General features: G+C 41.6%; 6 protein-coding genes across 9 annotated transcripts; 4 read left to right on the forward strand and 2 right to left on the reverse strand.

Moving 5' to 3' along the window:
• Positions 1-843: 843 nt before the first annotated feature.
• LOC120544894 (CASP-like protein 4A1) lies at positions 844-6,327 on the forward strand. Of its 4 annotated transcripts, XM_039778753.1 has the most exons (4): positions 844-994; positions 2,060-2,261; positions 4,718-5,047; positions 5,561-6,327. In XM_039778753.1, exons 2-4 carry the CDS (start codon positions 2,080-2,082, stop codon positions 6,027-6,029), a joined length of 981 nt encoding a protein of 326 aa, XP_039634687.1. In that variant the 5' UTR covers positions 844-994; positions 2,060-2,079; the 3' UTR covers positions 6,030-6,327. The 4 variants fall into 4 exon arrangements, with proteins under 4 accessions (XP_039634687.1, XP_039634688.1, XP_039634689.1 ...); XM_039778754.1 differs by lacking the exon at positions 2,060-2,261 and having other exon boundaries at positions 851-994; positions 5,561-6,326; XM_039778755.1 differs by lacking the exon at positions 2,060-2,261 and having other exon boundaries at positions 853-994; positions 4,595-5,047; positions 5,561-6,326.
• A 28,480-nt stretch (positions 6,328-34,807) lies between these two features.
• Positions 34,808-36,996, reverse strand: htr1ab (5-hydroxytryptamine (serotonin) receptor 1A b). Its single transcript, XM_039778913.1, has one exon. The coding sequence runs from the start codon at positions 36,841-36,843 to the stop codon at positions 35,593-35,595; it is 1,251 nt and encodes a 416-aa protein (XP_039634847.1). The 5' UTR covers positions 36,844-36,996; the 3' UTR covers positions 34,808-35,592.
• On the forward strand, positions 36,902-53,018 carry rnf180 (ring finger protein 180). The gene is made up of 10 exons (XM_039780469.1): positions 36,902-36,988; positions 42,217-42,260; positions 44,069-44,171; positions 44,471-44,566; positions 45,678-46,391; positions 47,706-47,828; positions 48,843-49,068; positions 49,782-49,907; positions 50,076-50,307; positions 51,798-53,018. Exons 1-9 carry the CDS (start codon positions 36,902-36,904, stop codon positions 50,270-50,272), a joined length of 1,716 nt encoding a protein of 571 aa, XP_039636403.1. The 3' UTR covers positions 50,273-50,307; positions 51,798-53,018.
• A 2,023-nt stretch (positions 53,019-55,041) lies between these two features.
• rgs7bpb (regulator of G protein signaling 7 binding protein b) lies at positions 55,042-70,836 on the forward strand. The gene is made up of 6 exons (XM_039780130.1): positions 55,042-56,781; positions 57,096-57,268; positions 60,948-61,078; positions 68,123-68,261; positions 68,357-68,427; positions 70,663-70,836. The coding sequence occupies exons 1-6, from the start codon at positions 56,650-56,652 to the stop codon at positions 70,752-70,754; spliced, it is 738 nt and encodes a 245-aa protein (XP_039636064.1). The 5' UTR covers positions 55,042-56,649; the 3' UTR covers positions 70,755-70,836.
• Positions 70,837-79,536: 8,700 nt separating this feature from the next.
• Positions 79,537-101,855, forward strand: c6 (complement component 6). The gene is made up of 18 exons (XM_039780128.1): positions 79,537-79,799; positions 81,211-81,383; positions 82,503-82,662; positions 84,032-84,176; positions 84,466-84,607; positions 85,022-85,160; positions 86,524-86,733; positions 87,823-88,066; positions 89,182-89,304; positions 89,425-89,591; positions 89,698-89,923; positions 91,770-91,938; positions 92,258-92,369; positions 93,334-93,466; positions 93,635-93,829; positions 95,661-95,748; positions 99,214-99,458; positions 100,480-101,855. The coding sequence occupies exons 2-18, from the start codon at positions 81,238-81,240 to the stop codon at positions 100,659-100,661; spliced, it is 2,826 nt and encodes a 941-aa protein (XP_039636062.1). The 5' UTR covers positions 79,537-79,799; positions 81,211-81,237; the 3' UTR covers positions 100,662-101,855.
• A 388-nt stretch (positions 101,856-102,243) lies between these two features.
• Positions 102,244-121,128, reverse strand: c7b (complement component 7b). Its single transcript, XM_039780129.1, has 18 exons — positions 121,032-121,128; positions 119,757-119,818; positions 118,025-118,100; positions 116,218-116,359; positions 114,514-114,658; positions 112,941-113,079; positions 110,934-111,062; positions 109,758-110,001; positions 109,478-109,591; positions 109,155-109,321; positions 108,379-108,607; positions 107,549-107,720; positions 106,285-106,372; positions 105,940-106,072; positions 104,736-104,927; positions 104,281-104,377; positions 104,004-104,185; positions 102,244-103,078 (listed from the first exon to the last, which is right to left on the reverse strand). The coding sequence occupies exons 1-18, from the start codon at positions 121,095-121,097 to the stop codon at positions 102,906-102,908; spliced, it is 2,550 nt and encodes an 849-aa protein (XP_039636063.1). The 5' UTR covers positions 121,098-121,128; the 3' UTR covers positions 102,244-102,905.
• Between the last annotated feature and the right edge of the window lie 3,731 nt (positions 121,129-124,859).

Below are 124,859 nucleotides of genomic sequence, written 5' to 3' on the forward strand. Positions count from 1 at the left end.
TGGGTGAATCACCTCCCCCCGCGAACTACAACTGGGCTTCTGATAACAGATCTTTTAATATAGCTCTCTTCCTCAATATGGGAGGATTGTGAGGGTGCCAGGCAGGGATATTGAGTGTGAGCTAAGAGTTTCTCCCTTTCGGCTTGGCCCGCCATCCAAACTTATTAGACAGATAAATGAGAGCTGCACTTGCGTCGCAGCGGCCCTCTTTTTGTGCCCATTTATTCGTCTCCTGAATACCGGCTCAATCAGATAGCGGCCAGCCTTTCACTGCAGCCACCATCTCTCAGCATCTGTTGACCTGCACTGGCACAGCCGGGACTAATGTGGGCTGCTTTGGTGGCACCGAAACCGCCGTTTCCCTTTCACTTTGAAACGGCTTTTGTTCAATTTGTTCTTTCTTTTTTTTTTCTGACAAAGCTCCGATATAAAGGTCAGACCGTGTATATGTGGCTCTGTGGATTTTGTTCCCTGATTTAAAGTACAAAAAAAACTTGGGGGAGCCTCAAGTTTTGGACTTTCATCCTAATGTTCCAGCTTGTATGACATGTGATAAGAGGCTTAATTTGCTTTTTATTTATCCTACATGGATGGATGATGTGCGATGGTATTATATAGAAGGGATTCTTGTCTGAAAGAATAACAAGTATCTCTTTCCTCAGCAGTCCCATCTTCTGAGTTTGTGTGGGCTCACGTGTGTGTTTAGTTCAGACCCACACGCAGACCCAAAATTAAGTCCTTTAAAAAAAGACATCCTCCACCAGTTTCCTGTAACCATGGCGATAGGAAGTGCTCTCCAATCACATCTCTATATACCATTGTCACATGTGTTAGGGAAGTGCACTGTTTCCTGCTGTTTTCACTGGCTTCCTCCCGATGGTGTGTGCTCAGGATTTTGCATTTGGTCCTGGAAAGCCGCGCAGTTCCCAACCAAGTATTCTATTTAGTTTTTTTTATATATGTGCCGACTACAACGCCATGAAATTGGAGTAAAGTAAGTTGAAAATTTCTGGTAGCATGTTCAGAGCAATATTAAGTGAGTTTATGAGCAGGATGTTTTTTTTTCCTTTCTTATATTTGTCCATTTGAAACAGTTTTTGTTATCACGTGTACGTATCTGCTTGGTTCAGTGATTTTACTTGAAAGAAACACTTGAATTCACTTGTTCAAAGACATTGTCTGAAAACTACAGTTCAATTGAAGATTGAGATTATTATTCTATTTAATGCACGGTTTCTTCATAAAATCATAATCACTCAAAAGGTACCCTGTTGAATTTTCGACCACTAATAGTGCTATGGAGCACATCATACTGATGGTTTCACGCTATTATTTTGACAGTTGCTGGTGGTGACGCACCAGTAAGCCTAATGTGTCAGCAAAGGCAGGGAAAAGGGTGCTAGCCAACAGACATGGATGTGTACAATGTAGTATTAAAGCAGCTTTAATGGATATTTTAATGTAAAAAAAAAAAATAATGTGAAAGGGGTCACTCGTAGTGATGAACATTTTGGGAATTATTACCCAAATCTGCAGCTCCCCTCGACTTTACAAAGCTTTATAGGGAGTTCCAGCTCATTGTTTTAAAGCTGTCCGGCCCACAACTTTATTGTTTTGGTTCACTCTCATGGGATATAACATTGTTTTCAGCCACAGCAGGCAGCGCTTTTCAGAGAAAAAGCTCTAAAACCCACTGTACACTACCTGCTCAGCACCAAAACAGCAGACAGACACATTTAAGAACATAGGGGAGCTTTTAGCAGCTAAAGAGACAGATATTTCCCTTAGTAGTTGGTAGAGACCCAACTAGAGCTAAAAGAGAGAGAACATTGGACATACTTTCATCAGATGGACACAAACATGACTGCAAATGGATTATAATGTCGCTCGTAACTGCTGAATGTGTAAATAAGCAACTGTTTGCTGACAAGCGTGCCATGTTAATTTAAAAGTTGATGACATGTCAATGTTGTGTTCACAACTTGTGTCCACTGTCCTCAAAACATCAGTTATTGCAGGTTTGAATATAAAAATCTGGCTTTTTTAAATGTTTTATCAGGAAGGAAATGCACTCAACATATGTCACACTCGGGACACACTGGCTGCGGAAGCGCCGCCAGCCGCAATGAAGTAAATCCATTTTCATTTCCAATCTGTCTGTTCGTACTGGCTGCAATCAGGTGTGGAGCGCCTGCGCCGGCCCGCTCCGGCCCGCACAATGCAGCGACCATTTCAGTGACTCCTGGAATGTGTCAAGCCAGGTAGGTAATCAAAGACAGGAATGCCACAGCAGCCTGATACTTAATAAAAAAAAACATATTTCAAAATAAAACACCCAGGTCTGTTGGTCTGGTGATTTTGGCTGTCTTGACTTCTAGAGCGAGACAGTCGATCAGGCCCAGAGAGAGACTGACGAACAGACAGAAACTGCCAGCGGGCCACACGTGTAGAAATGCATGTATAGTTGCGATGAACACATTACATTATGATTTCATGAGGTTATAAACTTACCCATTAGTGATGCACCGAAATGAAAATTCTTGGCCGAAACCGAAAACCGAAAAAAGAGGAAACCAAGACCGAAAAACGAAACACCGAAAGAAATTAAGCCAATTATTAGTACCATTGCATTTATGGCTATGACTGTGTACTAACTTTACTAAAATCAAGGCATTGCAATTGTATAAATTAATATTAAAGTTTAATTAAAAAAATATCTAGCAGAAATATGGCTACAATCTGATAGTCACATACAGTATACAGTAGCCTAAGAACAGAATAGCTTACCTATTGTTATTATTATTATTATTATTATTATTATTATTATTATTAATTGAGGCACTTTCTTGCAGGATTTCACTGAACATATCAGACAACGAGGGTGCATGCCCCTCATCTGGTGCAGAGAGACAAGTCTTTTTCTGCGCTCTGATCTCCTGCGCTGGGCGCTGCTCCGTCTCCGTCTCCACGCAGGTTCTCCGCATCCATCGCGGCCTGGATCATTTCTCGTGCGCCCTGCTTTATTTCCGCATCCAAGTAATGGTCTTTATAACGCGGATCAAGTACAGTCGTGATGAAGTGCAGAGGATCCGAACAGATCTCACTGAAACGTGTGCTGACAGACTATAAGAGCGTACTTTTCATTGTTTTCACTCCGTGGTCCGTCTCAACCTCTTTGCTTAGGAGACGCTTTGCAGGTGGATCGGTACTGACACACGTGCAGGTCGCGTTTTCTGTTTACGTCATCACAACATTTTCGGCCGTATTGTTTCGGTGATAAAAGTATTTCGGCCGAAAACCGAAAATGCCCTTTTGGGCCATTTTCGGCCGAAAATTTTCGGTGGCCGAATATTCGGTGCATCCCTATTACCCATGATGAAATAAATCCGTTCTGTAGAGTGGAGAAGAGCAGGATGGCTCTTTGACCTGCGCAGAGAAATGTGCATCTGGTGTGAACAGCCAGGCGCCCAATCTGGCCTCGCAGCGCTTCGCAGTCAGTGTGTGCCTAACATTAGGCCCCAAGGATACACACACATTGCAATAGTTTACAGAAAAACTCCACAGGGTGCCTTTAGGTTAGGTAATTTTAAACTCTGGTGGATTCATGAGGACTATGGTTAACTGCTCCTCAGATCTCTGCAGGGTAAATCCAGACAGCTAGCTGGACTATATGTCCAATCTGAATGAAAGTTAATTTTCTGTTGCACGACTAAAACAACATTTGAACGTACACATGTTCCACCAAAACAAGTTCCTTCCCGAGACTATTTTGCAGCGGCACCGTGGCTCCGTCCGGCGCTTTGCATCACCCAAGACGATTGTGATTAGTTTAAAGAAATGCCAATAAACAGGATTTTTTTCTCCCATCCCGGAATGCTGTGTGGACTAGGCAGACTGTCTTCGCAGCGCTGTGGGGGAAGGTCTGGCAATGTGGAAGAAGAAGATTTTTTATGGGTGCAACCCACATACTCAGCACTGCTGCTCATCCCACAAATGCATGTTCCTTACAAATGGGGCACCATTTCAAAAAAAGATTGTTAATCTAAAATAATCTACCAAACACAAAATTCCTTACTTTTTGTGCTAAGTTTAGATGCAAAATACACAGAGAATATAGATGGCTCCCTCAGGTCCAATTCAGTGGCTGGCTTAGATGAGTTTTAATAACTGCGCAGTGGAGACTGGAAGCTGTACAATTCTCTCTGACCAGATTAAGTCTCTGACCAGAGTTGTACTGGAAGCATCAGAATAAACAAAAGCTTACAAGACATGCAATTCACAAGTAGATTTGCATAGGCTCAATACTTTCTGCTCCAACTAATCAAAAGGTGCATGGGCCAACCTGGGCAAAAGGTCTCACTCAGTGATTAAAGTGAAATGCTTCCTCTAACACTGAGCTAGAAAATAATGCAGATAGACTTAATTAAATCAGTATACACTGAAGGTTGTTGATTAGGTAAAATAGTTTTTAGCACAGTCAAAATACCACACAGAACAGCAGGAGTTTGATCAGTGAACAGGAAAGAGAATATCAGGATAAGATTAAACTCTTAGGTGCTTCATTTTGATTGATTGAGAGCCTTTTATGTTACAGAGCATTGGACATTTAAAGCCATCTGAAGCCACCTCCTTGGAGACTCCTGCGTTCTCAGAGTGGATTCAACATGTGGGAATAATTTAAATCAAACAACAACACTCCATCACTCATTCCCACTAGATCAAACCTGGCAGCGATGCAGGCTGGTCTTCAGGTAACCAGCAGCACCTCTCTCCAGATCCCTCCCAAGCCCAGGACTGCTGTACTCAGGAACCGACACCCAATCCTGCTGGAAACCCTCCAGCCCGTCCTGGTCCAGGTCATCGTCAATCCTCAGCGAGTTATGGAAGGACCCCTCCAGACACCACAGCCCCCCAGGACCTGCAGCTCACCCGGACCTTCTGGGAAGTCCTGCTGGAGCTTGGATGCCAGGGTGGCCGTGCTTCTGGTGACTCTGGCTGGAGCTGTAATCCTGCTGCTGCTCTACAAACTCCTGCAGCTGAGACACAGGTGTGTACATGTCTTTCCACTTTTCCAACCATCACAACTCTAGTTGTGGTTGAAATAAACACATAGTTTACAGATTTACATGTAAAAACATTTTGGCTCTATACACGCTAAAAGTATTTTTTTTTTTTAATGGAGTCTGGTGGGTTTAACGCTAGCGACCTCAGAGCTGTTAAACAGAAAGGTCTAAAGAGGTTTTTTAAAGGCCTATCTCTTCATACTGTTGTCAGACACTTTTCAGTGGCAAAAAAAGCACTTTTAGTGGACCAAATTGACCCAATTGCCCCTATAGGGTTACATTGCAGCTCAATCGGTGTATGCCGGTTACAGCGTTCACGCTTAATACTGGACCAATTTTAAAGATTGTTGTTCCTATCAATCACTTACACACAAAAACATAGGAAAATAGGTTGAAAAAAATACACTTTAAATTAATTCCAATGAGAATTTTACCTTGCTAAATGAAGAAAAAAAATTTTGTTGGTTGTTGATGTCGGTTTGTGTTGTGTCCTGCAGGCTGAGGTTGGCGGGGGCGAGGCATGCGCTAGAGTACTACAGCTTCTACCACACCGCCGCCTACACACTCAAACACGCCGCGTCGTGTCAGGACCTGCCAGGCAAAAACGGGACGGTCCCTGAAGCTACGCCACCTGTACAAGTAGTCGTAACCCCGGTGACCCCAACCGTCGTCACCCCGCTTCCACCCCCACCGGTGCCCTCTCCACCCCCACTGCCACTCCCCCCACCTCCTGTCCTGCCTCCTCCACTGCTCCACGCTCCACCGTCTCTCACTCCAGCGCCTGCTGTCCTGGCCTTCCCTCTCCAGCTGCCTGTGTTCCACACCACCCCGCCCAGCCCTCACCTGTCGTGGGGCGCCTGCTCGGACGCAGATGTGTACTCTCGGATCGGAGCTTTCAGGCCCTCCAGACTCTCCAGTCTCTCCAGCCACTCGAAAGTCATCCTTTTTGAACACTCGTCCCTCTGACCCCCAGAACGTGACTGGAGACGTCACCAATGTGAGAAGACTGTAGTGATTACCAAAAACATACTCTTCTGATGGATTGATAATCACCCAGGAATGAGTGTGTTTGCCATGAGTACTGTATACTGCATGTACGCAGTATACGTATATTCTTCTTTAAAGGGACTGCACTCGATATTCAGAACAAAAAGTGGTCTGGGATTAGCCTGACAAGCCAGACCCACATCAAGATGTTGGGTCTGGGAATTCACCATTGGCAGGGGCGGGATAAACGGTTGTCTTCCAAATTCCCTCTACACGCAATAGGATAGCGCTACAACCAACCAGAGCAACGCTAGTTGATAGATTCACCTTTTTCCGTATCCGGTCGGCAAAACTCCGAACACATCTTCCTTTTTTAAGAATGACTTCAGTGCCGTTCTTTTCTCAAAGAAAGGCTTAACTCCAAGTCTTCCAGAGTCGCGGCTAAAGACGATTCAAAAGACCGCTGTTCCCCAGCAGCAGCAGCTGTGTTTACAACAGCAGGGAATTCACGCGGAACCGTCCGAACTCTGCCATCGTTATGTTAAGCCCGCCCAACGACTCGATACACGATGTGATTGGCCTGACTAGAGTTTGATTTTTCCAGCTCGCAAGCCAACGGAGAGTTGCCAGACAAATTACATTTGCTGCCGCTAGGGTGCGTCTAGATTTCTAGGCTAGCCTGGGATTGCTTCCACACAGCTCTCACAGACCGTTCCCCAACTCGTCTAATACCCGCGCTTTGTCACGGCCCTCTGCGTCAGATGCTGACACACAAGCCACTCAAATGCATCTGTGAGAATGAGACGATTTAAGTTGACCGGACTTAAAAGTCAAGACAGTCATATCTAATTACAATAAGTTAGTGAAAAAGAATGAATTGGTGAATTAAATTGGTAATGGGATTACTTGCGCTGGGTATTGTTCAAACATTTCGATACCTGTACCGATACTAATATCGTGACTTTGATACCGGTCACTGAACCTTTCTTTTTTTGATACCAATTTGATGAAATCTATTTTAACAAAAAGAAATTACAACATTTCACATTACGGCACATATCTTTTTATTAATTTTTCAGCTCCTACTACGTAAGCCCCGTCTCAGTTTTTCCTGCGACGTGTAACGTTAGACAGCCAATCACAAACACCATTAGATCTTGGTAGATGCATGCTGCGTGCTTATTGGCTCACTGACACTGATTAGATTTACTCCTAATGTTTTGAAATTTTGTATTGAATGATGAGGCATTTTTCCATACTATATAGGCAAAAAGTATTGAATTTGGTACCCAGCCCTAAGATTACACAGGGCTGTATCAGAGGAAACTGATATAAAGTTAGCATGGTGCAAATGGTTTCTTGCATTCCATTACTTAAAAAACACAAGTAAACAGAATGTTCTAACTTTGTAATGCATCTCAGCCAAATGTATTTACTCTGAGAGAGTCCTGAAGTTTAGTACTTCATTTTGCTTTCCTAAATACTGATCATTTATATTCCTAAGATATAATGTCTTAATTATTTTTTTTACATTGGGAGCCCATTGTTTCCCGAAATGGGAGGCATTTCCTTTGCCCGTTTTCCATGGCACGGTCCCTCCCTGTTACACATCATTAGCTGCATTCTCTGTTTCCTTCCTGACTCTCTCTCATGTAGCAATCTTACATTGCATTTCCTTCACTTACAGTCAGAAATAATGACTCGGAAGATGTCTCTTTTGTCTATTTAAATCATTCAAATTCACAGAACAACAAACATATAATTAATAAAATGTGAAATTTTGGAATAATTTGTTCCTTAATGACCAGACTAAGCATTACATGAGCACAGATTCATTATTCTCCACGGGAGCGCTGTCCACACACAGTTAACATTGGTCTGTTGTTGATATGGTAACCTGAGCATCCACCTTGGCCCTAATAAGCTGTTAAGAAGAGTTTTCTTTTAATATTTAATCGTGTTTTCCCAACAGGCCTCTCATTTATAATTCAACAATAGTTTGTAAATTTATGAGGGAAGCTGTTTTGGTTGATTGCTTGTTTGTTGCTCTCTGCTTGCCGGGGTGAAAACCGAGACTTTGTGTGGCATTCCTGCTCAGTTTTTTCTGTCTCTAAGTCTACTAAAGGCCGCTGTCTCCGTTCCAAAAGCCTGTTAATTCAATCTGTGCATGTACAGCAGCAGTGTCTCTTAATTAGCTATAAGCCGAGCAGGAAAGCCATTTGTAAAAATGTACTGTTGCTACAATTAAATAAAAAAAGGGGTTGTCATGGAAGGATGAACATTAATGCATTTGTGTTCCAGATCCACATAATATTAATTGAAGGTTTTTATCTCAAACTGTTATTTATCCATTTTAGAATGCACATAGAAAGGCTTCATACAGCGGTAAAACATAAACATAAAGCCACTGTCAGCTCATTACATGCTAATTAATGCTAATGCTAATTTTTCTTGAGAGGTCACCCTGTTGACCTTTGGGGACGATACCCCATGCTGACAACCTGCATTGTTTTGTGATAGACTGAGAGAACACTGATGTAGACAGGTTCACCTTGATTGCTGAATGGCTGCGCCCGTTGATGTGCACACACCTGGTGTTATAAATTGTTTCACCCCACTCCTGTGCCTGCAACTTCCTGAAGAAGGAAGATGCATTAAAGGCATTTTATATATATTTTTCGTAAAAAAAGAGTGCCTTGGCTTCTTCCTTGATGTCAATGGACCTTTTTCACAGCAGACATTTTGACTTGTCATAGTCGGAAAAGCACAGCTGAAATTAATAACCTTATTGATGGCTCAGTTCCATCAAGTGTCCCAGTAAGCTATTTCAGTGAGTCAGCATGCACAATACCAGGACCTCTCCTAAGTGGAATGCAGCCATCATTAATGTTTTAATACTAGGGCCTCTCCTAAGTTGAATGCAGCCATCATTAACGGTTTTGAATACACCTGTGCTTTTCCTACTATGACATGTCAACATGTCTGCCGTGAAAAAGGTCTATTAGACTTCTGAGCCCGTTTTGGTTTGGAATCTGAGGGGTTGTGTTGCAGTCTCAACGGCCGCAAGCGGAGACCTTTGGCAACACCGACACTGACGCCAAATGTTTTGCTGCCTGATTGGGTCATGACGTCTCATTCTCTGAGACTTTTGCTCCGTTCCAGGCAACTCCTAACTCGTGTTTTCACAACCTTCTACCGTGAAAGTGCCCTGGAACGGAAGTCAAACCCCTAACTTACTCCCCATGAACTTGTACCACATCGTTGCACTCCCAGTTACAGTTTTTGACGTCACACACACATAAACAACAATGGCGATCCCTGTTGATGCTGTACAGACGCCGGTGACTAACGGTGAGAAATAGAAACAAATAGGCAATGTACAGTAATTCTGCACATTGTAATCAAAACGATACACATACGATTGTGTACTACTGCAGGTTATGTTTATTAAATGAAGCCCAAAATATGTCGCCGACTAGAAGTCGCTAGTATCAGCTAGCGCTAGCTAGCGCTAGCTAACGTCAGCGTTAGGTAGCCCCTAGCTAATGTTAACGTTAGGTAGGCTAACCTGAACCCTGGAACGCTACCAAGTCGTGAGTCGTGACTTGAAGTCGTAACTTAAGGGCTAGAAATTGTGTCTGGAACGCAGCATAAGCTACTAACATTTCCACGGCAACCACCAGCAATGGGCGGAGTATGCCCAGCGTACAAGAATGTTGATGAGATATGCAGTTTGGGTGTGTTAGTTTAAACGGAGATTCATTTTTCTACTGGAGCTTAAAGCACTTGTCTTCATGGAGATTGTTTTTGTTTCAAAACCCTGCACAGTTTAGTTTTTATAAGTTGTGGAACCAAAAAACAGAGCTTTTAGCACAAAAGTGGATACAGGCAATAAGACGTGAGGCATCAGCAGAAAGAATGGGGAAAACTGTGGGATCCTGACACGTGGTATGCCTAATGTTACATGTGCACTGACATTTTTTTTATCACATTTGTCAGTTTTAGGCTAACTATATATCTGTAAGTGAAGCTTAAGCATTTAGACAGTATGTATCTTGTGTTATAGTGGAATGTGGATAAATCAGAAAGCTATGCAGTGTTATGTTTGGTGCCTAAGTGCCTTAGCTTGCTAACAGCTAACTTGTCCTCCGGTGGACATTGGTTGCTAGAATAATACTTTTTTTTGTTGTTGTTGTGATTAACAGTTTTTTATTAACATTTTTTAACAAAATACAAAACATACTACGCAACATGAACAAAATCCAATTCCGTCATCACCACCCACCCAGACAAAGATCAAGAAAAGATGACACAATAACTACAGTATTCCAGACCATTCAACAAAATAGTAACAAAATAGACAATAAACAACATAAACATATGTATTTATGACAACACCATAAGCCCATCATCCACGTCCCTCACCATCACAAAGCTTCTTAGGAGCTCTCCAGAAAGCTTAGATACTTTCAACATTTTTCCAGTGATTGAGTGATTGATTGATTGATTGATTGATTGATTGATTGATTTTACAATGTTTTAACAATAAAAATAGATAATGACTATGATTGGCACCTAAGCCATACTTTCAAACCCTGTTTAAAACTGCCTATGCTTCTGACTGTCTTGAGTGTACCAGGTAACCGGTTCCAAAGGGTAGTTCCAGCATAGAGAAAAGACCGTTTGCCCAGATTAGTCTTACTCCTAATTTCCACCGGTTGCGGAACGGCTCCGGAACAGCGGCGGAGTCAATAGGTTTCCATTAAAGTCAATGTGTGTATTTCCACTGACTGCAAAACGGCTGCGTTCAGACTCCGTCCCAGCTCCGGCGGTCCTCAGCCCTCCGGAGGAGTTACGCAGAGTTTCTATTTTTGCCGGACGCCGGAGCGCTCCGCAGCAATTCCGCACAATTCAGATAAAATGCACCGTGCTCACGGCGGATCATATTTCCCTGCACTACACCTTGAAAACACAGCACAGAGTTGTTTCCCCTCTACTCCTCTGGATGGAAAATAACTGTTCTTGGTTTTGTGGTTCTATTCTATGTGAAATACATTTTTGTTACATGTTTGTAAATGAGAAGTTGTTCTCAAACAGTTTACCTGGATAAATAAAGGTTAAATAAAATAAAAGAATTTGCGAGATCTCGTGGGTCCTCGTGACTTCAGCTGTCATAGCCGCAGCCATTCCGCAACAAATCCGGACCTGATGGGTATTGACGGACGGCGGCGCACAGAGCCATCCCGCAGCGGAGCCGGTCCGCAACCGGTCCGCAACCGGTGGAAATTAGGAGTTAGGGGGTACAAAATCTGTTGAGCTACCCTTGTGGAGTACCTGTGAACTTCATTTACTCTATTCAAATAATTTCTAAAATATTTGGGAACATCTCCATAAACAATTTTATGTACCATACCCAGCTGCAACTGAGATTCTCGACACTCAAATTTCAACCATCCCACCCTTTCAAAGTGGGAAGATTCCAGATGAGTTGTTATGGGGAGGTCTAAAATAAGCCTTATTCATTTATTTGGAGACGTCTGAAGCCTATGTTTCAGGTTCCCTGTGACACCATTGTACCATGAGCCACACGCATCATCAAAATAAGGCTGAATTAAAGCTCGTGCCAGAATTAGCTTTGTTTTTTCATCCAAAAACTTTGATATTCTGGCCATAAAGCGAACTCTCTGATTTACTTTAGTGATTACCTTTTGGGCCTGACCTACTCCGGTTAAGTTGCAATCTAACATCCAAGGTAACTGATTGATTCATTGGCAGTAATTACAGTATCTCCAGGTAGGACCTTAAAACCTGAGGCGTTCTTTAATTTTATCTTTGTTCCAAACAATATAGATTCAGTTTTCCCTAAATTAAGTGATTATCTGTTATCAGCCATCCACATGCTAACATTTAGAAGTTCTGCGCTAAGTGTGCTTTCAATCATATTTTTATCCTTGTGAGAAGAATCATATGCATATTAAAAAAAAGACAGCATGAACAAACAGACATTAGGTCATTTCTATAAGGCAGAAAGTATAGACAGTATAGACATCCAACCTGGCAAACCGTTTATATGACATTTTCTTTAAATGCCACCACCTTAGCGATTGTTTTCCCCTCCGGTGGACGTGGCTTTCAGAGTATGATGTGTTGTGCTCTGTCTCTATGCGTCCTCTAGTGCCTTCAACCTGCATTTTATCTAACTGGTTATAGGGCCCTGACGTTTCCCCAGTGGCCTCCAAAGGGTACAGTTGCCACTATGTGTAGATCATATAGCCTGTGCAGCACCTAACGTCCACTGCTCCACTCAGCTTGCATAGGTACGGAATTTGAATTCCTCCCAAACTAGTACAGACTGCAAAATATGGACATCTGCATAATAAGACTGTGTAAAAATGTGTGCAGAGTTTATATAACTCCTAACCCTAACTTACCCTAACTCCAGCAGTATGGCCTATGTGTGTAAACTTAAAGCAACAGAGTATAAAAATGTAATCTCCCTATTCAGGGATTATTAAAGTGCTTATTTCTTCTTTCTTTCTATTAGACTTTCCAAAGTTGAGGACAATTATCATGACCAATATTGGCATGATTGCAGGAGCCATTTTTGTTGTTGTTGTTGTTGTTGTTGTTGTTACATCTATTGTGGAAATACGCAGAAGTTAGAATTGACTGATCCAAGTTAGTTTTGGTTATGGATGAAATCTTGATTGTCAACTTTGTCCTGTAGTAGTCAGACTAGAAATTTGAGGCAGTACGCCAATTTCCTACAAACCGTCTTTTCAAGCTGGGATGTCTCTCAGCACAAGAATAATCTTGATGAACTGCACTGTAAACCCCGATTTCATATCTAATCAATCATTTTAATTATAATGTACTTACACAATTCAAATCAATTGAGTTGTGATTGCATTACTATAATTTGTAGACCTTGTTGAGTCTGTGAATAACTAAATGGCTTAAATTCCCAAGTTTTAGTCATGACCATCTCTTTATCTAGGCTACATATGCTATGAAGCCGCAAGATCTGAAAGTAGACTATTTTTCCCATTTAGAGTTTTACGTAACAAGAGCGATATTAGGCTATGTAATATATAGGCTATTTTTTATTAATTAACACAATTACAATTTTGAGGATAAATAAATTATATTACTAAAAGTATGGTTATGTCATGAGCCACTATGGGAACGTAAAAGCAGTTACTTTGCCGCAATCAAAATTGTTTGTTACGAGTTTATGTGACAAGGCAATTGATATTATTCATAACCCGTTACTTAACATTTTTAAGGCAACCGGTTTCCTCAACGTTTTTAAGTAAATTCAACTTATCCGGGCTTACAGTGTGAAAAAAAAAAACATCCTGCTTTGCAATAAGTCATTGGTTGGAGGATCTTGATCTGTTAAATATGGAGAGAGTGTGGCCTGGGTGACCACCTATGTTGTCTTGTAATTAACAAATAAAATCTTAATATGAGAAACCTTAACCTCAGATAGGAGTCCTCAAAATGTCAGTGTGAACAGATGTTTGTCCCCACAACAGCAGTAATAGTATCGTTACAAAAAGGAAGCAACTACAGATGTATCACGTATTGTCTGCAGGCGGCGCTAGAGTAAAAATTGCAGAAGCTATAATTTAGTGTCATCCTGTGGCCACATCTGCAGATACAAGCATCTGGTATAAGCTGAGCTCGGTTTCAAGTGCATCACCTCAACTGAACTGTGTGTCCTTGTTCCTGAAATGGATGTAAACACAGTTTTGTTTAGAACAGACTTGACTGATAGTGGACAGTCTGCTTGTTCATAAATCTAACAGAAATGACAGTTTGTCCCAGAAGCCCTTAACTCAAAGTTCCGATGCTTGGTAATTGCATATCTTCTCATTTTCTAATCTCTGCAGCCACAGTGGGAGGAAATGGTCATTGTACCAATTACCCTTAGTGTCGTCACCTCTGCCCAATACCAAAACAAGTCCATTACTTGTAATTCTGAAGGAGGCAAAATATCAAAACAGATTCAAGGAAAAAAATGAAAACTCTTTCTAACATTGGTCCTCAGGGACAAAACTTCTCCAAGAGTATTAAGATCAAGTCTTGCTCTCGGTCAGAATCTCCTGTCATGGGAAGGTGAAGGTTAAAGTCCCCCTCTACTCAAAAATGTGTTTTTCTTATGTTTATGTACCCTAAAATGTCTGAACTTGACTATTACTGACTTGTATCTGTAGGCTGTTTGTAACTAAAGAGGTGTTTTCACATTCCTCTATTAAAGGGGGATATATCTGTGCCTTTCCGTGTAATGTAAGATTCAAACGTACCCAGGGCAAGCTTGATAAGGTATGTCACTAACCCGTAAACCGATTGCTTTTCTGATATCCAAGAGCCAGCTAAGAATCTGGAAATCTCCAGCAAAGAGTGAACTGTCAGTATAGAGAGCAAAAACACACTATCATCGTAGCTGTGTCAGCCACTGTCAGTTACAAGCTAAAAAACAACAAATAAAAGATGCTTACTACATTCTGATATGTCTGATTTTAGTGCACAACAGACTCCTCATCTGGGACAGGACACCAAAACTGGCGCTGCAGAACAAGAGCACTGCCCTACAATATAGCTGCACGAGCTGTGCTCTTTTACCGGTCAACCCATAGATTGGAAAAAATAATGGACAAAGCTTTCTGAAAAGTGAAGCCAATGTGGATGTGCCTTAAACCTGCAACTTCAATTGGCTTCCTGTTCTGCCAATTTTCCCAGTCGTTGTCACATGGCCAATTCATGATGACTATCCAAAATTTTGATACCATGGAACCAGCACTGGAATTGTTTAAAAAAAATAAAAGTGGCAGACTGAGCCTATAGAAAATGTGTATTGTATACAGATATAGAATTTGTTTAAACATGAAAACAAATGAAATTAATAATGAATGGGATGTTTTATTTAGCAGAACTGCACTATGCTCTGTCCTATCTAATATTTATTTACCCCATATTTCAAAGCAGATTTTCTATGCTGTATTCTGATGAAATGCCCCTCCCCCCTCACTCCCCGGGCCTTTCCTGACTGATTATTGGTCCCCCTGTGCCACCCCACAAAAAAAATCCTGGAATCACTCCTGGCTCCTCGCAAGGGTTTATAACTCATATTCATTAACATACAAAGATGAGCGTAAAAAGAAGAGAAACTGAAGGACAATAAGAACAAATATTGGAGATTCTGGCATACATTCAGCTGACATCATTACAGTTGGTACAAAATTTGCTTTGCATGTTGTCTGAACACACCAGTTATAGAGCTAAAGATGTAAAGTTGTTATGGTTTCTCCTTAAATTAAATGGAAAGGCACTTGCCAGTAATCCATCTGCAACACTTTACTTTAATTCCTCCTATTAACCATTTATAAGCAGCATATAAACATTGTACATAACACATTATAATGTAGTTGTAAGCAGTTACAAGTGTTTATTAATGTATCTGTTAACTATAACTCCTTTAATGGCCCTCATAAGTGGAGGTTGCAGATAATGAATGACAATATGGTAAAACACAAGTTTATTATTATATAAAATGTCTTAACAGGAGAACTTATACTTGTTGTCAAATACTGTACATTAATACATGCTTAAAATGTCCTTATAGCTGTGTACAACTAGTGGGTTATAAACCACTTATTTAATACTTATTTCATGTAAAAAGTGAAACCATCATTAAAGTTTAAACTCATTTTGGGATTTATGTATTTTTAAATAAGCAAAAAAAAAAATGAGATCAGAAAAGAATTACATATTAAAAACCTGCATAACTTTGCATTTCTTATGTCCTTTTCAATTGCTCTCTTTAGACTGGTTACACACACAGTAAATGCAATCAGCTGACACATCCAGACCAAATGGTGACCACAACTTTTATTTTATTGTGCTTAAATCAGCTGGAGAAGAAAAGTAAGGAACACCTGCAGAAGGTAAAAAAAAAAAAAACTCCAAGACAACAAACAATGAGACTCTGTTTGATGTCCTACTTAAAGTGACGGCACAGACAGTATGACTGCACTGACACCTGCCTCAGGTTTAGTTTCAGGTTCAGCAAGGTTGGCTTTATGGAGCCAAAAACAGACCAGGCTGTAAGACTTAGAGAGGAACCACCACCTAAATTAAAGGAATATTTCACCGCTGGAAAGCTGAATATATCTTTAAATTGGGTCACTTATGTAGTAGAAATGTGAAAAAGAAATTGAAATTGGTGCCTTCTAGGCCGAGAAAAGCCAGAAAATGTGTTTTGGTCTTATATGGATGAAAAACACCAAATCCCAGAATGCACCTGCTTCGTTGCTTTGAGTCCACTCCCAAGCCACGCCTACAGCTTGACAGACAGAGGCATTCAACTCAACTCAAGCGTGTTTTATTGTCATTTCAACCATATACACGAAACAACGTTTCATCATTCAAGTGGTGTTACACATTTAACATATATAAAAACGACATTATATAAAAACGACATACGAAACAGGCTACATTTAGTACACACACTTTATAGGCTCAGTAAAGGCTAACGCATACTAGCATTAGCGCTTGGTGGGCTGTAAACACCGAGCATAAACACAGCCGCGGAATTAGTGTGTAATGTAGAATGGTCGGCATTTAACAGTCACAAACTCCACCAGCAGTTAGCAGTTAAATGGATACAAATCACCACATTTCTGCGCCACTTGCGTGTTAACACAGCCCACCTCTTTTACCTGGCGACAGAGCATCTCTAGCTCGGAGGGCTAGCAGGCCTGGTAGCTGGACAGTCCGGTACACTATTCAGGCAGGTTTCCACAACAACAAAAACACGGCAGTCTCTGAACTCACGTTTGGGAGGGTCGTTGAAGTTGGATGTAGTCCAGTTTGTGGTCTAAATGAGCGGACACTTGCAAGCAGGATCCGTAAAGGTTCAGCTAACGCATACTAGCATTGGTGTAGCTAAACACAGAGTATAAACACAGCCGTGAATTAGCGTGGAATGTCGAATGGTCGGCATTTAACAGTCACAAGCTCCACCAGCAGTTAGCAGTAGCTAGTTGGATTTTATTTCTACACCAGTCCGTTTTAACACAGCCCACCTCCACGCGGCGGAGAGCAGCCTGGTAGCTGGATAGTCCCGGTCCGGTACACTGTTGTTCAGGCATGTTTCCACAACAACAAAAACACAGCAGGAGTTTCGTTGAAGGAGGATGTAGTCCAGCTTGTTGTTTAATGAGCAGACACTTGCAAGCAGGATGGCTGGGACAGGTGGACAGCTAGCGTTAGCTTTCCACCTAGCCGATGAGGATGTCCCCTAGCCGGCTAGCGGCATTGAGCGACACCGCTGGTCTCCGTGCAGGCGAAGCTCACGAAGTGTGCCGAGTATTGCGTCTGTAATAACGTTTCATCGTGACTCAAGTGGTGTTACACATTTAACATATATAAAAACGACATTATATAAAAACGACATACGAAACAGGCTACATTTAGTACACACACTTTATAGGCTCAGTAAAGTTCAGCTAACGCATACAGCATTAGCGCTTGGTGGGCTGTAAACACCGGCAGCATAAACACAGCCGTGAATTAGTGTGTAATGTAGAATGGTCGGCATTTAACAGTCACAAACTCCACCAGCAGTTAGCAGTTAAATGGATACAAATCACCACATTTTGCGCCACTCGGTGTTAACACAGCCCACCTCTTTTACCTGGCGACAGAGCATCTCGTAGCTCGGAGGGCTAGCAGGCCTGGTAGCTGGACAGTCCGGTACACTATTCAGGCAGGTTTCCACAACAACAAAAACAAGGCAGTCTCTGAACTCACGTTTTGGAGTGTCGTTGAAGTTGGATGTAGTCCAGTTTGTGGTCTAAATGAGCGGACACTTGCAAGCAGGATCCGTAAAAGTTCAGCTAACGCATACTAGCATTGGTGTAGCTAAACACAGAGTATAAACACAGCCGCGGAATTTGCGTGGAATGCGAATGGTCGGCATTTAACAGTCACAAGCTCCACCAGCAGTTAGCAGTAGCTAGTTGGATTTTATTTCTACACCAGTCCGTTTAACACAGCCCACCTCCACGGGCGGGGCGAGAGCAGCCTGGTAGCTGGATAGTCCCGGTTCCGGTACACTGTTGTTCAGGCATGTTTCCACAACAACAAAAACACAGAGCAGGAGTTTCGCGAAGGAGGATGTAGTCCAGCTTGTTGTTTAATGAGCAGACACTTTGCAAGCAGGATGGCTGGGACAGGTGGACAGCAAGCGTTAGCTTTCCACCTAGCCGATGAGGATGTCCCCTAGCCGCGGCTGGCGATTGAGCAACACCGCTGGTCTCCGTGCGAGGCGGCTCACGGCGTGGTCCGGTATTGCGTCTGTAATAACGTTTCCTCCATATTCTCTCCGATCTGTACCGATGTATCCCGGTGGTACACACGTCCGGTAGTTTGAATGCAGATAATTGTTGTAAATGTTTTCTGCTGAAAACCGAAAGCCTGTTTAGCGAAGATTCAAGATGGCTGACAGTCGTTTTCATCGGAATACCTCCGGCCAGACTCCGGCAGTCCAACCCCGTGGGCGTGTTGAAAACATACGGAAGTAGATCCTACTACTGGCTGTAGTCCTTTGCCTCTGGCCCAAAAATCTTCCAATGGCGCAAAAATCGTCATTTTACGTCATCGGAAGATTTTTTCCAGGCCCCAAATGCAGAAATCTCTCGTCTCAGGGGGACATGAGGGAGGGAGGCACGGTCATTCAGAAATACTATCGGGTTTCTACTGATACAAAGCTGAATGCTAAATCGGTGAAGTATCCCTTTAAGAATTCCAATATGTTAATTCCATGGCCTAGGAAAGTTCAATCAATATTTGTTAACATGATATACTCTCTCTCATAAAGCCAGAAAAAAAGACAATTAAGACTTCATACTTGATGACATCACAAAATTCAGTTTTAGCACATACCAAAATTGAATCCTTTTTCTCTAACCTCAAAAAACCTTTCTCCATCTTCTCTAACCTCCTAGATTCGCCCAGTCCACCTCCTCCCTCCTCCCTCCTACCAACCCACTTTGTCAACTACTTTGTAAAAATGATACCACACTTCCTGAAATCATCTTTCCATCCATCACATCCAGTACTCTTTCCTCTTTCACCCCTCTATCTCCGAATCAACCGATTACCTCCGCCCGCCCAACCCCCTGCCCCCTTGATCCCATCCCTTCTCACCTTCTCCAGTCTATTGCTCCTGACCTTCTTCCTTTCCTCACCCATCTCATCAACATCTCCTTGTCAACTGGCTGTTTCCCTGACACCCTCAAAGAGGCAAGTGTGATCCCACTACTAAAAAAAAAAACAACACTCGACTCGTCTCAGGTAAATAACGACAGACCCGTCTCCCTTCTTCCATTTCTATCTAAAACTCTTGAGCATGCCATTTATAATCAACTCTCTACTTATCTCCACCAGAACAACCTTCTTGATCCCCACCAGTGTGGCTTCAAGGCTGGCCACTCAACAGAAACTGCTCTCCTTGCTGTCACTGAGCAGCTTCACATCGCTAGAGCAACCTCTCTCTCTCTCTCACTCTTCCGTCGTCATCCTTCTGGACCTTTCTACTGCTCCAGATCCTCATTTCGACACTCCAGGATCTGGGTGTCTCAGGCTCTGCGCTCTCTTTGCTCACATCTTACCTGACAAACCGAATCTACCGAGTAACTTGGAAAGGATCTGTCTCACAACCTTGCCCACTCTAAACTGGAGTTACTCAGGGATCAGTCCTGGGTCCCCTCCTCTTTTCTCTGTACACCAACTCTCTCGGGTTTGTCATTCACTCACACGGCTTTTCTTATCACAGCTACGCAGACGACACCTGACTAATTCTCTCCTTTCCGGAGTCTGAATCGCAAGTAGCAGCACGTATCTCGGCCTGTCTGACTGATATTTCTCCACGCACCATCTGAAACTCAACCTTGACAAGACTCAGCTCCTTTTCCTTCCAGGGAAGGGCTCTCCTACCCAGGACCTGACTATAACAATTGACAACTCTGTGATAGTCCACACCCAGACTGCTAGAAACCTGGGTGTGACCCATGACGACCAACTCTCCTTCACTGCCAACATTGCTGCAACTACCTGATCTTGTAGATACATGCTAACATCAGAAGAATACGTTCCCTTCTAATGCAGAAGGTGGCTCAGGTTCTGGTTCAGGCTCTAGTCGTCTCACGTCTAGACTACTGCAACTCCTCCAGGCTGGCCTGCCTGCATGTGCCATCCGGCCCCTGCAGCTCATTCAGAACGCTGCAGCTCGACTTGTCTTCAAGTTCTCTCACACTACACTGCTCCTCAGCTCTCTTCACTGGTTACCAATTGCTGCATATATATATATATATAAATTATTTCAACTTTGACCTAGTTGCTGTTGACCTTTCGAAAGCGCAACCAATGAGATAACAGCATGTTGTTACCTAGCAACGGGAAATAGCTTTCTTGCCACCCTTGATGACGTTTACCTGCGCTGCGCTTTGCTCTGCACCCTACCTAGCGGTGTGCAGAAAGCAAATCGTGTATCATGTGTAGGCAGCTTTAGTCCGGAGGAATAACATGTATGAATTTTGAAAATGAGTGTAGTTTCTATTTAAGCGATGACTGGAAAGAAAAGGAAAACAGGTTAAACATTTCTGTTTGTGTGTGTATTGAACAAATGAGATATAACCTGTTAATTAGTGGGATTTAGAGGTGCTAGTAGGTGTGTTTTTGAACTTTGGACTGAGCCAAGCTATATTTCCCCCTGCTTCCAAGCTTCATGCTAAACTAAGCTAACTATCTCTTGACTTTAACTCTGTGCTTCTCAACTCAATCTCAGAAAGAAAGTGTATAAGCACGATTTCTTTATTTTGAAAAGTTATTAGGAATTTGAAGTTGTCACTGCTCAGATTTGCTAAATTGAAATGCAGTACCTGACAAAATGATTGGCCCATAAACATAGTATTTTACATTAGGGGATTCATTAATATAATGAAGCCAGACCATGACCGCTGAAGTTCAGATGTAAAATATATTTTTCTCTGGCTTCAGTTCAGTTCCAATGCAGGACCGCAGTGCACCAGACAAAACAGCCTTCAGGGGTGATAAAGTTAATTTAATAAAGATGTACACATAATTAGTCGTGACTTCATTATTGTTGGAGGAGCGCTGTGAAACATCACGACCCCACAGCAGAGACTTCATTTGTTTGCATTTGGCTCCTGTAGAGACACTTGTGCATGACCAGCAATCCATGTTTTACATGATCCCACTAACACAACAAGTTACACAATGTCAAAACGGCACAATTTACAATCTGAAGTATGCTGAGTTGACCGAGTTACTTAGAGCAACACATTCTCATGAACGGGTCCGTATGATATCGTACGAAAATGTATGCACACCAAAACAGGATCGCGTATGAAACTAGGAAACCGCCGGCTGGTCGAGCTCCGTGACGCTGAGCAGCAGTTTTGGCGGACATTACGATTAAGTTTAGGCCACAAAATGTGAGCGTTATGCGGCTAAGAAAGTCAACTTTAGGCAACAAAACAACTAGTTAAAGGACAAATCCGGCGCAAAATTAACCTAGGGGTTAATAACACATGTCGACCGTTCTCTGGGTTATGTTTTCACGCTAATCGAATGTGACCAGTTTTAGCGCAAACCGCTAATTAGCTTATAATGCTAGTCGTCGGGGCATGGGTAAAGTAAAAAGAAATCACTATTTCTATACCACTAACAAGGCTCAAAATAGCACCACACTTCTACAGTAGCATAATGAGGGTTCCTACATGTAAACCAAAGCATTGAGAACTTTATAAGTGTACTTATACAGGCAGGCGCCATCTTGGGACGAACGACGAACACAGTGCTTGAGCTATGTTACTGGTTACACAATGTTCGTCGTTCGACTGGTCGTGACTGTTTTCCCAAGATGGCGCCCGCCTGTATACGTGAACGGTACTGTCTTTATAAACAATATTTTTAATAAATTGCCTGTACACTTACAAAGTTCTCAATGCTTCGGTTTACATGTAGGGACCCTCATTATACTACCGTTGAAGTGTGGTGCTATTTTGAGCCTTGTTAGTGGTATAGAAATAGCGATTTCTTTTTACTTTACCCGTGCCCCGACGACTAGCGTTATAAGCTAATTAGCGGTTTGCGCTAAAACTGGACACATTCGATTAGCATGAAAACATATCCCAGAGAACGGTCGACTCGGTACACGTGTGTTATTAACCCCTAGGTTCATTTTGCGCCAGATTTGTCCTTTTAAGTTTAGGAAAAAGGTCGTGGTTTGGATTAAAACACTCCAAAGGAACACGCATTTCCTGGGTGAAAGTATTTAGTTTTCCCCGGGAAACTAACTCTGCTCCCTGGCCTGAAAGTCCTGTGTTTTATCACCCACCCGTCCATCCATCCCAACCTCCTACCTATGAGGCCAGCCGTGTTCTTATACAGCAGCAGTCAATGTGGTGCATACATATTTGAACGATAATTGGAGCATGTTGTCTCTGAACTAGGTGGCTTGCCATAGCTGTGGAGTTGAGGAGAAGAAGAATAAGAAGAAAAGGAGTAGAAGAAGAGTTTGAGGAAGTCAGTATTTTGAGTAATTTGAGTATCCCGGGCAAGCTTGATTACTATAGTACGTCACTAATCTGTGAACCAATTGCTGTACGCAAAAGCCAGCAAAGAAACCCAAAACCTCGAACACGAAGCGGAATGTCAGTACAGTGAAAACACATTGTCATTGTAGCTGTGTCAGCCGCTGCCAGTTACAAGCTTACTAGTCTATATCCACGACGTTCCACTTCCGGGATTGCTCTCCTTATGCTGGAAATTCCACTGGATGTCACAGTTTTCGGGCCGGATGTCCGTTACTTTCCGCTTTCTTTGTGTTGTAATTCTAAACTCTGGTGGATTTGTGAGGACTATGGTTAACTGCTCCTCAGATCTCAGCAGGGTGAATCCAGGCAGCTAGCTAGACTCTCTGTCCAATCTGACTAAAACCTTTGAACGTACACATGTTCCACCAAAACAAGTTCCTTCCCGAGGCAATTTTGCAGAGGCACTGTGGCTCCGCTCGGCGCTTAGCACAGCCCAAGACGATTGTGATTGGTTTAAAGAAACGGCAATAAACCAGAACACATTTTTCTCCCATCCCGGAATGCTGTGTGGACATTAGAGGTATGGAAATTAATCAAATAATCAATGCATCGAATCGCGGACATGGACTATCAATTTATCGCTACATATCAGTTCCTTTCAAGGAAATTATAGGAAACTACGGGATCGTTAAAATGAAGTGTATTTTCATGACAATCTGACCACTTAGTCGAGATATTTTGGTCCGCGCCAAATAGTTTGAACGCTTCACAGATGGGTTATTAAATGAATGAAAGAAGCTCTTCCAAAGCTTTTTTTCCACTATATATGCTAATATTTAATATGAATATTCCGGATTGGAATGCCGCTTTTGTTCGATTAGATTTGACAATTAGCCATGCAATGTATGAAATGACAAATCCAATAAAAAGCTTTTCATTTTTAAAACGTATGTAGGTTTTTTATTATTCTGCCTCTTTACTGTATGTGTCTGCTATAAATGCCCCATGGTTCGGAGTCACGGACACTGAAATGGATTACATCTGGAATGGGATTGTCTTATTTTTCTACAAGCAAAAACTCATGCTACTAGAATTAGTTGAAAGATGCTGTAATTCTACATCTCCATTGCTCTGCAAAAGAACATATGTACAGGATCTACACCCCTGCTTTGATTGCCTCCTATAATATCCATAACATATTTTATAATATATATATATATATATATATATATATATATATATATGTAAGCACTATTTCATATGTTAGATTGTTTCCATTTTAAAGAGAATCATCTGCAGCTCCCGTTGTGCTTTTTTCTGCCGCTTGTTAGCCAAAACAATTCCAAGAAGTAATCCCAAAAAGACGAGAAGGCTTTATCCCTGCGAGGCTGTCAAAGCCCGTAACATAATTCCTCTGACAGCAGAACGCCACCGGCGCCCCCTGAACGAGAAACATGACTGTTTGAGAGCGTAAGGATGAAATTGAATCCACACTCTTCACCTCCTCCAATACTCAGGCTGATTTACAGCCAAGTGCACTCGTCGGCAGTCACTGAGGAAGCGCAGACAACAAACCTGAAGAATACACAAGCATCTGCAATGATAACATTTCAAACTGCGTTACGGTGCTTTACGGAGATTTTATCACCCCGCACATTTTCAAGTGGCTTTGTGGAATTTGTGGAATTTGATTCCTATCAGGGAAAGGTTTAATGGTTCCCGTCAGTAGATCATGTTTTTCCATCAAGCTTCTGCTTTCCGTTGTTTTATTTTTCAGAAATAATCTTTTGAAATGTCACTTGTCAAAAAGGACAAATCTATAGAGGTTTACCGCAGGTTCGGCTCTGCTCTGCATGTCATTCCCCCTCTCTCTTCCCTTTCATGTCTTCAGCTGTCCTATACAAATAAAGGCCTAAAAATGCCCAAAAAATAATCTTTAAAAAAAAAGACAAACCTGACTGACAAATCCTGTTGTTTAGAGGGAATAAGACTTTGAATTGGGCATTGATCGAGACAGCATCACAATTGTGTTGTGGAGGAAATGCATGGATACAAATGTGGGTGTTTTTTTTTGTATGTAGGCCTATTTGTTGTCAAGATGTGACAGCACACACCAATATGGTGCCATACTGCAGGAAAAAAATATTGTTTGGATCGACCAACCCAAAATGCCAGACTGAACATGTTCGTTATTACTGATTTCTCGGATATTAAAGGATTTACAGACGGTCAGAGGTGTGAGCCGACAGGGCGCAGCTCAGTGCTCACTTTATTAAAACACTGTTGGCTGGTGTATTTGACAGCAAAGCAACATGTTTTATGAGCACTTTGCTTTTTAGGAACACATTTAAAAAGGGTGATTTAGCATGACAACTGACTGAGCTAAAGCTTCAGAAAAGTCAAGTGGACCAAGAGTTAAGAGTTTTCAATTAAGCCTTAATATCGTTCAAATGAGTCATTGTTATTGCTCGAATTATTCGTTTGATAGCACAGTTTATTAAATTATGTCCACAAATTGTTTTCCATCACACCTCCGACCTTGCATAATGTAGTTTTCCGGTAAAATATGTTGCCATAAAACAAAGAAACAAACTCAAAAGAAGGTTATTTACAGTTTAGGTCTTGTTATCTGACTGTTCATGCTTCTTGCCTGTCTGACTTTTTCTTCTTTTTTTTGCAATATCCGGGGATGTAACCAGGATTTAAGCAATACTGAGGTTATGACTATATAACACAACACACAAACCCATGCAGTTTTTATTTTTGACCAGTTTTATTTTGTTGGTTTAGATTTTCTGTGGTCTGCACATTGAAGAAATCCTGACATGACTTTATTATTATTATTGATTTATTGGTCTAAAAGTGGCGAAAGTAAATGCCGTTTTTGTCTATTTTCAACCCTTGTGATGCGAGTCATCCAGTGGAGCTTTACTGGCGGGTACACACGGACCTTGCGATACTGACACCGTTCATTTGCATACATACGGCAGTCAGCGTCGCCAACTCCTTTCGTTGGAAAGTAGCTGAAGCCTCGTTTCGATGCACATTATCACGTCATATTTGCACCCTGTCTATTGTCAGCCAATGTCAGTTCTTCTTCACGTTTGCTTCGTATTTGAACACAACCAAAGTCCAAAATAAAGCTGTAGGCCTACTCGCTCACATATTTTTCTGTTTCTGATGTTAGACAACGGAACAAGTATGAAGTAGTGAGTCAAATCTGGCCGATTCGGACTACATTACAGCAATAACTTGCAAGTCGTAAGTTGTAATCATCCGACAAAATCACCAAACTGTAAAATGTGTATCAGGGCTCCACACTAACTTTTTGCCTTGGTTGCACTGGTGCGCCTAACTTTTTTTATTTAGGTGCACCAGCACAAAATTTAGGTGCACCCAAATTTTTCCTCGCATCGCCGTAACGCTGAATGGCGATACACGATATATAGCTCTGTATTTTTTTACAAAGTGGGCTAAATGTTCAGTTTTAAGTCAAAGCCACTTTTCACAAGCTCTTTTATTAAAACAGATTGTGATTAAAATAAAATGCAAAGACAGGGTTTTCTTTACCAGTTTGAAAATATACAGCTGCAACACATGTAAATGAAAGTTATCTAAAATAAATAGCCTGAGAAAGCTCCTTCATAAGCTTTCAACAACAATAACAGACTGATTAAAAGAGAGAGAGGACGCCCGGATAGCTCAGTTGGTAAATATAGAGGTTTGAGTCCGACCTGCAGCCCTTTCCTATATGACAGGCATGAAAACGGGTCAGGGGTGAAAAAGGTGAGAAGGATATTACCCCTCTAGGGGGGTCCGGGGGCATGCCCCCCCAGAAGAAAATTTTAAATATTCCATATTTTAAAGCATCAATCTGATGCATTTTGAGATGCATTTTTTGCCAACCAACAGTGTAATATTTCAATATGCACTCATTAAAGTTAATTTGACTGGCAAAACAGTTAAAGTCCTTCTGATATTACACAATAATAAAAGTCATAATTTTTAAAGACTAAAAAGTTTTGGATACATTTGTACTTCTTCCAACCATATATTAAATAAAGAGTCAATGTGGATTTACATATTGCAATAATATCATAATCCTAAAATGAATCATTGTGAAAACTAAAATTTACTACTTTGGCCAGGTCATCATCAAAAAAGCAAATTAGTACATTCATGATTTTGTCCATGCTGATATTAGCTGCTTTATTTACATTTATTAAAAACGTGGCATTGTTTATCTTTTCATATAGCTAGAAGTCTAAACTCTGGGACAAGGCCGTCATGTTTAAATACCTGCCATGCTGATTCCAAACAGACAGCTTTGTCAAGGCAGTTTGGGCTTCAGATAGCTTTTACAAATCATGATCCGCTATGAACGTGCACACACGTATTGTTTGTATCACGGTCGGTCAGTAAAGGAACAGTCGCAGTCTTAACGGTAGCGGTCGTTGCCGGTAACGTACTCGTATTACAGAGTGCACGGACCGAAGCTTTGTGACTAGCATCTAAGCCCTGTCTTACCGCTGCCGGCGTCTTCCTTGAACATGCGCGGCAGAAGGTTGGTGGAAGTTCGATGATTGGTCAAATCCATAGACAGTATGGTTAAATCCAGCGCATTAAAACAAATCCCATGTGGACTTTTTAATTTATTTATTTTTCTAAAATAGTCATACGGCACCAGGCCCGAGTACTTACACCCCTTTTACCTTTAAACATTTTCTCATCAAATCTACACGATTCACGTAGGTCACCTATTTTGGTTTCAAAACCGCCACATTTCGGCCGAAAGGGTGATGATTTTCATGTCTGTACATGTCATCCCCCACTCTCTCCCCCTTTCATGTCTTCAGCTTTCCTATCAAAATAAAGGCCGAAATCTTAAAAAAAAAAAAAAAAACGACCCGAAAAGACAGGGTACGATGGACTGAAGCGTATGCTAGGCTACTCAGAGAGTGGACGGCTGACTCATTAGCGGCGTTACACCCGTCTTGTGTAAGCTATGAAATGTCTGGATCGTCACTGCGCTGCATTTTATGAACTATGATCCAGCATGCTCCGTCTTAGCGCTATTACTCAACGAACTGAAGTTAGTTTAATAATGTGTTTTTCGCCGTGGCGCCGCGAGTAACAGAGTTACCAGCGGAAACACTGGTACCAATACAGGTTTCCCTCTCATACTTAACAATATACAGCTGTGTTAATAACAATTAAAACTGTAGACAAATGTCGGAGTTTGGACCAGCGGCTCGTGTCTCTCCATGTTGCAGGTGAGCCGGCCGGGTGTGTGAGTGAATGGGGGGGCCCGGGCGGAAGGAGATCCAAATCCAAACACAGGCACGGCTTTCCAGAAGGAATGGGTCATGTAACGCAACATTAAACCATATCGATATAAACAACATCGCTCCGTTAGTGGAGAGGCAGCGGATGCGAGGACGTTAGGTGCACCGGTGCGACCTAGGAAAAATCTTAGTCGCACCCTTACAAATTTTGGTCGCATTTGCGACCAAATTGGTCGCACTCTCGAGCCCTGTGTATGTAAAATGACCACACAGAGACATTTAGAAGTGTAGAACGATGTGGCAGTTATCGAGGCATAGTATCACTTTTTCTTTTAAAGCCAACCCCTTTTCTCCCCCTCGATAACCCTCGCCCTCTATGCCCTCTTCTGCCGTACAGCCGTTACAGATACCGTCAGCGGGGCGGATGGTTAAGCCTATATTAAAGGAGTTATTTCAGATACTTCCCTATATTTAATACTGTAGGTATTGAAACATTATAGGTTCAAATATTCTAAATATTATATTATTAGAAAGATTATACGTTCAAAGGAGTTAGTTCAGATACTTCCCTATGGTTTAGATTTATTTTTAGAGAGACACACGCACACACACCCGCATTTACGGGTTCTCGCTGCGGTGGAAACCCGATGACGAGACAGGCTTTTGATTGACAACCTAGATGTCCCCCGTATGTGAAATAGCTACACAGCACACAGAAGATCTTTACAACCAAACAATTACAATTGATTACTCACACTCGGACAGCCACTTCTGCCTTGGTCACAGAGGTTTCCGCTCAGCTGGAGGATCAAAGGTCTGCTTGTCAGATCGGTCCCCGGGGTTGCTGCAAACCGCACGGTTAAAGAGGAGCCCCCACTTCCCCTTTTAGGGTTTTCCCCGCTCGCACCGTTCTCTTAATACATCCATGGCTCGCACAGGTGAACTGGAGGACAAGCAGAAAGATTGAAAAAAAAAAGGAAAATAGTCTTCTAAAAAGGCAAAAAAAGACTCACAAGGTTTTTGGGGTCACCTTGTTCAAGACGAACACAGGTGGTTTTATTTTAAAGCAAGAAGTTAACAAGAAAAACAAATGAATACATGGAAAAATGAACTAAGTTCAATCACTCAAAAACGCTCTTAAGACACAGGATGTCCCTACAGCAAGGATTCAGGTCAGGAGAGCAGAAAATAAGCCCAAGACCCCGAGAGACCCAGTTTTTGGCAAAGCACCCATTTTTATATGTACATTTCTTGGGGTTCAACCCTCCTATCCCAGTGAGGTGTGTTTTACCATTTTAATGGATATACGTAAAAACATCTCATATGACGACGTTTCCTATATGCATATGCAGCATTCAGCCATCTAACACACAATCTAACGGCTCAGTTCATCACTAGGTTGATGCAGACATCTTTCTCTCTCCTGTGTGCATCTAGGGCAATTCCTCTTTCCAGCCGCAGGTTCAAGCAGGAAGTTACACAACACACCTTATCCATCTGCGGCTTCTTGCACATACTTCCTCTCTAGGCTGCAGGGTCACTAGGGCAGCTACACACAGTAATTCACACTAAGATGTCTCTAAGCATGTTTCATACTAATATCAGTAACACGACGTTTAGCATGATTATATTTATAAGCAATCATATAGTTTTAAAAGCGAATCAACACTCACAAACCAAAATCAAAAGCAGTATTATAGTTTCAAGAGCAGAAATATATTTAGCCTGTTTTTGGGTTAACTTATATCAGAATCAGAAGTACAGTCTCAACTATTCTTTGGATTAATACAAATACATTTCAAAAAGCAGGAGTATAGTATTAGCTGTTTTGGGGTTTTCACATACTCTCGTTCAACAGAAGCGATACAATGCCTTTCTTATTTAATTCTCACTCCCTCACTCTCTTGATTTTCTAATATTGCACCTGTCAATACAGAACGAAATATTCTGTAGCCTATTTTGCCGTCAGTACTGCCGACGTTACATACATGTGTCCAGACAAGGCTAGCAGCAGCAGCAGCGCCGGTGAGAGAGGTGATAGTGGCGGCTGCAAGAGAGAAAGGACTCGCGCTCGCCGTACAATACTGGCAACTCCCTTCTACAGAAAGTTGCTAGATTTGTCGCTAGTTTCTAGTCGCTTTCTTTTGTCGCTAGTCGCTTTTTTTTTTAAGCTAAGGGGATCTGAAATGTCACTAAATCTAGTGACAAAGTCGCAAAGTTGGCCACACTGACGGCAGTACAGAAAATCTGCAAACTTTCTCTTAAGTTACCAGCTAACTGTAGCGGTAGCTAGCTCACTTGGTTGGCAGAATGCTGAACAAGACTTTTTTAGGGGACCAATATGTTTCCAAAAGCTTTGACGAAGTGAAAAACAAAGTTTAGGATGAAAATATGTTCACGGCTATTTTAACGTCCACAGTGCCATGGTTAGCATTGCTAAGCCTCTGTCCTGATTGACATGTCGACGTGTAGCCACGCTTCCAAAGCACCCCCTGTTTTATCGTCCATTTTAAAATAAATGGGACCATCATTTACTAAATGAACATCATGCTGTATTGAAGAAGACTTGAAACTAGCGATTGAGGCCTCAAACTCATTATGAAAATGTTTATTGAGTTAATAAATCAAGTGACAAGTAGACCTCTATGAAACATTTTTGAATGTAGGTTTATGGCACTTTCACATCGGCTTCACTTTTCAGACTTGGAAGCTTTGTCCATTATTTTTAGAGGGTTAGATAACCAAAGATACCAAATATGCCAGGGTGAATTTTAGGGAAATGTGTTTAGAATTGATGCTCAAGACATCTAGAATATTTCTATTGGGTGGAATGGGGCAACATACTGTATATACAGTATATAATATTACATTCAATATAAACCTCATTTAACATGAATGCAGAGCTGGAGCAAACTGAAACAGAATGAATGAATGAATGCCTTTATTGTCATTGCATGTTCACATCCAACGAAATGTCCCTGTCTCATAAAAAAAAAAAAAAAAAACTGTTCCTATTCACTCTGCTCAAACATACACTCACATACTCACACATTAAGATACAAATATAGAAAAATATACGTGATCCGATATCAATGTCGCACTGAATGCTTGCTCTTGGGGGAATTACTGGAATTGTTGCGTCTTTGTAAATTATAGAGTGTGGTCTAGACCTACTCTATCTGTAAAGTGTCTTGAGATAACTCTTGTTATGATTTGATACTATAAATAAAATTGAATTGAATTGAATCAGACAGAATGGGAAAAGGGCATGATAATAACCTTCTAGAGTTACTTATTGGGAAATAAAAGGAGAAAAGCAACTTTAAAAAGAAAAAAAAAGTTTGCGTCACAGAGCGTTCAGCACAGTAGCCGTCACTGTGTAACACCGTTAGCCAAAGAATAAAAAACACCACACCTGCTTATTATTCGCCATCCGCTGCCAGCTGTGGGCCTCTCACACACACCGTATGCACTGTATTCCTGTGTTGCAGCAGGCCTTTGATCAGGTAATTGCCCCTTTCGGCCACGGGAGTTTGCATCCACCATATGTCGCTATGGCGACCGCCTCTCCAGCATCTATCTGTGTGCCCCCCTCCCTTCAGCCTTTTTTAAGATGACTTTTTTGCTTATAGAGGGGGAAAAAAGAGAGAGAGGTGGAACACCCTGACCACTTTAACAGCAACCTTTTTATGAGCACCATGTACTCTTGTCTGTTTCTGTCTGCCACATTCACCTGTTCTGAGACATGTCTGTTTCTTTCCATTCTGTACCAATGTTCTCTCTGTTTCACTACAACCCTAAGATACAGCAGCTCCGCAGGTAGCGATCCGAGTGTCGGCTCCATGTAAACACTTTGGGGGCTCAGGATGCTCTTTGAAGACACTTTGAGGACGGCGACACCTGTTCTTTTGCAGGGGATCAAATTCCCACTGTGATTCATTTAAATTCCAAAAATATCACATGCACACAGTTTTAACCCCCTGTTTTTTTTTTCTCATTTTCTTCCCTTTTAAGTAACACTGAGATGATTAAAATCATCTTTTTCTACACTGTCTGACAGGATAACATAAATATTCCGTTGCATTTTCCCCCTTCATCCTGAAGCTTTATGTGTACACAGAGAGACATTTTCAAATCAAAGACTTTTTTTGCATCCAATTTAAATACTCTTTTCCCCAAAATTCATTCAATTTTTTGGACACTGTAGTTTATAATGAAGTTATGTGGGTTTAAACAATGCTTACCTGCATGGCAGGAGTTTGTTATTGTTATTTAGCCACACGTGGAAACTGCATAGTCACCATCCTCCACTCTTGACCACTTCCACCAGGAAAGTGTCCCATTATGTGCCTTGCTTGAAGGCTCTGCAGTATTGGAGGCTGGATGTTTAATGCCATCATTTCCACGCACAGCCATAAGTAGTTTCCACGCGCTGTGTGACAACTATCTGACCGCACGGAAGGAAGAAAACTCCTGAAGAATCAAAAGATTCGACTTTAAGGAACGAGACAACAGTGTGGGTGTTTTTTTTTTTTATTATTATTATTTCGGTGCAGATGTCAAACACCCCATGTCAGCATTTTAATCAGAATATATCTATATATATATATATATATATGGAATGGTGTGCTGGATAAGAGTGTTCGCTAAATGCTGAGTTCTGCATATTTTGATCCTTCATTTTTGAGCCTCTAATTGTACAGATACAGAAAAATACGTTGCATATCTGTAACCTGAGACGGGTGCGAAGTAGGTCAAAAGTTGCCTAATAGTAGGCAACGTGACAACTAGACCTTCATCAAGCACAACAAAGTGTTCCATCCTGAGAAGCCATCTTTTGGATGAGGTGACTGTCTGCACCAATCAACAACTTCCACATGAAATAAGGCATAGACACATTAATTTCCATCACTAGAGCATACATTTAAATACAACACTCTCTACAGTAACACAATTAGGTTTCTTTTTCTAAGTTAGACAGTGCGGGTGTTTCAAAATCAGAATCAGAAATACTTTAATAATCCCAGGGGGAAATTATTTTTTGTTACCACTCCAGGTATACAAACAACAAATAAAAACAACATATATTATCAAGAATTTTCAACATATATAATAAAAACAAATTCACAGTAATAATATATAAAATATGAAATGTACAGTGTTAATGTGCAAATAGTGCAATAAAAAATCAAAAATGAGAAGTGATTGTCTATGTTTGAGATGAGATGCTTACAGAGAGGGGGGGTGTGACTCTCTGAGGGAGGTGTTATAAAGTTTAATGACCACAGGCAGGAACGATTTCCTGTGGCGCTCTGTGGTGCATCTGGGCGAGAGGAGTCTTCTGCTGAAGGTGCTCCTCTGCTGGGCCAGTGTGTCGTAGAGAGGGTGGGAGACATTATCCAAGATGGACTGAAGCCTGGACAGCATCCTCCTATCAGCCACGGTCATCAGTGTGTCCAGCTCCTCCCCCACGACATCACCAGCCCTTGTTGGTGTCTGCGACCTTCATCCCACTGCCCCAGCACGTGACAGCGAAGAAGAAGAGAGCACTGGCCACAACAGACTGATAGAACATCCTCAGCGTCGTCCGGCAGATGTTAAAGGACCTCAGCCTCCTCAGGAAAAAGAGTCGACTTTGGCCCTTTTTGTAGACAGCCTCGGCGTGTCTAGTCCAGTCCAGCTTATTGTTTAAGTACACCCCCAGGTACTTGTACTCCTCAACAGTGTCCACAGGGACCCCCCCTGGATGGAAACAGGGGTCCCAGATGATTTCTTTGCAGTCTTCTTATTGTCCCACACACAGTATTACTTACTGAATGATTAACCCCTTGTGTGGTCCTCAGGTCAAAGGTTCCATACATGAAACAGGCTGTCATTATGCATCAACATACGTTCCTCTGATCTTAATTATTAGCTAAAGTAATTCATAATTTCTGGGGGAGGGATTTTAACTCAAAATTAGGCCTATTTTAATATGAATGAGGTTTATTGACCACAAATTCCAAACATAAGTGTAAAACTAGCGGCGATAAGTTGGAATGAAGTTGGTTTAGAAGATGTAACACAGAATTGGAAAATGTATACTTTATGCTTCATAAAACACGCCAAACAGACCGGGTCCATTTTGACCCGGGAAGACAACACAAGGGTTAAGTACTTGAACATGTGGAGTGAAATACAGTAGTATTTAACTAATGATATTTTCATTATCTATAAATCTCTTTATTTCAAATAATGGACTGTGGTTTGGGCTATACAGTGTTAGAAACAGTGTCTGAAATGGGCCAGCAGTACTCACCTGTACTGAGTACAGGCTCTTTTGATTCTTGTTCACATAAGTACCCCTACTTCTAATTGTTATTACGGTATTATTAATAGGCTGATATTTATACCACAATCGGCTATATATATATCCTGATTTATTGGAACAAACCAAGCACTGCTATGTTAAATCAGACATTCAGCACCCCCCACGTAGCCCAAAGGGAATCATTCTTTCTTTCATGACCATATTTTCCGACACTGTGATGATTCGAACACATGCAATGATCATACCGAGGCAACTGCTGAATTACTGGCACCTTTTATTTATTTTTTTTACATAATCCAGCCACTGGTTAGAAAATAATGTAACATACTCATCACAATGTCAAAGAGGGCCAATCTCAAATATATCCAAAGATACTCCATTTATACTGCCATAGAAAAGCAGAAATGTTTGACATTCTAGCTTCATGAATGATTATTACCTTCAGTTCGTACAGAGCTTGGCAAAAAAAAAAGGCTTTCTCATTTTCTCCCCCAACTTGGAATACACTGCTGATCCCGCTAGGGGATTTTAAACTCATTTTAAGCGCACAGGGAAAAAGCATCTTTGGAAACTTGTTCTTCTTTTTTAGTATTTTAGTGTTTTAAGTCTTCTTGTACTTGGCACTTTCATTTAAATCTTATCTACACGGGCGCCTGGGTAGCTCACCTGTTAGAGCGGGCGCCCATATATAGAGGCTTACCCCTCGACGCAGCGGCCACGGGTTCTACTCTGACCTGCGTACCTTTGCTGCATGTCACTCCCCCCTCTATCTCACCTTTCATGTCTTCAGCTGTCCTGTCAAAAATAAAGGCTGAAAATGCCCAAAAATTATATTTAAAAAAAATTAGACCCTGTGTCTCAATGGGATTGCCTTTATTATTTAATAATAATAGTAAATAATAATAATAATAATACATTTCTCAAAATTCTTAGCACTTAATTTTCTGCTGATTGTATGTTCAGCACACACACACACACACTCATTTTATATATATTTTTTAGAAACCATATCATTTGCACAATTTCACATCTGAAGGCTACATACATTTCAAAATCAGGACTTCTGAAAAAAAATGTGAAAAAGGGACTTCTTTATTTAACATTACAGAACAGGATGAGGAACATGGAAACTTCAATCAAAAACGACCACAGCTGTATCTATGCATAGGCTACAGACGACCAGATGGAACAGTAGAATCATTATGAGCCCTCTGCAGTTTTATAGCATCATTCTGTTTTCAGAACAATCTCTTTGTGCCGCTTTTTTAAAGGCTGTTGTTTGTTCTGTTTTGGGGTGGGGGGGGGGGGCTGATGGCCCGTCACGGTCTGCAGAAATGACACTTGATTATTTTCTTGAACGCGCTCTGGAAGTCTTTGTTGAAGTACGCGTAAATGATGGGGTTGAGTAAAGAGTTGGAGTAGCCCAGCCAGTTAATGACATCCTCCAGCCAGCGGGGCATGTAGCACGACTCCTGGCAAAAAGGCATGACCAGGGCGACGATGAAGAAGGGCAGCCAGCAGAGAATGAAGGTCCCCATGATGATGCCCAGGGTCTTCACCGTTTTGCGCTCCCGGGCCATCGCGATCTTCCTCTTCGCCTCCGTCGCCTTCTCGTGCCTGCTCTCGAACAGCGGCACCGCGCTGGGGGTGTTGGGCAGCTGCAGGTTGCCTCTGGCGCTGCTGTGCACTTCGATGATCTCCAGGGACTCGCCGTCCTCCGCGTGTTTCACCGCGCCGTTGACGCTCGCCAGCGGCCGGGGCTCCACGCTCCTTTTCCAGCTCTTGCCCTGCGCGTCTCCGGCAGTCTTTTTGTGGAACGGCGCGGGGGACAACGCCAGGCAAGAGTCGGACACTTTCTTTTTCTCCGTTTTACGCACAGTCCTCCTGATCCGAAACCTGGCGGCTTTGAATATCCGTCCGTATAAAACCAGCATTAGCGTCAGCGGGATGTAAAAAGCCCCGAAAGTAGAGTATATAGTGTACCAGGGGTCTTGCCTGATCTTGCACTGCTTGGGGTTGGCCCTGTCCTCTGCCATGCTGCCGGGCTGGGAGCGCATGATCAACATCGGCGGCACCGATATGGAGAACCCGACCAGCCAGGTGACGCTGATGAGGACGGCGGCTCTTCTCGGCGTCCTCTTCTTCATGTACTCTATGGGCTCCGTGATCGCCCAGTATCTGTCCAGCGCGATGGCGCACAGGTGCAGGATGGACGACGTGCAGCACAGCACATCCAGGGAGATGAAGATGTCGCACGGGATCTGCCCGAGAGTCCAGCGGTTTAACACCTGGTAAAGCGCCGCCATGGGCAGCACCAGCACCGACACCATCAGGTCCGTGACAGCCAGAGAACCGATCAGGTAGTTGGCCACATTCTGGAGAGACCGCTCCAAGGCGATGGCCGCAACCACGCACGCGTTTCCAAATATTGCGCACAGAATGAGCGCGCCGAGCAGAAAGGATGTGAGCACTTGGTAACTCAGCTTCACCTCCTCTTCTTCAGCTTTGGGTGTTTTGTTGGAGGAGTTTTCAAACTGAGGCCAGGCTGTCGTGTTGTTTGTGCCCTCCATCGTTGGTAACACAAAAAAAGGGGAAAAAAGAAGTGTTTTGGAGAGCTTTCGTTACTTTATGGAGAGCCCGGTGGGCATCACACCGTCGCACCTTGGAGAGCGCATAGCGGACTGCTGGACCGTGTCGTGCAGCAGAAGAGAGAGAGTGTGAACTGCGAGTGTCGGCTGCTGACTGAGAATGATGCTGCGCTTTTATACCAGTGATGGAAAATGCGTCATGTGTCCGTGAGGATGTAACAGCGTGGCTGTTTGTGGCTGTTCAGTCGGCAGCTGAGGCAGCGAGGATGTGGGAGTTATTAAATAGACACATAGCCGATACAAACTTCAATGTATTCCTTTTGGTTATTTTTTTTTTTGCTCGACTTGCTGCAAGTCAAATCAATTTACATGCTCTTTTTTTCTTAGTTGAACTTTCTTGAAACAAGTGGATTTTGCCATTTCGGTGAGAAAAAGAAACTTTAGAGAAATTTTCCTTTTTGTCAAATGACACTTTTTGAGTCTCGTTTTAATTGGTGTTAGTGAACTGAACTGCGAATTGGAAATGATCATCCACGCTTTTATTTCGCTAACGCTCTTTTTACTTGCTTGAACAAGAGAGAGCTATATACCGTCTCCAGGCTGTTCAGAACTCTGCTGCAAGGCTTAAAGGGGTTTTTACACTAGACGCATCCAAGGTGGCGCGCGCCATCGTGACGTCTAGACGTAATATCCTGCCGGAGCACCCGATTTATGGCGCCTGCGAGCTGAGGTCGTGCCAAGGGGGTAAAGCCCATTTTACAGTAACTGCAGCCGAGTTGGCGCATGCATATGTGCCGTCATGAAATAGCCGTAACTATTTATACCTGCACTGGTGCTCGCGACACTAGTTGCAGTCTTCTCCTGAACAGAGGTGGCGCTAATGAGCAAAGGCTACCGACGTTGCTCTTTCTACGGTCTAGAAGAAAAAGGTAAACAACGGCAGAACTGGCAGCAGCATTGCCGCCAATGCTTCGATTTGATTCGATGACCTACTTCGTCAGATCAAGCCTTTCATTCGCCATAAAAGAGCTCATCCTAACCCAGGAAGTTTACCAGAGAGACCTGTAGTCACTCTGAGAGTCCTGGTATCCGGTTGTCGGCGAACTCGTTCAGGCCTCCTGTTTCCGCTTTGTCGCGCGCCGCTGAAAAAAACAGAGCCGTGCGCGACCTCGGCTCGCGCGCCATAAATCGGACGCGCCGGCTGGATATTATATCATTTTGACGTCACGATGTCGCGCCACCTTGGATGCGTCTAGTGTAAAAACCCCTTAAGCTTCGCTTCAGAACTCGAACCTCCTATGGCGCCATTTTGATGCTACAAAGAGATCACCTCCCGTTAGCATCCCATTGACTCCCATTCATTTTGACGTCACTTTGACAGCGAATAACTTTACATCTGAAGCGTTTAAAGACTCTATTTGTCCGTTGTTTATTTCTAAAGAAACACGACAATGTATAAAAGGCTCCATTACCTTGTACCTCACGTTATGGCTCCGTAGCAGACGCTTTTATAAAAATAGGCTAACGATTGTGTCATAACCACGCGATAGAGGAATTACCGTATAGTACAGGAGAAGCTCGCAGGCAGTTTCGACTTACATTAGCTGTTTAGGTTTAATTACTTATGTTAACTAGCATTTTAGTTAGCAATAATTAGGCTGTGCCCATGTTATCTCCTTACATATACCTACACTCTCCGTCTCTGTAAGATTGGAAATGATTGAGATTTCTCTTGGCACAGCTACCAGAACACTTCCAACTTTCAGACACGTTGCTCACGTCACATCTACGTCATCTCTCTCAGTTGGAGGCTGCGCAGTAACGCTCAGCGCTCACCGGAAAAGTGCTTCTAATATCCTTCACTGGTCTCCGTCCAGAGCAACGGGGTCTGTTGGTCCATTCTTATATACTGTCTATGGGTCACGCACGGCTCTTTTTTTTTCAGCGGCGCGCGACAAAGCGGAAACAGGAGGCCCGAACGAGTTCGCCGACAACCGGATACCAGGACTCTCAGAGTGACTACAAGTCTCTCTGGTAAACTTCCTGGGTTAAGATGAGCTCTTTTATGGTGAATGTAATGCGTGATCTGACGAAGTAGGTCATCGAATCAAATCGAAGCATTGACGGCAATGCTGCTGCCAGTTCTGCCGTTGTTTACTTTTTTCTTCTTCTTCTAGATCGTAGAAAGAGCAACGTCGGTAGCCTTTGCTCATTAGCGCCAACGCTGTTCAGGAAAAGACTGCAACTAGTGTCGCGAGCACCAGCGCGGGTATAAATATTCACGGCGATCCCATGACGTCACATTTGTACGCGCCAGCTGGGCTGCGTCTAGTGTATAAGACGCTTAAGCCGCCTGAATATGATGAGCGGTTTTGCTCTCTGCGTACCTCTAGGTAGGGGGCAGAGTGCAGCGCAGCGCAAGTAGGCCATTCGTCATCGAGGGTGGCAAGGAAAAGCTATTTCTCGTTTCCAGGTAACGACATCTGTTATCTCATTGGTTGCGCTTTTCGAAAAGGTCAGCGGCAAGCGATATTACGAATCCCACTATGGCCACGCCAAGACCCGCCCTTCAATAGCATTTATTGGCCAGGCGTCCATGAGAACACAAAGTAACGTAACCCCATTTGTACAGGTCCTATCCCCTGACCAATCAGCTATCCTAACCTTAGCCACTCGAGGTCAAATGCCTAACCCCAACCAATCCAGCTGCTTCATAGGGCGGGTCTTGGCGTGGCCATAGTGGGATTCGTAATTTCGCCAGCGGCAACTAGGTCATAGTTTAAATAATTTGAACGGCATATCCGAGTCAGGGGGAGCGCAGCGCACAGTTGGGCGGCACCTCTCTCCCCCACAGGAAATCAATGGAAAGGCCAGCGCAAAGCGGTTTTGCCGCCTATCATGTGTAGGCGGCTTTACCAGATCATTTTTAGAATCTATTTAGAATTCTGTTCTGGACACCCAGGCTGTGGAATGCACTTCCCCATCTCTTTACCTTCTTTGAATTCTGTTGATTCTTTTAAAAACAGTTAAAGACACTCCCAAAAAAAATGCATGGGCCTTGTAAAGTTATATAAAGGTATTCTTGCTTTAAAAAATAAATAAATACTGAATATCATTATGATGAGAATTTGGGTTGACTGTATCAGAATGTACGAGTGAAACTCAAACAGGAATCTTTGTGTGAAATGAACATAGCCTATAGTCAGTAAGTGTATTTCATAGGATTTTAGTTAGCCGAGAGTTTTTAATGCTGTCTGATTTTTATGTAGGCCTATCTATGTTTTTCCTTTGCATTCTTATGTCTTTTATTGATTGTATTTCATTTTATTGTGAAGCACTTGGTGATTTTCATCTGTGAAAGGTGCTATACCAATACACTACTCAATTATTTTCAGTACTGTTTGTCTATTCTAAGAAGAAATGAAACCACACTGTTAACACACTTGTATATTGACTTTAAAAAAAATAAATATAAAAAAAAATATTTTTTTTTTTTTTTTTTTTTTTTTTTAAAAAAAAGTACCAAACTATTTCAACAGAATAACATTGTATACCTGCTCCAAACAGCTCTATTGTAGTCCAGCCTTTACTTCAGAGACACACGTGGTCATTTTGTAACACACGTTCTAATGCTCGCCTAGCTGCTAGCGTGGCACGCCCTCCTACTCTGAAACTGACTGGCTAGTAGTCCTCACCTAGCTACTGAGCATGTGCGACTCCCAACAAAGATGGAACAGAAGTGAGATGCCTCACTCTGTAGCTAAAACCGAGAGCTCAACACACAGGGTGAAAAGAGGAACTGCAGCAATGTGCAGTACAACAAAAATATCGTGTTTTCTGAAAATTAAACAACATAAACCTATTCTGGTACAACCTCTAAATACAATTATGAACCTGAAAATGAGTATAATATGAGCACTTTAAAACATACCACAGTTAAAAGAAAAGGAAATGCTTTAAGTTGACCTTGTTAGCAGTTAACATAGGCCTATTGTTTATAATCATATTTGTATTACCTTAATGACACTGGAAAGTAGGGAGGCGTCACTCTCTACTTGAGTCCTTTCAGCACCATGGAGCGGCCGACAGGTGTCACACTGCCACCTGGCGGCGCTCCGCTCTCATAACAGTCACAACATGGTGACGCAGTACTTTATTTTGAGTGTCACTAACATTGTGAAAAAATAAAATGCTGACATTCAAGAAGGGGCATTATGTCAAATGATTTTATGCAGTATGCAAACATATAGGCTTCACTTTAAAAAAAAGCGACAAAGTGACATGTTAAAATTAAAAAAAAATGTTTTTAATCTTTCGACAACAACAACAACAATAATAATAATAATAATAATAATAATAATAACTTTATTTATACAGCACTTTTCAAAACAAGGTTACAAAGTGCTTAACCAGACAATTATAACATGGCAGACCAACAATGATAAAAAACAATTTTAAACAAATTACAGGTTTTTCATTATTAAAAAAGGAGCAACACAAGAGAATAAGTATATATATATATGCAGGAATTTTTTATATTTTTATATTTTTTATATGCAGAAAATTCCTGCATATATATATATATATATATATATATATATATATATATATGCAGGAATTTTTCACAGAAAAAGTGTGAGAAGTAGGGATTCTTCTTAAGAGTAATAAACAATTGTACTAATACAAATCACATTATTTTTCTGGTTAATTTTGGCTGGCTCTGGGGCAAAAAACTATTTGCCCCAACACTGCCCACTCTCTCTTTCTCTCTTTCTCTCTCTCTCTCTCTCTCTCTCTCTCTCTCTCTCTCTCTCTCTCTCTCTCTCTCTCTCTCTCTCATTGCTTTTCTACAGGACAAGCCAGTTAATATTGTCCTTTAGTGGTGCAAATACCTATACGCATGTCCAGTAAATCAAATGACAAGCAATTTTATACAGTTTCATTCCCCAGGTTACATTTAGGTAGGATATGTCACAACCGTAGACAATTTTATTTCTATGTTCACAACATTTTATCATTCTCTAAAAGTAAAAGTGTGTACTGGTTGGCGGCAGAAGTTTAGAGCGGTATTTGTCTCTTACCGTTTCTTTTCTTCTCTTTTTCTCCTTTATTTTAAATCGGTAGGCATTACAAGTATGCAAATTAACAGTAATACATTACCTAATAATTAACCAGATATATAAGAAAAAAATACATAGAATAGTGAAAGAGAGTGGCAAAAATGACACACAATGTATTCTGCCGTATTGGTCTTAATTTTGGTCTATTAGACGTTCCGTAGAGTACCAGTTTTCATGACGTCACAGCTTTGCTTAAAGCGAAAAGGCTGCTTAACTTTCTTGTTTTGGAGCACAGGATTTCGTCGTTACCGCAACTCAGAAAGTTGTCCCAGCTGTCAGGTAGGCGAGTATGTTTAATAAAAATATTCACACGCTGAGTGTCATTATCTTAAGTAACGTTATGTTATATTTACCGCTGAAAACGCCACGAGAGGGTCTGTTGTGGTGGTTAACACCATTGGTTAACACAGCTATAGCCAAGTTAGCAAAACATTGTTTTTATCCCGCCACCGGGATTGTAAGCTATGTGCTGTAACTTAACGTATATGCTAACACACGTTGTTGTTGTCCGAACACTGTAGAGAGACGGGACGTCCTGTCAACATCTGAATATACACTATAACGTTAACGGAGTTCTTATCACTTCATAGCCTGATAGCGGAGGCTCAACAAGCTTTAGAGCACTGCGTTGCTAATAGAGTGTATCTCATTTATTTGCATTTTCCTAACATGATTTTCCTCTCTCTGAATTCTGCAGATGTTTCCTCTAAAAATAGTCCCATCAACATGAATGTAGTCCTACAGGGTGCAGCATCGGGTTACCCTGTATGTAGTCTAGCATTGCCAGATCTATCTCCACAGCGCTGTGAAGTAAGGTCTGGCTTCACCACACATACTGGATATTCTAGGATAAGAGGAAAAACGCTCTGGGTTTTTTGCTTTTCTTTAAACCAATCACAATCGTCCCTCTCGGCGCTGAGCTCCGGACGCAGCGACGGCTGCAAAATGGTCTCGGGTAGGAATTAGGGCTGGGCAATATATCAATATTATATCGCTATCGTGATATGAGACTATATATGTCTTAGATTTTGGAAATAGTAATATTGTAAATGGCTTAAGTGTTGTCTTTTCCTGGTTTTAAAGGCTGCATTACAGTATAGTGATGCCATTTTTCTGTGTTACCAGACTGTTCTAGCTCTCCTATTAGTTTTACCTTTACCCACTTAGTCATTCTATCTACATTACTGATTCTTGAATCTCATTGTGAAGATATTTTGTTGAAGCACCAATTGTCAACTCTAGAATTAGAGGTGTGAATCTTCACTGATCTTTCGATTCGATTACGATTATCACGTCAGCGATTCGATTCAATTTCTCGATGCGTCAAATACATGGTTTCTATTAAAGCCATGTAGCATATTTAATTCATAGCTTTTCAAGCTTCAAAAACAAAGAAATTCATTTTCGGCCAGATGTCCGTTACCTTTGGCTTTCTTTGTGTTGGAATTTTAAACTCCAGTGGATTTCTGAGTACTATGGTTAACCGCTCCTCAGATCTCTGCAGGGTAAATCCAGACAGCCAGTTTTCTGTTGCACTACTAAAACGTTTAAACTAAATGTACACGTATGTTCCATACACATGTTCCACCAAAACAAGTTCCTTCCAGAGGCTATTTTGCACCGCCGTCCGACGATTGTGATTGGTTTAAAGAAATGCCAATAAACCAGATCATGTTTTTCTCCCATCCCAGAATGCTGTATGGACTCTGCAGCGCTGTGGAGGAAGTTCTGGTTAAACGTGTGTGTACTTAGTCCACAGCAATCCCACCAATCGGTCCCAAAGCGTCCCAGTTAGAGCGTAAATGCCGTAAACATATTCTTTGTAAGTCTTTACAATCATTCTCCGAAAGAACCGAGCAGGCCTGCCTTGTCGCACGGTCCAAATTTTAATCCAAACTTGCCATTATCAGCATGTTGCCTGCTAGCTTTAAGTTCGTTGTTGTTTCCCAAAGCGAAGGGATATTTGAGAACAGCAACACACAGAGAGCGGACATTGAGGCACATTCCGAAAATAGTTTCCCAAGAGTGTTAGTTCAGGTGTGTATTCAGTTTTGTATCTTGACTGTCATCGTCCTCATCATCAACAGCTGGACTGAAAACCAAGACAACCTGAAGAGAGAGAGAGAGAGAACCATGCTGCGCTGCAGGAGGTGTCGGAAAGGCATCGTAGACTCCACTTGTTTATCGATGGTTGGTGAAAATGTTGTGTTACTGATGTGTTTAGCAATTTGGGTCCAAAGTTGCTTCTAAATTGTGGTGACCATTTTTTCACTATTATCTCGAATTTGATAGACTACGTGATTAATCACGTAGTTGAGTTGCAACCCTAATCATAGTGTAAAGTCTATGAAGTTGTTTGGGGACATCGCGGTTGGGAAAGCTCAAAGATAACAGCTTGTCATTAAAAAGATGTCTGGCTATCAGCGTCAGAGAAACTGGGCCTGATGGGAGCTGTTCTCGCTGATTGTGTGTCCCTTATGTGGGAGCAGGTTGAGGCCACAGATGAAAGCTCAGCTGCTGCTTGTAGTATTTGGCACGTGGATGTGGACACACTGCCGGAGTGGATCCTCGCCTCAGTTCACCAGGTACGCTAACCCCTATTTCCCACCGGGCTCGTCTGCGCTGCGTTCTGGGCGCGTGGCGTGCCCCGCGAGCAAGACAATGTTTGAAACGGGTCACCTGGTTATTTCACATATAAGAGGAACGTTTTATTTCGATTCAATGGTGGGTTGCAGTTTTACTGGGTTTTTTCTCAACGTAAAATAAAGCCACACTAGAGCGCTGCTTACTGTGCTCTGTGGCTGCAACACAACAAGCCCCTGGCCGCTACGGAAACCCAAACTTGCGCATGTTAAATATGAAAACCATGATCAGATTTGAAACCAAATCCCCCAAACGATTCCAATAAAGAAACTATTCCACTGGAATTGTAATTTTTGAAACGATTCCAATTAAGAATGCCCAATCACTACTAAAGATACGCGGCAGGTCTATATTCACGCGAGCCGCGGGCTGTTCGGACAGCCAGCCAGGCAGTGAAACAGCGTGACTATCCAGTCAATTTACCAAAACAACCCCCCCCCCGGCCCCCCCACATATTGTTTTGGTCTCCTTTACAACACCACGGACAACGAGAGATTCATCGTGGAGGTTGAAAAACATAATGCCACATCACAGATCTTTTTTTTAACACCAGAAAAGAGAAGGCATGGAGTTTAACTGCAGGAGTGCTCAGAGTGGAAGGTAGACACTAGCTTTATAAACACGCGATTGTTCTGTAAAGTTCTTGTAGAGTCAATATAATCTGCGATTCGGGCAGCAAGACGCTCCGCTTCTCAGCCGCGCCTGGTGCGGTATGGCGCGTGGCGGAGGACGAAAAACAGCGGCGCAGCCGGAACGCAGCACGGACGCACCCAGTGGAGAATCGGAGTCAGTGTCTATCAGCGACGTAATGAAGTGTGCCCAGGCCAGGGAACACAGTCTGGAGTATTTTATAAACTACAGGATTTTGTGTGCAAAAATCCTAATCTGTGAAGTAACCAGTAACTAAAGCTGTCAGATGAATGTAGTGGAGTAAAAAGTACAATATTTCTCTCTGAAATGTAGAAGTAGAAAGTGGCATGATTTAATTTTCTATAAAAAAACAAATGGATTTACAGATTTAAAGATTTTTGTGTATGTGGTTTCTGTCTCAAGGCCCAGTGGACTGCAGGAAAACTGAACTGCCAGAACTGCGGCGCTCGTTTGGGCGGCTTCAACTTTACTAACCGCGCCGAGTGCCCGTGCGGCCGAGACGCCACCGTCCACCTCAACAGAAGCCGCGTGGATCGCGACCACAAACACTACTTTGTCATCGTCCAGCCGAGGAGGACGAGGCCCGAGAACGAGCGGGCCGGCACGCCGACGGACGGCCCTCAGAGCGGCGATCGGAGGCCGGAGTTTAACAGTACCGCGCTGGACGGCGTGCAGCTCAACTGTGCCGCTGTCATGTCCCACATCGTCCCCGCGGAGGCCTCGAACCCCCAAAAAAATATGAAACGGAAAGAGAGACGCTGCAGTTTGGAAGATGATTCCGCCATCGGGGCGTGTTTTTGCCCCGTAAGCCCTGCAGTCAAGTCTGCCGTCGAGAGCACAAGGACAGGGACCCACGGGTCCACGCGGCCACCCGTCCCGCATCTCGCAAGTCAGCGGTTTGACGCCGCCTCAGTCGACGCCGTCGGCGGCCGTCGGCTTGTTTCTGGAAGGACACGGCGGTCACGTCTGGGCGGACAGCCGCTGCGGACGGCGGAGGAGGTGGTGTCCTCTCCAGAGACCACGGATGCCCACCAGGAAGTGTCTGCTTCAGCCCGGCTGTTCCGCAGAGGGAGGTCCGTCTCGGACAGCGCAGCCGAGCAGGACCAGGAAGTGTCGGTATGTTGCTGGGATTTACTAGGGACGTTGAAATGAATCATTGCATCGTTTAGGGCCAATGTTGTAGTCGAGACCAACCTAAACCAAGACCCAGCCAATACCAAGACCAGAGTGTATCGAGACCGAAAAGACCGAGACTTTGAGGGTTTGAGACCGAGTCAAGACCAGACCAGTGCCAGACAGCCAGTTCTTCGTCTCCTGTCTCCCGCATTCACTTTCTTGGGGCAGGGAGATGGGGGTTTACGGTAACAGATTTCAAATTTGATATAAGGCAAGTTATTGGTTGCATTTGCAAGTTTTAACGCATAGGCATAAATCCGACAATACACAAGCAATTTAGTGACATCCCTGCAGTTGTGGTCTTGACCGGTCTTAAACTAAAATCCTGAGTCCTCTTTATCTGAGACTCCCTATCTACTCACTAAAGCTTTGATTAGGACTGAAGCTAATGATTATTTTCCTATATTATCCTATTATATTAACATTGTTCTGTTTTATTTCTTTTCTTTTTTTTGAACCTTTTTTTTTAAAATTAGATTCCACATAAAATAAAGTGACATACAAAGAGACATGTGCAGCCCCTGTAAGGTGTATATATGAGTGAAGGAGAGCAGAAACCAGCACATTCAGGGTTTCCTGCAGTTAGGCCATCTCGCCTGAAACAGAGACCGCTTCATCATTAAAAATGTATACACTTTAATGACATAACATGAACATTCAGGGATATGAGCATGGGTGCTCTTTCGAAACAGCAAACACCATATTTTTAATATGTGTGTGTTTGCTCAATAAATACTTGTGTTAAAGGTGCCGTAGGTAGGATTGCGAAGATCCAGGACTTAGCTAAAGAATTTGAACATCGACAACTTCTCAGTCCCTCCCCCTTTCTGCTAAAGCCCAAAATTGTCTCCTAAGCCCCTCCCCCAACAAGGGAGAATGAATGTGTGTGCATGAGCAGTGATTGATACGCAGTTAGACACCTCCACCCTCCGGCCCTGATTGGTGCATCTGAACAGGGAGCGGTGGATTTTTGCAAATCACACTACAGGCTGTAGGTGGTGCCAGAGGAGCTGGATTTTTTTTTTTTTAACTACCTGCTTCATGTAGTTCTACTCAAACATAGGGTCAGTTTCAGCAAATATGACAGAAAGTTAGCTTTATAAGTCTTACCTACTGCACCTTTTTAAATAATCGTGATTTCAAAAATTGACCGAAATAATGTGATTTATGATTTTTCTTTTTTCCGTAATCCAGCAGCCCTAGTGTCGGGGATCAGGACTCTTGATGTGTGTGTAATATGTCTTACCTTCTCAGCCTGAAGCCCTCGCGGCCTCCCCAGCCTCAAACAGACTGAGCAAGAGAGAGAAGAACCGCCTGAAGAGTCTCCGGAGGAAACAGAGGAGGAGAGAGCGATGGCTGCTCAGCCAGCTGGAGCAGGTGAGAGGGGAGCTTTCACACGGACACTGTGGGATTAATTCAGTTATTGAATTATTTTTTTTTTCTTTTTCAGGAAGATAAACAGAAAGTATAGAAAGGCAGTGGGGAAGTCGTTCTATCAGTATGCATCTTAGGCAATCTGTTTAAAATGTAATAAATTGCTTATTATATTATGTGTATTTTCTTTTTCTTTTTTTTTTTTTTTTACAAATCCTTAACAGAAGTATTTTACCGCAGGAAAGAGGATCTTTTCCTAAAACTGGGCTGTCTAATGCAGTAGAGCGGTGCTATAGGACCAGTAAACGGAGAAAAAGAAGCTGGGATATTCCCTTTCGCTCAAAGGGTAGAAAACCTACAACTACCAGAATGCACTTGGCGATACCAGACCAATAAACGCTCCCGCTGGTGGGCAGAGGTGGAAAGTGACACATTCCATTTACTCACATTACTGTAATTGAGTTTGTTAGTGTACTTTTACCGATTTTAAAGTAGTTTTTAAAGTCTGTAATTTTTACTTTTACTGAAGTATGTTTTGTTTGAAGTATTGTACTTTGCTACATTTTAAATCACATTTTGCATCGAAAGTGGAGTTGTGCCCTTAACAATTCGTAAAAGATAAATAAGTATAATAAGATATTAAATAAGTATAAATATAAAAAAAGTTTATCTCCCCCCGCAGTTAAATGTAATTAAGTAACTTTTACTCTGAGTACATTTTTAATGAGCTACCTTTTTACTTTTTTTACTCAAGTAGATTTTTATACCGGTAATTTCACTTAAGTAAAAGTTCATCAAAGTAATTGTACTTTTACTTAAGTTGAATATTTATTCTTTCCACCTCTGCTGGTAACACATATAACAACATATGATCTCCTATAACAGTTAAAATGTAAGCTACCAACTAGGGCTGCACGATGTGAGGGAAATATGCCATAACGTTGTCGAATATCGCGATAACGATATATTACTTGTGATAAATAAAGTGTGTCTGTGTTTCTGTGTGTCTGTGTCCAGGCTGAGAGTGTGAGCGGTTCACAGATGGACAGGGAGGAGGAGGAAGAGGACAGAGAGGGCCTTACCTGCGCTGTGTGTCTGGAGCTTTACTTCAGCCCGTACAGCTGTCAGCCCTGTGGTCACGTCTTCTGCGAGCCGTGTCTCCGCACAATCGCCAAGAACCGGCCGACAAACGCACCCTGCCCTCTCTGCCGCGCCCTCATCTCACACACCAACCCGCACCACGGTGAGCTTCCTCCAGGACTCCTGTGCCAGAATTCTGGACATCCTGTCCTTTTCCTATATGGTAGCACTGTTAATTGATTAGTAAAATTAATAAACAATGAGAAAAATCCTTTTCTGGCTTCTCCAATGTGAGGTTTTTGCTGTTCTTCTCGTATTATATGACTGTAAATTGAATATCTTTTGAGGATTTGGACAAAACAAGCAATTTGAAGACGTCACCTTGTGTATTTTTTTTAGACCACTAATCATTTAGTAAACCTGTCAGATAACTGGAAAAATATACACGGCACAAGGCAGGGCTGCAGCCTATCCCAGAACACATACTGTAGGGAAAAAGGGGGTGTACACCCGGGACAGGTCACCAGTCTACCCAGCCAGAAAACTAGTCACAATTAAGCGTGATTTATGCTTCTGCTTTAAATCTACTCCGTGGCTACGTACGTAGGTACGTGGAGGCACGGACCCTATGCCGTAGCCTGACGTGCGCCTCTCGGAAAATGTAACAACACGTCGCTCGCCGCAGCTTGGTAGCGTTGCATTGCATGCGTAGGGTCCGTGCCTCCACGTACCTACGTACATGGCCACGGAGTAGATTTAACGCAAAAAACACATGAATCGTTGGTCGCAGCCCTGCCTTGATAGAAATGACCTACGGCACAGTTAGAAGGAAAAATGGCCTGATTGACTGTAGGCACTGTTCTCATTCCACTTCAGAGCTCAACGAAACCGCTAAGACCTTCTTCCCGAAGGTGTACAACGCCCGCAAGCAGAACTTCCAGAGTGCTTTGTGTGCAAAATGGCCTCTGCCCAGCTGTCGCAAGCGCTTCCGTAACTTCTGGGGTGAGAAAGTGTTTGTAATAGTTGTATATCAGCATATTCTTCTTTTCTTTTTTTCCCCCCAAGAAAGTAGTTCAATTACCAACACAAAAATCCAAACCAGCATAAAGAGAAATTGTGTTTGATCACTTTTGAACACCGATGGTAGTAATGTTGCCTGTCTAACTTCAGGAGAGCCGAGGCAGGCACCGGCGGCGAGGAGACGCTGGCACTTTGTCCACGGAGGTTTCACGCTGAATGCTTTGGACTTCACCGACGTGCGCGGCTGGCTCTTCTACATCGGCCTGGTCATCGTCTACATCCACTCAGTCAACTGGATCCTGGCTTTCCTGTTCCTCTGCTTCCTCATGTACTACTTCTTCTTTTGAGGGAAATGAGGAGCGCTCAAGAGTATGCAGTCCAGGTGTATATACAGTGTGTGTGTGTGTGTGTGTGTGTGTGTGTGTGTGTGTGTGTGTGTGTGTGTGTGTGTGTGTGTGTGTGTGTGTGTGTGTGTGTGTGTGTGTGTGTGTGTGTGTGTGTGTGTGTGTGTGTGTGTGTGTGTGTGTGTGTGTGTGTGTGTGTGTGTGTGTGTTATAATTTTTTTTATTATTATTATTAATTTTTTTAAATGAGGAATTCTAAATAATGACAACAAAACTGTTGGTGCGTCCTCATGATACAAGCCTTCCGTGATTGCGCACCACCCCCACTACTATTTTAGTGATTTATAAGCAACCTGTTTCTTGCAGATTGTCATGTTACTGAGAATACAGCTATTAGAAGGTAATATATGAAGTCAAAGCTAACTCTGACAGCTGTAGGGCAGCTAACTTTAACTTTAGCTGTCTCCATGAAGCTCCCAGCTAAGCTCCTATAACTCGCGACGCAGTTAGGAAACCAGAACGAGCTAGCTAACTATTGATAACATAAGCAGTTTGGCTTGGTGGATGTCGATTTTAAAGTCATGTTAAAACTATTTCCCATCCATCGTCCGATTTCCAGCAGCAGCCTGTCACTCCCCCCTGTACTAACGTTACTCGGTACGTAACGTTAGCTCCGTAACGTTGTACTAAATTTACTCGGTACGTAACGTTAGCTCACAATGCCTTGTGTTTCTCACTCCCGTAAATTATTGTTCATCAGACATGAGAAGAGGGAGATTAGCTAACGTTAGCCAACCTATTTATAAAAAAATAATCACATTCAAATAGTAATTTCAGCATTCGAATAGTATTTTTTTCAGCCATACTGAGAAATCCAGAGAGAGTTGTGTGGAGCTGGTAGTCTTAATTAGCTTTGTAGCAACTCATTTGGCAACGGCTTGACTGTCACAGATATTCATTAATATCTAAAAGTTACGCACTAAAGCTTTAAGTCACCAGTTGGAGAGAGTTAAAAGTCAAACCTGTTATATGTCTCAGACATAGCAGAGCTGGTTGTGACATATAAGAAGCGAGGAGCAGGAATATGAACATTTGCTGGTTTGAAATTTGCACGAATGGTTAGAAAAGATAACAATAAGTGTTAACTGGCTACAAACTATTTTTGAAAATGTTACGATGATTTGAACAGTGTTGAGTACCCATGGTGTAAGTGCATGTTTCCAGGTCGGTTGGTCGATTGGTTCGTCGATATGCTTTTGTGGGACCAAATTCTCCTGTGTCAGAGAATTGCTGGTGTTACTTTCATCAGGCTGTCTGTCTACCAAAGCATTTTTTTCCCCAGCTGAAAATGCTAGGCGCTCTTCTGAAAACACCCAGCGGTGGGAGCGCTTTGGAGGCGCAGCAGTTTTGTCAGCTGAGGCTGTGAAAAACTCAGGAGCAGCACAACTCATATCCACATAAGAATGTTAGTAAGGTACGAAAGTAAGTTGGTGCCATCCCAACATCTGAACTTCCTGTCTTCCTGTAGGTGTACCTGTAAACTTTTGCTGGAGGTGTTGAGCTCAGCTGAACTCTCAGTGTAAACAAAGATATCGCGGGCCCCGTAAACACAGATGCTTACCTAAATCATGAGCCCAAAAAAATCAGAAAAGACTGAAACAATGTCAGCCTGACAACCATACTGCAGTAGAGCCTTTCGTCGGGAGTGTTCCTATGATAGGAGGATGTGTTATGTGTTAACTTCTCCCCTGCCGGTGGCGGAGCAGAAGTTCTATTACTGGGGAAGTGACACAAAGCCACTCAGTCTATGAACTCTACTTAAAAAAAAAAAAAAAAAAATGTTTCAAGATTTGTAACGCTGTTTACGCCAACGTCCTAACCTACCTATGTAACTTAATAGTAGAAACGTTAGACAATGTTTGCCTCTCTTTAGGTGGCAGAAGTGAAAATAAGTCATCCTCAAAATTTGTTTTGTTCTGGCTTTAGAATGATGAAGACAGTAGATATGAAAAAGGGATGTCTGCTTTACACTACGATTCTTTTTTCCTTTGCAACTATCATGTTTTTCCCCAAATTTCTACAAATGTGTAGGCTACCCCACGTCTGGACTGAGCCTTGAATGTTTACGCCGTCTGGAAGCACTTGAGATAGATCAGATAAAAGAAGTGAGATGCACTGCTGCAAATCTTCTTTTTTTTGCTTCTACATGTACATGTTGTTTTATTGACGAAGTAGAGGCATGCTCAGGAATGAAATATCTAACCAGTAAAGACAGCAGCAGTTATTAATGGATGTGATTGATTAATTTGACTGATCGAGGGCTGAAAAAGAACAAATGGAAAATCAGATACACAAATGGGTAAAATACCCAATTTCAGTATGGTGCCTTCGCTTAGTCTGTGCCTTCTGTTTATACCAAATAATATGAGACTGGAATTGAGAGTACAGTATATTTAAGTTTTAGACACAGAATAGGCTGTATTCATAGAGGGAGCCAATCAGTGAACATTTATGTCTCTCTCTCTTGAAGGAAAATGCTTACAAAAGTCTGATTTAAAAAAAATAAATAAAAAAGATTGGTGTTCATATTGTATGAAGAGGTAATTGTATATAATAAAGGCAAAAGGTATGTCATTTGAGCTATCTCTGCATTTTTTAATTCGAACATATGGGGTCAGGTTTTGCATTTTCTTCTTGGGTGAGTGAAAATGATTGGAAGATTAAATCCACTGCGTCTGTTTAAATTTGATGTGGGTGTGGGGTATTTTTGTTAACATGTCTCTTCCTTTTTAATCATTTTTAATTTTGCTGATGAAGACAGTTGGAACATTTAGCTACATAACAGTGAGATATTTTGGATGGATTGACATTCTTCGGGGCAACACAAACATGACTACAATGGTGTGATTATTGTGCTGCATCTGCTCGATTTGTCAAAGGTTGGCTAATGGTGCGTTCTTTTTGTCTTATAATCCTACGAGTCGGAGAAAAGATGGATTTTTGTCAAATTTTTAGTAACGTTTAGGATTCTATTCACCCAGTTATTGACATATTACACACATATATTTCACAGTTTGATACATGAAAATTAAGTTTTGATTAACGTTAGGCTACTGCTCTGCTTTCTGCTCAAGACTCTGCTTAAAGCCATTGTTGTCATATAGCAACCTAGCGTCTCTAGCCAATTTCAGCTGCACAAGCTACAAAATAACTAATCAGGCGGTATTTAACTCCTAATAAGACTGTAGTGACATGCCTATAGGTAGCAGTATACAGCGCTATGTGTACGACGTCTTCATTTGGTTACAACAAAGACAAAAGTGCTTAAAATTGTAGAAAACCACAATGTTTACTACGTGTGATGCACGACGTAGCCATCTTTGAAAGTGAGCTCGGGGTCCTCTGAGTTCAGACAACTTGACGAGTCGTAAATACGACCTCGGTGGAGTTCTTTTTGCAACTTCCGGGTCGTAACTCCGGAAAACGACTCGTAAAACGACTTCGGTGGACAAAAAGAACGCACCATAACACGTTAGCCATAGCTAACTTTATGTGGTGTCAATATGTTAGGGTTTCTTGTCCGTCAGCATATGCTGCGCTCCAGACCCAATTTTTAGCCTGTACGTTACGACTTCAAGTCACGACTCACGACTTGGTAGCGTTCCAGGCAGAGTCACCACAAACCCTTCTAGCTAGCGTTAGCGGCTACCTAATGTTGACATTAGCTTGCGCTAGCTTGATATTAGCGATTTTCTAATCATTTAATAAACACAACCTGTAGTAGTACACAATCGTATGTGTATTGTTTTGATTACAATGTGTGGAATTACTTAACGTGCCTATTTATGACTATTTATTTCTATTTATCACTGTTAATCACCGGCGTCTGAACCGGGGGTCGCCATTGTTGTTTATGTGTGTGACGTCAAAAACTGTAACTGGGAGTACAACGATCTGGTACCAGTTCACGGGGAGTAAGTTAGGGTTTTGACTGCCGTTCCAGGGCACTTTCACGGTAGAAGGTTGTGAAAACACGATTTATGAGTTGCCTGGAACGCAGCAATACAGGTTTAAAAGCAAGGGGTCTGGAAACATTATAGGATACTTTCAAGCTGAATCTATTATTCAAGTGGAACAAGTAGACTATATGCAGGGGCGAAGCGAAAGGGTAGCTTCTGGGGCTCTAGCCCCAAATGTTTTCTCAAAATCCTCGAATCTTTTTAGGGTTTTAAAATAACTTCAACTTTGTGTCATTTCCCCTCAGTCTCTCTCTGTCTGACTGGACCGGCAAATCGATGGAGCAAAAGTTCTGTTACTGCGGACATAATGACATCCGTTCTGTGAACTAAAAAAGGTTTTAAGATTAGTTATATTACACCGAATTCCTTGCCTAAGTATAGGGCTGGGACGATTCGTCGACGTAATCGATTACATAAATGCGTAGACACAAATAATTTGCGTCGACGCGTCACGTAGAAATCTATAAATAACCGGTTGCTTCCAGCAACAGCGCAAGTACACGTTGAGAAAAAGGCTCGCACACGGTCTTCTAAAGCGTGGGAGCAGGGCCGGCCCTAGACTTTTGGGGGCCCTAAGCAAGATTTGGTTTGGGGACTCTCCACATTGTAACATGTTACCACTGCACTTGGCACTAAACCAACTTGTGTATCGTAAATAGTTAAAGCACTCATAATGTACAAATACGCATGTAAAGACTAATGTGAGACCTATTAGCAGCAACACTATCTTTAAATAGACCGGCTCTGTTATGAGCTCTATTGTGGGACATTTCAAGGACTCTTGGGGGCCCTCTGGTAGCCACGGGGCCCTAAGCAGCCGCTTAGGTCGCTTATGGGTTGGGCCGGCTCTGCGTGGGAGTATTTTACTCTTAATGCCAACAACAACATGGTAGTCTGTAGACTTTGTAAAATGCATCCCTGAGTCAGGATAACAGCAGCAAAGCACCGTAAGTTCTGCTCACCTTTTTGTCCCTTTCCCTCCCAAGTAGAGTTTAGATTCTCTGCCCGAACCCGAACCGGCCAGGTCGGGCCCATATGTCCCGCCACTATCCTTGGGCCGGGCCGGGCCGGGACCTTAATGAAGTATTTGTGTTTTTTTACTTTATTAGCCTAATTGGGTGGGGAGAAAGCTCTGCCTCTCCAGCTTCTCCCGTAGCTCTGGGTATATGCCCTGCACTGACTTGAGTGTGAGGTAGACTCTGCTAAATCGTGTCTCCCCCATCTGTGGCACTGTCTTCCGTAATTGCGCAAACAGGCCAGATTGTTTCAGATATCTCACTAGTCCTTTATAACGTCAGTTATAACGGCCCACATATTAAAAAACTGTCGGGTTAAAATCGGGCTCGGGCTCATAATTCCAGTTAATGTGTTGGGCCGGGCCCGCACGCAACGTGCACTGTACACGTGTGCGATTATCAACATAGTGACGGAATGTGTTCCCACTAGTAGCCCAACGGTAGTTAGTCCGGTGATTCGTTTTAATGCACCGCTATGACTTAACAATAAGCATCATCAAACACTGTCAGTCGACAGTGTCATTATTTTGGTTTATCATGAGTGACCCAATAAATTACAGACCGTTACATTAGACACTCTGCAACTTACCTTATGTTGGCTTTATTTGATACATCTGATTTATTATTATTATTTATTGAAATTTCTTTTGTGTAAATTGTTAATAATTGTGCAATGGGAATAAAAACGCTAAATGAAAAATGTATCGTTAGATTAGTCGACTAATCGAAAAAATAATTGCTAGATTAATCTTTTCAAAAATAATCGTTTGGGACAGTAAAGAAAGTTAAAAATAGTAACCGACAATGTTTGCCTCTCTTTAGGTGGCAGAAGTGAACATTAGTCTTCCTCAGCATTTGTTGTGTAGGCCTACTGGTTTCAGAATGATGACAGTTGGAGAACCATTAGATACAATGGAATGGAAGATACCGAAGAAATCCTGGCTGTTGTTTTTCTGGGGCCATTGGCGCTCTTAAACAGTTAATTGTCAGTGGTAGGGTGACTACTTGAATCGTGAGCGCGCGCAGGAGGACGGAGGAGCGCGCGCAGGAAGACGGAGGAGCCTCTGTCTCGGCCTGCAGGAGGGGCTGAAGGTGACTCTCTTCTCGGCTGGGATGCAGAGCGAGCTGCTGGGGGTCCGTCCGGCCCGCTACACGGTGCTGCTCCGGGAATAACGATAAGCATCAACCAAACCCGCGAACCTGCTGCGTGTATTGGCCATTTTCTTCTTTGTAAAGGACACAGCTAGCAGCTAGCAGAAAAGAGGGAGTCTCTCTCTCTCTCTCTCTTTCCCTCTCTTTCTCTCCCTCCCTCCCTCTCTCTCCCTCCGGTGGTGGCCGTGTATGCATGTGTTCTGCACCGTACGGGCGGAAAAAGCGCCCAAGATCAGCAGGGAGCATTTTTCCCATCAGTAAAGTGGCGCAGACGGAGCCGGAGCGCCGGGAGAGCACGGAGGAGGCCGTGGACGGCAGCAGGATGGTGAGTACCGACAAAGTCCTTTTAGTCCTTTCCTTTTTTCTAAATAGTCTCTGGTACTGATAAGTCACCTCTGTTAATGTTTAGCAAGTGGTCCGTTTTAAGCATTGCGCTGCACCAGACGACAGGTCGTTGTAGAGCGGCTTTTTATTTTATTTTCTTTTTTAAATCGTGCAGGTGCAAAAGTAGTCTCGCATTGCCAGACCTATCTCCACAGCACAAGTGCTGAGAATCCTTTTTTTTGTATTGCCTTCCATTGGAAGATTCTGTATTTGTTGTGGTTTTAATCACCAGTCGCTTTAATTGTTTCCCTCCAGACAGTGCAGGAATTCAACACCCTGGTAGCGCTGTACCGGGAGCAGGTGATATCCGTCGGGGAGATCTCCGCCGACTGTCCGTCTCTGCGGGCTCAGATGTACTACACCCGGTCCAAAGGCTGCTCCATGGCCCGGGCTGCACACCACGACCTCACCCTCATCTCTGTTTCAGGGTAAGAACGAAAGAAATGGCAACATCCGTTCTTATTAAACATGTCATCTGTCCTTCATTGTGAGTTTCCAAGCACGTAACCTCCTGAACCCTTATGTTCTCTTAAGTAGCTTAGAAAAAGCTATTATTCACACTGTATGACAGCAATACATATATACTTCTTCCAGCAATTCATTTGATGGTAGGCTATATCATGCCTAAACAATTATAAAATGAATACTTGTTATGCTAAAAAAAAAATAAGTTACTGACCACAAGAGATTGACAGTCGAACAACAGAAAACAAACGACAGAATAGGTATTGACATTCTCAAATAATGAGATAACGAGTAATACAGTAAAAAGCTGAACGAAACGCAATAAAAACAACAAATAAGGTAGGCTACAGCGCAGTTGGAATGGGCACAGCTAAAAAGAAAGTGGCGGCATGGTGGCTCACATAGATATGCAGTATATATACTGACTAGATGTCGCCTTGGGCTTCTAAAGGACGTTTTATGGTTGTGGGTACCCCCGCAGACCCCTCTGCGTCTACGCCGGACTCTACGCCGTAGCCTGATGTGCACCTCTCGAAAAATGTAACTACACGTCGCAGCGACGCACGTCACTCGGCCGTGGCTTGGTAGCGTTGCATTTCCCCCGACTCATTTCCTGGTTCTCCTTCTCCATAAACAACGTGAAATCAAGGAGAGGGTTAACTTTTCCTGCTACAGATTTCCCACCGTGGTCAGAAAGAACAGGGGAGACACATCTGTGTCCCTACAGGTGACGGTACGTCAGCGCGGACAGCAATGTGTCTGAGTTACACTGAGTTACACTGGCTTCCTGTGCATCAAAGAATAGATTTCAAAATACTCATGTTAGTTTATAAGTCACTAAACGGTTTAGCCAATTTACCTATCAAATCTGCTACTACACTATGAGCCGTTGAGATCCTTGAGATCATCAGGGACGGGCCTGCTCGCCATACCCAGAGTCGAAAAAAAAAAGGGGGAAGCTGCGCTCAGCTTCTATGGTCCCTACATCTGGAACAAACTACCGCAAAACTGTAGGTCGGCTCCTAATCTCAGCTCTTTTAAATCAAGGCTGAAGACCTTTCTTTTTAACACTGCCTTTTCTTAATTCATTTTTGTATTTAAATTTTATTTTTTTATTCATTTATTTTATTATATAACTGTTTCTTCATCTGTTACCAATTTGTATGATATTTTTAACTGTTTTTATGTCTTGTGTAAAGCACTTTGAATCGCATTGCTGCTGAATTGTGCTATAGAAATAAACTTGCCTTGCCTTGAGTTGCTGACAGATATTTATACATACATACATACATACATACATACATACATACTAGAGGTGTGAATCTTCACTGATCTCCCGATTCGATTACGATTATCAGGTCAGCGATTCGATATCTCGATGCATCACGATGCTTCAAAATACATTTTTCTATTAAAGCCGTATAGGATATTTGACTTGACAAACTTGCATTGTTAAGTGCAATGCCCAAGCTGCAATACGTAACTTCAGACTGGAATGATGAAGTGTTTGGGTTCATTTCTTTAAAGTAGCTACCACGAATATTGATCTATTTTGGATTAGTCCTATACCACCCTACTTTTAACCAGCAAATCTATTGTGCTGTTTTGGAATAACTGACCCCAGACAACTCTTTAACTAAAAAGGTACTGTTTACTGAACAATAACTTAAATATATAAATAACATTTAGCCGTTAGATTGAATAACAAAAAAAAAACATAACACAAATCACACCCTTCAAATATACTAAGAAATATATTTCTTCAAATGATATTACACACAACTACCCCTTTACCCGTAAACATATAATAGCAACAACAACAAAATTCACATGGGAAACACTGGTATGAAAATCAACACGCACAAAACAATGAACTGTTAAAATGGATGTTATTCTTATAAAACTGTTGAAGCACTTTTTATGTTACTATATCTCTGTACATAAATATTTTGTTCTACTACTATGGGCTAACAGTTCGATCAGACATACATTTCAATAATATACCATCATTACTGAGATTAAACTAAATTCTCCATTATATTTGCACTGAATAACGCATTCAATAAACAGAAACATAACTCTTACAGCGCACATGAACAGATGCGCATTATTAGCTCACACATAAAATAGCACCCTCGTGAATCAGCCTACTGTTGCTAACTCATAAATCCTGCATAACATCGTAACTGCAGCCAATCCAGTCTGCTCAAAGCAATGGTCTTTTTCACAAATAGGTTGCACGTAAGGGGAGATCTTGACTTGCACCCTGTGCAGCACAGTGCAAAGCCGAACGCAAGTGTCAATTTCCCATCCAGCGCCCGCGACTAGGATTAGCGTGTGTTTGACAGGGTGGGGGGCGTGGCATCACAATGGTGGCTCCTTCATCGATTATATGGATGATATCGTCCATCGGCACAACCCTTGTGTCTGACTCCTCGCTCGGTCAGTCTGCCGTTTCCTCTCTCTCTCTGTTCCTCCGACAATGCTTTCCTAGCTTTCTGCTTCTGTTTTTGCCGGCTCAGCCATGACGATAGTGTGAAAAACTCCATCGCTACCTTTGTTAGCCGGTTCCTGAATGGGCGCATGTGTGCAGTGCCGCGAAGCAATTCGTTACATCGCGACACCTGATGTCGCGCAATACTTCCTGACGCTGAGGCCGGCGGCTTGACGGCCCAAAGTTGCAAGGGTGGTTTTTCCGCTCACAGGCGCTAGGGGGGAGCGAGACGACCACCATTCAACCTGAAAAAAAGGCATATAACCATTCCAATGACTCTGAAGCTGTGAATTAAGCTAAAAAAAACAACATAGTTTCCCTTTAAAATGCAGTTTTCTATTGATAGAAGAAAACTTGAATTGATTGAATCTCGGGAGTGTCAGCCTTTTGCGATATGTGTATTGCGCCAGTTAATATTGCAATGATGATAACAAAATGAAATATTATGCAGCCCTAGTACAGACTTTTCACATACACCCTGCTACAGTGACGTAGCACTGTTCATTTGTAATGGAGTGAAGGAAAAAAAAATATATGTTAAAAAATCTAAATCTGCAGCATTTTTTGGAACATGGTCATCTCAAATATAGTCTCACTTTACCAGACCTTTCTCCACAACGTCCACACAGCATTCTGGGATGGGAGGAAAATGTGTTCTGGTTTATTGGCACTTCTTTAAACCAATCACAATCGTCTTGGGCGGCGCTAAGCGCCAGACGGAGCCACATTGCCGCTGCAAAATAGCACCGGGAAGGTGTTTTGTTTGTTTTGGTGGAACATGTGTACGTTCAAAAGTTGTTTGTCGTGCAACAGAAAACTCAGATTGGACAGATAGTCTAGCTGGCTGTCTGGATTTACCCTGCAGAGATCTGAGGAGCAGCTAACAACAGTCCTCAGAAATCCACCGGAGTTTAGAATCACAACAAAAAAAGGAAAGCAGAAGGTACCGGACATCTGGCCGAAAAGAGGGACATCCGGCCGAATTTCCGTCGGCTACGGAGCAATCCCGGAAGTGGAACGTCGTGGAAATAGACTGGCCTAAATATAAAGTCCACATTCTCCTTCTCTGTTTGTCTGATTGTATCTTTCTCTCGGTTTTCCTTGCTCCCTTCCATCCTCTCTTCCTCTCACCCCTCCTCTTCATGCAGCCTAGAGGACGGAGAGATCCACCCTGAGATCTGTCGCCTCTTCATCCAGTTGCAGTGCTGCCTGGAGATGTTCATAACGGAGATGCTCAAATCCATGTGCCTGCTGGGGGTGCTGCAGCTGCACAGAAAAAGTACCATCATCACAAAAAACAAATCACAATATTAGTATGCCACAAACTTCCAAGACAAGGAACATACAAAAATCCACGTTAATTTAAAAGCCATTTTCAAAAAAAAAATGTATCAGCTCGGGCAGATGTCGGTGAACTGTAATATTTGAAACCTATTCATTTAATTCAAACCAAATCAAATGAACGTCATTCAAGTAATTGGGGGATTTAATGAAAATCACCCGAGCCCAGATGCATTCAGTCGAACCACCTCCGTGTGCATCACATGGCTACCATGACGACCGTGGCTCTAATCAATTTATTCTGTATTGGTTTGGTTTCAATGCTAAATGTCACTGGAGACATCTGCCCACAAATAAGGAGAGGAAAAAGCCCGAAAAACACAGAAGACGTTTTGATGTGACACTAGAAATAGGACAGGCGTAAATAATGAAATGATTAATGGTGGATTCCATTTAGCTGCTTCAGTTTCGGTTCATTGTGCATGCTGCCTCGCTGTCACACTGTCACAGCTTACTGGGACACTTGAATAGGACCGGGCCATCAAGTCCAAATGCCTGCAGTGAAAAAGGCCTGTAGTTACAATAATCTCACATTGAATTTATTTATTATATTTATTTAAAAAGGCAAATACAGCATTCAGCGTTTCCCCCAGAAAAGCTGTTTAGCCCATTGGCAAGCATTAATGTAGAGCCCAATGGTTTCTGTGATGGACTCGCAAAAATGAGAATTAAAAAATCTATTTGACAGATTCCACAGGGCCCCTACATAAAGTCACTGCTGAAAGCTAACTGGAGATTTGAAAATATGACTACATCTAAGTTTCCAACCGAGCCGCCTCACTGTAATTGTAGTACAAAAAAAAAAAAAAGTCTTAAAAATACATTTAAAAGAATAATTCCCAGTGGCTTAGGCCTAGTGGGGCACAACTTAGGCCTGGTGGGCCACCAGGCTTACAATACACTGGGGGGAAACCCTGACATTAATAACTTTTAAGTAATGAATCAACCTAATAGCATGATTGTTAAAAAATGCATGCAACCTGAAATAGTTTCCAAAAACAAAAGGCCAAGCAGAAACTGCTTACGTGAAGTAACTGCGGTGCTGGGATTCAAGGCTGCATCTCAGTAAGCTCCTGCACACTGGCTGCGTGGCGTGAGCGTGTCAGCTGCGTGGCGTGTCCGTTTTTATTTCGGCTCCCATGTTAACAGGTTAGAGCTTGCACGCTGCCTGCGTGACACGCACGTCTCAGGCGCGGCTCGAAAACACGTGCATGCTAGAAATAGGACTGACGCCTATTTTTCACGCGACACGCAAGCGTGTTGGAAGCGTTTCCAGCCAAATAGAATACGAAAAGATATTTATTTGGCATTTTGACACAAATACGTTTAATAAATTACATTTTGATGTTTGAAAGTCTCTAGGTTTTGACATGAATGCAGATAGAAATGTAATAAAAAAAAAAAATGCACCTGTCAATACCAAACGAAATACTGCCGACGTTGTCTCAAATCGGTATATATTCATGTTTAACATGGTATTTCATTTTCTCAATAGGAAACATACATGTGTACAGACGAGGCTAGCAGCAGCAGCGCCGTGTCAGACACGTTTCTGGTGTGTAAAGACATAAAAGAAAACGCCATGCAGCCGCCACGCAACTGACACACAACAGAAACGCCACGCTCACGCCACGCAGGCAGTGTGCAGGAGGCACTTATCCAGCCCCTCACAGATTCTCTGCCCGATGCAACCTGGTTCAGTTTTAGTTTTTTTTTTTTTATGTGGGAATCAGATATACAGTGCCTGAATTGGTCCAAAATGTGCCAGTATCCTATTTCAGCGGTTGCATGACATGATCATTTCATACGTCTTTTTCATTCCATTTGGGCTTAATGGGAGGAGCTGAATGTCTGATTTTACATAGAATTGCTTGGTTTTTCCCAATAAATCATTACCGTATTTTCCGCACTATAAGGCGCACTTAAAAGCCTTTTAATTTTCTCAAAAAACGACAGTGCGCCTTATAATCCGGAGCGCCTTATATATGGATCAACCTCTCGGATCACTGCCCCGTTGACGGGACACTGCGTCCCTGTAACCTCGATAAAACTTCCACTCATTCGCGTTTTTATAACTTTAAAGCATTAAATATTCAAAATATACAGCCATGCGACACACCAATTGAAAGCTTAGCCTCTAATGATTAATTTAAGCCCACATACAAAGCATACGATGATTTATAGCAGTTACACAACTGTTAAAAAGTAAACAATTTACAGTAAAACAATTCAGCCATAATCTGCGCAGGTGTCGAGAGTGCATCCATACCTGATTTCGTTGTCCTTTCAGCAACAAAGTGGTATTTTGGCCAAAACTTGATTTTCATAAATCCACAAGAGTCCAAGGAAACGTAATATCCAAGCTTTATATTCCAAAACGATCTGTTCGCCTCACAATGTTGAAGTTTCTGGCCAAATCACAACGGAAAAACGCGTTTTCCATTTCCGCACTTGTCATCGCTGCTAGCTTCTCTGCCCAGCTTGCTACATGATCGATGCGATGATAGGCTATATATATATATATATATATATATATATATATATAGCCTATTTTGGTATAAACATCAGCCTATTTATAATACTGTTAATAACAATTACAAGTAAGGGTACCCATGTGGACAAAAGAAAGTGCCAGTACTCAGTACTGGTGAGTACTGGCCCATTTCAGGCCCTCATGACATTTAAATATTATGTTTTCCCTCTCATTTTAAACTTTAACCCCTGAACAGAAAAAAAACAACAACAAAAACTTAACTGAAAAATAAGATTATGAATTAAAAAAGGCACACATTGGAAACAGAAGAGCACATAACGGTAAGGGTGAGGATACATTTTGTTTTTAATGTTACATGACCATTAAAAACCTGCAGTGAACAAACAAGGAATATTAAGCGGTGATCTCAACTTATGAAATGTGACGACCTAGTTTGTTTAACCTTTTCTAAATTCTACTAGATTTAGTACATACTAGTATATCCTTCCTAGTACATACTTTATTTTGTAAGACCGAATTTCTCCCATCTTCCGCACTGTGCATCAATTCAATGCAGTTTGCATTTCAAAATGCATGCATTCAATTATTTAAAAACAAACAAACATATATTTCAAACTTTTAAAGGGGTGATAGAATGATTATATAGGGTATTTCACACTGTTCCTTATGGTTTCCTAATGGGGTATGTAACATTGGTTGGGCTGAAAATGGCCTGGTTGATATTTTATTGGCCCTTATGCATCACTGTGTTTTGGCCCTATTTGTAACAAGAGCTTTTCTTCCAAATATGGTATGGTCATGAATATTTAGATGAGCTGCGCGGTGATTGGTTGAGCGGATTTACACATGCACACATTAGAGACGCGCTGATTGGTTGAGCGAATCCCCAATACACATACATTAGAGAAGCGACAGAATCTCATATTCCAGACACTGCAATGTTTCATTACCAAATTCACTTCTGAGACTTTTTAGGCGAGAAATCAACTATATAAAGCTCAAATATGGGCCGTTTAAAAATACCGCGAGCGGCCCGTAAAAAAAAAAAAAAAAAAAAAAAACCCCCCCACAAAAAAAACACCCCCCCCCAAAAAAAAATGGTCCCATTCATTACAATGGGGAAATACCGCAGCTAGCTAGCTACACTTTCGCCATAACTAAATTATATTTACAGTTTGAATTTCGTCACGCCACTTATATAACACCATTCCCCAATGTCTTATAAAGCTAACCGTTGTGTCCGATTTGATTTTAAGGCATTTTTACGGACGCGAGGCGTCTTTGTAGGACGAGCAGCTGCTTGCTATATGTCCCATTCATTACAATGGGGAAATACCGCAGCTAGCTAGCTACACTGTCGCCATAACTAAATTATATTTACAGTTTGAATTTCGTCACGCCACTTATACAACATCATTCCCCAATGTCTTATAAAGCTAACCGTTGTGTCCGATTTGATTTTAAGGCATTTTTATGAACGCAAGGCGTCTTTGTAGGACGAACAGCTGCTTGCTATATGTCCCATTCATTACAATGGGGAAATACCGCAACTTGCTCACTTTCGCATAACTAAAGTATATTTACAGTTTGAATTTCGTCACGGCATGAATATTACAGGTTCCTCAAGGTCTTACAAAGCTTAGCTAACACTTGTCCGATTTCAGATTTCAATTGAATGTATTTTTGTGAATGTCAGAGTTAGGAGGAGGCTAGCTAGCTCTCACTGATGGACTCCATCTCACCGTGGCTCTATCAATGAGACTCGCGGACAAGAGGCGTTTATTTCCCGATTGTTTGTTTAAATAACTCAACACACATACCCATTATAAGATTAACTGGAACCTGCGGGCTGTGGTAAAAGATTTGCGGGAACAAGCCTCGCTGACACTGCGGTCAGGGTGGCGATGTAGCAACCCAGGCAGCACCAACACCGGCACTAAACTCCGCACACAGTCGGGAGAAAATTTGCAATTAGCCATCCTTTTCGTAAAAGCGGCCCATATTTGAGCTTTATATGGTTGATTTCTCGCATAAAAAAGTTTCAGAAGTGAATTTTGTAATGGAATAGCAGAGATCTGCGGACCTAGCTAGATTCAGAAAACTACCTGATCTCAGGTCAGTTTTGTAGCCTATGTAAATGTTGGGGCTTAACGTTCTCTTAAGGTTCCGGATTTTGAGATGCTTGCGTAAGCAACTCAGCTGTGTTGGGATTCGCCCGTTTTCAGCGGCAGTTTCAAAATATGAGATTTTCATAGTAAAGGGGTGTCAGTGGGATTTTGAGCTTCTATGTATGTCCCATTTACCCACCGAACTGTCGTTATTCAACTATGACAGGGTAAAATCGGTTTTGCATTCTATCACCCCTTTAAGCATTTCACATGAAAAGTATGTCTGGACATCTGACGATGCAGTAATGCATGCAGTTATTAAACAACTTCAATTGCATTTCAGTATCTTTCCCCCTTCTATTTTTCGTCTTGAAATCCTACTTCTTAATATCTATTTAAAGTATATGTATTGTATCTCACCCTTCGTCAGATCCCTGGCACTCCTTTCAGAAGTTAGTTCTTGGTTCTAGTTCTTAGTTTGACCTAAAATGCAATTTCAAACTGCGTATTCAACATCAATGCGTCTAAATATAGTTTTAAATGCAGTCGGGCCCCTAAATGTTTCTGTTACTGTTCAATGCTATCTGAGATCAGAGTTCAGGTCACACCCACTGTTGAAGCAGCAGAGGGCAGTAGAGAGCTGTCAGTATGCTCAACATGTGTGTGAGCTGCAAAGATTAATCCATTAGTACCCAACAATTAAATTAACTGTCAACTGTTTTGATAATCAATTCATTGTTTTTAATATAAAAATATATATATACTGAAGAAAATTCTCTGATTCTAGCTTCTTAAAGATTATTTGTATGGGCATTTCCGCCATTTAATGATAGGACAGCTCACACATGAAAGGGGGAGAGAGAGAGATGGGGAAGACATGAAGAAAACTGTCACCGGTCGGACTCGAACCCTGGACCTTCTGCGTCGAGGAATTAACCTCAATACATGTGTGCCTGCTCTACCAACTGAGCTAACCGGCCGCGATTCCAGCGTCTTAAATGTGAATATGTTCTAGTTTCTTCTCTCCTCTGTGACAGTAAACTGAATATCTTTGATTTGGGGACAAAACGAGACATGTGAGGGCGTCATCTTTGGCTTTGGGAAAACACTGATCCACATTTTTTCACCATTTTCTGACATTTTATAGACCAAACAACTAATCGATTAATCGAGAAAATAATCAACAGATTAATCGACAATGCAAATCAGTGTTTGTTTCAGCCCTGGTGTTTGAGTTTAATTTTTTTACATAATCTGTTATTTAAAAGATTTAAAGAATCAAATCTGTTATATTTATTAAAAACTAATGAAATAGTGTTCATGTAGTTTCGTTTAGTTTATTTCGATTACATAGATACACAACATCACATACATAACATAAATGGTAAAAAAAAAAGTGTCCCCTTAATTCATACAGTGTCGTCTTAACTCGTTTATAATCAACGCTGACCGAGAAGGTGTAGGTTGAAGCATTTGCTCATAACACCGAACCTTTTTACAATCTTTTCAATCTTATTGAATGTATTATTCTTCATTTCTGTATGTTATATACATATGATATATTATCACACATATTATGTGAGGAAGATATGAAACAAAACAAAATACATTCCCATTCATAGACATAAACATATTTCACGTTTTGAAAAAGAAGAATTCCTGATGGAGCTATACGCTCAATAAAGACTTAATAAAACATCACAATACCTGAATGTATGTAATCCATTGCTTAAAGGAACACGCCGACTTATTGAGACTTTAGGTAATTCACCGTATCCCCCAGAGTGAGATAAGTCCGTACATACCCTTCTCATCTCCGTGCGTCGTAACTCTGTCTGACCACCCAGCGCTAGCCTAGCTTAGCACAGATCCTGGAGGTAACCGGCTCCATCTAGCTTACTGCTCCCAATAAGTGACAAAATAACGCCAACATTTTCTTATTTACATGTTGTGATTTGTATAGTCACAGCGTGTACAAATAACAAGGTCACATGAGACACAGCCATCTTCTAACCGTATACATACTGGGAACTATATTCTCAGAAAGGCGAAGCACTGCGACTTCTGCTACTTGGGCGGAGGGATTAGCGCAACACCTGAAAAGCACCGTCTTCACTCTCTGCTCCTCACACGGGGCTTCTCAGGTGCTGCGAGCAAATCACTCCGCCCGAGTAGCAGAAGTAGCAGTGCTTCGCCTTCTGTGGAGAATAGTTCCCAGTATGTAGGATACCAGGATCTGCGCTAAGCTAGGCTAGCGGTGGGTGGTCAGACATTGGGATACGGTGAATAAGCCAAAATCCCACTAAGTCGGCGTGTTCCTTTTTAAAAGATGTAGCTGCTGTGAGTGTGAGTGTGCTGATGTCTCTGTTCGGACCTGAAGGAACGGACTCCGAGCCGAGGTTGGACCTGAGGATGGATGAAAGCTCGGACGTTCCCATCCTGGAAGAGCGATCGTCCTCCCCCATCGACTTCCCTCAGGAGCAGTGGCTGGTGGGAATGGATATTCAAAATATAGAGAGGTACACCGACTGCACCGGCTTTCTTAAATCCATACTTAGACTGAAACACTGGATTTTTCTTCTGCAAATAAGTGGGTCTTTCTTTGTTTTCACAGAGATATGCGAGAGATGCGAAACCTACTCAGCAAAATCAGGGACACGATGCCATTGCCACTGAAAAACCAAGGTATGTAATGTTTGTCAGAGATGACATTTGTGGCATTAGGGTGAACTGTGAATTCCAATTGCAGCACTAAACAATACCTTCCATTGTTCAGCACCATGGACAGAGAGCGCGGGTCAAATTATCATTAGTCACTTGTTTAAACTGCACAGAAAATAAAGCAATGCATTGAATGCCATGCTAATTTCTAGTCGGTAACCAGTGGGTGTTTAAAACACAGCAAAACAAAAGGAAAACTTGGCACAAAATAGGCAGTTTTTTTTTTGGCGCTTCAAAAACATAGACCTAGTTTTCAGTTGTTTAATATTCATCCGTATCGGAAAAAACACCTACAATCACAGGCTGTCAGGCACTTATGTAAAGCAGCTGGGAAAAATGCTTCCATGGGCACCAGGGTAGCTCAACAGGTGGAGCATATATAGAGGTGTACACCTCGACGCAGCAGCCGCGGGTTCGACTCCCGACCTGCGGCCCTTTGCTGCATGTCGTCCCCCCCCCTCTCTCTCCCCTTTCATGTCTTCAGCTGTCCTATAAAAATACATGTAAAGGCCTAAAATGCCCCAAAAATAAAATAAAATCAAAAAAAGTCGAAAATCACTGACACTCATATTCGCTAACGGGCATAATATGGACCTATCAGAGGTCTATTTTCTTCTCATAGACCAATAGGCCTGAATGAGTGCATACTGTTTATACTATAGATTGTAATAATACATGCATGCAATGAGCATTCAGTGCAATACTTTCAGTTTCATATTATTAGCTGCTCAGTTGCCATAAGCAGTTGACGCAAACTGCCAAACAAATACAACCCACCCCGACCCCCCCCAGATTCACGGACAGGTAACCACTGGCCGGCTGGCATATTCACATGCTGCCTCCCCGCTTCCCCCCCTACCACCAGCTGACACCGCCTGTTGCTGATTGGCTGGAATACTGTTTTGTGGCTCGTGCACTCCTGTTTGTTTTCCATTTACAGAGCCAGGGCTGTGTATTAACACCAGATTTTTTTTCAGCACACAGAAAATAGAGAGCTAGGTGACCGTGAGGAGAAATTCACTAAATTTGACAAAAAGTGTATTGGATTAAATTAATATACCTTTAACTAACTATACCTTTTAACTAGCGTAACTTAATCACTGATGAGCACAGCTCTCCGGCGGAAGCCACGTCGCCCCAGTGAGTGAGCTAACCATGGAGCTAACTGTTTGCACTGTTGCTATTAGCACTGTTAGCGATCCCCGTTTCCGCCCCCCTCTCTCTCCCTTTTATCCAGTGATCAGCAGTAGGAGCACTATACACACACACACACACACACACACACACACACACAGAAACGTTTGTTTTTAGTTTTAAAATGGTCTTTATATGGTTTCCTTTTCAGGGGCAGCAAATCCAGGTACGGTACATGTTTGTAGTGGACAAAAAGATAGAGGATCTGACTTAAAACAATCTATGAAGCATTCTGTAAAAAGGGACTACAGTCTTTACCCCGACGGCGGCGGCGAAGGTGGCGGTGGCGGTATTGTCCAGTCCGGTCTTCCTGGTCGGGGCACCCGTGCAATGCCGGTGCGCCGATCCGCCAGACGTCCTCTGCGCACTTTTCGGTGTCGACAGCCTGCCCTTTTTTTGCTTGGGTCCAGCTCGCTGTCCAGCCCGTCTAACCTCACGCCGTCCTGTAGTTTTCCACCACCGTCTAGTCCCGCACCGCCTCAGGTCGTTTCCACAGCTCACTCTCCTGCTGCTCATCCCCACCAGAACACTTTAAACTGCCTCGGTCTCGTGTCTAACCCCGTCATTAGGAGATCCACTCGCGTGTGCTTGGAGCGTGTCCTCGTGCCAATCCAGCATCTCCCCTGATTAGGAGATGTGCCTCAGGTGTGTTGGGGAGTCGCAGTGTGTGTGCCAGGCAAGCAAAACACCACAATATACACAGTACAAATAAGAAAACACTAGCTGCCTGGCTACACTTTGTGACATATATACGTGCTGCCTCCTGTTTATGCCCAGTATATGAGACTCTTCATGAGATATGCGGTTTGGGCGTGTTAGTTTAAACGGAGATAAGTTCTTCTGCTGGAGCTAAAAACACTTGGCACAGAGATCGCTTTTGGCTCAAAACTCCGCTCCAAAAACCAAAATCGTAGCGACGTTAATGCAGCCTTTGTCTCTTTGTAATCCGGCCTAATCATCATCCTCCTGCTCTGTTTCCACCACAAAGTGTTTTGTCTGTTCCAGATGACAGCAGCTTGTTGAATCTGACCCCACCCCCGCTGATCAGACAGAGGAAGAGGCGCTTCCCCGGCCTCTGCTGCATGGTGTCTGGCTGAGCACCTGAAGGCAGCACTACACTCAACACACATTTTTTTTTTTTTTCTTCTTTTTTGTTATGTATATAAGAGAGTCATTAATCACCCCTATTATCTGAAATTGTAATCTTGTAGTACTTGTTATCTAATTCTATGGCATTTGTCTTTTTCATGTTGATGTTAACTTTTTTTTGCTGGTTGGTCATTTTGGTTCTTCTGCGACGGACTCACCTCGTTTAGGTTTGTTTAGGGGCGTGCAATTTCGTGCTTGGATCAAAGTTGGGCTTGGTTATTTATTTTTAAGACCTCTTCCATGTAGATGGTACAGTACGTGCTAGGGCTGGGTATCGCTAGTGATTTCGCGAATCGTTTTGATTCCGATTTCACAAGGTCCCGATTCGATAACATGTCTGTTTCGATTCAATGTCAATTAGGTCAGGGGAAATTTCGGTGACATCGCCAATTTTGCTCGGATGTAAAAGAGATTCTCAGAGATCTCCTGCTGTACATTGTACAAGCAGACAAGAAGCAACCCTGTTATAGTTGTTGTCTAAGTGCACCAGGTTAATGTTTACATTAAGAATTGACCCCCAAAAAGTTAGTTTAAAGACCTTATATTATGCTCATTTTCAGGTTCATAATTGTAATTAGAGGTATCACCAGAATAGGTTTACATGGTTTCATTTTCAAAAAACACCATATTACATGTATGACATAACATGTTGGAAGCCGGTTCTGATCCACAACACAGGCAGAACAACCCGAACCAGCTTCGCAAGACGTTTCAAAGTGGTAAGTTATTTAAATGTTAACAAATGAGGCTTTCATACGTAACTTTTTAATTCTGCACTGTCTGCTGGACATGGCGATACAACTATCTGAACTCTTCGGGCCTCTGCTCTATCTAGCTTGGTTTGAGGGCGTGCCACACTAGCAGCTAGGGGGTGGTTGGGGGGGAAGTGCACAATCACATAAGGTTTGTATCATGTGGACGCACCAACAGTGTTGTTGTCATTACTCAGAATTCCTCATGGGGGCGACAGAAACTAAGCACTATAGCTTTAATACAATTAAATTATTTCATTTTTATTAACTGAAATCTCGAACAAAGATGGATTTTAATTTGAGAATGGATTATTTTTACCCAGCTCTATTACATACACAATGCCCAGTGGAAAGTGTTGCATTAGCCGTCAGTACTGGATCAAATGAAGGATCAATATATTGCGGGTGAACAGGTACAGTACCATAAGGGTTCTGCTGGGGGGAACCATAAAGACACAGGCACCGGTCGGTCGAGGTTTCAGTCTTAGGCCCATGCAGAACTCCTATTTCTTTTTCCTCATTCTTTTTTTAGGTGGGTCATCTTTGCGTTTTCTATCTCTTTTTATTCTTACATAAGCAGCCATCCCTCCTTATCTTTACGTTTTGTGCCATTTTATATAATGAAAGAATAAAAATGTAGATATTCAGGCTATGCACTGGGATTTTCCCTTTCCAGCTGTCTCACTGTGCTTGTGTCACGCCTCCATGTTTTGTCGTGTCGCGATGTGAGATGTTTAAGCCCCATCAACCTCCCGATGTATTCCATCTGAACGTGGTTTAGTAGAGGCTCTTTGCCAGGTGAGTCTCTACTTGCCTGCGTGGTCTGACACACTGTGAACCGAGCAATTCATCCACAGCGTTATGATAACTGATGATAACCTAATTGGCTACTATAATTATGACGTCTCGTTTTTCTATAGAAAAAAACAGATTTAAGAATGTATTCCACAGTGCGTGTGCAAAAAAAAAAGTTGCACCAGATACGTAATAAGCTGCTGCAAAGCCTTTCTGCTCTCTCCCAGATAACAGTGATGATGCATTCATGATGTTGGTCAGTAAGTCTTTACTTTAATACTGTGGCATAGACTGGGATATTCATCCACTACTGGCCTGGTAACTTTAAAATGTTGTCTAGAGAGGAGGATTTCTTTAGATCACGTGTCAAACTCAAGGCCCAAGGGCCAAATCCGGCCCCTCGCAGGTTTTGATCTGGCCCACATTTCAATTTAAATTCACAAAAATTTCAGGCCCACCTACTTTTTGTCCTTTTTCCAAAGTTTTTGGTGCTTTTTTTTTTTTCTTCTTTTTTTATGCTTTTTTTTTCGACATTTTTGACGCCTTTTCTGGCGGTTTATGCACTTTTTTCAATGCATTAGGCACTTTGTTTTAACGTTTTTGACGCTTTACTCAATGTTTTGCCACTTTTTTGGTGCCTTTTATGATGTTTTTGTCACTTTTTCAGACAATTTTGATGCTTTTTTTCCAACTTTTTCGGCGCTTTATTCAATGTATTTGTCGCTGGCTGAGGAACTTTTTTGACAAACTTTTTTGGGGCTTTATGAGGGCCCAAGATGTAAGTGAGAAGACAGTATATGAGACATGCAATAATAAATTGCTTAAATAAAAGCATGTCGATAAACTCTACGTGTCCCTGGATGGCCCTTGATGTGATCCTCATTTTCCAGTGTGGCCCTCTGGGAAACTGAGTTTGACACCCCTGCTTTAGATAATTTAGTTAACCCTGTGAACATTTCCTATTGACCAACACTTTAGTCCACAGTAAGGCTCCTCGGCTAGATATGGTATATAGAATCAAAGATTTTGAGGATAAAGTTGTAAAATCAATGTAATGTAAGAGAAAAAAAAAGGTCAAACTTTAACAAAAGAAAATCATAACCTTCTGGGAATAAAGTTATGAGACGTTTCTTTTCTTGCTTCAAAGTGAGGGTGTGTAATCTGCCCAATCTTATCATAACATGAGATTTTGTTCTCGAAATGTAACAATCTTTATCCGTGACTTTCTTATCCGAATATCAAGACTTTGTCTTGTAAATTGCAACTTGTAATATTATGGTTGCTCTTATACTCGTCGTGAAGAATAGCTGCGTCATCAGTATGTTCATTCAGTCCAATGCTTTAATATTTTGGGGTGTAATGATCATTGCAGCCTCTAGGGTAAAACTAGCAGGGCATTAAAGGGTAACTCTTTTTTTTTTTTAAACTAGACCCTATTTTTGAAATTGCTCCAGCATTAAAGGAGAATTCTGGTCCATTTCAACACGTAGAAAAATGAAAACAATCGCTGTTTTAAACATGCTTTTAGCCTCTTAACACGTGAAGAAAGAAAAGTCCGTGACTTTCTTATCCGAATATCAAGACTTTGTCTTGTAAATTGCAACTTGTATGGTTGCTCTAATACTCGTCGTGAAGAATAGCTGCGTCATCAGTATGTTCATTCAGTCCAATGCTTTAATATTTTGGGGTGTAATGATCATTGCAGCCTCTAGGGTAAAACTAGCAGGGCATTAAAGGGTAACTCTTTTTTTTTTTTAAACTAGACCCTATTTTTGAAATTGCTCCAGCATTAAAGGAGAATTCTGGTCCATTTCAACACGTAGAAAAATGAAAACAATCGCTGTTTTAAACATGCTTTTAGCCTCTTAACACGTGAAGAAAGAAATGCATGAAAGTTGTGCTAATTCAGCTCTGTTTAATTCCGGTGTTGAGACTGCAAGACAAGTGCTTCGGGACCATTTACACCGAAAAGAGATACAAAAATATTTAAAAAAATAGGCATATGCTTATTTCAACATTCAACACCGGAACTAAACAGAGCTGAATTAGCACAATTTTCTTACAGAGATGGTCCGATACACTTTTTGCTTCCCGATACGGATTCCGATACCTGAACTTGCGTATCGGCCGATACCAAGTACCAATCCGATACCAGTGTGTCATATATTTTACTATGTTTTTATGCAACTATATACTACTGTCCCTGTATGGATGTGATATGATTTCTCTCTTTGTTGTCGGTCTGGCTAAGGTTAAACTCTTTGTGAAACATGAACAAATACAAATTATTCTCCAGTTTAACAGTCAGTTATAACGGAAAAAGAACATAAATAAACTACTTTAACGTAGTTTTTATTTAGGGCTTTATTACGTGGTATCGGATCGGTGCATAAACTCCAGTACTTCCCAATACCGATACCAGCATTTTAGGCAGTATCGGAGGCGATGCCGATAATGGTATCGATATCGGTATCGATACCATTATCGGTATCGCCTCCGAACATCCCTACTTTCATGCATTTCTTTCACATCTACTGCAGTCAGAATCACTGCGTTCACTCGGAAGGAATCACTTGACATGTATAATGGGTAGGCACTTGTAATGACATTTCGAACATGTTAAGAGGCTAAAAGCACGTTTTAAAACTTGCCCCGTTTCAGCCTCCTGGGTGCTAACGCTAGCAGGAGGATAACACGGTGTAGGCAGCACCGATTGTTTTCGTTTGACAGAACTCCAAATTTACAAACAACAGAGCTACGTGTTGAAATCGACGCGAGACCGCTGCAGTCAACGATCTACAATGCAACGTTAACGGGCAATTGCGCGCCTTTAATTTCCGTTTACTGAAAGTGCTTGATTTACCACCAACGTGCTCCGATTATTATTCTGAGTGTCTGACAGCATTGTGGAAAGGATCTGTGCAGAGATAGACCTTTTTGTTAAAGAGTGAGATCCTTTTGTGTTTATCTTGAAACAGCCCCGAAATCGCTATCGCCAAACTCGCCAGACTCCATTTACATTAACAGTCATTTTATCATTGTGAAAAAAAAAACTTAATTCATTCATTCATTTGAAGATGACAGAAACAAAAGAAAACATTCAAAAGCCATCTTGGTTTGTCTTCCCTCTGTTCCAAAAATCACCACTCTGGTTTGGTGGAAATAAACCCTTCATTCACACATTTACATGTGGAAATATGCTGGCTCTATACACGCTAAAAGTATTGTTTATTTAAATGGAGTAGGGCTGGGCAATATTAACCTGACTCCGCCAGATGGATCGCTTCACATTTGCTCGGCATATCCATCTGGGAACTTTCCGTTGGAGAACTTTTGGGAAGGGGCGAAAATCCTGGTTAGCTGATTGGATAAACCATCTGTCTATCACCACCTATAGTTGGTGATAGACGGGCCAAATCAACCAATCAGATCAAAACTCTTGCTGAAACGGGAGAAGAGCAAAAACATCTTTTCCTCCGAGAATAGCCTCTTTACTCTTCTTTCAACGAAGGAATACTTTCTAATTCGGATAAAACTTGCACGATAGCTACGCTCCTCTCATCCGTGGAAGCCGCCACGTTGGTTAGACTGAACGGTCGCTTCCTCGTTGCGTCGCGCCTAAACCCGCCTCAAAACCAACGCTGATCGGTCGGTCGTTTGGCGAACGGCTCCAAGTTTTCTCTATCTCAAGATGCCAGACTGATCTGCGAGTGGAAAACTGGAGCTCGCCAGATCAGGACGGTCTCAAGAGGCTAGGGCGATATGGCCTAAAAAAAAAAAATCTGATTTAAGATTTAAATGGATTTTTTTTTTTTTTTTCACCTACTTAAAATCAATCTGCAGGTGACAAAGAAGACACATGGGAAGACACGTAAAGGAAATTTAACATGTGACCATGTATCTATGCATTACTCAAGTGATGATACATGTAGAATGTGACTGCCCAATTCCCTTCTCCAGACAAATGCAGGTACAAGACAGGATGATTAACAAGTCCATATGTTCCACATTAACTCCCCATTCTCCTCTCACATACATGAACTCAGCGCTCCACACATGAGCTCTTCTCTTGGCAGTGGCAGTCTCATACTCAGGCAGGCAGTTACAAAGCAATCCACACTAACCTTTCTATAAGCATGTTTATAGTAATATCAGTAACATAACTTTAAGCATGATTACATTTATAGCAAAAATATAGTTTCAGCTGTTTTTGGGTTAATAAACTTCTAAAGCAGTGATATAGTTACATCTGTTTTGGGGTTAATACATTTCTAAAGCAGTGATATAGTTTTAGCTGTTTTGGGGTTAATACATTTTCAAAGCAGTGATATAATTTTAGCTGTTTTGGGGTTTTCAACCGAACCTCCATTCAACACCGTCCTAATTATGCTTTTAAACGAAAGTTTGACTCAACATTCACAAAAAGACCCAAGGTTGCATTTTGGCGAGAGTTACGCTTTAACAAAAAAGGTCTATCTCTGTATGGATTCTTTCCATAATGTTGTCAGACACTCAGAATAATAATCTGTCAGTGGCAAAAACAGCACTTTTAGTGGATGAAATTGATTATGCACATTTGCCCTGTAGGATTACATTGCATCCCGCTTAATACTGGAACAATTTCAAAGATTTTTGTTCACATTACTCTTAGACACCAGTGCGTGGGAAAATAGGCCTGCCGGAAATCACCCTTTAAGTCGTGTTGTACTGTATACGAATGTGCAGCATGTCATCAGCAGCCTTCCCTGATTTTTTACTTTCAGCTTCAGTTTTCCATCACAAGGGCTTCGTAGATGTCCCTCACTCCAAACAGCAGAACTAAAAAAGCCACACAAAAAACAAATTGAAATCTGCTCATTCATTTGACGCACTCCACTAGAGCCATTTGCCCATTCGGTGTAAGTGTAATTTTGTAATTTGTAAATTTGTGACTTTTTTTTAAAATGTATTTCTTTACTGTAATCTAACGTGGCGTTGTCTAAATTGCTAAATTCTTTCTTTTGGCATGTTAAACAGCTCAACAGCTTAAGACATTTTATAATGTGAATAAAGTTTTATATACAAGTAAGATTCTATTATGTTTGTATTGTCTTTACCTTAAAGGGATAGTTCAACATTTTTGAAATAGAGTTATTTGCTCTCTTTGCGAGTTTCCAAGTGAGACGAGAGGCTCAGTACTGATCTAATGTCTATGAGTGAAGTATAGAGCTGTAGTCAGATTATGGTTAGCCTAGCTTAGCATAAATAGTGGAAGCAGAGGGAAACAGCTGGCCTGGGTTTTTCCAAAGTGAAAATGTGCCCACCTACACATCTTAATACACAGACATGAGCCTGATATCAATCTCCTCATCCAACTCTTGGAAAGAAAACCAATAAGGGTACTCTCGAGATGGTGAACTATTCCTTTAAGTAATCATACAAGAGCAGCACACAAAAATAAATGATTTACTTGGAAATTAAATGCTAATATCTAATGTTTTTGACAATCGTGCTACTGAATCCAGTTTTGTCCAGTTTTCATCCAGTTGTGCATCCTCTGATTGCAAAAATTCACATTCAGTTTTTCGATGTCTTCAACCAACTAGAGATGTTCCGCTTTCTTCATTTTCTTCAAAATATATGAATATTTGACAGCATCTGCCCCATTCTGCACCATTTCATCTGTCAAATTACTAAATGAATGCACAAATTGGCTATGTCCTGTCTCTATATCTTTTGTAACACTTTGCATACATTTTTCCTCTTCTCATCCCAAAAGTCTTGGAAAAATTAAGCTCTAACACCAAAACCCAATCACAATATTTCATTCAATAACTACTATATGTCAAAATGTTTTAATCATACACTATAACCTATAGATGGATGGATGGATAGATGGATGATAGATAGATCAAGAAGATAATTTAGAAAGTATAAGTAAATGATTAACAAACTAGATTTACATTTATCCATATACATTAATAATTTAGACATATACTAATGGTAAGTGAGTGTGTTATGTTTTAGAAATACTTATTAATACAGCAATTCGGGTAGAAGAAGAAGACATACTTTATTAATACCCCAAGGGAATTGTTACACATTACACACAGGCCTGAAATACACACACACGGCCAGGACCTGTACACGAACTAATGGAGAGATGTCAGAGTGAGGGGGCTGCCCACGGACAGGCGCCCCCGAGCAGTTGGGGCTTCGGTGCCTTGCTCAAGTCCACGCTCTGTACTTGGTCCAAACCGGGACTTGAATCAGCGACCTTCCGGTTCCCAGGCCAAGTCCTTATGGATGAAGCATTTACTAGCGATTACCTAAGTATTTGTATGTGACCTCATCTAAAGTGAGAACTATACTATGTATGTCTCTCCAAGCGTTTACAAATGAGACTGTGAGGCTCACAGAAGTCTCAGTTGTCTTCTAAACAGAAAAAGGGAAATATATATACAACACAAAGTGATATAGAACGTGTTGCAGAATGCAAAGAATGTACTCTAGAGAACAAACATACCTCTCAGCCATTCATTCATTAATAAGAAAACATGTCCAAAGCACAGATTGTGCTTCAGAAGAACATGGCTGGATACAAACATTTGTAACTCTACAACTGGAATGTTGATATTAAATTAAAGTAAACCTGTGCAATCTCATATAAAAAAACATTGAGAGTACCAGTGCAGATAGATAGATAGATAGATATTTGTACTTTATTGGTCTCAAATTGGGAAATGATTCTTAAGTGCCAGATTGTGCAAATACTTGGAGAGCTAAAGAGAATGTGGAAAGAAAATAAGTGTTCTCCCCCCACCCCCCCGTCAGTCTCTAACTGTCAAGTCTCAAACACAAAACATCTGGTTTACATCTCTGTAGCCGGGAAACTCCAGAGCTCTTTACTTCCCGTAACAAGGTGGGACAAAAGAGTTGTGTAAGAAGTGCTGCTATCCCTTGTGTTGTCCTTCGGGTCACTGGGACCCGAAGGACAACACAAGGATTATGTACTTCCGTTTACTTTGTTGAGAATTGCTTTCTAAACCCTGTTTCTTGTAAAGTAAGTAAGTAAAGTTTATTTCTAGAACACATTTAAACACAGTTAAAGCTGACCAAAATGCTGTACAAACGAGCACTAAGATGCTGTATTAACCCTTGTTTTGTCCTTTGGGTCACCGGGACCCAAAGGACAACACTATCTTCTGATTATTTATTTTTTCAGATTACTACAAAAAGTAGTTGTTTTCGCACACCGATTGAGCAATGTAAGTACAAAAAAAAACTACTGGATTCCCATGAGAAAACCCAGAGGGAGGTTTTACATTGCGGCTACATAGCTCCAGTCAGACTCGGCTCTGCCTGCAGTGCAGAGTCAACTCAGCGAGAGGACTCTTAACTGCACAAATACACAGAAGCTAGAACTGTACGCATTCCTATCTGCTGAAGAGGACGTCAGTACATGTGGTGAGTCAGATTTAGCTTTTTTATGCATGTTTAGATCAGAATAGATTCAACTCTATTGTCATTGTGCAGTGTACAAATATAAAGACAGCGAAATGCAGTTTGGGTCCAACCAGAAGTGCAAAAAAAAAGCGATATACAAAGTATAGACAGGTGGTGCATAGGCAGGACAAGAAATATATTGCAGTGTTATAAGAGCAGAATAGATATGGCTATGTAATATGATCAATGTATGAACAACATGTACAGATATGTGCAATGTAGTAGCAGTGACATTATACTAGTAGTAAGAATAGTATAGATATATGCAGTGTATTAACAGAATATATAATAAGAAAAATAGAATAAATATGGATGTACTGAATGAACCATATAGACAGATATGTAAAGCTATGTGCAGTGTGGTAACACTGCTTTTTCATGCATGTTGACTGAACTTTAGAAAAGAAAATGTGGCAGACATAAAAACAGCATTAACATAAAATGTAATCGATTGCACCGTGACCCTTCGTTGTACTATTTCATTTATTTATTCTTTTTTTTTTTTCTTAAATGCCTTTTTATGCGTTATGTAAAACACTGAATTATTCCATTAATGAAATGTGCTAAAACTAGAACTTACCTTGCCTTGCCTAAAATGCAGTCAGATATATGTTTAGTATTTATGTAAAACATGTAGTATTGCATACAAAACTTTGGAAACTGAGTTTAATGAATCATTTAAATATGTTTAAAAAGAAAAAGAAAAAACATTTTAAGGGGTGTAGCAAATACTGAAGGTGCTGCAGTATTCTGTACTGCCCTTCATAGAGTATAGTATTTGAGTGTAGGGTTTCAATTAATGAATGTCCTGAGTATAATCCCTGTGTTCACATGTTGAGTTTGTTAGGATGTTAAAATGTAATCAATGTAATCATTTTATTTTCTGTGAGCATCAAAAAAACAATCCAAGGGCATTTAACCTTTTTTTTTTTTTTAAAGACTGGTGCCTTGGATTTTGTCTTGATGCTCACTGGATAATGATGTCAGCAATGTTTGTATTACTTGCAGCCAAATATCTCTAGGTTTCAATTGTGGGAGAAAGTAGATTTTTTTTTTAAGTTTTAAGATTATTTTTTTCAAATCCTAACCCTTTATTTGATAAAGTTAAGACAGGAAAGGGGGGGGACAGAGGGCGGATGACATGCAGCAAAGGGCCGCGGGTCGGACTCAAACCCGGGCCACTGTGGTAAGGACTGAGCCTTAGTATATGGGGCGCACGCTCAACCAGGTGAGCTACCCGGACGCCCCGAGACTAGGATACTTCATATAAAAAAGAAAGTTTAGTTCAGAGTAGGTTAAGGGTCAGAATGTATTTAACTTACTGGATAAAAGAAGTCAGTCGTTGATTCTGGCCATCAAATTCCTTTCAGAGGAGGTGAAAGCAGTTTGAAGTTCTCTGATGGCTCCTTCCAGCTGGTTGGTCCTGCTGCTACAGCTGCTCAGCTGGATATCAGCTGGCCAGGCCTGTTTCTGTGACCGCTACCCCTGGGGATCCTGGTCCGCCTGCTCCCAGACCTGCAACCACGGGACACAGCACAGGCAGAGGTGAGACACACTGGCTCAGATGAGACACGCTGACGTAGTGAGACACACTGACGCAGGTGAGACACGCTGACGTAGTGAGACACGCTGACATAGTGAGACACACTGCGCAGGTGAGACACACTGACGCAGGTGAGACACACTGACGTAGGTGAAACACACTGACGCAGGTGAGACACTGACGTAGGTGAGACACACTGACGCAGGTGAGACACACTGATGTAGTGAGACACACTGACGCAGGTGAGACACACTGACGCAGGTGAGACACTGACGTAGGTGAAACACACTGACGCAGGTGAGACACACTGACGCAGGTGAGACACACTGACGTAGTGGAGACACACTGACGCAAGTGAGACACACTGACGCAGGTGAGACACACTGACGTAGGTGAAACACACTGACGCAGGTGAGACACTGACGTAGGTGAAACACACTGACGTAGGTGAAACATACTGATGCAGGTGAAACACACTGACGTAGTGAGACACACTGACGCAGGTGAGACACACTGACGCAGGTGAAACACACTGACGTAGTGAGACACACTGACGTAGGTGAGACACACTGATGCAGGTGAGACACGCTGACGCAGGACACACTGATGCAGGGGGTGAGACACACTGATGCAGGTGAGACACACTGACATAGTGAGACACGGTGACGTAGTGAGACACACTGATGTAGGTGAGACACACTGACGCAGGCCACACTGATGCAGGGGGTGAGACACACTGACGTAGTGAGACACACTGACATAGGTGAGACACACTGGCGCAGGTGAGACACGCTGACGCAGGTAAGACTGATGAAGATGAGACACACTGACGCCGGTAAGACACACTGACAAAGGTGAAACACACTGATGCAGGTGAGACACGCTGACGAAGATGAGACAGTAATAAAGGTGAGACCCGCTGATAAAGGTGAGACACTTTGATAAAGGTGAGACACACTGACGTAGGTGAGACACGCACACAAATTGAAACTGTTGTGAAATAGAGCCAAAGCAATTTCTTTCCTCTGCTGTTTTCAGTTATTGTGAAATACAACAAAGCTAATGCGGATGACGGCAACAGCTGCTGCATGTAAAAGTGATTTTCATACTTTTTTTCACAGGGCTTTTAATTATCTTGATGAATACTTCTGGAAGAGCAGCTGCCGTCAGCTGTGTGAGGAACATGACAGAAGAGCTTGTAACGAGCAGGCCTGTCCCATCAACTGCCTGCTGACAGAGTATGGGCCTTGGTCCGACTGCTCGCCCTGCGCCAAGAAACAGGCAAGGAACACACATCACACTGCAAAAGCCCTGAAATATTATTCCCTGTCATGGCTGTGTCTTATCTCTATGCTTACAGACTTTTTCCTTTTCAGACCGGAAAAAGTGAATTGACTAAATGAAGTATGAGTGCCCAATGCAGAAATGAAGGAGCTGCTCACAGCTTGAAAACTTTAAATTTTTGGCGAGACGGCTCGAGGAAGATCTTAGAACACAAAAACAAATAGTATTTCATCTGCAGTAAAACGCTTTGCCTTACATGTAAAATAAATAAATAATCTAAGCTCAAATGTCCACTTTCTAGCTTTAGGAGCTTTAGATCATATTTCACTGACTTCATTCAGGGAATGGAGCTTAATATTTCGCTTTGAGGTTCCATTGGCAGTGTCATTCCAAAGTCTTGCTTTGATTAATATCCATTGATACATGTATTGTATAATTTCCTGCGAGTTTAGAATAATATAGTACATCTAAATACTACTAATTACTACCATATTACATATGGGTAAATTTGATGACGAAAACAACCAGGGGTCGAGATGCATTAGCCCTGGACTCTCTCTGTCTTAATTCAGTTAAATTCAATGAAGCTTTGTTGGGAGTTATTGGAATATACAAAAAAAGATTACATTAATAGTATATGATGCTATTTAAAAATTGCACTAGGCCCATTCATTCTATTCATTCATGCTTTTTGGCTTTTTCCCTTTCCTTTATTGTGTTATATATATTTTTTGTGCACATTATAGGTTTAGAAAGTCAAAAAGCCCAAAGTCCACCCCAACGGGAATTACCATCTCCAACAGAAAACACTGTTACAAAGTGACGAACGTGCATCACTTTGTAACACACGTCATAATGCTCGCCTAGCTGCTAGCGTGGCACGCCCTCATACTCTGCTTCTGACTGGCTAGTAGTCCTTACCTAGCTACTGAGCATGTGCGACTCCCAACAAAGATGGAACAGAAATGAGATGTCTCACTCTGTAACTAAAACTGAGAGCTCAACACACAGGGTGAAAAGCGGAGCTGCAGCAATGTGCAGTACAACAAAAATATGGTGTTATTTGAAAATTAAATAATGTAAACCTATTCTGATATAACCTCGAAATACAATTATGAACCTGAAAATGAGCATAATATGAGCACTTTAAACAATCCATGATGTATCATTTGTCTGTGACTGTAGAACACTCTCAGAAACAATACTGAGGACGTGTATTATGTATGCAACCCTTCTAAACACTAAATTATTTTTTTAATAGTGATCAATTTTGATAAATAAGTCGGTGATTGTTTAAAAATTGAGATTTACAGGGTCTTTAATCAAATAAATCTTGATCAGTCTGTCTCACATGTTGTCGCCACAGTTACGGACGCGGTCTGTCCAGAGGCCGTCCCAGTTTGGTGGATCGGCCTGCAGCCCGGAGCTGACGGAGGAGAGGCCCTGTTACCCCGCCACAGAGTGCCAGTTACCACCCATCGACTGCAGAGACGACTTCAAGTGTGAAAATGGTAAGTAGTGTTTTTACATGACTGGTGTGTGAAATAAGAAAAAGAAAAAACAGCGTCACATCCCCTAGGTGACGTTGGTATTTACATTTTCTTGTTCACTATTTTTTTCCAGATAATTTAAGGAATCAAATCAACATTTTTTAAGTCACAGGACTTCTATTATCTGTAATCTGCTGTCACAACACACACACACACACACACACACACACACACACACACACACACACACACACACACAGAAAGACGTATGTCAACATTTTATCTTCTACAAACATCTTTTCTGCTGCAGGACGCTGCATCAACTCGACGCTGACATGCAACAGGCAGAACGACTGCGGAGATAACTCTGACGAAAAAGACTGTGGCCACTTTAAAATTGTGTGTCCAGTGGAGAAGAGAGTGGCCCCCGGGGCTGACCTGGTGGGAAATGGGTAAGCTAAAGTTCAAAAGTTCCTTTCTGAGTTTACATCTTCCTGCTGTTTTCATAAATTACTTTCTTCTGGCACGTTTCTCCTGTTAAAAACATTTTTATAAGTAAGTCCTGCACTTTGTTGAGTTAAATTTGATGACATGTATGTATATGTATGATCTGATACAAAGACATAACTACACTTTTAATTAGTACCACGAAAGTGCTAAAGTGTGGACTAATTGCCACAGGTGTGTTGCACACATCGAGGTCGACCATTTGTTGAAACGTGAGATGGTGTTTGAGTTAGTGTGTTTTGAGAAGAGTTTTGTTATAATGTAAAAACCGATTGACATATCCAACTTAAAGGAGCTATAGTGCTTATTGCACATGAAACGCCAATGGGTTCTGACTTTTCAGTGATTTGTGTTTGAAGGTTTGATGCTCTAGCAGAGGAGCCAAGGGGAGCGGTATTGGACAACATGTTTATGGGAGGAAGTTGCAACATCAAGAGGCCTCGGAGCACGACGCTCTACCACCGAATCCCTCATAACTTTGAGAGCTTTGAAATTAAGGTTGTATTATTATTTGTAACAATTAATTATGAAGCAATTAAGTAAAGGTAGCCTGGTTCCAGACTTGTGAATCACCGCCCACATCTCAGATTTGTTCAGTGGTTTAAAATAAAATACTGTAAGTCTGAAAGCTGTGTGTTAGATTTTTAGTTAGAATTTATGCTCACAGTTAAACAACTTAATAAAAAGCAGAAATTAGATCAGCTTAAAACATATTAAGTCTGGCCCTATAAAACATTTAAATAAATATATATAATTACACATATGCACCCATATGTTTATGCTCACACTAGCTAGCTGTTCCATTCAGTGCTGTGTTGTACAATCTTTCCGTGATTGGAGAAACAACCAACCAATCAGAGATTGCCAGAAACACCGTGACAAAAACATTTTGTAAACTACTTTGATAATGTGAAAGGGAGTAACTTTTCTTTTTTCATTCAGAGCACCGGAAATAACAACTCCTAAATTAGCTTATTACTTCAATTGTTGGGAAACCTTAATAACCTTCACTCCCAAACAGGAATAAGCGCACATGAACAATGTTGGATATAGTGAAACGAGATGGCAATAAGTTTTTTGTTTGTAGGAAAATCAGACAATCCTAGTGGAAACTATTGCAACATTTTCTGTCAGCATTGCTGAATGCTGATCTGAGTTTCATAAACAAATCATTCATTTTGAACGACTCTTTAAAGAGTAACGAGTTAACTCGATCTGCATGTCCATGTCAAATTTCAGATTTCAAATTTTTTAGAGGTAAAGTCAGCTCAAATGACGAAACATACTCTTAATTGCCTCATCTTAAATGTAATTATTCTAATCTAAATAATTATGGCAATGATTTAAGGTCAAAACCTTACATATAGCCGCTGTAATAAAAAAATTTAAAACTTAACAAATAGAACTATTTATATGTTGACACGCCAAAGGAAAACTGCCTCAAAAAGTTATTGTCATGCCCTGACCCTGAGAACATTTAGCACACTTCCATTGGGTTTATTATTTTGCTTGTGTTTATATGATTGTGGCATGTACTGTAACAGAATTGTTTATTTATTAGGCAAAAAAGCTAAGAGAGCTTGTGGAATACAGATAACTCGACGCTCACACACATCTCCCAGCTCAGCTTTGTAGGTAAACCAAAAGGATTAAACTGGTCTTCTTATCACTATCTGCTGTACTATATTTTTGAACACTATGAGCAGCTTTGGTCAAACATCTTCACATCCTGCACATAGAGCATTCAATCTAATAATATGAAAAAATGTTCATCAGTGTTTTGCAGAGAACTTTTCAGCTTTGGCTTTGCTGTTACTGTTCTTACTGTTATTGACCTTGATTAACTGTTGTGATTGTAAAGGTTGGCGAGCTGGAGGACTTCAACAATGAGCCCCACCCGCTGCACACCGAACCTATCAATTTAAAGACATCCAGCTCATCTGAAATTAGCCAACGAGGTCAAGATGGCCTTTTCATCCCCATTATTTTTCTCCCACTGTTTTTCTTCACTGGGAGTTCTATGTCGAGTAGCAGCACTAACAAGGAAGCTTTTGAAGCTTCAAAGAAAACGGTGAGTGACTCAAACACCAATACACACATTTGTAGTAAGATACTTGTGAGGAGCTTCATTCACGTAATGCATTCCCTTATCCCTTATATCCCCTAATATAAAGGATCAGACACATTTTACAAAATGTCCTTTCTCAGAAGGTCTGAAATATGGTCCCCACAACACCATTGGTACAAGAGCGTACACACACACACACACACACACACACACACATGGATGGGAGATGTTTGTTGAAAAGTTAACTAGATCAATAAATCCCCCATCCTTACCTTCATTTCCTGGAGACTTACCCTAACCATTGTCTCACATTGCCTTCCTCCACAGCACCGCATAGGAAGGTCTGGCTAGTCCACATGGCATTCCGGGATGGGAGAGAAAATTGCATTATTGGCATTTCTTTGAACCAATTACAATTGTCATGGCCGGCGGAGCATCGGTGCCTCTGCAAAATAGCTTTGGGAAGGAACTTGTTTTGGTGGAACATGTATACGTTAAAGGTTGTTTTGGTCGTGCAACAGAAAAATCCGATACGACAGATAGTCTAGCTAGCTGTCTCAATTTACCCTGCAGAGATCTGATGAGCAGTTAACCATAGTCCTTATAAATCGACCCAAGTTTAAAATTCCAACACAAAGAAACGAGAAGGTTACGGACAACCGGCCGAAAAGAGAGACCTGGAGGAATTTCAGGCGGCATCGGAGCAATCCCGGAAGTGGAACGTCGTGGATATAGACTACCCTAACCACGACCACTACTTGCCAAACCTTTACCCTAGGGTGGCTCAATGGATACACATTGCTGGGCTAAAGGGAGATGCACCAGATGTCCCCACCCTTCTTGTTATCTCCACTATCTATTTTGCAAGGGCGTTGTTGTTGACGCCGGGGCTTAGCGCCGCCCAGGGCGGTTGTGATTGGTTTAAAGAAATACAAACAAGCCAGAGGGGTTTTCCAGACTATACTCCAGCACTGACATGGTGCTGTGGAGATAGGTCTGGCAATGCAATGCCTTTTCACATGCACACACCTTACCGGTTGCAGCTATACGCTCCTTTTTCATTCATGTAATTTCCTATCTTTGCTGGCGTAGGACTCCAAGTTTTTCCGGGTGCACCAGGTTCTGCCCATATCCACGTTCAAGGTGAGGGACCCGAGGGACCTTGTCCTGGCACAGCCTTTCCTCCAGTTCCTTCAAGCTCTTCCTCTGGAATACAACTACCCCCTCTACAGGGACATCTTCCAGCGCTTTGGGACGCACTACTACAGCGCAGGGAAACTAGGGGGCCACTATGACCTGTTGTATCAGTACAGCCGAGAAGAGCTCACCAGTTCAGGTACAACAGCACAGCCAGGTGGGGTGGTCAAAATGTAGAATGACACCCTGGGCTGCAATGGTAACCCAAATGTCTGCTTTTTGATGCTGCGTAGATGTTAAAACAACATTTATTTTTTCTGACGTAAGCCGTACTAATGTCTTCTGATGTTATAGTCTGAGTACATTTTGGAAAAGGTCAGGTACAATTATAATGTTCCCTATCAACAACTCCATATAATACAATACTTTTTTACCTGTTAATACGTACATATTTTGTATTAAAGGTAAATTAAAGGGCAAAATCTATGTTTAACATTTCCACAAGAGTATGGAGGTAATTCAGTTCAATTGTATTTATAGTATAAAATGATAATAAGAGTTATCTCAAGACACTTTACAGATAGAGTAGGTCTAGACCACACTATAATTTACAAAGACCCAACAATTTCCCACAAGCAAGCATCTGGTGCAACAGGGGCGAGGAAAAACTTCCTTTTAGGCAGAAACCTCGGACAGACCCAGGCTCTTTGTGGGCGGCATCCGTCACTGCCGGTTTGGACACAGACACTGATACAGATATACAGATATAGAGAAATGTGATTCATAATAGTTATAGCAGTTGGAATGATGAACAGTGGCACTTATAGTAACAATACATAAAGATAGTGGAACTATGACTATAAATAATAGTTGTAGCAGTTCAGGGGGGCGGGGGCGTTGCGGGGTGTCGAGCAAGACCATGGCGGCAGCTCCAACCTTCAATTTATGTGCCACCCCAGTCTAAGGAAAACTGCGAGGCGAGAAAACATAAGGACTCCGGGGAATAAGCTCCCCAGAGAAAAGTTCGTAACAAGCATTTCTTGGGACATGAATGGACACAGATGGAAAGAGAGAGGAGATCAGTAACAGATGGGACTAAATGTCCCTTATCTTGTTCACAGATAATTCTTTCTTTAGAGGTTTGGATAGAAATTGTTGAAGCGCAAGAAACCCCAAATGAGTGTCGTTGAATAGACAGAACTAGAGGACAATGTAGTTTACCTGTTCAATTTAAATATATAGTGCCACATAATGTTTTTTTGTCAGTTCCTTTGTTTCTGTGTCGTGTTGCTCTACACTCTTGCTCTCAAACAGGTCAAACAGAAGAGCACACCATGGGCTGCCTTAGCAGAGAGACCACCTGGACCATCATCCTCTACACAGAACACAGCAGTGCAACCCGATGCCACAACAACAGGATGACTCAGAAATATGAAGGTTTGTTACTAAATCTGCCAGGAAGCACACATTCTTTATTCCAACACTGTTCATGGCTTACTGACTGTGAAAAGATGCTATTTACATCATGTTCATTCCCTATACATTTCTTTGATCCAGGCTCGTACGTTCAGTCAGCAGAAAAATCTTTCTCCATGGTGAAAGGAGGTCGAGTCCGAGAGGCAGCAGCTCTGGCCTGGGAGAGGCAGGGCCCCGCTCCGGACCGAACATCTTACAAGAACTGGGCCAAGTCTGTTCTCGAGAACCCTGCTGTGGTCGAATCCCAGGTTAAATCAAACACCGATGAAATGACTTCAATATTGAAGAAAATTAAAAAAATAAATCAAAGAGATAAGTTTACAAAAAGCTGATGTATAGTTTGTGTGGGTCTAGGTCCTCTCCATCATAGATCTGGTTCAGGGAATCCCATGTGCTGTCACAAAGAGGAGACACCTGAGGAAGGCCCTGCTGCAGTACCTGGACGAGTTTGATAGCTGCAAGTGCGCTCCCTGCCCCAACAACGCCAGGCCCGTTCTCTCCGGCACAGAGTGCAAGTGTGTTTGCCAAACTGGCACATTTGGCACTAACTGTGAGAGACGAGCTCCCGACTTCACTTCAGGTACAGCAGGACTGCTGCTTAAGTCGTGAGAACAAAGAGTGATGAATAAGAAATCTTTACCATGTTCACCATCTAAGTTTAGCGTGTTAGCATTTGCTAACATTTGCTAATTAGCACTAAAAACAAAGTACATCTGATGGGAATGGCATTAGTGTTGCAGGTATTTTTCATAAACCAAAGTATTGGACAAAGGTGATATTTTGGCCTGATGATGGTGCTAGATGAAAGGCAAAGGAAAAGTAACCTCCTAATACATGTTCATTCATCCAGAGGGGGGCCATGTATTTCTCTTATCATATTGAATGGCAATCCAGCCAGAAGTTGTGAAGACATTTCCCTCTGGAACAATCTAGTGGACTCAAAAGACCGATCAGTCCGACAGACCATTGCTATCCATAGAGCCATGCTTCTGCCCATTGATGGCACAGATTGTATCAAACTACATTTTAATCTTTGTGATTAGATCTTTCTTACTGAACATTGGGAGTTGTAGTTGACATCTCTATTTCAGTTTTTACGTCCACAGGCTTGTACTTTTGTCAAAGAACCAGACACTTCTGATGAGGTTGTTCATCTTTTCTACTGAGGATTCAATCTGGAGAGTTTTATGTCTATTCAAGCCTGAGTGATACCACTGTCAGTCACGACTATTGCCTACACAGATAAGGACTTTTACTGCAGAACCAGGGGTGCCTGAAATAACTCCTTCAACTTTACAACTCTAATGAGCAACAAACCAGTTTACCATGTCAGTGTTGCTTTCGGTGCACCAGCCTTGGCACATTTCATGGATAATTTTGTACATTGCACCCATCAACACCTGCCTATGCACTTTTCAATTCAATTCAATTTTATTTATAGTATCACATCATAACGAGAGTTATCTCGAGACACTTTCCAGATAGGGGATGCGCAAACCCAAACCTAAACTTATCTGGTTTGAGGTAAAAAAAAAGTATATATTTGCATGTGTTAAACAAATTTTAATAATACACTAGAATATATAATGTATACAAAAGTCTGTATTAAAACTATATATTTTTGTTCTCGCTTAAAATTGTAGGCAGGCTACTTAGTAGGCCAAACCTCTTAACCTGTGACCCTTGCTGTCATCAGGTCAGCTGCTACCTTCTATCATCCTCGTTTTTCATCACTATTTTATGAATGAAACATGTCGGAGAAACGGAAAAGTGCTGATGACTCCTCTGTATCAAAAAAGAAAGTAAGGCTCTCTCGAGAGTTACCTCAACTTCGGTTTCGGGGGGGCTCAGCTTTTCTAAGACATAAGTAGGGGGGGCGCCAAGGAAAAAAGGTTGGGAACCACTGGTATAGACCACACTCTATAATTTACAAAGCCCCAACAATTCTAGTAATTTCCCCACTTTTGTTATGGCCTAGGTTGGCAATGTTGGTTTGTCCGTCCATGTGTTTGCCCAATACTTCGGTTCAGAGCAAGATATCTTTAATTTGCTGTGTCCATATTATTAATTATATATTTTAACTCCTGACCTGAAATCAAACTTTATCAAGCTGATTGTAAAGAATTTTACGAATAACTCATGCTTCCTAGACGATGAATCATTAAAACCCCATGACCTACCTTCAAGTATTTCCCTTTAGGATAAAATTCAAATTAGTAGCTCCACTACTGGTTGAAATATATTCCAACACTTTTGTACTGTAGGATGTGAAGACTTACACACAACCTGCAACCTGTATGTGCTATATGCTAGCAATGCTAGACTTTTAACCTAAGATGTAATTCCATACTACAGTACAGTAGTGATTCTAACCAGGATTGGTTGTGTTCACCCTGCAAATGTGGTTTGGCATGTAATATCCACAGAGGCGGTAGATGGTTACTGGAGCTGCTGGGGACCATGGAGTGGCTGTGGAGCCTCAATGAAAAGACATCGGACGAGGAAATGTAATAACCCTGCCCCCCTCAGAGGAGGCCAACCCTGCAAGGGTCCTGAGAGACATGAGAATCCATGTCACATCTCCATCTTTCAAACGTAGGACGAACTGTTTGCTTTAAACGTCTTCAAACAGTCATGAAATGTCCAGTTTTAGACACTTGTCATGCCTTCACAGCAATCTGAAAGCCCAACATCCCATTAAGAAAGTCATTTAACTCATGATGATCAAATTAAAACATTGTTTTTCCTCATGAATTTTTTTTATATTCTCCTCTTTATGCTGGTATTGCAACCACTGTTGCTGTTACAGACATTTAAGCTCAAATTTACAAAAATGTGTAGGTTGTATTTTGTCTTCATACAGGTATTTAACTTTGGATTTACTGTATATTCTGGCTCATGTTTTTGTGTCCAGACAGGAGACTTGCGACAATGACGACGACTTCACTATAGGCTGGCAGGACGAGCTGCCTCCTGGTGTGCAGGGCTGCCTGAGGCCACAGAGTCCCGCCAACAGCTTCCTCAGGGTAAACACTAAGCCTCTAGCCTGCCGTTAGTGATTGATATGTACAGCAATCGAGAAACAGAGATTTCTCCATTTAATACAAAATATTTTAAAAAAAATTATGCAATTTAAAAACTCATTGAAGTTCAATACTAAATTGTTGCATAGCCCCATTAATTTAAAGAAATTAAAGCAGCGTGACACCTAAAAATGAAATGAAGTCCAACTCACAACTCCTGTGTGGTGGTGGTGTCACCTTCCAGACTCCACATCTCATAACATATAAAAAAAACAACTAAATTATGATCTCTTCATTATGCCTCAGTAAGTCAAAAACAACAATCAACCAAAAATAACAATATGTATCTGAAAATGATGAAGTATCACTTTGTATCTCTCAATTATGAATTATCACTTACTGTATCAGAAATATGTCAGTTATTATTATGTAATACTAGTATATACTGTGCAGAAGAAGGAAAGGAAGGAACAAATGGAAAAAGGTAGAGTTCTAGAAGAGGGAGGGAGTATAACGTAGTATTATGAAAACTAAAGAAAGATGCCAAGGAGGGTTTATATTTGTATCCCTTTACTCCAAAATTTGGAATGACATTCCCCATCACATACGAACATTATCATCCATCACATATTTTAAAAAGTCATATAAACTGTTTCTTCTTGATAGTCATACAATACTCACATTGATTGTTCATGTATTGTTTTTAGTCTTGTTTAACCGTATTTAATGTTTTATTTGTTTGTATCTGTCTAGTCCATGATAATGTCCTGTATAAATGTGCCGAAATTGTGTTCAATGTTCTATGTTGCTGCAGAACAGGAACCTGCTGGAAACCAGTTTTTAAACTGAGCCAGGCCCGTTTACTGTAACTTAATTGTTGCTTTTAAATTTTCCTGTATAATAAATGAAATGAATGAACGATCCCTCTTGTTCCTAACTGGTATTCATGGACTTCCTCCTCTGACAGAAAGCAAAGCAGTATTATAACTTTGGTGAGAACGATGACTTCCAGTGCTACACTGGATTTGACCTGGAGGGTTTTCAGTATATCAACTGTCTTCCTGATGGAACGTGGAGTCAACCAACAGGAAAATGCACCAGTAAGTTTGTTTTCTCACCAGGCAAGTGAACAGTGATCCGAGAACTCTGGTAATTCTGTAACCACGTCTCTGCAAATTCTTTTAACGCCATTCTCTATAAACACAAATATATTTCTGCACCTGATATCTACGTGAGATTAAAATCTGATTTCTTTTGGGGTTTTTTAGGGAACGTGTGCCTTCCTCCTGAGATCCCTGATGGCATGATGCTGTTTCCCAGCAAAGTCGAGTACAGGGTGGGGGAATCCGTGCGTTTGAGCTGTAACGATCCGGACCTGCGGCCGCTGCCGGGAGCCTTCTACAAATGCAGCGGCGGTTCCACCTGGCAGCCTCCATTACCGGCTGATCTACGCTGCACTGATGGTACAGTAGATGACCTATTCATGAGAAATTAGGTAAAACTTCCACATCCACTACTTTTAATGCAGGCGTGTCACAGTCGAGTTAGTCTCCACAGCGCTGAGGAGGAAGGTCTGGCTAGTCCACACAACATTCCGGGATAGGCGCTAAGCTCCGCACAGAGCAACGGCGCCTCTGCAAAATAGCCTCGGGAAGAAATTTGTTTTGGTGGAACATATGTGTACGTTCAAAAGTTGTTTTAGTCCACTTCGTCCTATTGTACAAAAGTGAAGCCAAAATATCCCAGGTACGGGCACTGCCATCTTGTAATTTTGGAGCCAGAGTCTGCTCAGTAGATCGAGCGATGGATCCGCGCTATCGAAGTCCCGTCAATACACCCGTTTCTCCTGGAAGTCATAGTGTTACATTCAGTTGTTCACACGAAGTGACAGAAAGCTGTGTATAGAATAAGGAAAGACAGCTAGAGAGAGGTTCAAACACTTCTTTCTTCTTTCTCACCTTCACACAGCTGACCAGTCAAGGTGTAGTCTCGCATTGCCAGACCTTCCTCCACAGCGCTGCGGAGGAAGTTCTGGCTAGTCCACACAACATTCGTGGATAGGAAAAAAAAAACATGCTCTGGTTTATTGGCATTTCTTTAAACCAATCACAATCATCTTTGGCGGCGCTAAGCGGCAGACGCAATAACGGTGCCTCTGCATAATAGCCTCTGGAAGGAACTTGTTTTGGTGGAACATGTGTACGTAGGGAGGCGAGCTCTGGAATTGAAATTGGTTGAGTGTGTGATGGAGAGAATAAGGCAGAAAATAAGGGCGCAACGGAACAATCCTGTAATTGAAAGGTCTTTGATATAGACTAGTCACGGTGTAAAGTTGGTGTGAATGTCGGAACTTCCATTTGAGAAAGTCAAACAATCGGTCCGACAAACTATTCTGATGTTGGAAAGGTGTGGGAGGAGGGGGTTTCTGAAACACACCGGCAGCTTAAGTCCTCATCCTTGAAGTCTTTTTTCTTTTAAAAGCTAAATATATATAGTTTGAAAACACTTAATCTAAATCTTATCCTTCAAAATGTTCTAGTGTGGCATCTTCTTCGTCTCATTCTGGTGAGCCATGTCATAATGGGCTCATTACTGCCCCCTGTGGCTGAACAGCAGAAGCCCCCCACTGCATTTACAGTTGATGAGCACTAGTCTTGCATTGCTAGATCTATTTCCATAGTGCTGTGTCAGTGCTGTAGTAAAGTCTGGCAACACCACTGAATCTATTCTTGGATAGGGGGAAAAAAAACCTCTCTGGCTTGTTTGTAATTCTTTAAACCAATCACAATTGTTCTGGGCGGCGCTAAGCCCCAGATGCAGCAACAGTGCCTTTGCTAAATAGTTAGCAGAGATAGTGGAAAGGAGGGGCATCATGTCAGGCTTTACCCAGCACTGTACATCCGCTGAGCCAGACTAGTGACACGCCAACTGTAGTGGGTATTTTCTTTTTTTCAATCAGCCACAGGGTGCAGCAATGAGCCTATTTCACAGTCTAAAAGGTGCAAGAAAAAGGTGAGATTCATGCTTTGTCATCAGTGTTTGTTGAGACAGTGTTTTTGCTTCAAGGATGAGGACTAACTGGTTGGTTTGGTAAATGCCATACACATCTGGTTCCACACTTATGATAAAGTGCAGCCGCTTCCCTCAGCTTTTCTATTGGAATACATCCAGGACTGTCCCCCACAACGTGGATGAGACCACTTATGTTTTATATATATATATAAATAAAAAAAAACTGTATGCAAGAAATGAAAAAGATGTCTCTTGTTGTTTCTGTGCATGTCCTGTGTGTAGAGGTACCGTTTGTTCCTGAGAGTCAGTGCGGTCAAGGAGAGAAACGACAGGGCTCTAAATGTGTCTGTATTCAACGGGAGAGCTGCCTGTAAGTTTTTCTAAACTATTTTACTGTTTTTTTTCTTCTTTTTCTTCATATCTTATGAGCATGTCATTGTTTTTATTAGTTATTTGAAGTTAGTCTTATGAGAAGCACTTTCAATTGCATTTAATCCATTGTGGTAGATATGATTTATGAAATCAAACAATTGTGGGTGTTGAAACAACTATCTGTCAAATGTTATTGATTATACCATGGTTTGGGTGAATACTTAATACTGATTGGCTGCAGGGTGTCCATTAAAAAGTGATATTGGACACCTACTAAGTACAAACGTGATTCCGGTGAAACTCTCCCTCTACCGTTTTAACCCTGTCAAGGTCTAAGCCGTTTGTCCAGTTATGCACATTCAAGTTATATACATCATCTCTTTCAGGAGAACCTGGGCTATCAGGACATGTATGCTGCAGGGATGTCACATGAATGTATACATTGTTAACGATTTATGTGTCTCTATAGTCGTATAATCATATGACTATAGAGACAAAATAAAAAGACTTAACAGAATTGAAATCTCACAGAAATGTATTGAAATCACACAGGGAACAATAATGACTAAACGTTTTGGCTTTTCAAAATTGTTCTCCCAAGTGAAACAAAAATACACTCTGTAACTAACAAAAATATAAAACTATTAAGTTTTTTTCCCCCCAGCAAAGTCCATACGCTTTTATCTAAAAAGATTAGGAATGTCATCTCTAATGCATTATTTGTCTGCTATTTGACATCAGTAGGCCAAATCACACTCATTTCAGCCTCCAGGCTTCATTGTGCAGTCTACACGCACACACACAGACACAGTAAATAAGGCCCCCCTGTAAGGCCTCTCTTACAGCAAACTCGAGCAAACTCGATCCCCCAAATGACTTGATGTGATCGGTCGAGCCAGCTGTCAGTCAAAACACCCCAATCAAAGATGGAACCCGGCTAACGTGATTACATCGGTTTTTGGTACAAAAAGATGACTAAATACAGTAACTAGCAGTTCAATCATGGAATTATCGCTCTGGAATTATTGTGCTAAGTCTGCAAAGAGTCACTGACTTCCCGGCCGGATTACTAAACTACTCGAAGGGCTATGAAGACACCGAAGGACAATCTAGAAAGGGCTAGCTGTCAGCAAACTGCTATAGCTACGATGAGACAATGGGTCCAAAGGTCGCGATGCAAACGGAACATACGCAAGTTAATTTTTGGCTTCATGATTATTTATTTATGTTACAAAGACACTGTAATTCCATGATGAATTAAATAAGCTTCTATGGCCAAAAGTTGTCAGAGCACCTCGTTGAAACGCGCATTTTTTTCTGCTTCTAAACAAAAAAAAAAGTAAGTCTCTACACCTATTGATCTGGAGATATTAAATAAGACATATAAAGTATGTATTTCTCTTGTCGCGGGCGACAGCGTCGATTTAGTAATAATAATAATCTAAATATCTTACTTACAAATTGAGTGTAGTCCTTTAGTGCCTCATCCTCTGGACACCCCAGGATGGCGCTAATACACAAGCTAAAAGAACTAAGTTACACTGCCCCTCTGAACTTTGTTTCAAATTTAGCGATTATCACACATCCCATCCTGTGATCTGGTGACAGGGGCATGGCTTGATAGCGAGCTTGTCTTGTTCTTAAACATACTGTCAAATTGTATTTGTTTATCAACCGTAAGCAATGTAATTGACTTTGAATCTTGCTAGCATAACGTTAGCTTTCTGGCTTGTAACTTAGCTGAGCCAAAGGGTTCTGAGCTGAGCGGACTAGAAATATCTCCTGTTGCCAAGCGTCACCACATCGTATCTAAGGTCCATCCTATTTACTGGAGCAGTGAATGTTTCCATTGGAAAGGAATGTCATGGGATGTGAATCAGACCCGTCGCCAGACCTCAGTCTTAAGGGGGGCATATGAAATACATGGGAGGGCACAATTATTATTAGGGTACAGTACGTATATTTATAATAATCATATACTCTTGTTATACTATTCGCACGTAATCATCACGTTAAACATAACCAACAGCAATATGACCAGGTAGCCTATATAGCCTACAACACATTACATAGAAGCAATGTTATGAATATCCATAAAACACTTGACTATACAACATATTAGATGTAACACCAGAAGCATCTCTCAAACATTGCATTTTAAAGCAGTCAACAGGATATGCATTGCTATGCATGTGCCATGAGACACGCACGCACGCACGCACACACACACACACACACACACACACACGCACAGAGACTTTGAACCTACCGGTACTTTGAGTGGAGGCAGCATGTCCTCTCTCCAGTCCCTCCTGTCATTTGAAGCTGCATGCTTATTTAAGCCCTTGTCTGTAAATCTTAAACCCCTTAATGAAGAAGGTCGCGTCCGATGATACAGATGTGAATTTCCTGCAGGCATAACAAAATGCGGAGTCCTTTTCCACCGAGTAGCGTTTTTAGTTAGTTTTTTTTAACCAAACATTTTGACTGGATATTTCCTCAACACAACCTGTTTGGGTTTGTCCGTCACACCCCCTGATTCAACAGTTAGTTGTGACCCCCATATGCTGCCCCAGTCGCAGTTGCACTTGACCTGCAGGTCCTGCCAGGCCCAGGGTCGGGCTCCACGGAGCTACTAGCATCAGGCTCAGACTGTCGTCCAGGGGCTCCTTCTCCAACGACAACATCAGGAGGCGTCGGTGTCGTATCCAATTTGGCAGAGGAGAATGTTGGTGGGCTTTTCAACCACTTACGGATATCCATAACTCATCCAGCTTTCAAAAATGTGCGGTAACTGTTGAGCGGCTACACTGACGTAGGCTACGTCACGTCGTAGCCTAACTTTCTTTTTAATAAGGCCGTGATAGGCTGTTGCAGTGTAGATTCCCATCAATCAAACAAAAATCACACCATTGTTTATTTATATTTTTAAAGTTTTAATGATAATGAATGCAACATTAATGCAACACAAAATTAGCAACTATGATAATATAAAATTAAAGTAATTTTTTAAAGAGGTCTGTACCTCAAGTGGGGGGGGCACAAGCATTTTTGGGGGCGGGCCTGGCCCCCTATGGCCCGCCCATAGCGACGGGTGTGATGTGAATGATTGTTCCAGGTATTAGCCAAACCATTGAGTGTAATCAGGGAAACAGAGTTATTGCTTGAAAAAAATAGATTTTGCAAAAAACACACCAAAAAATAAATTAATGATCCTAAAATAATGTTCTTTGGCAAAAAAAGCATGGTATACGTGGGTTAATGCCCTTCGAGGTGTCCACTATCATCAGGTAATTAAGTCATCCATTAATTCCTGATAACGGACACCTCATTGGGCACTGACTCTCACATATATGAGGAAATTAAAATGTGAAAGCTAAGTGTAATACATTATTCTTTACCAGCATCTGACTGTGTGTGTGTGTGTGTGTGTGTGTGTGTGTGTGTTGGCGTGTACGTGCAGTTCACAACCAGAGAGTCTCTGCATCCTGAACTTGGACATCGGTGTCACCGTGCCAATGTCCCTGTGCTCCTTCCATGCTGGTCGTTGCCATGGTGATCCGCTCTTCTTTGTTAACGAAGGCGCGTGTGACGCGGCTGATTTGGCCAAACTGGAGTGGGCCGTGTTCAGAGCCAACATGTCCTCTAAGAGCTCTGTTCAGCAGCGCTGTGATCTCAACACGTGTTATGAATGGGAGACCTGCTCTGGTGAGTTTGTCTGACATGAAACCGTTTTATATATAAATTTTTTTTTTTACATTCCGTTCATGGTTGGATTCAAAAAGAGTTTAAGCAGACCTCAAGTTTAACCATACTATCTAAATCATGGAAAAAGCCAGGGGTGGAGCCAGACATTGGAAACATTCCGGTCTCAGCCCAAACCTAAGGCTTGTCCGGAGTCATGCTCTATTTACAGCAGCTATATGCACTCTTTTTCCATCCATTTGATAATAGATTGCCTAAAAATCTATACATCATTTGGGAAAAACATGAAAGTTGCCAAAGAAAAGAAATAAAGAACCTGTAGAGCCTACACCCTGTTTGGTATCTAATTGTTCTCCAACTGTCTTCATCAATCTGAAACCAGAACACAACAAATGTTGAGGAAGACTGCTACCAAAAAAGAGGCAACAAATTGTCTGATGTTACTGTTTAAGTTTCATAACATAGGAAGTGTAGGAATTTGGCATAAACAGTATACTGGTAACTAATCTTGAAACCTTATTTTTATTAAAGTTCACAGACTGAATGGCGATATTTCCCCAGTAATAGAACTTGGGGCTGGCTGCATTGATTTGCCGGTCCAGTCAGAGGGACTGAGGGGAAATGCCACACCCCCACCTCCACCTTGCCCCCTCCTCTCCTCCTCAATAGTTACAGACACAGAAATGGCACATACTAAGGAAAGCTCATTGAGGGACTGGCTCTAGTGGCTGTAATTCTGCACTAAGGGATGAATTTCGGGAAAGAGACTTCAGATACAGTATTAGGGGACCACTAAGGTCTATATAAAAGAGACTTCAGATACAGTATTAGGGGACCACTAAGGTCTATATAAAAGAGACTTCAGATACAGTATTAGGGGACCACTAAGGCCTCTATAAAAGAGACTTCAGATACAGTATTAGGGGACCACTAAGGTCTATATAAAAGCATCCAAAGAGCACCATATCATGGGACCTTTAAGACTTGTATTATATCTAATTATTTTCCTCATGTCTGTCCTCAGCGTCTAAGAAGTGTGAGTGCGTAGTTGCTCGGAACTGCCCCAAGGTTGACGAGCACATGTTCTGTGTGAAGCTGACCCAAGCCCAGAGGACTCGCAGCTTGAACCTTTGTTCTATGGCCGCCCTCAAATGTGCCAGCTACCAGTTTGAGATTCTCAATGAAGGCGTCTGTGAGTCCACATGATCCTTCAAAATGTTTTTCTGTGCCGTTGCACTCAACCTCTGAATTCATCTAACACATTATAGTCATTAGCACATATTGCATGTTTTTCTTTAAAAACATTACATTTATAAAAGAAAACTAGACTGGCAGGCAGGTATACTTGGGTCCAAGAACCCGTGGGCAACTTATCTCTAAGTCTAAATTGGACTCAAACTGTTTAGCTAGTGTTTTAGGATGCACGTTTAGCTTGGGTGGGCCGCAGTTCATCTAGTGAACTTTCAGAGGCTATTTTCTGAAAATACCTGGTACAGTACATATAATTTTCTTGAAAAGGGCATCATCGGATTTTTTTGCAAATTTGTTATGACAATACTGTATCTGACAACCAAATTTATCATACTGCCACCTAATGTCAGATTTGCACCAAATTTGGTACAGGAAATGTGGGGTAAATACCACATTTGTGTAATTTGGTTAATATATTGGTGATCTGGAGCAAAAATATCATTACATATTGACATTGACATGTGTGAAAGCATCACCAAACCTTGAACTATTTGCAATAAAACCACCCTGAGATAGGATTACAATAGGAATAACAGTTATAGTGCCACATATGTTGGATTTGCAGTAAATCTATACCTATGGTTGGTCTACCGTATGTGATGTTATTTGGGGAGAAAGTGGGTTTCACATATTTCTTAGAATTGTTGACAGTTTGTGCATGCACCCCTAAGAAACAGAGTAACATGTGAAAGCACAGATGTCTTTAAAAACATAATGTTGGGATTTTTAAAGCTTTGTAGATAGACTGTTGATGTGTAAAGAAAGATAAAAAAAAAAAAAAAAATGGAAATGAAAGTTTTATCACTTCTCAGAGGTCACAGACAACAATACCAAAGAGGGCCAACAATGTTTGGAAAATTGTTTTCCCCAGCACAGCTCTGATCACTCAGTGATACAGAAATACAGTTAGGTTTAATTACATGCACAGTGGAATATTAACACATGCTTCACATGTATCAATAGAATCATAAATTCCTAACATTGTCTGTTTTTTTTTTTTATTTCTTACGGAGATTTTCAGTGCCCCTTTTGCTAACCATTCAATTTAAATGTACTATTTGCCACCTCAGAATATTTTTCTAACCATACATGCTTAGGAATGTGACCAGGAGATATCTAGATACTCAAGACCCAGACTAAACTAAGGTTGTTTAAGTAATGTGCTGTCCTTTAATGCTTTTTTTTTTGAAAACTCCAACCAAACTAAAAAGTTGGACTCTGTTTGAAACAACTTGGGGTACTGGCAATTTTTACGACTCAATGTACCAATGACAGAACAACCATGCCCAAAGGATTTTCAAGATAAGAGCGTATTCAGTGCACTAAAATGTAATGGAGTTCTGCACTATGGTTTATTAAAATGACACATGATTTCATAAACTATAGAAAACATGCATAAAGAAGGAAATTCCAAGGTATGAGGCCAAGTATGGTATTTGGAAATCTGCACATTTTGAATTCGTAAGTGATTTGTGAAATTCTCTGGTTTATAAGTCTTCAAATTGTTATATTTTAACAAAACCATGAAACGAAAATGTATCCTAAAAGGTGTTTTATTAACTTCCTATAACAAAAACAATCAAAGGCATTTATTTAGCATTTCGGCAAACCTTTAGAACAGAATCTTATGTTTACATGCAAATGTTTTCCATCATCAGTAACTCCATGACAAATATAAAAAGACACCATAGGATGGCAGAGGATAGGGCTGGGCGATATAGCCAAAATCTTCTAACCCGATATATAAGTCGATAACAATATATATCACAATATAGCATATTGTAATTCAATAAATAAATTGTCTAGTTGAAATAATCACAAGGTAAAGCCTATTTTTGTGTACTCCTGTGTGTATTAAATACTTACAAATGAAAAATACGGAGTATTTTGTCGTTTCATGAAATACTTTAGTGCAAAAAGAACATAACGTGCAAGGATCAGACCGTAAAGTGGCGTCCAAATGACGTACATGTTGCTGTAACGCAGTTAGGCTGCTGTTTTTTTGACATTGCTGTAGAAAGGATACCGGAAAATATAATACGGTAGACATTTTTTGTATCGTTTTGACAATATATTTCATCTTATCGGCCAGCCCTAGCGGAGGAACATATTTACTTCATTCAAGTGTTAGGAAAAATATTTGATTCTCCCTCCTTTGTGTGTGTGAGTGTGCTGACTAAAATAAAACAGCAGCCATCTTTATTCTGGACAAGCCTCGATACTGGAAACGTTGACCTGCTCCCCAGCACACCGTCTGGCCCCCACCTCACATTCGGTCATCGTCGTGGCAACGCTGCCAGCACCAGATCTGACGCACAGTGGGGCGGAGTCTTTAGGGCATTCTGACGCGTTCTGACATTCGCATTTAGATTCTAGAATTGAAAAATAAGGATTATGTAATGATGTAGTCATACACATATTATATACAGTATATTTACACCACATATATAATAAAGAATTAAAGGACTCTGTTGGCCATCATTCCCATTGCTTCCTGAGATCGGGGAATGATTGCGCTACAAGATGAGCAGAAACACTTAAACAAACCCCTCGGTTAGCTGGACTTATTTGGAAAATTAAACCTGTTACCCAAACTAACATCCAGTACCCAACATCCATCACAGTTTACAGACCCACTTCCTGTTTCAACGAGGGGTTATTAGTGTCAGTGTTATTAGGGGTCATAGTCTCGCTTTGACAGACCCTCCTCCAAAGTGCGCTGGAGGCTACTGGCTACTCCACATAGCATTCAAGGATGGGAGGAAAACGTGCTCTGGTTTACTGGCAATTCTTTAAACCAATCGCAGTCGTCATGGGCGGTGCTTAGCGCCATACGGAGCCACGGTGCCTATGTAAAAAAGCCTCGGGAAGGAACTTGTTTTGGTGGAACGTGTACGTTTAAAAGTTGTTTTAGTCGTGCAACAGAAAACTCAGATCGGACAGATAGTCTAGCTAGCTGTCTGGATTTACCCTGCAGAGATCTGAGGAGCAGTTAACCATAGTCCTCACAAATCCACCAGAGTTTAAAATTCCAACACAAAGAAAGCAGAAGGTGAAACATCCGGCCGAAAAGAGTGAAATCCGGCGGAATTTCCAGCGGCAACGGAGTAATCCCGGAAGTGGACCGTCGTGGACATAGACTACCTTGTTAACAATCTGTCTGATTACCTGTGTTTCTTGTCCCATTGGACTTTAATGTAGAGATTAGTACAGCCTTAATGTATCGGTCAACAAGAACAAAAATCAAGTTCTAGAAAAACAAGTAATGATCCTTCAAAGAAGGTCCAGCAGACTCACCCTGACAGATTGTCCCTGGTTTGCAGTCCACGCAGGACGTGACCGTCTCCTCTGGCCAGGCACAGTCGCCGTCACTAACCAACGCAAAGCTCCGGCCCATACACCGCAGAGCTCCGAGCTGACAGACACTAAGCAAACGGGCTTTGCTTGAGCCGAGTTTGGCACACAACTGCAGAGAAGTCCTAAATGAAGAAAGTTATGGGGGAAAAATTTTGTTAATTTCATACTTTTTCACAAAGCATTTACCTGAGAAATAATGATAAAAAATCATACTCACGAGCACTGAGATGGCATTTTACACACACACTGAGTTTTCCCCACGTTCTCCCACGGCTTACACTTCAGGCCGGATGGAGGAGAGGCAACTGAGGGTGCTGAAAAAAAAAAAATGTAGAAAGCAGGATTGGTGTGATTTGATCATGCACAAAAAAAAAAACATAATTATAAAAATAATGTCAAAATGGAAAAGCACAACATGTTGTCAACATAAAACACGGCGCTTATATAATACAGATAATGAAGCGCAATTGGAGGGCCAAAATTATGGACCCAATCTTTTTACGCATCCACGGATGGAGCTCCATTTCTCAAGTCTGTCTTGAACATCTGATTTGAGAAAGAAATGGGATTTGCCTGCAGTCTAAACGTATGTGAGCAATAAGTACAATATGAACATACAACACTTTACTTAACATTAACATTTGATTCTGAGAGAATACGTATGTACTGTACCGGCTTTACAGTGAGCGCTGGCTGGTGATGGAGACCACTGCAGGCTGGGACTGCATATGGTCTCTGAAACCTCAGCGTCCAGCACTGACCCCGCAGGACAGGACAGGGACAATCTGTCTCCAATCTGATAGGCTTCTTTGGTGGGCGTGGCTATAACGTCACTGTTGAGTACAGGAATCCCACATGTGTTGCCTGGGACGGGAAGAGAGGGATTTTGAGCAAGAGGAGGGAGAGTGAGGCACTGTGATTGTGATTCCTAGACAAAGATAACTTGGGGGTTCCTTAGAGTGAATAGTAGAGAATCTTTAGAAATGTTTAACTTGCCGCTGCAATTACTTCCGGATTCATCTTTGCACTGCAACACATTCTCAGTCCCAACTCGTGAAATAATGACGCTTGGTCAGAACCCTTTGGCGTCACCTTTTAACCCCTCGAGTACCCCTTTGCTGTCATTTTTCAACTTGCTTAGTCACTTTTTGGCTACGTTCAGACTGCAGGCAAAAGGCACCCACATTTTTGCTGATATCTTATTTTTTTTGCCCACTGTAAACCACCCAAGTCACATGACACCCGATCTTTTCCAGATCTGATGCGGGCCACATTTAAAAAAAAAATAAAAAATAATGCGAACCGTCAAACAAATCTGATCTGGGAAAAAAAAATCACAATTGAGCATCAAGGCCTGCGGTCTGAACGTAGCCTTTGACGCTCTTGGTCGGGACCCCTTGGCGTAGTTTTTCTTTTTTGAAACCAATTAGTTAGGGTCAGGGTTAAAGAATTTACATTTAGGTGACACCGGACAAGAATGGGACACAAACCCAGGGTGAAAGTCCTCTGATTTTTTACCCATCCACCTCCCCAACCTACTGTATCTCCTTATATGGATCACTACTGTTGTCACTCTTAATACTACGTCATCTTACAGCTCCGCGGTCAAGCTACTGCTATGCCCGGTGCGTCCCATACCGACGCTAAAGGGTGCCTTGCGCATCGGTATCTGACGCTGAGAGCCACTGACAAAACGTCAGAATGTGACGACTTGGGATTGAGAACGGCTTGGACTAGCATGGCAATTGACTAAATTCTATTTACATATATATCTCAGTATTCGTTCCTCAGATATCCTGCTACCTGTTGCTGGACAAAAAAAAAAAAGAGCAGAATATGTAATCTTCCTCACAGAGTTAATGTAAGAAAGACGCACTTTTACAAACCATCGCTCCTGTCCTCCACTGCTGGTTTTCAGTGCATTCAGCCACAGCGCTTCCCCTGAGGTAATGACCGTGTATGCAGGAGTACCTCACCCTGTTTCCAACCAGGTAAAAGTCTCTGGGATTCTGAGAAAAAAAACAACAGTAACATGCATTTAATCATCACCCCTTTACTATTTACCATACAGTAACTAGAAACAACATAGAAACTAAAACATATTGTTCTAAAGAGCTAAAAGTTTACTACAGTTCTGCAACATTTGCTGTCACCTTTTTTGAAACCCAAGTTCTTCAAGGTTTACATTAATGGGGATACAGCATCGATCAAGCACACTCACCTCAATAAATCCGTTCCGGAGGTTTGGGGGCGCTCCGCATGTCTTTGGTGGAGTCACAGAGAGACCGAAGCACTGAGGCTCCATCATCCTGCACACAAAAGTATGAGGACACGGTTGTTATTTGGTCACGAAATCTGTATCTAAAATCAAATCATCAAGGATACCAGAAAAAAGTCTTATTTCCTATGTGTTATTAAAAATGTATATATGTAGTGGTTTTAATCATGCTTTGGGGGCAAGAATCTCCCATTTTGTGACACAAATCTGGTTCCCACAAGAAAAAACAATTACATTTTACAGTTAAGACCAGAGTATGTACAATATAATGGATTTAGCAGCAGTGAAATCACCCATTGGTTTGTGGACTGCCGTTTTAAAGCCTTGAGTTTGGCAATTTGGCTGTTTGCCATCTTGGTTTTTGGAAACGGGATGTGCCAATTTGTGATGAGAGGGTGGAGCTAGGGAGGATGAAGCAACCAAGTCAGTGTTGTTTATGGTTGCGATGGCCCTGTGCCAAGCTAAGCGCTAAAGAGGGAAAGTTGCCCATTTTAAACCCTTCTGAAGCCATGTCATCCAGTGGAGATTTACCAGTGGGTAAACACAGACCTCTGGGTATTGGCACCATTCATCTACATGAAAATCTGCAAAATTTTCCTTAAGTTAGCAGCTAACGCTAGCAGAGCGACCTAGCTTGCTTGTGTGGATGCTGAACAAGACATTTTTAGGTGATCAAAATGTTCCAATTAAGTTTGCTGGAGTGAAAACACAGTGAGAGGGTCAAAGTTTACGATGAAAACACAGACAACAAAAAAAAAAATTTCACGGCTATTTTAATGTCCACAGTGTTATGGTTAGCATCGCTAAGCCCTACACGCCCTAAAGCATCCCCTGCTTTATCGTCCTTTTTAAAATAAATGGGACCATAATTTACTAAATGAACATCATGATGTATTTAAGAGGACTCTAAACTAATGATTGAGGCCATAAACTCGGAAAATTAAAATGTTTATTGAGGTAATAAATCAAGTGAGATGTAGGGTCATTGCCCCATAGACTTCTATTAAAATCGACTTCTCTTTGCAACCAGTGTAGTCTCCCCCTGCTGGAAATTAAATAAAATGCAGGTTTAAGGTACTTCCGCATTGGCTTCCCTTTTCAGACCCGGAAGCTTCGTCCATTATTTTTTACTTGTTGTTGGTTAAGGTTGAAGATCTCTGTCCTACTACTACATGACAAACCAGTTTTTGTGCCCACGTGTCCTTACTGTAAGTACTGAATATCTGCGTCCTCACAAGGCTTCTGCTCCTCCTGCGGTCCGGAGCAGTGTTGACCCCCTCTGCTCGGGGCGGGGTTGGTACAGCTTCGGGTCCTTGACCTTTGACTGCCAGAGCAGGATCCCCAGGAGGACCAGCAGCTCCAGCTGCCATGGATCACCCCTGAGAGAAAGAAAGAAAGTTTTCCTTGTTTTTCTGTCCCTGAATGGACAGCATCTTGTTTGTTAATCATAGATAAAGAACTTGTCCGTAGACTGCTTGTACTACATAATACAGGCAAGTAGGTTATACCAACTTGGAGTAATTTGAGACCTGGATTTAAAAAAAATGTATCCTGCAATTGCGATATGCATAATTTTAAACAAAACCAGGATTTTTTTTTTTTTAAAAGCTTTCTTCACATGTTCTTTTATTAAATCTTCAAATCTTGGCCATTTAGTTTAGTTGTAGTTTAGATAGTTCTTTAAGGCGCTGCTCCTGAAAAGAAACCTATTTGAGCCTCTCTGAAAGCTAGATTTTTAATGTGTAAGTATGAAAATTACAAATGTTACACTGTTATTATATTTTTTTCCTCTTGATATTTTAGTATTTATTGTGTTGATGTGTTTATACGTAGATGCAACCGTTAAAGCAAATTGCTCTATTTAGGGGGTCATGTTTTCTTTCATGATGATGCTAACATCGACCTTCGTTTGTAGCATTTTAAATCTTTAACAGAACACATTTTTTGATGAATCTGTTTTAAGAATCATAACAATTTTAAACCCAAACTAAACCTTTAACCAGTCCATTATCCCGTCAGAGTCTTTTGTTTGTGTACCTGCTTGTTCTCCGATCACAGCCCCCCTCTCGCAGGCTTGTCCAGACGTTCCCGGCCGGCAGACGCAGCGGCACTCGGAGCCCGTCAGCAGTGGCTGGCCATTGTTCTGGCAGGGCCGGCAGTGACAGGGATGCTCCTCGGCCAGGTACTCCTCGGTGGCCCTTTTCAAGTGGAGCTTCTTCAAACCTGCACACTGCACTTCCTTCACGAGCTCATACAGAGGACGCAGCTGGAAAACAAGTTTAACGGGAAAAATGTCTGAGTGTTTATGCATAGAAAAAGGAAAAGAAATGCATAGAAAAGAAGAAAAAAAACATAGAAGGAGATAGGGCTAAAAAAACGGAAGAAACACGGGAAAAATGGGAGTGTTGGCAGGTATGGGTTAATTAGCTAGAGAGCTACAGCTAGTAGAATGTGGCAGCAACAGTTTTCAGATATAACCCACAAACTTGATGGTCGCCGGTTACGGTTAGGGTTGTCTTTTTCCATTTGAAATTAAATACTCTTGTTGTTTCAAAACAATAACTGCATTTCGAATGGTAAATCTGTCACTGTTACCACTGTGGACCCCAAACCTGCCATGCTAAAGATGAACAACAGTAACTAAGGGGGGGACGGGGCATAGCAAATGTTTAGTTGGACTGGATGATGGATGGAAAAACGATATCAATATGTTGTACAAAGCAAAGGTAAGTAAAATGAATATCAACAACTTCTAAACAAAGCTCTAACACCAACCAATCAAACACTAAGATCCAACCAGCTGACTGTCATACCTTCTGGTCTGTGACTTCAGGGAAGTCTTTGACAGACGAGGCCCAGTTGTCGTAGACCTCTCCGTTAGCCTCTGGGTTTTCCAAATCCAGGAGAGACAGAGCGCCTATAAAGGACGCGTCTCCTCCAAACACATTGACCTTAATGGGCATCTTGTTCACGATGTGTACTGCAGGCAAATGACAACAGAGCTCAGGCTAGACTGTGTGGTAGTCAAGTTTAAATTTACTTAATTTATTCAAATCCAAACAAGACTAAATGAAACTGTATTTTTTGACCCTACAGGGCCCGCTGTGTGCCCCTGAATAAGAAAGCTTTCACTCACCGTTGCTGGAGGATAAAGATTTTGTTAGTTTTTCACAGGTGGTCGTAACTTTCTTCCTAAAGAGACGGCGTTTCACCTTTCTCCAGCACCTCTGATAGTCGATATGTGTTGTACCTTCAGACAAAAAGCAGGAGAAAAAGATTTAAAACTGTTTAAAATTCTCAAATTATTAGCAGGCACCATATTTATTACATAGTGTAGAGACTATGAAAGTAATTGGAGACATTTTTAAGCTGTTATTGGTATTAAACTTAATTAAAAATAATAGCACAATTCTTACTGGTCGATTCGAGCGCCTGACGGTCTAACTCCAACAAGCCTTGGTATTCGCCTCCGAGTGAGCCCTCGGAGAGGTAGTGTGTGCCGTACGTCTCAAAGATCCGGCGGTAGGCAGAGTAGTCGTACGTGTACGGCAGCGAGGACAAGGCCTTCCAGAAACCTTCAGCCAGAGTAAGATACTGAGGGGCAGAGTTTTGGAACTGGGCCAGCTCCACTTTATTCTTCAGGATTATAAGTCTGTAGGCCTGGGCGATAACATATGAAAAGACGTGAATGTGTAGGGCTGTGCGATTAATTACATTTTTAATCGTGATCACGATTTCAGCTCAAAACAACAGAGTAATGGAGAAAAAAGATTATTTTGCACATTACGTTTTGAACTCTTATTTTGCCTTGAATTAAAAAAAAAAAAAAACTGGAAAAGTATTAAAGGCCACCGTTTGTTGAAATAGGGCTTATCACGGTCTCCCCTAGCTGTAGATAGGTGGGCCCACGCATTTTTTGTGCATGCATTGTTTTAGTCCGGTGCAACACCGCTAGTTAGCTTAGCGTAGTGAATGTTGCCGGTTAGCATGTTGTTAGTAAAAGTGAGCCAACAAAACAACCTAATTACTTGCACTGAGACAAAAAATGCGTTGGCCCACCTATCTACAGCCAGGGGAGACCGTGATAAGCCCTATTTCAACAAACGGTGGCGTATTCCTTTAAGGGAAAACTCACAGTTCAAGGTGTTTTCATCACTGTTGATTTGTTTAAAGTGCTCATATTATGCTTTTTGGCTTTTTCCCTTTCTTTTATTGGGTTATATATTTGTTTGTGCATGTTATAGGTTTACAAAGTGAAAAAGCCCAAAGTCCACCCCAAAGGGACTTACCATCTCCAACAGAAAACACTGTTCACAAACTTTTCCAAACAGCTCTATTGTACTCCAGCCTTTACTTCCAAAAGTCAGTGAGTAAACGTGTGAAATAACCGTGATTTCAATATTGACTACAATAATCGTGATTTCAATTTGTTGCATAATCGAGAAGCCCTACTTGATAGTCATTCTCTGTTAGTTGCTGAACAGAAAGCTTTAACCCAGCTGGTGACAAAGCCCAAGGACAGCTATATCAATCTGTCACAGTAAGACGTGTCAAATAAGGGACCTGTGACGCAGGTCGGGTCATATCGTTACCTTATTTTCAGTGAGCTCTTTGTGGAAAGAGCGACGGTCATGTCCCACCAAGGCGTTGGACTGGATGTGCTGCATGTAGGACCAGGAGCTCTCGTAGGATTCATCGCTCTCTTCATTGTCTACTTTCACCTGCACACAAGCACAAACAAAGGCAACGTTTGGTTTCATTAGAGCAGCTGCTGTGAGATTGGTCTGACATTGCCAGACCTTCCTCCACAGCGCTGTGGAGGAGGGGTCTGGCTAGTCCACACAGCATTCCGGGATAGGAGAAAAACATGCTCTGGTTTATTGGCATTTCTTTAAACCAATCCCAATCATCATGGGTTAGGGTGCCGCTGCAAAATAGCCTGAGGAAGGAACTTGTTTTGGTGGAATGTGTACGTTCAAAAGTTGTTTTAGTCCATCCATCCATCTTCTTCCGCTTATCCGGGGTCGGGTCGCGGGGGGCAGCAGCTCCAGCAGGGGACCCCAAACTTCCCTTTTTCGAGCCACATTAACCAGCTCCGACTGGGGGATATCGAGGCGTTTCCAGGCCAGGTTGGAGATATAATCCCTCCACCTAGTCCTGGGTCTTCCCCGAGGCCTCCTCCCAGCTGGACATGCCCGGAACACCTCCCTAGGGGGTATACTTACCAGATGCCCAAACCACCTCAACTGGCTCCTTTCGACGCAAAGGAGCAGCGGCTCTACTCCGAGTTACTCACGGATGACCGAGCTTCTCACCCTGTCTCTACGGGAGACGCCAGCCACCCTCCTGAGGAAACCCATTTCGGCCGCTAGTACCCTGCATCTCGTTCTTTCGGTCATGACCCAGCCTTCATGCCCATAGGTGAGGGTAGGAACGAAAATTTACTGGTGGATCGAGAGCTTTGCCTTCTGGGTCAGCTCTCTTTTCGTCACAACGGTGCATAGTTTTAGTCGTGATACAGAAAACTCATATTGGACAGATAGTCTAGCTAGCTGTCTGGATTTACCCTGCAGAGATCATCCGGCCGAAAAGAGTGAAATCCGGCAGAATTTCAGGCCGCAACGGAGCAATCCCGGAAATGGAACGTCGTGGAAAAAGACTACTGTGAGATTACCCACGGTTATTTACTTTATTTTTAGCCATACTAGCTGCATGGCTCTAGGGATGGCAATGTCTGTCTGTCGGATTGTCCTGTGAGGGGAATGAAAACAAGTTTCATCGATCGATTAAAAGGAAAACAGACTGATCTCAGTCTCAGGGCCACATAAGTGGCTTATGTATGACACGCCAATTCGTATGCCATTTTGGCGTGTTATCAAGACACATAATCGCGTTTATCAATGCCGTTTGGCCTCCATTGACTTACATTATCTTGCAATTGCATGTCAATTTATGCTAAGTTCTCCTGAGATAAGAACTTCTGTTTGGATTTTTTCCAGCGATATTTCACACGTTTTTTTAAACTAATGTATTTCAATGTTTCGTGATCACAGCATGATTCTCAATAAGAAGATGACGTAGCATTTAGAGCAACTACGGTAGCGTGTAGTATAAAAGCCTAGGGAGGATGGTTGGGGTGGTGGATGGGTCAAACAACACAGGACTTTCACCCACTTTGTCACGTTTCCTAAACCCAACCGTCCTGATCTTCTTTTACTAAACCCAACCATCCGGTTCTTCTTTTCCTAAACCCAACTGTGCCGTTGCTGTCCCACGTCCTGTTATTGTTTTCCTAAACCCAACTGTCCCGTTCTTCTTTTCCTAAACCCAACCCGTCCGCTGTATAGAGTGTACACATACACGCGGATAGCTCAAAATGCGTACAGATAACACGCCACTTGGCGTGTATGTTTACGCGATGTCATGATGTCACGTTGAGGACAACCTGCAGCAAAGTTTGGAATAACAATTTTTGTCTTGCATTTTGAAAACTACATATATCTACATGTAAAATCATATCACATTTGCGGCAGAGAAGTCAGGCCTTTTCCCCTTATCTGTGAACATAAACGCCAGGATAAATGTCTCGTTCGACTCACCTCAAAGTTGTACCTGAGGATATTGTGCGGCAGTCTGTAATAGACTTTATGGTCACCACTGAACACCTTCCGGCACTGCCCTCCAAAGCTCAGAGTGTTGATCACGCCTCCTCTCAGTTTGCCGGTCAACACGTTGTACCTGTAAAGTATGACACAGCAAATCTATTTGATGGACTGTTATCTAATAGGTGACCCCCAAACATGAAAGGCTGATTTATAGGCAGATATCGTGCTGTGTTTAGATAAAATATGAAGGGCTTTCCTCGTTAAACAATGTATTTTTGGAAAGGAATTCAAGGCTTTCAAATAAAAAACAGCCGTTTTTATGTCACTTAACATTTTAAAAATAATCCTAAGCAGCATATAAATAAATAAAATATATAAAATAACATAAAATATCAATAACAAATAAGAAAACAATAAGTTAAGATGATTTAAAATGAATAAAAAATGTAATTAAATAGGTGGGCGGGCTTTAATCAATATATAATTCTAGTAAATCAACAAGTCTTAAGGCACTTCTTTTTTCACTTTTTTTAAAGACAAAAAAAATATTTTAAGTCATTTTTAAAAGCAACAAAATGTGGGGTAACTTTAAAGAAAAGATATCTGTAGACTAAAACAAAAGAGCCTTTGGGCCCCACGTGGGTGTGTAACCCCCAGCCAATACCAGCACGCAGGGTTCAATTCAATTACATTTTATTTATAGTATCAAATCATAAGAAAAATTATCTCAAGACACTTTACAGATAGAGTAGGTCTAGACCACACTCAAAGACCCAACAATTCCAGTAATTCCCCCAAGAGCAAGCATTTAGTGCCACAGTGGCGAGGAAAAACTCCCTCTCAGGAAGAAACCTCAGACAGACCCAGGCTCTTGGTAGGCGGTGTCTGACGGTGCCGGTTGGGGGTGTGATGAACAGTGGCAATAATAGTAACAATAAAGATAATGGAACTATGACTAGAAATAGTAGTTGTAGTAGTTCATGGTGTAGCAGGGCACTGCAGGGTGTTACAGGGTGTAGCAGGACATAGCAGGGTGTGCCGCCTATTATCATTTGCAACCGTTTTGTCCATTAGCATCACTTATTGACAGGGGTTGCAGTGTAGGTCATAAACCCCGCCCCCTCCATGTTAGCGGACGGGACATTGGCCAAATAAAAAAAATCAAGAGGTAATTCTTATTTGTTCAATTGTTCATTTTTCTAATACGTTTGGTTTTTATTAGTTATTTGTTGCTATAAAAATGGAGTGAAACGCCATGATTGACAGCTGGGATTGACTGGCGATTGGTTGCGCGGGTGTATGGGCGGGACTTTGATACCGCGGCTCTACTATCCAACGTAACCGCTGAGCATTAATTCGAAAAGATTGTTTTATTCCTCTGAGTCACTGCTTTGTACTGCGCTCCCTCTCTACATTCACTTTCGAGCTCGCTCGACCACCACTGTGTTCTCTCTCTAACTTTGAACACTGTGTTTACAATGTGATACTCGGTACATATTCTACCTCTAAACTCACTTGTTACAGTAAAGACAGAGTTTCCTGCTGTTGAAGAGTTGCAGCTACTCACCCTCTGCCTGTGAAGTCGGAGTTGGGAGGCGCTTTGTCGATGTCACATGAGTACTGGCTGCTGTCTTGATCACAGCTTCTCTCATCCAGGCCATCCTCACAGTCGTGGTCTCCGTTACACACCAGAGACCGGCTGATACACTGACCTGCATTAGGGTTTCAATAAAACCTTTTCAGTCCACATTGCAAGAACCATCATTTAGAAAGAAAAGAAATGAAAAAACATGCACAAACTTTCTTATTTATTTAACGTATTCTCATTCAAATGTTCTTATATCTTACGAAAACGTATCCACAACCGTTTCATATGATATCTTACATAATATGAATGTTCTGTTTAACGCTGTGAAGCGGCAACTACTACGTTACCATTGACCGTTACATGTTAACTGTTGCAATTAGGCACCATCACATGACCGGTTCAGTTTAAGTACCAAAACTACAGTTATATGAGTGCTTAAGTTTAGGCACTAAAACACATTGGTTTAAGGTTCTTTACTTGACATTAAGAACATTAATACAGCAGCAAACAGTACTTAGCAGTGCCTGCTTGCTGTGAGGCAACGGTGCAAATATTTGCTTTGTAAAGATATAGTGTGGTGTGCTGAGCAGAGAATGAAGTCACACTCCCTCTGTGTGTGTGTTGTAATCAGAGTTTCTCTGTTTTTGTTCTGATAGCTGGACCAGCCGCACGTGCGTGTTATTGCATGTGGTCGTCACAAAGACGTCAGTATTTCACAAATTGTGGAACGGTCTGTGAGAGCTGTGTTGAGGCAATCCCAGCCAACTTTTTTCAGTATTTCCAATACAGACACTTTAAAGGTGCTCTAAGCGATGTTGGGTGACAAAATGAGGCCAGCTCGCCCCTCCCTCCTCCTCATCCCGTCCCAACTCCCTCCCTTCCGGGCTTCCACGCATTAACCCCCCAACCCCCACCCCATAATCCTTCTTGTCGGTTATTGGCTGGAACGCTGGAACTCTGTTTGTTATGTTTGGTGGTGCAGGTTGGCGCAGTTTGTTTTTGTTGCTGTTTGTGGACCCTGGGCTGTCTACAGATACTGTGTTTTTTTACAGTGTGTTCAGGCGACAGGCAGCTAGCGGATAGTGAGGAGATGTTTTGCTGTATGTGACAAAAAATGTTGTAGCCTAAAAAAACGTGTGACATCGCTTAGAGCACCTTTAAGGTTAGAAAAAAACGTTCATGGTTGGGTTGAAAGTTTTTCCTAAGTTTTTCCTGTACCTAAGTATTTCACGTAGTGACTTTGAGCATGACATAGTTACGTGTGAAAGTTAATTTAGAAGTTAACTTATGAACGTAAAATAAACAAAAAATAAAATAACAACGTTGACTTCTGGTTTTACAGGGGACCCGAACCAGTCTCCCAGGTGAAAGTCCAGTGTTGTGGTCAAAATTAGATACGGTGGGTTCTGATTTACTGTGTATTACTTATCATAGGTATATGTACAAACAGTGAATGAGGACAGGCTGTTTTATTATATCTGTATAGTCTGTTTAAATTATATGTCGCATATCTAGTGAAACCCTGAGCAAAACCATAACTGAGATTAACCTAATTTAGCCTAAATAAAAAAAAATATATTGTGGCACTTTTGTTGTCATGTGATGAACATTTTAATTTAGAGTAATGTTATGAAAAAATAGCTGAGGCACATTTTCTTAAATACGATATATGTCTCCACATACCGGAGGTACAACGGAACCTGTCTCCACAGCTTATTGCCAGAGGACATCCTTTCTGTGGGACACATGGTTGCGTTTGTGTGGCTTCTCCTGAACACTGCTGACCCCCAAACTGGGCGTACACCTCCACATGGCGAGTCTGCACCTGAAAGGGCAGCGACCATGAACATGAACATATTGACGCTACCCAACTGTTTTTATGATTCATTCTGGCATCCATTAAGAACCACAACGGAAGGCAAACGCTGTATACAAGATGTCGATTCAAGATGTTTTAGGACGAAAGGGCGGAGCAGGGGAGGATGAAGCGGTCAAGCCGGTGCTCTTTATGGTTGCAATGGCGCTGCGCTGCGCTAAGCGCTAAAGAGGGAAAGTTGCCAATTTGAAACCCTTGTGATGTAAGTCATCCAGTGGAAATTTACCGGCGGGTAAACGCAGACCTCTGAGTACTGCCGCCATTCATTAGCATATTTATGCAATTTTATTCAATGAAATTGCGGGAACTTGCACAAATTTCGGGAAACTGCGGTTTGATGAAAAAGAGACAAAAAAGTGATTCCCCCAACACCCTGCTTTTCGATGATGTACACGTTGCGTAATTACGTCACTTCATAACGTTCCCATGGCAACAGGGGAAAAAGGCTGTTCTTGTGTGAAGTAAGCGCAACATTTTTCAACTTTCTGCTAAGATATATGTGACTTTTTTGCAACGAAAATGCAGTGATTATGAAATCATGCAAGCCCCGCATATTCTGCACAGAAATCTGCAATTTATGCAGCAAAAGTGCGGCGTATTTGAAAAAATGCGGACCTCGCATAAATATGCCGACTTTGGCTGATTATGCATTGAATTATGCGATCGCATAATCGCATTTTTCTGGAGGGACTGGCAAACTTTCCCTTAAAGCAACAGTAGGTAACTTTTCCCACTTCGTTCCCCCTGCAGGTTGGAAGTCAAATGGTCCATTACATTACATTGTCCAGTTCATTCGAACTACAGATCCGCTACCCGATCTAGCAAACTTGCATAATGTAATGTAATGGACAATTCCGCATCCAACCTGTAGGGGGACCGAAGCGGGAAAAGTTACCTTGTGTTGCTTTAAGTTTAGCTGGAAAAACTAAATATTTTAGGGCGTCTAAAGTGTTTGATGTTTAATTAACTTTGATGAAGTGAAAACACACGGTGGGAGGGGCAAAGTTTAAGAAGAAAACACCCAATTTCAATGTACGCAGTGCCATGGCTAGCATTGCTGAGCCTCTATCATGATTGATATGTCGGCTTGTAGCCACGCCACTAAAGCATCTCCTGCTTTGTTGTCTATTTTAAAATAAATGGGACCATCATTTACAAAAAGAACATCATGCTGTATTGAAGAAGACTTGAAACAAGCGATTGAGATCAGAATCTCATTATAAAAATGTTTATTGAGGATATAAATCAAGTGAGAAGTAGGGTCATTTCCCCAGACTTCTATAGAAATGGACTTGTTTTTGCAACCAGTGGAGCCGCTGGGTTAATGCAGGGTTAAGCCACTTTCTCATTGACTTCATTTTTTATACCCGGAAGCTTCATACATTATTTTTCATAGTCATAGTCTCCACAAGGTTAGCCATTTGCTGTATGGTATTAAAGGGTTTTAACCCTAAAACTGTAAAATTTTACAGTTAATGTTAGAATTGCGCAGGGTAGGATACGGGTTAGGTTTGGGTATTACGCAATTAGGGTTACCTCCTGATCACATCTTCAGGCAATGAATAGAAGTCTATACAATGTCCTCACAAGTACAGTACGAGTATCTGTGTGTACCTTTGTTCTGGAGCAGCCGTCACACTCAGACCACTCTCCAAAAGGGCCCCATCTGCAGTTCACAGGCTGCTGACAGCTGAGAGGAATGGACATGAACATTATTAAACAACATTTATGTTATATTCCTCTCTTGAGAATGAACTGAAACTTATCCGTTGAGACTGTTATCCCCGAAAAACGGCCCCATAAGTTTGTTTAAGCAGCAATTACGGCCTATATTTAGGTTTATAGTGGCGCGCCCTCTAGTGGTCGTAATGGTGATGGCGGGAGCAAAGCAGGAAGTGAGGTGACAAAGTATAAGAGCGCCATATTTCTGCACTAGGAGGCAGGTTGGGCTGGTGGATGGGTCAAACAAACACAGGACTTGACTTTCACCCAGAAGACCGGGGTCTGTATCCCATTTGAAAATAAAAGTAAACGGCAAGATTTTTTTATTTATTTTACAGACCAAACGGAGCTACGTCACCCTCAGCATCACGTGCGCAACTGAAGTGAAATAGCACCTGATTTTAACCCCAACCACAGTCTTTTTCTAAACTTAACTAATGTTAGTGCCTAAAGCTAACCAAACTGCGACCGTTTTACATCGTCAACAACGTTATGCATACCTGTCAAGTTTTGGATTTGAAAATAAGGGAAATTTTTCCGGCGCCCACCGCAAGCAGTCCCACCACCCCAACCAAGCTCCAGTATCCCTTACATTTTAAGACAGGTGTACAAGAAAGCTACAATCACCACTTGATGCAGAATGCTGAAAACATTTACAATTTATAACATTGCTTGTCTTTACATTTTATTTTCATTCCACACATTCTTTTCATTTCATATTGCTTTTCTTTTACAGTTTTTCTTTTCATTTCACATAACTTTTCTTTACTCTTTTAGTGAGTTATTGTATAAATTTGTTGCAGACTTTGCATTCTTTAAGTTTTGGAAGGAGTGTATTTGTGGGCTGGGCCAGAGTGGTTTACAGAGTGGTTTACATGAGAGTAGAGCGCAAACAGTTCTGTTGTCTAACGTCATCCTATTCTCTGTAACAATCTTTCGTACCATGCTAAACACCCTTTCTCAACTTGCATTGCTATGGGGAATGCATAGTAAAGCCTTCATAAGTTTTGTCGAAGCGTCCATCATCTGACCTCACACACTAAACTCGCGACAACTGCCACCTACAGTACCTGTAGTAGGCTACTGCAGGTGGCAGTTATCGCGAGGCTAGTGACAGAGCTCAGATTGGGAATGTTTTTTGTTTTTTTACTCCGCTCGGACCCGGGGTATTATTTTTTAATAACGCAGGTTAAAATACGGGAGATTTACGGGAAAATACTAATACGGGAGGACGGCGGGAAAGAAGGGTAAAATACGGGACTTTCCTGGCCAAAACGGGATACTTGACAGGTATGCGTTATGTCCTCTGGTTTAGATATAAGGTTGTATTTTCTGCCACCGCTAGGGGCGCTAATGTATTAAATGCTCCCGTGGGTCATATCAGAAGGTAGGAATAAATGGCCGATATCATCGTATGGTTTGGAGGACTTTTTGGATCCATCGTACAGTAACTACAGCAGGAGAATAACATTAAATCAATATATCACAAGCCAAAACCATAGTGATACTTTGACAACAAAATGAAAAAGCTGCATTCTTATGTCTTAGAAAGAGAATTTTTCTTTATACCATGAGTGCATTATATTACAATAGTGTCATGTGTGGTTCATGTGTGTACACCTACCAAACTGGAGACCCAAAGATGACCAACAATGCCCAACAAGACAGAGATGCAACTAAATTTAACTGTACACAAAAAAGAAAGAAAACAGTTAACTCAGTCTTACTTACATTTTCAGAAAGAAAATCAAAAGACAAAAAGCACAATGAAAACATTGTTCTATTATTGACAAGCTATTGGCAGCAGTTATCATCATGACATGACAGAAATTACTTTTAAACTTCCCATTTTGTAATAATGTTATTATTATTCACCATGAACAGAGGTCCTTGTTTCTCCAAGAAGATCTGATTATTCTGGATCATTACCAGACTGTACACTGTAAAAATGCTATTTTATATTCTTTGGCATGTATAACAATTACAAGTTGTAAGGCCATAGAAACCAAAATTCTCAGCATTTAAAGTAAAAATTGAAATTGTGCCAACAAATCAAGTTGTAGTCCATTGTTTTAACAAGAGTGAGTGAGTCCTGATAACGTTGATATCCTTACAGCACAATGAAGTTCTGTTAACTCTTTAGTTGTGGAAGAATGCAGGAAAAGCCATTTTCACTCCCTGTTATTTCATTCTTTGAACTGTAAAATCTCATACGTTATAAACAAACTTTTCTTGAATTAACTCAATTTGATTAGATAAGTGTTACATTTCAAGTTTAAACTGTACCACTTTCAGAAGTTAGGTTGACAGTGCATCTTTACTTAACTCATTGAATTAAGTTATCTAGAAACATTGTAAGCGTATTTGCATATACTAAGTAACTAAGTACATTTACTCAAGTATTGTACTTATGTACATGTTTGAGGTACTTGTACTTGAGTCTTTTCTTTTCGTGCCACTTTCTACTTCTACTCCACTACATTTCAGAGAGAAATATTGTACTTTTTACTCCACTACGTTAACCTGACAGCTTAAATTACCAGTTACTGTTGCACACAAAACACACGTATGATGTATTAATATATATTACACTACCCAACAATACAACAACCTACGAATCCAGCTGGAATGATTAGCCGATTAAACACTTAGCTGATCGACAGAACTGTTTGGATCATTTCCAGTTTTCTGAAATGGGAGGATTTTTTCTGCATTGAGTACTATTACTTTTAATACTTGAAGTATCTATTTGAATACACAGTACTTCTTCCACCACTGCATTCAACCCTGAAGGTAACAAACTCAGACCAGCTAGAATCACATAGAAGAACATTAGCTTCAAATTTGCCAAACTACAAATAGTGGCACCAAATCTGAATGGTAGACATGTTTACAGTACCTTCATGGTGTGCTCCGCAGAGTCCGGCCCTCTAGTCTGCTCCAGCACTGGAACACTCAGGGTCATATAATCAGCAGGGAGTGTGTTGGGGGGGGGGGATGCACGGATTACTCAATAGATCCCCGAGTTCAGGAATTCCTCTGCTGAAGAAACTCTAATCTGAGCCACCAGATTCAATGAGACCCAGTGTTCTTTCCCACAGCTTCAGTCCAAGGCCAGTCCTTTTGCTATTTTATGTTGATTTCCAACAAAACTAAGTTTATTTCCAGTAACAATTTTGATAATCCTGTTTGTTAGTTAGTTTTTGTGTGTGCTGAAGGGTACAAGATAAAGCTTGATGAAATCTGCTTCTGTGTCAGAACAGCCTCACTGGAGTATGACAGGACAAGTTGCATCACAACAGTTTTTCCTGAATAAGGTCATCACATGCTGAGTCTGCATGATTTGGACAAAAGGTCAGAAAAATACCCATTTGGCCCATATTTGAATGCATTTGTCTGCCAATGCACATGGCAATAACATCCACATCTTCATTTGTAATATAATTTTTATTTTATTTATGCCAGCATGGTAGTATTAATTAAATCCACATTTCACAGTTGTAGCCAGAAACACAGTATCTTAATTCAAAACAGTTATTTATTATTACATTTATATTATGAACCCTTGTGTTATTTTCCCGTTGACCATGAACTTGTTAACTTTCCTGGTCAAAATTGAAGATGAACTTTTTTTTTGGTGCTTTGGCGTTTACCTGTCAAGAATGTTGTATGGAGTTAAATGATCGTTTTTGTTTGTTTTAAATTTGTAAATATAAACTCAATTCCATTCTTGAAGCTAAGATTTTCCCTTTAGTGTATTAAAGTCTCCTGAAATTGATTATTTTAATCTTGGGCACAATTAAAACCATGATGAGTCATTATCCATTATGTGTTACTTCATAATTTTTAATTATATGAAAACTCATTGGTCTTTACATGCAAACACATACCGCAACATGTGATATGTCTAAAGGAATATAATACAAGTAAATTCAGCAGCAACAACAGAAAAAAACTAAAGACAGTGATAAATCACATCTAGTTCACAGAAAATAGTGAAGTTTTCAGTTTGCTTTACGAAGAGAACACAAGCTAGCCTGGTCCTACCAGACTCTGGTACATTTCATTTGTCCAGTGTGTCTGGCCTCTCTCCATTGACAAGTGTTAACTTCCTTGAAGGCGGGTACTCTGTTGAAGTTTAAAACTATTGGATCCGCCCAGAGCCACTCTGGGTCTGCCATAACCAATCGCTAACGTTTGGTCGTGACGTCGGCTTAGCATCGCTAGCGTTAGCCTTAGCCAACTCCTTCACCACTAATGGAGCGAGCTGGAAAATCAAATCTTTTCCCGAACCCCGTGGGGAGGAGGGTCACAACATCATGGCCACCAACACAACTCAGCAAAGATTGTTCTCGCTCGGGCTTTAACTTCTGGATATTCGGCAGCGTTGCCACAACGGACCGAATGGCTTCACTCGCATCTTTCTCCACCGCCATTACGGAACTACAACTCAAACTAGCGCACAACCTCAATGTCATAATTCTCAGCTACTCCCTCTGTTTGCTGATTAGACCGGTAAAGATTTGGCCGGAGAAAACCCACGAATATACCAGACGACATACTGAAGGAAAATAAAAATTAAAGGTCCCATGACATGGTGCTCTTTGGATGATTTTATATAGACCTTAGTGGTCCCCTAATACTGTATCTGAAGTCTCTTTTCTATAGGCCTTAGTGGTCCCCTAATACTGTATCTGAAGTCTCTTTTCTATAGACCTTAGTGGTCCCCTAATACTGTATCTGAAGTCTCTTTTCTATAGGCCTTAGTGGTCCCCTAATACTGTATCTGAAGTCTCTTTTCTATAGACCTTAGTGGTCCCCTAATACTGTATCTGAAGTCTCTTTTCTATAGGCCTTAGTGGTCCCCTAATACTGTATCTGAAGTCTCTTTTATATAGACCTTAGTGGTCCCCTAATACTGTATCTGAAGTCTCTTTTATATAGACCTTAGTGGTCCCCTAATACTGTATCTGAAGTCTCCTTTATATAGACCTTAGTGGTCCCCTAATACTGTATCTGAATTCTCTTTCCCGAAATTCATCCTTGGTGCAGAATTACAGCCACTAGAGCCAGTCCCACAATGAGCTTTCCTTAGGATGTGCCATTTCTGAGAGAGGGGGGGCAAGGTGGAGAGTGGGGGTGTAGCCTTGACCAACTGCCACTTTGCTCATTTGAAAGCCATGATGCCTTAAATGAGAGAATGAATTTCGCTACATGTATGTGTATGTGACAATAAAGTACCTTTATCTTTACCTTCATGGGTGGGCCAAATTCTCTGGGCGGGCAAAGCAGAGAAAGGGGAGGTAACCTTGCTCCTTATGACCTCATAAGGAGAAGATCCCAGATCGGCCCATCTGAGCTTTCATTTTCTCAAAGGCAGAGCAGGATACCCAGGGCTCGGTTTACACCTATCACCATTTCTAGCCACTGGGGGACCATAGGCAGGCTGGGGGAACTCATAAAGTGAAATGTTCATTCCATGGGACCTTTAAGCGGAAGTATGTAGGAGGGTGGAGCCAGGCTAAACACACGCTACAGGCCTACACACTTTACATAACTTAGTTGTGGTTGCCTTCTATTGGTGACTTCACTTCTTTAGCGTTAAGGTTTAGCATTAAGACACATGTGACATCTATCTATTAAATCGGGAAGACTCTGTGTGTGTGTTTGTGTGTGTGTGTGTGTGTGTGTGTGGTCTGTCTTTGAAATATCTCATGAACCGTTCATCCAATCTACTTCACACTTGGTTTCCTGGGTGCCCAATGAACTTGGGATTTGAAATTTGGAGCAATTTGAACAGCATTGAATATATATATATATAAAAAAAAGAACATAATGTAATCTTGGAGCTTCCTCTGCAGCGCTGTGGAGACAAGTCTGGCATTGCCAGACCTATCTCGGAGCCGACCGGGAGAAGAGAGCATGTCTTCATCAGACTCACCCTGAGGTCCAGTTGTTAAAGTGTGTTGTTGTAAATTTTAACACTAATAGCATTAATTCAATTCAATTTTATGTTATTGATAGTATCAAATCATAACAAGAGTTCTCTCAAGACACTTTACAGATAGAGTAGGTCTAGACCACACTCTATAATTAACAAAGACCCAACAATCCTCCTCCCGTCCCTCCCTCTCTTGCTCCCACACCTCCCCCTCAACCCCCTGTGGTCTGCCCCAGCGGGCATTTTTTCATGACACATGGGGGGACGGGGGGGGTGCGGCACAAGCACTTAAAAAAAATCCTTGAAGCGACTTTCTACTGTATTATCTATCATTTCACTGTGTGGGGAATTGGCAAATTGGCGCCCCTGGTTGCTGAGAAGGTACCATGAGCGGCCTCCTTGAGCTTATCACTTTAATGCATGATAAGGATCTCTCGGAGATCTACCCCAACTTTTGGACTGCTCTGAGGATTGCACTTACTCTGCCAGTCACTGTGGCTCCAGCAGAGAGGAGCTTTTCCAAACTAAAGTTGATCAAGTCATACCTGAGGTCAACCATGTCCCGGGAACGGATCACTGGCCTTTCCGTCATCAATATCAATCACTCAATAGGGGAGCAGATTTCATACGATAACGTCATTGATGATTTTGCATCAAGGAAGGCCAGAAAGGTCAGGTTTTAGTTTTAGTTTGTGCTTTCTGTTCTTAGTGCAATAGTGTAATAATTAGATTGTCTTTAGTGTGTTTTCACATTTGTGTGATGAAGGATTTGTGCTATTTAGAATA

The sequence above is a fragment of the Perca fluviatilis genome, chromosome 17 (assembly GCF_010015445.1).
Source record: "Perca fluviatilis chromosome 17, GENO_Pfluv_1.0, whole genome shotgun sequence".
Classification (NCBI taxonomy): Eukaryota; Metazoa; Chordata; class Actinopteri; order Perciformes; family Percidae; genus Perca; species Perca fluviatilis.

Excerpts from the sequence above, each read along its gene's own strand:
- LOC120544894 (XM_039778753.1), top strand. The coding sequence starts at position 2,080 with ATGTCACACTCGGGACACACTGGCTGCGGAAGCGCCGCCAGCCGCAAT. Across the intron at positions 2,262-4,717 it reads CCTGGAATGTGTCAAGCCAG|ATCAAACCTGGCAGCGATGC; the intron begins GTAGGTAATCAA and ends CATTCCCACTAG. Across the intron at positions 5,048-5,560 it reads CTCCTGCAGCTGAGACACAG|GCTGAGGTTGGCGGGGGCGA; the intron begins GTGTGTACATGT and ends TGTGTCCTGCAG.
- c7b (XM_039780129.1), bottom strand. The coding sequence starts at position 121,097 with ATGACCCTGAGTGTTCCAGTGCTGGAGCAGACTAGAGGGCCGGACTCT. Across the intron at positions 104,928-105,939 it reads AGGAGCGATGGTTTGTAAAA|GCAACACATGTGGGATTCCT; the intron begins GTGCGTCTTTCT and ends TTCCCGTCCCAG. Across the intron at positions 104,378-104,735 it reads CAGCGCTCACTGTAAAGCCG|CACCCTCAGTTGCCTCTCCT; the intron begins GTACAGTACATA and ends TTTTTTTTTCAG.
- rnf180 (XM_039780469.1), top strand. The coding sequence starts at position 36,902 with ATGGAGAGCCCGGTGGGCATCACACCGTCGCACCTTGGAGAGCGCATA. Across the intron at positions 46,392-47,705 it reads AGCAGGACCAGGAAGTGTCG|CCTGAAGCCCTCGCGGCCTC; the intron begins GTATGTTGCTGG and ends TTACCTTCTCAG. Across the intron at positions 49,908-50,075 it reads GCGCTTCCGTAACTTCTGGG|GAGAGCCGAGGCAGGCACCG; the intron begins GTGAGAAAGTGT and ends GTCTAACTTCAG.
- htr1ab (XM_039778913.1), bottom strand. The coding sequence starts at position 36,843 with ATGGAGGGCACAAACAACACGACAGCCTGGCCTCAGTTTGAAAACTCC.
- rgs7bpb (XM_039780130.1), top strand. The coding sequence starts at position 56,650 with ATGTGTTCTGCACCGTACGGGCGGAAAAAGCGCCCAAGATCAGCAGGG. Across the intron at positions 56,782-57,095 it reads CCGTGGACGGCAGCAGGATG|ACAGTGCAGGAATTCAACAC; the intron begins GTGAGTACCGAC and ends GTTTCCCTCCAG. Across the intron at positions 68,428-70,662 it reads ATTGCCACTGAAAAACCAAG|ATGACAGCAGCTTGTTGAAT; the intron begins GTATGTAATGTT and ends TGTCTGTTCCAG.
- c6 (XM_039780128.1), top strand. The coding sequence starts at position 81,238 with ATGGCTCCTTCCAGCTGGTTGGTCCTGCTGCTACAGCTGCTCAGCTGG. Across the intron at positions 84,608-85,021 it reads GCTGACCTGGTGGGAAATGG|GTTTGATGCTCTAGCAGAGG; the intron begins GTAAGCTAAAGT and ends TTGTGTTTGAAG. Across the intron at positions 95,749-99,213 it reads ATTCAACGGGAGAGCTGCCT|TTCACAACCAGAGAGTCTCT; the intron begins GTAAGTTTTTCT and ends GTGTACGTGCAG.